The sequence below is a fragment of the Camarhynchus parvulus genome, chromosome 1A (genome assembly GCF_901933205.1).
Source record: "Camarhynchus parvulus chromosome 1A, STF_HiC, whole genome shotgun sequence".
Classification (NCBI taxonomy): Eukaryota; Metazoa; Chordata; class Aves; order Passeriformes; family Thraupidae; genus Camarhynchus; species Camarhynchus parvulus.
In genome coordinates, this window is record NC_044586.1 from 33,773,054 (window position 1) to 33,904,266 (window position 131,213).

General features: G+C 41.0%; 5 protein-coding genes across 8 annotated transcripts; 3 read left to right on the plus strand and 2 right to left on the minus strand.

Annotated features, from left to right (window-relative positions):
- The first annotated feature begins 51,906 nt into the window (after positions 1 to 51,906).
- On the plus strand, positions 51,907 to 56,646 carry KRR1 (KRR1 small subunit processome component homolog). 2 transcript variants are annotated; one of them, XM_030959947.1, is made up of 10 exons: positions 51,907 to 52,017; positions 52,411 to 52,586; positions 53,057 to 53,191; positions 53,460 to 53,585; positions 53,682 to 53,765; positions 54,350 to 54,406; positions 54,886 to 55,056; positions 55,225 to 55,302; positions 55,428 to 55,521; positions 55,996 to 56,646. In XM_030959947.1, the coding sequence occupies exons 1-10, from the start codon at positions 51,930 to 51,932 to the stop codon at positions 56,136 to 56,138; spliced, it is 1,152 nt and encodes a 383-aa protein (XP_030815807.1). In that variant the 5' UTR covers positions 51,907 to 51,929; the 3' UTR covers positions 56,139 to 56,646. The 2 variants fall into 2 exon arrangements, with proteins under 2 accessions (XP_030815807.1, XP_030815806.1); XM_030959946.1 differs by having other exon boundaries at positions 51,919 to 52,017; positions 52,408 to 52,586.
- Positions 56,647 to 58,409: 1,763 nt separating this feature from the next.
- Positions 58,410 to 69,377, minus strand: LOC115910397 (glioma pathogenesis-related protein 1-like). Its single transcript, XM_030960524.1, has 6 exons — positions 69,101 to 69,377; positions 64,470 to 64,715; positions 62,377 to 62,486; positions 60,556 to 60,638; positions 59,397 to 59,423; positions 58,410 to 59,313 (listed from the first exon to the last, which is right to left on the minus strand). The coding sequence occupies exons 1-6, from the start codon at positions 69,278 to 69,280 to the stop codon at positions 59,162 to 59,164; spliced, it is 798 nt and encodes a 265-aa protein (XP_030816384.1). The 5' UTR covers positions 69,281 to 69,377; the 3' UTR covers positions 58,410 to 59,161.
- Positions 69,378 to 71,439: 2,062 nt separating this feature from the next.
- LOC115910578 (glioma pathogenesis-related protein 1-like) lies at positions 71,440 to 77,409 on the minus strand. The gene is given in 6 exon segments (XM_030960829.1): positions 71,440 to 71,666; positions 71,751 to 71,777; positions 73,485 to 73,567; positions 74,266 to 74,406; positions 74,841 to 75,085; positions 77,230 to 77,409. Coding segments are annotated over 6 exon segments (903 nt in total).
- A 5,772-nt stretch (positions 77,410 to 83,181) lies between these two features.
- Positions 83,182 to 91,260, plus strand: CCDC107 (coiled-coil domain containing 107). Its single transcript, XM_030960183.1, has 6 exons — positions 83,182 to 83,379; positions 85,859 to 86,064; positions 87,214 to 87,280; positions 88,419 to 88,509; positions 89,619 to 89,728; positions 90,335 to 91,260. The coding sequence occupies exons 1-6, from the start codon at positions 83,211 to 83,213 to the stop codon at positions 90,622 to 90,624; spliced, it is 933 nt and encodes a 310-aa protein (XP_030816043.1). The 5' UTR covers positions 83,182 to 83,210; the 3' UTR covers positions 90,625 to 91,260.
- Positions 91,261 to 93,715: 2,455 nt separating this feature from the next.
- Positions 93,716 to 120,596, plus strand: CAPS2 (calcyphosine 2). Of its 3 annotated transcripts, none has more exons than XM_030960402.1 (17): positions 93,716 to 93,793; positions 96,089 to 96,135; positions 97,650 to 97,695; positions 97,819 to 97,936; positions 100,772 to 100,947; positions 103,261 to 103,380; positions 107,854 to 107,921; positions 110,252 to 110,371; positions 111,465 to 111,539; positions 113,064 to 113,159; positions 113,274 to 113,367; positions 114,615 to 114,730; positions 116,599 to 116,675; positions 117,154 to 117,308; positions 117,840 to 117,959; positions 119,028 to 119,124; positions 120,380 to 120,596. In XM_030960402.1, the coding sequence occupies exons 1-17, from the start codon at positions 93,716 to 93,718 to the stop codon at positions 120,553 to 120,555; spliced, it is 1,779 nt and encodes a 592-aa protein (XP_030816262.1). In that variant the 3' UTR covers positions 120,556 to 120,596. The 3 variants fall into 3 exon arrangements, with proteins under 3 accessions (XP_030816262.1, XP_030816263.1, XP_030816265.1); XM_030960403.1 differs by having other exon boundaries at positions 97,819 to 97,929; positions 100,792 to 100,947; XM_030960405.1 differs by lacking the exons at positions 93,716 to 93,793; positions 96,089 to 96,135; positions 97,650 to 97,695; ... (2 more) ...; positions 103,261 to 103,380; positions 113,064 to 113,159 and having other exon boundaries at positions 107,887 to 107,921.
- Positions 120,597 to 131,213: the final 10,617 nt, after the last annotated feature.

The window sequence follows — 131,213 nt, forward strand, 5'->3', positions numbered from 1 at the left end:
TTTAATTATTTTTCTCTGACCTTGTCAACAGCCATTGTTTTGATCGTGTATATACATTAAATGCATTAATGCCTCTCCTTCTAATAATCCAAACTGTCAAGCAGGGGTTCAATAGTCAGGCAGCAACTCTGCGGAATAATGAAAAGATTAAAGCAGTGTCATGAACTTCCCCAGTTTGTGCAGCATACAAGGCAATCCCTTTGCAATATTTCATTTCTGGGACAACATCTGGAGGAGGGCACCAGCTGCCCCTCTGCATAGAGACCTGCACAAAGAGCAGCAGAGTAACCTTAAATTGTTGTCCCTAGCACCGTGGCAAACAAAAGCAGCCAGCAATAAGTGGCACAGAGACACAAGTTTGGAGGATATGGACTTCTGTGCATTGGGAACACTCTCCTGGGAAATGGGAACACTCTCCCTGATGTGGGAGAACGGAGTACTGTGCAGGGGCCTTCTTACAACACAGCTGCACATCTAAAATCATTTTGCTTCATTTAATTACTTTGTGTCCTTCTCCCTTCCTGTGTCCAGATCCTCTCCTCCTTTGTCAAAACCTGAAGCAAAGAAAATCCCTGAAAAGTCTCAAAAACTATTGTCCTTTTTTTTAGTAGTACTTCTCTGAAAGTGCACTGATTTGTCCACTTTTTGCCTGAGAATATTTTCTCCTGATGATTCTTCTTCATTTTCCTTCATTTTTATTTTATCTCTTGTGCTGGGGAAATCAGTGCCACTTTGATAAAGTGTGAAGTTGTGGTGGGCTGTCAATAATTCATCATTTGATACTTCGGTCAGTGTGGCTCATTATCTGTGTGGGAGAGGTGGTGTCTTCTACCTTGTGTGAATTTCTTGTAGGAAAAAAGCCAAACACATCTCGCATCTGTTATGCTTTCCTTCCCAGTGTTTGGGATTATAAATAGCTATTAGCATATATTTTTTTCTGCCTTTTTTTTTTTAAACTAAATACAAACAGACAAACACAGAGACCTGACTGTTGGGCTCACTTACTGAAGTCTTGCTGGACTAATTGAAAATGAAGCAATGGAATGATAACGTTAAGGTTATAATTAAGCCAGAATCTATAAATCAATGGGTTCAAATTATCCAGCCAGTAAATTCATCATGCATGTAATGAAATGATACAGTGAAGTTAACGCTAGAAGCAATGGGGCTGTGCTAGTTTCTCTTCAGAGGGTTTATGGTGGGGCCAGCTTCCTTCCAGCATCAGCCCACCAGCAGTGATGGCTCAGATGGTGCCCTGAGCCTACTGACAGAGAAGAACCATTGACATGAAAACCCCAAAGCAGCACAGCACCGGTTTCAATCCAATTTGCACCCATTTCCTCAGAGCCTGGTGAAGGGATGGTGCCTGGTTGGTGCAAATCACTCATGGCTTTGCACAGTCAACAACTCCACTTCAACAGTCTCTGTTAAGGTATTTTTGCTCCAGTTTCTCCCTTCCCATAGAACAATACCTGTTTTCCCCAGCAATGAATCAATCAATGCTTGTAGTAGCTTTTGTATAATGTTGTTTTTAATTCAGAAACAAATGACTAGCATGATGACACCTCGGTGTTTATTTCTGGGAACAAATCCTCTTGTAATGCACACCCACATGCACACCTAATGAGGGTGTCTCTTCATTAAACAAAGGCAAAGGGATGAGTCTCGATTCCTTCTGCTCAGAGACGCCTGGGCTGTGAGCTCTCCCATGGCAGTCACTGATTGCTGTCTGGAATTGGGAGGCAGAGGCTCTGCTGAATTTAATTCCACAACAAACTGGCTACGCCAGAGGACACATTGATAACTGTGTCTCTTCTGCTCCACTTTTGTTTTTATAGGGATAGATTCTTGTTACATTAAGCCCATTTTGAGAGATGTTACCAATTTTCAGTGCTCTGCCCTTTGTGCAAGTCATGCCTGGTTACAGGTTCTTCCCAGATGTCACTCATCCCAGTAGTCCTCTCATTTCACCTGAAGTCAAAAGCAGAGATCTCTTGGCTGACGGAGCCAAGGCTGAGTGTAAGTCCCCAGGGTTTGTGTGGCCTCTCCATCTAAGCTGGCTCTGCCTCTGCCCCACGGCTGGGAGCAGTGGCACAGAAGCAGCTCCATGAAAACAGAAGAGCCAGCAGCAGGCAGCTGTGGGGCTGAGGCCCCATGGGGAGGTGGGGAGGAGTGAGGGGTTGTGTTGGCATGGCAGGGTAGCAGACCAAAAGCAGAGTCAGGAGGAGGTTCATACTGCCCATGTTTCAGCGGCTATGTTGTGATCTGGAGTGAGAAGCTCCCAGGAGGCAGAGAAATGTGAGTGGAGCTGTGGACAGTCCCTCCTAGCCTGCTCCTCATTCCGAGGTTGTGGAAGTGCTGTCCAGGAATGCAGGGAGGAAGCTCTTGTGGGGCCATCAGAGCCCTCACAGCACCTCTCCACACAGGATAAACAGCCTTTTGTCCAATATCCTGCACCACCTGTCCTGTCCCTCAGTATGGTCTGAGTCACATTTTATATCCAGTGACTATCCCTTTAGTTCCCTCTATTATTAGTTTGGTTTATTTTGGTTTGAACCATGATGCAGAAGTCATATTTGCCTTGGGAGTGTCCTCTTTCCACCCCATCATCACCACTCCCCCAACAGCTGTTTCTAATCTCCTTGTTTTGTTTTTAATCTCCTTTTGGGGGTAGAGTGATACTATTTAGCACCCTCTCAACAAGGGAGCTATTGCCAGTGCAGGGGTATGTGTTACTTGCATTCATCATGAGGAGGAGCCACACAGAGCCAAATACAGGCTTGGGAGAGGCAAAAATTATTCCAGCCCAGCATGTGAGTCAGGTTATTGTGAGGGAAAGCAGCACTTTGCTGATGGCAACAGCACATGAGCAGAACTCTACACATGCAACTAAAGTATTCCCTTGTGTGTACTGGTAAAAATCTGGGGGACTGTAAGCAAGTCACTTCTTGAATAAGGAAAATTCCAAGTCAAGCAGGAGAAATAACATCCCCACACACCAGTATGTGCTGAGGGTCAGCTGGAAAGCTGCTTTTCTAAGAAGAACCTCAGGGTCCTGGTGAATGGCATGAACATTCAGCATGCCCTCGCAGCAAAAAAGCCAGTCTTACTCTCGGCTGCATTAGGAGAGAGGTGATCCTTCCCCTTTGCTGAGTGGTGGTGAAGCCTCTCCTGGAGTGCTTTGTCCAGTTCAGGGCTCCCCAGTACAAGAGAGGCATGGTCATAGCAGAGTCCAGTGGAGGGCCACTAAGATGACTGGAGCACCTCTCCCATGAGGAGAGGCTGGGAGAGCTGGAACTGTTCAGCTGGGAGAAGAGAAAGCTCAGGAAAGGAGATCTCATCAATGTGCATCTGATGGGACACAATGAAGATCAGGGATACAGACAGATTGTTAGTAGTGCCCAAAGAGGCAATGGGCACAAATGATACATACAATGTTATTTGAACACAAGAAAATACTTTTTTTTTTTTTTGCACTGAGGGTGGTCAAACACTGACACAGTTTATCTGTGCGGGTTGTGGAGTCCTCATCCTTGCAAAAATTCAAAACCCAACTGGACATTTCCTGGAGCAGGCTGATCTAGCTGTTTCTGCATGGTCAGGGGGGCTTAGACCCAGATGACTTCCAGACGCCCTTCCAACCTCAAGCATTCTCTGATGCCAGGCTTCTACCAACTTGCCAGAAGGGGCTTTAGGCACAGGCTGTAGAAGGAGGTTTCATTATTTTAGATGAATTATTTCTTTCCTTATGTTCTTGTAATCAGTCCCTTCATTTTTGATTTTTCTAATTTTGACATCATTTTCGCTGGCAGAAAGGAGCTTTCATTATTTTAGATGAATTATTTCTTTCCTTATGTTCTTGTAATCACTCAATTTATGCTGTTTCTAATTTTGCCATCAGCTTTGCTGGCAGCAAGGTGCTTAAAAAGGTCTCCACTGATAAAGGCAAAAAAGTACACGCCTTGTTTCTCTGATGAGGTAACCAAAATGCCAGGCTCTGAGGGCATGCTTGGAAAATGTGAGGCCAGAAAACATTATTGCAAAAGTTGCACAGATGGGATATACCTGCCCTTCAGCTAGAACACCACTCTGCAGAGCTTATCCAGGCAAGGACCATGTCCAAATCAGCAGCACTTTGCCAGAAAAAGGGATAGGTCCCTGCAGTTATTTTTCAGCATGGTCGGACATTAAAACGTCTTCAGGGTAATCTAGGCTGCCATGGCACTAGATATTTTGGAGCAAATAAGTGATTTTCATGCAATAAAATCCCACTGACTTCAATGGTTTGGGAAAAAAAAAACCCAAACTTTTTTCAGGGGCTTTAAATTTTTTTTCAGCCTGGAAGAACATAAGCACTGATGTTTGCTCTGCTTAGAGAATGTACAGTAAATCTACACTGAAAATGTCATTTCTCCTTACCCAGCTGAAACACAGCAAGCAGCAGAAGCAACTGCAATTGTGTGTGCTGGGGTTCCTTCCATCCTCTACACAACTTGGTTACTTGATTTGCAGAAGAAATAGCCCTCAAGTAAATGTGAAAACAAAAGTTTTGACAGCAGGTGCAGCTCAGTTTTAGAAAGAAAAGCGGGAGGAGATGGAAGAGGAACAGATAGGAAGGAAAGGGCAGAGGGGAGGAAAAGAGAAAGGAGAGAGGAGTGGAGTAGCAGTTGGATATTTTTTAAAGCAGCAAAATAAGGGCTTTAGCACTAACCTAAGAATCCATTTTATGCAGGCAATTTCCACTACACAGAATGCGATTTTGAAGATGTGGTAACAGTGCAGTAGTGATATTCAAGTGGCACGTTAACAACATTCACAGTGCTGAACATCTCCTCCAGGTGATGGGGCAGAGCACAAAATCTGCTGCCACCACCCGTTCTGCTCATATTCCTATAAACTGAAAGCAAGGATAAATTAAAAAGATAATGCCTTGAACCACAGAAGAATAGAAAAGTAGAAAAAGTCTTAAATAAGTAGTAGAATAAGCTAAGGCAGATTGGCAGTCAAAATTAATCTTGAACTATGATGAAAAAATTGTAACTAGAAAAGATAGTCTAGGGTTACTACTGCATTTGGCCCATGATTTATTTCCAAATGTGCCAAATTGATCAGCTTATACATTTAGTAAAGCCTTTGTATTAAAAAACAATCAATATTTCAGTTTCTTCTCAAAGTTAAACAGTGTTCTCTACTGATAAAGAAAAATAAGTATATACATGAGATATATCTGGTCTATCTGAGGTTGGGCAAAATGTAAAATTGTCTATGCTAGAGTCATTAAGGAGGAATAACTTTAAATGAAATGTTAATATAGTTTATTCTTTTAGAGGAATATTCCTTTTAGGGGAATAATCTCCTCTAGCATCCTTATTATATTTCTTAGTATAAAAGAAAAATTTAAAATGGGTATATGTACAAGCTAACAGCTTTTGTTAGTTAATTTAAGCATCCAGAAATCTGAATATTTACCAGACTCTCCTGAAACTGGGAAGAGGGACAAGAATCTCTAGAAGAAATATTTTCCAGACTCTGTAATTAAATCACCCTCTTTGACACTAGCTGTGGCTATTACTTGCTGCTGTATATAAAGAAGCTCATTGCTTCACTGATACCAAGGCTTGCTGTCAGAGATGTGAATTTATTAAAGAAGATAAAGCCAGAGATGAGAGGTTGAGCTAAACCAGCAGCCCTTCTCCTGGAGTCTGATTTATGTTAGTGACTGGAAGCTTCTGCTGGTTGTGTCAAGCCCCTTGCCACGTAGGCTGTGCAAAATGCAGGATTTGTTCCCAGATGGACAGGATGGTTCCAGGGAGGTGGGTCAGAGGTCAGCTGTGCTTCAAGCCATGAGGGATAGGAAATACTCTTTTTCAGCCTGTGCAAAGCCTTAGCTCCTATTTCCTAAAAGTTATAAAGTATGAATCACAGTACCTATATTAAAAGAAGCTGAAAGGCAGCATGCTCTGATCCATTTATTCCACTGTCTGTAGCTGTATTAAACCAGCAGGCACCCCCCTGCTTGCCCCTGCTGCTGGTGACATGCAGCCTCCCCTGCAGTGGTTGCTATTGGTGACTGCTGTAGCTCAGGAGCATCAGGGCACCTCGGAGGGCTCTTTCACTGCTGCACTTGCTCATCTGCTTCAGGACTCACAGTTCACCAAATACTGGTTTTGAGGTCATTGAGAGAAATATTTGCTTTTCTTTCTTTGTTCTATCAAGATTATCTTCTGGCTCTTCCAAATGATCATCGTGTTTTATGGTGGAGAGAACAAAATAAACCTGTGACTTCAAGCAACCATGGAGCCATCTGTATTTTTCAAGGGTGATTTGATAAGGGGTAGGAGCTAAAAATGACATGCAAACCCCACATTCCTGAGGCACAGGGAAATGCTGATGGTGGTGTTCCAGGGCAGTCCTACTTCCAGGGGAAAAAGGAGTTTTTACTCCGTCCTGTCACTAGTTCCCTGCTTGATCATTGCCCTATATCCAGAGCTGCTATGAGAGTAATTCTTATAAAATTGCTTTGGGTCCTAAAACTTATTCCAGAAGTATAAGGTAATATTGCTTCTGTGTCATATTAATGAAAGAAGCACACGGAAGCATTCAGCAGCACAAATGCCTTACTGTCTTTGACTCAGTACACCCTCAGTTCTGCATTATTAATTTTAGTGGGTTTCTGAATGTTATTGATGAAAAAAATTCTCTCTTCACTTTTTTTGCAGTTACAGGGCAAAATTCAAGATATGCTTTCACTGAGCCTTCCTTTTTGTCACATAGACAGAGACAGGCCCAGCCAGGTGCTGAGGAGTGTTTGCTGTTAATTAGAGGTGTTATGTTGCACGGTATTGGCACAGTCTAAGAACCAGCACAGGTGTGCTCTACTGGCTGGAGAGATTTTTCATATTTTGCAGCAAAGATATTTACACTGGGGTTTACAAAAGGATTTAAGAGGGTTAGGTGCCCAAATCCACAGTAGCTTAGGTGGAACTGGGGGCCTTGCTGCCCTAGGTTCTGCTGCATAAAATGGTACATGCATGAATGCGCTTCACTGCTGTCACCAGCCATAACATGGCCCCAGATCAGTGGCAACACTTGAAATAGTGGGTTGACCTCTTCCTGATCCAGAGCCTTTTTGCTCCAGTGAATTCTTCTGATGCACTCAGCCTGACATAAATCATCTGTAGGGCCTTCACACTGCTTCTTTCCACTTATTTTTTTTCCGTGTGGAGATGTGTGAGGGAGGAGGAGAGACAGAGAGACTGAAGATTTCAGGAAGAGCAGGGAATGCTCGGACAAAGGATAGATCAAGCAAAAAGGGAGTCTGCAGGGCAGATCTTGGAAAGCCAGGGGAAAGCATGATTTCCGAGCCAGGTAAATGAATATTTTATGAAGGCAGTGGTCCTTTTACTCCAAGCTATGGATTTCATAACATGTTAGGTACTGTTTGCTATCCTTACACTGGCAGGCTCGTGGGTGAGAGCAACACCCTTAACTGTGTTTAATACAGTATAGGAGGCATTAGAGAGTGAATAAAGAATATTTTCAAACAGATATCATCTGACAGATGTGTCCAGCTGATGGTAATTTATGCATCTCCTGCCTCAAATTGCTTAGCACACAGTAAAGGAAAGGCAGAGCAGGAGGCCAAAGTGTGGAGAGAATGTGATTAAGGGAGGTGAAGTGCTGTGTCCGTGGCCTTGTATGATGCCCCTCTCTCTGCCAGGACCTTCATGCCAAATTAATGTCCTCAGGCTGATGTTCAGCTATAACAGAGCTGAACAATGCCTGGAGCATCCCATCAGTCTCCTGTGATTACAACTACTGTACCTTCAGTGTGGCTTTGTGTCTTCTTCAGCCTTCATATGCTCACTTCTACATGCACAGCACTTGGTTTTCTATTGCTTTGCATGTTGAATGTCATCTGGGGAGCTACCTGAAGGGCTCAGACCTTTAAACATAGCCCCAGGCTACATTTCCCCTTGTACAACCTTATTCATAAACTTACTCTTGGCAGAGCTTTTAATTATGTCTTGTATGGACTTGTATACACGTGTAAAATGGAATTACAAAAAAATCACAGTTTTCAGATTAATTCACATCAGCCTGGAATGCCTCACAGTCGATGTCTGAGGTTAAATGCTCCTTTCTAATTGCAGGGGCTAATTCCAGCAGGTGAGTAACCTTCCCTCCCTAGAGGACTCCAACCCCTGCTTCTTGTTCTCTTCCCCAAATTAGGATATTTCACCTAGATCCTGTTACAAGCTGTCAGGCACACCAGGGCATGGCAGGGAGCTGGGGATGGAACTGGTACTCCAAACACTTGTGGGGAGGGATGTCCCTACCTGCTGTCCACAGAGTTCCTGGAAAAGTGCAGAGTGTTAGGTCTGACCCAACTGTATCTTTAATCGGGCACAGCAGGAGTGCTGATGCATTGCAAAGCAGGCTGGTGGCCAAACACCTCCAAGGGCAGAGACCTGGTGTCTAAGTGGCTCTTCAGCGGGCACCTGGAGTGAGGATTCCCACAGCTCAGCATCTGGACAGCTGCAGCTTCACTGGGTGAGATGTTAGGAGCTGGACAATGGGAGTAGGAAGGAGAGCACAGGGTAAAGACTGTAGTGATCTCTGTTTACAACTTGCTTTATAGCATATTCTTGATCTCAAATACAGCCTGATTAAGAAGCTACACAAAAACTCTACAAGCACAGATCAATACCTACACTGCAGCTTCATACTTTACTGCTTGTGTATAATAATGACATGACTTATCCTGAGTGCTAAGCCAGACAGTTTAAACCAGCTGTACTAAATCTCCTGGTCTTTATGGCTCTTCCCTGGTCTTTTGTCCTGATATGCAAAATCTCTCTACTGGGACAGTTGCAGACCCTGGAACAGATTCTGTCACCTGTGCCAACCCACACCCTGACTGGTTATTCATTCTCTCAGCCACAAACTGTGTTATTGCATAACAAAGTAGACCTTTCATTTGAAAATGTATCATCTTCCACATCTGCAGATGTAGAAGGTATATTTTCATGAATAATTCAAACCAACAATGAGGCTGAAGGGAATACACTGTAATAATGTGTGTAAGCATAGAGCCCTGAAGCACCCTGAACTTCACTTTTGGTATTAGAAAAGAAAAGCATCAACTTGTTTGATTTTGATTTGGTATTAAGGGAACATTTTAGTTCTTCAAATACTTTGGCAATTCAAAATTTGCAGGAGAAAAGCACTTCCCTGTGTGCAGGACTTCGAGCAAAAGCTTTCCCAGGTGCACAGAGCTAGTGCTGTGCTGTCACACTGGTGAGAGGGATTTCTGAGACTCAGCATCAGGAGGAATGGCTGGATACAAATGCTCCTGGCTGGCTGGATGTTTGTCTCCTTTGCAGAGCTTGTTGTTGGCTCAGAAAACTTCCTTTTGAAGAATACTTTGACCACTTAAATATGTGCAGTGTTCAACAAAGCTGAAGCTGCACTTTTCCACATGAGTATTTCCGAAACAACATTCTAATTTTTTTTTGATTTCACAGAATCACAGGATGGGTAAGGGTGACAGGGACCACTGGAAGTCATCTGGTTCAATCACCTTGCTCAAGCAGGGTCCCTTAGAGCACATTCCTCAGGGCTGTGTCCAGATGACTTCTGAATATCTCCAGGGAAGGAGGCTCCACAACCTCTCTGGGCAACCTGTGCTGGTGCTTCATCACCTGCAAGATAAAGAAGCTGTTCCACATGTTCAGACGGAACTTTCTGGAACTTCAGGTGGGACATTTAAAGCTAGAGGTCATTCTAACTCCTTAGGCTGAGCTGTCAGGCTGACATGTGTACCCCTGTTCTTGTTTGCAGGAGGGCACGCCAGCTATACTGGGGGCTGTCATAACTGCCATGACTAGAGGGAAAACCAGAATATAACCCATCTTAGAGGGCTTTTATAGCCTCTGTGATTCTGAGATTTTGTGCAGAGGGAGCTTTTTCATTGATTACAAATACTTCAGTTCACTTACTGATAGACTTGCCATTTGTCAGAGTTTTGCCATTTGTGTTCCATATTTTCTGTATTTTTGAAAACTTTTTACACTCTACACCATAAGAAATGTTTTGAAAACCAGTTATTTTTGCAGAAATGTAAGTGTCCCAGCTCTTTCCTCCCAGCCTTCTGATTTTGCAGCATTACCAGTTTAGGTATGGTAAGCATTTTCTCACCTCTTAAACACATGTAACATTTGCAAGTTATGTGCCATAGTTTGGCAAAATTAGGCTGCTGTTTTTATGTAGGTGACTGCTTAGGTGATCTGCCAGGCATCTCAATGCAGGCTTCTCAATTTCCCCTGGGTTTATTTGTCCTAACCACCAAGATCTCATCAGGAAGTAGAAGACTGGCACAGAGCTCATGATGTCTCATTTTGAACAATTTGTAAATACTCAGGACAAAATTCAAGAGATAAAAGTTGTATTTTTCTTTATTATTGTGAGTCTAACACATTCTTTTTTTTTTATTTGCTTGCTAGTCCCTTGAATATGAATTATAAAACATTTTAGCAATGCAGAAATATTCATTTTCTCCATAGCCAGAACATTGAAAGCAACCAGCAGAACCGTAGAAATCATGCCTTCATGAGCATAATACATCACCATGTAAACAGCTTTGAGAATACTTTTCAGTTTTGACAGTAAATTTAACCATGTCTTATCAAGAGAGTAATAGCTAGAAAATCCGATTTACATAACATGAAAATCAGTCATTACTCAAAATTGTACATGAATGCTTGCATTAGAAACCACTTGCTTCTCTAGACACAATATCCAACTGCATATTTACACAGTTAAATTGGATTTCTCAGCCTTCTTGTTGAGCTGAGTATTTGTTTAGATACTTACAAACATACCTCAAACTGTGTACACAGCCAGTCCATGGAAACCATGCAAGCCTCCCTCTGATTCCTCATGTCAGTCATTTTTCCCAACTCTTATTTCTCAGTGTAATCTAAAATTGTGTTATTGTGGGCAGGTGGCAACCTTTAACACCTACTGCCTGTAGCACAGTACTCCTGGCATAATTTGAGTTGTTAGGAGGACAGTAGCACATTTAAACACTTAAGGAATAAGACCTGATGAGAGATTAAGAGTGCTAGAGAATTATTTTCTTCCTCAAAGATAACTACAGCAAGAAGTAGAAGGGTCTGGTTTTCCCTGGTTGGTCTACCCTTAAAGAAAAGAGTCTTTCAGGGCTGGAGTGTATTTATCCTGCTTTGCTTGGCACTTTTCTGCTGAGGAAAGTCTTTCCAGTGGCCTAGCAGAAGCAGCTGGGCCCAGGGAGGACCAAGCTCAGGATAACCAGTCTTGACATGTCGGTCACAACTGCTATTTGTTAACATGAGGCTCAGTAGAGGCTCTTTCATATCGCCCAAGAAGAATGACATCTTTGGAGAACTACATTAAGAACCTAAACAAGTATGTGATCTTCAAGAATGCAGGTTGCCTGCCACTCAGATTAAATTTAGACTGTATTAGGCAAGACTCACCATGTCTGAAAATCAAATTTGATCTCAAAGTGCTTTAGGGAACTGAAAGGAGGTTCCCTGACTTAGAAATGTCATCTTCTCTTTTCTAATGGTGATTTATGGAGTAGTTTCCATGAACCCACCAAAATGAAAGACTCTTATAACCAGAAGAATCATATTTTTTGTTTACATATGCTTTTGGCCTTTTTCTTTTAAACCATTTTTCCTTACATTCATCCACAGTATCAAATTGAAGCCCACCATCATTGGACAGCAGCTCCAAGATCTGCAAGGTGGTATGAGCCGTGTAACAGGTCCAAACCTGGCTGATGTCCCTCTGCATGGAGCACGGGGCACTGAGGCTGGGGAGTCCAAACCTAGCTGATGTCCCTCTGCATGGAGCACGGGGCACTGAGGCTGGGGAGGGTCCCTTCTCCTGCCAGTTCCTCAGGTGGGGCTGGCTCGTGGGAATGGGGTGCCCTGGGAAGCAAGGGGAGGTCAGGCTGCTCCACAGCTGGGCCTCTGCTCTTCTTGGCTGTAGCAAGGGGATGTACTCAGTTCAGCCAGCAAACATAACACTCCAGAGACTTTCTCCACTCACCCACCCTCTTTTCCCAGAGCAATATATGCAAGTTGAGGCTTTTGTGGACCTGTACGTATAAGAACTCCTCTAAGAAAGTATACATGTTATTTCTCTGGCTCCCTGGACTGCAGTAGCAATTAGGTCAATTAGGTCATTAGTACCAAATAGCTAAGTTTCATTGCTTATCTCTGAGTTGAGAGAAGGAGCAGCAGAAGCCAGATATTACTTACCAGCAGAGATTAAAGACATGACCCCAAATGAACCCCATTTACTTGCTCAGCAACTCAAATGTCATCAGTCTTAAAAATCAATGAACACTGAATTATGAATAGTTTTCATATGGAAAGTTTGAGAAATATTGATGTGACTCCTGAGCATTTGGTTCCACAATATTAATATGAGCTGTGAATCTAATTAGAGCTACACACTCAGCAGAATATGGACAAAGACAAGGTTAAAGTATCCCCTGCTGCCTTTCAGAAAGAATTGAGTGGCTTGCTTGAAATTCCATATTTGATATTCCCTAAGTAGGCTAAAAATGCAATTACAAAATAAACTAATACATCCAAAGCTAAAAAGCTGTGTGCAAAGTAGGCGCCCTTTCCTTGTCCACAAGGACAAAATTTATATGACTAAATTTGATCTTTCTTTTCTTTTGACAATCTCCGTGTGCTTCCATCAACAAAAGTAACTCAGTTTTCATCTCCCTATTCAGACTTTCTCTTCCCCAATTATATTTTCTTTTTCTTTCAGTGCTGAGTGCATTTCTACTTTCCCAGTCTCTCAATACCTCTGTCACGACCACATGTATATAGCCCCTCTGTCAAAGAATATATGGCATGCCTCTCTACCCCCTTCTAATACAGTAGAGGAGCTTCTTGTTTGAAACCTTTTACCACAAAATAGTAAATGACAAGTAATTGTTGTACTTGGTCCTTTCTGTTGCTGGTGGACAGTGGGAGAGGCTTTTCCTGGGAGGCACAATCACTGGCACAACATAGCACAAGTCTTACCAGCTGTGGTGTGGCCCTGCTGCCCTGGGAGAACAGAGATGTAAGCGTTCACTGTACACGTCCCAGCCCATGAATACCTAAGGTTGTTACAGCAAATGGGATAGGAGGAAATTCAATTATAAATGGTGACTTGTTTTCTTACTGTTGCCCACAATAAACATATTTACAATTCAGTGGTATAAGAAATTATGGATGTTCAAGAAAAGCCTATTTGTATCTCAAGCATGGTGAACAATGGGTGAAATTCAGTCCCATGTTGAACTCCATCAGAATCAATGGAGTTTCTTCTTCTTTGGGCTATAATCAAAGGCCAGTTGTCTCATCTTTACCTCCAGATTGCTGCTGTGGAAAGCCACAGTGGGTGTGTTACTGGCTTGGTGGCTGTGCTGGTGCTGCTTTGCCTGACGGGGCACATCAAGCAGCGCCCACTGAATCAGGGAGTGACGTTCCTGGGACTCCCCAGTAGCATTTTTCTGCATGGTATCTCCTCCCTCCAAGGGCTCGCCTTCAGTTTAACCAAGGAGATGCCAAACAACCCCTGGAAGTTCATGCACGTGAAAGCCAAGTCTTGTTCTCTGCAGTGCCTTTGCAGAGCTGATTTGTTTGGAGCCAGGTTGTGTTTGTGGCCTTCAGGGACCAGGGGCACAAAAAGTCCCTTCTCTGAATCAAACTGTCATCTGTGCTGCTCTCAGTGCTGAAGCTCCCTCTGCTCTGGCTGCTTCAGCCGAGGGGCTGAGCTCTGTCAGAGCTACAAGTCATCGTGCAGCCATTGTCGGGATATCCTGCTTCTCTTCACAGGAATACCCAGATGGGCACACATCCAAATACTGTCTAAAGTTCCTGCAGTACTATCTTAGGGCCCCATCCTCATTCTCCATCACATTGGAGGTACTGCATCCCCCTTGAAGGGATGTGATACCAGCTGATACCCAGTTGGCAATGCACGGATATTTTCATTGTAGCAATCCTCTATGTCATCCTGTGCAATTTAACCTGATTCTCTTTTGCCTCACACACAAACTCTGCCTCCTTTGTTGCCTGCTTGCCTAATTAAATGCTGGACACCAGGAGTCCAGGACACATCAGAGCAGACAACCCAACTTGTTCAATTAGATTTTGTTGTTTTCTGTTCAAAACACTAAACTCAACATTGGAGCCAGCAAGGTTTTGGGATTTTTTTCTTCCTTTATTTCTCTGCAACAGAACACAATAGATGTCAGCACATGCAATGCCCACTTTCATGGCCATGAATAACAAAAGACCATAACTCTGGGTTTTCAGTTTCACAGGCAGTGCACCTGGGAATTCATAGCTGGCAGCAGCTTGGGAGAGTGCAGACAGCTACATTGCAAACCGCTACTGAGACAAAATTATTTTAACAAGGTAGCAACACAGCTTTAAAGACCAACAGAAAATATGAATAGCTCCAGCGAGAATACAGGGCAAAAAATTAAACAATGAAATTATGCACACATTTGTGTGTCTGTCGTGTTCCCTAGTTTATGTTTACCTGAAGTGTGATGAAATATTCAAAAAATCTTGCCTTTGAAAATAAGTCCTATATTATTTTCCCCAAGCCAAGCAATACCAAATGATCTTCACTGCTCAGGCATGCAGCTTTGGTGAGGTTATTACTGTGTTCACAACACAGATGGACAGTCTCGTTATATAGAACAAATGGGAACCGTCTTTATTGCAGTATTTAATTGGCCATTTCCAGACAACACAAGATAGGGCAAGGCATGTTTTCCATAATGATGCTGGAGAATGATCACCAAGCTCTCCATGAGCTTCCCTTCTGTCTGATGATTGACTTTTTTTGGTGGAACAGGCTCCACTCTAAACCTCTGCCTCCTCAAGGGGAGCAGCTTCCGCTCTCCCCCCTCTTACCCTCCCACACTTTCACCTGTGTTTGCTATCATTGACCCCTAATGCTGAGTGTAGAAGCTGCCAGAACTGCAAATACTCAGTGTGTCAGTACATCAAAGAAGGAACAGCTTTCACCCACTTCCCCACAGCACTGTGGTTTTATGTTCCTTCTCTTCTTTATTTGGCTGAACCCATGGGGGAGCCCTGTGCTTCCAGCCTGCCCATTGCTGATCTCCCAGCACAGGCTGTGCTCAGCCCTCACCGTGTCCCCAGCCCCAGATCACTCCTTCCTTGAGAGGTGACCTGCTTTCACCAAGAGGACAAGAGTGTCCTGTGTCTCCTCTCAGGGCAGTATGGTGGTTCAGGCAGTCAGATGGGAAGCACAAGGAGGTTTTGGTGCTCCCAAGGGAGAGGATGAAGCTCAGTGCACACACTCCAGGATGGAGGTGACTGCCCTGCATCATCCAACCCTGATAGTTCAACAGCAGCAGTTCCTTTTTAAGGAAAAAAAGCCAAATGTTTAGAGATGCTGGCACTGCCAGAACTAGGCAGCAGCTGCAGTCTGGCATCACATTTTTTGGACTTCTGTGCCTGACACTCCCTTTCAGCCCTCAGGTGAGTGCCACGACTGGGGTTTTTGGTTGTTTTCACACAGTTATACCCTCCAGGCAACTTGAGATTCTCCTTTTAGGTGTACTTGTGTTTGTTGTGTGTGTCCTTGGCTGAAGGAGTGTGCATAGGGGAAAGAGGGAGGCACTGCCTCGGGGAGATACTGCTGCTCTTAGCCTGCTACTGCTGAGTACTGGAGTGCAGCCCAGCAGAATTAACCTAAAAGATCACAAATTATGCACATTGCAGCTAGGAGCATAATTGCTCTGTTATTATGTACCCAATTTCTGTAAAATAGCATTATTTTACTGTTTAGAAATGTGTCTTTACCAGCAGCTATAAATATACTTGCATTCCACAGTGGGTTAATTAGACATCAATTAAAATATTTATTGAATAACTTATTAATTGACATAACTATCATGTTACATGAAAAATTGTTTAGAGATGTGAAATTGTATCTTAGATTTGTGCAGTTACAGCTGATGAAACTGTAATTTTATATGGTACATTGAGAATAAGCATTTGTACACTTTTTTTGAAGCCTCTGTTTTTTAAGCCCTCGTACTTCATGAAAGTTGATTTTTTTTTAGACAGTGTTTTAAAATATATAGATGACAAATTAAAATGCTACATAATAGTTTTCCAGGTAAGCTTTGGAAGCAGCAGAGGTGAAGCAGGAGGTGCTGTATCTCCATCTCTGCAGCATTCAAGCACTTTATCCGCTTTTGTGGGGGAAGCGTTTGGTATGCACAGCGCACTCGGGAGAAAATTACAAGGAGGAATCTCTAGCAGCAGGACTCATAAATTATGTTGCCAAACCCCTCCTCTCAGTGACATCCTCACAATCAAGCTGGCACTGCTTTCATTGTGGAGGTGGGAAGCATCCTCAAGGTTACACGGCTTTTGGCTGCCAGCCTCTCCTTCCCCTCCTCTCACCTCAGCATCACTCCAACACGCCCTTCCCTACACTCATCTCGCCTGACTCTCACCCTCTCCCTTTTTTTTAACCTGCCATACCACTCTCTTTACCAAACTTATGAGTGGTGATGATAAAAATTAAAGTAGCAGAAAAATATACCACTCCCCTGCCAAAGTGGTTGAGCCATATTCCCCTATTGAGGAGGATAGGAGCTCAGTAGGAGGAGTTGAGCTACTTCTACTCTTTTCCCTGCTTCATCTGGCAGGACTCTATTTTCAGATGTATTACCCATAGGCTGCTTGTGAAATGAAATACACAGGCCATGAAATCAGTGAGTGTTGTGGCACAGCAGCCATGTGAGTTGTTACTTGTGGAGGGTCAGACCTTTTTCCTCTCCACCTTAGAGCACAGGATCACTCTGCTTTGATGCTGGTCCAGGTTTCTAGCATTTATTTTGAAAGCATTACTGGGATTTATCTTGCATAAATGTTGCTGTTTATCAGCTGCCACACTTCTAATTGTGAGGGATGTCCACAGGAATTAACACCATTTGCACAGATGAAACAGATGAAACGTGGGCATGGTGTTTGCAGCTTGCCAAGCTGCACCAGACTGCATGTGAGCAGTGGCATTCTCCAGACGTGCACACACACTCACACACACACACACACACACACACACACACACACACACACTCTTTTCCTCCTGTAAAAGATGTCAGCATGTTTCTGCAGTACTCAGACCACAGCATGTTGTTTGCCTCTGGCTCAGGATTACCCTCCTGCCCCTCCCAATAGCACCAAGACAAACTATAAAATGACCTTTGTAATGAGAAAAGAAAAAAAAAGGCAGGCAATTAGTATGCTAGAAGGGAAAATATGATGCTATATGGTTTCTTTCTTGCTGCGCTTAATAGATTAACTATGCCTGTAATTTGGTAAAAGGCTGTTTGTGGAGGGCATGTGACAGAGAACAGATGCAGTGAATACTGCTTTTAAATTTTCTTCTTTATTCAGTTATTGAGACTGAGACTCTGAAAGAGGCTTCCCCTCAGACCTGAATACTGCATTCTGGTGTTTTCAGATACTTTAGGCTGTAGTTATGCTACTGTGCAGATTTTGGTGAGAATCTCCCTTTTAATTAAAATTTTTCCATTACTTATTATAAGGGTCTCTTTCTGGTAATGCACTGTCACAAACTGGGGGCAGAGATCAATTTCCTCCTGTTTGACTTGTACTTCTGTGAATGCCTCCAGAATACATAGAAATTGAATACAGATAAGTGAGTCCCAAAAATATGAACTTTTATCGAAAACTTGGCACCTTTGAGATCAGTGGAAACCGCCTCTTTCAGTAGGGCCAAATTTTTGTCCTTAGATCTTTCTAGCTATTGAAAACTATGAGGTTGGCTGTCAGCAGCTGTGGGTTTTTCAATATTTATTTGTTGTATATAATATTCTATGGAAGTTGGTGCCACTCTGATCCCATGGCAGTAGATTTCCATTGCAGTAGAATGGCTCTCACCCAAGCAGCCCTTCCAGAGGCTTCACCCACTGCCTGGTTCCATCCAAATTTAAGGAAGGAAGGTATCAGCATGTTTCTGGCTAGATGGGAGAGCCATTTGGTGGGAAAGAAGTGGAAAGCAGTGAGAACCTCTGATAAGTAACTTGATCTTCTTCACACCAGAGCAGGAGAGGAGGAAGAGAGTCATTAGGACTGCGAGTAAGTGCCTTTGGTTTAAGCAGTTATTACATGCTACTTGAGCCCTGTGAGAAGGAAAGTGTGTCTGCTTTCCATGCACACATGCAGAGTGGCTTGTGAGGGTCAGCACACAGCTGTGACTTTGCTTGTGCAGTGCCACAGTCAGTGAGCAGGAACGAGGTATCCCATTCCTGGGATGAGCAGCACCCTTGGGAGCAGCTGGGAAAGAGAAAACTCATCCAGGCTACTACCAGCATTATGATCCATGTGTGTGACAGACAGCTTTCTGGAGCCTGGCTGCAGTGCTGCAGCAGCTGTGGCAAGCAATTCAGACAAATAAACATTAACCCCTTTTCTCTTCAGAGGCTTTGTCAGCCCAGTCCTGGTGTGAAGCAGTCCCTCTGCCATGAGCTGAGAGCACTGCTAACTTGGGGGGTGCCTTGGGGCATGTGGAGGTCACAGTCTGCCCACCTGCCAAAAGTGTGGTTACCATCAAGAGCCCGGATGCAGCATTTGTGCCAGGATGCAGCTGGCAGGATACATCCATCAGGGTTCTGTTCAGTGCCCTGTGTTTTGCAGGAGTTGTCTTTTTCTTCTCCTCTCAGCCACGGAGAGGAAATCAAGAGGCATGAGTAGCCTGAGAAACAAGCCCTTCATCTGCACTGTAGGGACTGAGAGCTTTTGTATCCTCCTTACCCAAAGGAGCAGTGAAACTGGAGACTCTCAGGTGTGGAAGCCAAGCAGCAGTGGCATTGTACACTGCTCAGACTCCTGAAGAGTCTGTCATTGGAAGGGAAGAGAGGCTGTCTGTTTTTCTAGCTCCAGCTTATGGTCAGCTGGGGTTCTGATTGCAGGTGAGGAAAGTTAGAGAGACAGAAGAGAGCACTTGCCTCCAAAAGGTGAACCCCAGGCTTCTGCCTGCCTGCCTTTAGGCGCCACATTTTCAGACCCCCTTTCAGTAAGGCTCACTAGCATGGGCACTCCTAGGGTAGACACAGCTCAGCCCAGCAGTGGGTGCATCTAGATCCCTTCAGAAGCGAGGACAGCCCATCAGCGCTTGAAGAAATCTGCCAAACAATTTCTGTTTTTCAGTTCAGCTTTCCTGAGATGGACAACATGCCCACCTCTGGTTTGTGGGGTCTGTGGCACCGCCTCATGCAGCATCTCTGTTCTCCTGACCACAGCTTCTGCACTCAATGCTTCCTCCCACATTTTCCTGAGAGATGCAGTAAGTAGTGTAGCTCTGTCTTTTACTCCTCTGTTGTACCACTTGAAGGACAATAAGACCAGCATCTGCAAGTCCTGAGGTGTGCAGCTATCAGCAGAGTGCACCCCACTCACACAAGGACCCCAGTGTACCAGACTCCAGAGAAATTCCAGGTGTGAGAGGAAGAGGCAGAATGTAAAGCCAGGCTTGGAGAGGGGTGGAAAAAGGATGACGGGACAGCAGCAGGAGTTTGGCAGTTCCAGGAAAAAGTGAAGAGGATTAAGAAGCCCAGAATAAGGCTTTCCCTGTGCTTCAGCTGGCTGCACTAAGCATGCCACAGCTCATGCTGGTGGGGTAATGCCAGCTCCTTTACAAGATCTGCTGACTGGAGAATTCTGCATGTGTATCTATCTGTCTATATTGATATATGTATATATAGCCTTTGGCTTCTGAGGTGTTTTTCCCAACTAGCTGAACAGACAGAAAAGCAGCAGCGGGGTATTTACACATTCAGATGTGCCCAGTGATGGTTTCCTCATCATAATCTGGCACATTTGTGGGATATTTATGGACAGGAATCAGTTATATTTTGGGAAAAGGAAGCTACTACAGCAGGAAAAATAACGACAAAAGGGAAAACATGACAGAGGAAATAGAAGGAAAATTCTCCCTGTATTACCACAGGAGCTAAGAGCTTTATCACACATGATGGTAACAAGAGTTTACAATGCAATGCAGCCCTAGTGCAGAGTGATCTGCATCCCTGATTTGGCTGGGACAGGACTGGAAGACAAGCCTGAAAATAGGAAGAGGCTTTTTTGTCTCAGGTTTATGTCTTATGCTCATGTCTGGTCATGCCACAGCACCCAGCAGAAACACGTTCCTGCCACATCCTTCCTCTCTGGTTGCCCCTTTTTACACTTTCATCTGCATTTCCCTTTTCAATAAGCGGGTCTTCATATCCCATTCCCATATATGAATTAATTTCATCCCAGCTCAGGAAAAGGAGCATATATTCTTAAATAAAGAGATATTGTGCTTAAATAATATTGGTATGCTTTAAAAGAAAATTCCAGATGCCAGTCTTGCTTCTCCTGTCCATGTCTTATCTACATCCTGCATGAATCACACAGAGCACAAAAGATTCCCTGTCTGATTTTCCTTGGCTGTGTCATAATGGAAGGTTAATGATAGTGCAAAACACAAACTTAGAACTCCTGCTAGCTAGTGCCATTTAAGTATTTAGCTCAGAAAAACTGCAATGTACCTTTTCAAGCAAATGCAAATAAGCTTGATTAAAAAATCCTGCAGAAGTCTGGCACATTTGCTCAGGCCAATGAAATTCAAAGTATTGCCATAATACCTGCCTTATAAAAATGCATGTATTTCTTCAGCTGTGTGTATTTAAACATTTTAGCAGTTCTAATGAGCTTTCAGAATGAAGCTACTACAGCAATCAACTTCTGTGTAACAAGCAACATTTAAATATTAAAAACGTAAATTAGCGAAGCTGGTTAATTACAATTTTCCAAATACTGCAGAAGTGCAAGTAAGACTATTAACTGCTTTGAAATTCAGATATCAGTTCCTCCCACTCAGGGAACATCTAGTTCAGTAGCGAAGATGAAGTTACAGAACAGTCTCCTGAGCTAGCCAAAACAGTATCTGCTTACCAGAACTAAAACCCTGTATTTCAGATGCAATTGAGAGATTTTAAAACTGCACAAAAAGGACAGGGAAATCCTTTATTTTTTTTTTTTAGATCAGAGCATATAAATTTCTGCGAAGGAAAATATCACCCAGGAAAGAGAATTTCTGTTGAAACACTGGCTTTTACCTCTGATGCTGGGCACTGTGGTCAGCCACACTGGGAGCAGGGCAGGCTGGGTCTCACCTCCACAGCCTTCCAGGCATGTGAGGATGTTTCCCTCACTGAGCACACAGAGAAGCATTTGTGTCGTGTTCACCCACTGCCAAGAGTGTGCAGGCAGCGCCTGAGCTACGGTTTCTCTGTCTGAACTCCTTCACAAAAATTACCCTGGCAGTGAATGTAATAGCAGCAGAGTATTTACAAAAGCCAGCTGATGAGACACTATTTCAGTTTTCTCTTAGAGAGCACAGGTTGGTTTATGCTGGCATTTAAACCCATCCTGTGAACCCATTTCCATTAGAGGGAAAAAAGTGGAGGGAATCCTCTTTGAAGTCACCCATTAGGAATGGGGTGACCTTAGTCCCTTAAAGTCCCAGATCCCCATTCAGCCATTACACACACCTCCATCTACTGACATGGGAGCAGGCACTCAGTAAATTGCAGAGCAGAAAGATGACAAATGGCTCCAAAATTGTAAATGTGCACATCTCTTGAGTGTATCATCTGCCTGTACTGCTTCATGCTGCAGAGCAAAGAAGGGGTGCAGAAAATTCCTCCTTCTCACCGGAACTGATTGAAACCACAAGGAAGTTATCCCTCTTCAATGAACTCTGGAAGTTTTTATTTCAATACTGAAAAAGCCCATATTATTTTCTCGTTTTTTACTTCATACACTGCTGCAATTCAAAACCTTATGAGTCTTGAAAAAGTGAGAAAAATGTTTTATTAGTCTTCTTCACAGGAGTAAATGTTTTTGTTGCTCAAGGAAACCGGATTTCATTGCTAGCTCTGCAGTGGTTGTGTGAGCATTTATGTTTCTAAAGCATCTCAAAATTATGCGTGTTGCCTTTGTTTCCTTTTAAGTTATCTTTAATCTTCCATCTGTCTCTGATCCACCCTGGTTTTGCCCAAAATGCCAGCTGGCCTGTTCAGCTTCATCTGAGGTGCAAATGAAGTTCCAAAGTATTTCTGGAAGACATTGTGTATTAGAAGGATCAACACTTAGTGGCATCTTTTCACTTGCAACCCCCTAGCTGGCTTAGTTTGGGGTTGTCTTCAGGCAAGTATCTCCCAAAGGAAGTGAGAAAATGAAAAGGTTTATTCAACTGACTTTTGAGTGCTTAATAAGGATTGAACAAACACTTGTGTCACTCCAGCATACTGTAAACTAGGACAATTGTTACCATTAACAGCAAAAAAACCCCATAATACTTCAGACCAGAGAACACAATAGCTGCTGTACACCAGCCTGAGTAACCTTCCAGCTGAATTAACGGCAAATTAGTTTTTGCAATGGTAATTTCTTGTTTATATTAGCTTTGAGTCTGTGGGTTCCCTGTCCTGGAACATCTCTCAGTCTTGGCATTGCACATAGTGTAACAAACTGTCTTCCCAACAAAGGTTATAAACATGGGGGTTTTTTTGTTACTCTTGGGAGATTGAGAAAAGAACATGCTGATTGTAAAATACCACTGTTGAGACACTGGATCAGCTCTTGTTTCACTGAATTTAGAATAAGGTTATTTAAGCCAGTGGAAGGGAATGTAGTGTCCCTCAGCTGCATAGAAGTGATTTTTAAAGATTGTTTTTGTGGTTGCTTCAGACTGTGTTCAAGAAGGTCTGTTACTGAAGTAAAGTTCAAAAGGGCTAGGCTAAGAAGGGAAAAAAATTGGATCTATAAAAGCAAAAGCTGCAACAATTGTATAGATTTCTCTGCAGAACAGATTTCATCCCAGTTAGTTCCCTTTGAAAGGATAACTTCAAAGATGTTCTCTGCAATGACAGTATTTCAGTGCTGAACCACAGCAGCAAGGAGATATCAACAAGTTCTCTAAGGGAAGTCCTTTAAAAAAAGACCAAGTGCCTTATTCTGTTCATGCTCAAATGCTAACATCTTAATAGTGCTCCTATAAGATTTAGAGGCAGGCATAAAATCAACAAAACCTTACACAAGCCCATCAGTGAGAGAGAGAAATATAGATGTGGACACTCACTGCATTCTTTGAGGCATTTCTCAAGCAAACTCCGTTGATGACTGGTGTTAGTTAAAATCATTGTCATTCTCCTTCCTTTCTGTCAACCAATTTCTTTAACTGACTTGCCTATGACTGCTTTTTCTAGGACAGAAATCCACAGCTACTTGCCATATAGTTAATTCTCATGATTCTTGGCCAATTGTGGCTTCATCCAAAGTATCCCTGGGTTTCCTTACAGACATATCAGGCCAGATTCTCTTTCACTTTCTGTTTCCGGCTGAGGGAAGTGTTTCATGTCTGGAAAATTACAAACCAACACAAAGCCCTTTTGGACAATTCCTACATGATTATTAGCAGTGAGCACTTTAATTTCTTTTGGGGATGGAAAGGGCAGGGGGGTAATTGCTGCTCCAGACACAGACTTGCTGTGGATGCCTGTTTACAGCAACATGTGTGGTTTCTCTGCCCAGGGCAAGCTTCTGCCTAGAGAAGTTACCCTTCCATACGGGCTCACAGCATTTCACTGTGTTGGCAGAGCAGCCACTTTTGAAGGATTTTTTCTTTTTTGAGAGGTGACTGTGTAACTAATAACAGCTTCTTCAGCAGGCCTGATGACCAGAGCACAAAAACAAAACAAAACCTATTTGTTTCAATTTTTTTCCCCTCTGGTAGTAATTCTAAGTCATCTATCTTCAAGGATGAACCTTAATTTTCCTAAGCCTGACGGCAGGCCCACAACCAGAGGGGTGTTAACATTTTATTTGATGTTTAGGTCTTTTGAATCATAAAGAAAAATCACAAAGAAATGGGCCTGCTCCAATGCCTCTTGTCTGATGCTTTGCTAAGCCCATGCTTAAGATATTTGTGCTATCATTCTCTCTGCTGAGAGTAGGACAAGTTGAGACCTTAATGAGAGATTTAAATTACTTTGAATGGGATTAAGGAAAGTAAGTGTGATTCATACCCTACACCCCAAAAAGAAGAAACCACCCAGCTATATGGATGGAAGAGATGTCCCCAGCATAAGGCTGGCAGAGAAAATTATTTCCTCTCTCTCCTGAAACCTTGGAAAGCATGGAAGACCCCATGGAAGACAGCTGCTTAATTCTCTCTGGGAGAGAGCCTGGACGTTCCTAGTTAGTAGTAAATGCTGGAAATGAAAGCTTGACTTTGCTGGCAATTTTTCCCTTCTTCCTATGCATCAAAGGAATAATAAATAATAAAAAAAAAGAAGATACTCCAGCATGAATTCCTGTAGCTACATAAACCAGCAAGTTAATGCCACACTCCTTTTTTTTCTATTTTTAGTTTCTTCTGCAGGAGACATGAGTTTGTTATGTTACAGTGTGAGGAATGTTTATATTGGTAGCAGTTCTCTGATGAAGGAAAAAATGGTAGCTCTGTAGAGCCCAGGTAATAAGGGAAATCTGAATGTGACCTATGCTTGGATAAGCATCAATCCCGTCAAAATAAAATATCTTCAAATTTTAACTTAAAAAATTTTAAAAATAAAAACAAAGGAAATGTCTTGACAGTATCCTTTTAAATAACCTTCAGATATGGAAGCACCATTTCTGAAAGTCTATTTAAATTCCTGTAAGCATCTAAATGACTCGGGGGAGAGCAGGCAGAGGAACAGATAACAAAAATCAATACATGTTTTTAGTAAAGGACAGTGGCAAAGGAGAATGAATGTAAACAATTATAAGAACAGAAGATTGCTGTAGCTCTAGTAATATTTCAGTCCCTTTCATCTTGTTCAACCTGCTGCTCAGTTTCCCTTATTTTAGACAGGGGGGTTGTTAAGGCTCTTTACGGTCAAGGAATGGAAGAAAGCAGCCTGCTTTCTTCTGTGTGCTTTTTAAAAAGCAGAGAAGAACTACATTAAAACACTTCCTGGCCTTTTCAGGTTTTGAACAGAGGCTTATTGGGAGTGTCCATGACTCTTTTGCACGTGCAGGCCAGCTGTGCTAGAAACTACTGTGTATTTAGAGCAATGCATTCACCTTTGAGGAAAAAAAATCACTAGAGGCTCTCTGGCACCCTGCACACTGTCACTAACTGGAGCAGCCCTTCTTGTTCAGGACTCCCTGGGCACTGATCTCTGAGTTTATGATGAAGGAGCCCTGCAGTATTGCACCAGTATCACTTGAATAAGAATGAATCTGCTTTATAAGGCAGTTTCACAGCTACTTAGTTGTTGTAAATATTAATCATTCAGGATTCAGAGGGATGGCAGAAAGAATTATGAGAAGTACCTGTGTATTAAATAGGATTGCCAGAAAGAAAAGGAGAGCTTGTGCACTTATTAGCTCAGCTCTGTAGTGAATATGAAGTGCAAGAGGTGATACTGGAAAGCCCAGATGGGGTTGGCTGACACACTGGTCTCCTCAAGCCTCCCCAGGGCTGTTCCCAGTAGCAAGTGCTCAAATTCTTTGTTTGGCCCCGTTTTTATGTGGCCAATTTCAGCCCTACTACACCCCAATCAGTTAATTTTTCCTTTGTTTTCCCTTCTTTTATTCATGAGATATGGCACATGTGGCCATGAATCCAAATTAAATGTTATCGCTGCTCCGTGTCACTGTATGGACACAGACCAAGCAGGACCAGAAATGAGGAAGACACAGACATCTTGACTTCTGAAAGCCCCACAGGCGAACCTCTGCACCATTGGCTTCTGCAGCTGAGCTGCTGAAGCCCAGCCATGCCCTGGCAGTGCCCAAGAAGAACACTATAACTTGCATTTATGCCTCTTCAACTTCCTCCTTAGCTTGGCATCAGCTGGAGTGGTCTTAATCCTGGCACAGCCATGAAAAGAGAGCTCCAGACTGCCTGGGTGTGACCACTACAGAGGTGTGGTGCCATGGATCTCCCCACAGAGCAGCCCTCCACACTGGGGTGGGACTGACCATGGGCAGGCTCTGCTGAGTCACACAGCCTGCCTAAATCTGCCTCCTGGCTTGAGATAAATTTCTGTTCCTTCCTCTCTCACCATGCTGGATGGAATAGCCCAGCAGCTGCTGCCTGCTCTACTTACCCACGCTGTGCAGGGGCACAGCTGCTTCGCTTCCTGTGGCTGCAGAGATTTGAGTCCACCTCTGGACTCTGCTCCTGTGTCATGCTCAGCACCACAGCCCAGTGGGTCTTTGAGCATCTTCTCAAGATGCTGGGTTGGGTTGGTTTCCCTGAAGCTTGAAATGAGATGTATTTTTTCCCAAGGAATCAGTTGTTTAAAAACCAGTATAAAATTGTGGGGAAGGGTGGGAAGGGGTGGGAAGGCAGGGAGGGGGATAGAGCAGGAGGAGTGGGCTCCAGGGATTTTATCTACATGTGCAAAGGAAAGGCTTTTGCTCCATTAGTCATCGTGTAATGGAGCGTCTGGCCTCCAGAGGCGTCAGGGGTGTCGTGATCTCATTGCAGTTGCAAGGTGGGTTCCTCCAAAGACAGTTAATAGGATCAGTTAATGCTTTTAAACCAGCGCCAGCTGGAAAAATCCTGCTGTACAGCAGCTTGCCGGAGTGATGTCAGGTGCCCAGGGGCTAGGCAGGGGGAGAGCAAAGGCACCACGGGGATACAATGCACCACTGGTGCCTAAACATATGACACAAATTGCCCCTAACACTAAGCAGCCCTTCTGCTCACTGTCAGTCAGAGAACAGGAAAAGAAACCATTGAATCCGGGTGCAGCTGCTCAGTGTGCTGATGGAGCTGCCCTCTGCCCACGGCCATGGCTGCGTGCACTGAGATTCCCCCTGGTTTCCAGGGCACGTCCTGGGAGCCAGGTCCTGCCAGCTCGTCTGTCCTGCCCACGCTGCTGCGGGTCCTGTGTCCTGCCTGGTGCTTCCAGCAGGGACTCCCTTTTGGCATGTGCCACAGCGAGCCCTGCTTTTCTTATCACTGCTATTGGGTTGTTTTCACCGGCTGTACTGAGAGCTGCAGTGCCCTGGGTTCATCCCACTCCATAAGACTCCTCTTGCCTCCAGCTGGAGGGGCAGCAGGCTGCCAGGCTCACTGGGCATCTCTAGTGGCATTTAGAACATTACTGCAGTTTGGGGCCAGCGTGGATGTCATTCATAGGTTTGCAGTGTGCAGGCATACTTGAGTGGAGTTTCAGCATCTATGGGCAAATGACAAGTTTTAAACTGCCCTTCGAAGTCTGGAAATTCACATTTATAAAGCTTAGACAAGAGTGCCAGGAGGATAAGAGGAAACCAGAAGAAAGCTATTATTAATAAGCACATACAGTCTCATGTGCTGCATTCACACTGAGGGGCTGCAGTAGTAATCCCCCCCAAAATGTCAAGAAGTGGTAAACATCCCTTGAGAAGAAAAGCAATGTGGTGGTTTTAGGCTTTAATTTCCCAGCCAGTGATTGTTAAACACTTCTTTGTGATTAAGCATTCTCATTAACTAGAGTAGCTCCTTTGCAGAACTAAACTTAATCTATACATAACCTGGTGCATTTGTTTATTGCCATTTGGTGATAGTATATAGTTTGGTGCCAATGAACCTGCAGTTAGACAGAAATAAAACTGAGAGAAGAGATCCCTGAACACAGAGCCTGTGCTTGTGCCCATGACAGAAATATGTTCCCTTGCTTTGAAGGAACATGAAATAGATCTTAAAGCTTTGTCATCTTCCTGAAGGTTGACAGTGATGTACTGATAGGAGAGACAAAAAATGAGGTACAGACAGAACAGTGGCACACAACAGACTGCACAACCTGATAGTCTGGTAGTCTGGTTGCTGTTAAAATACATGCACTTAAAAAATGCAGCCAAGCTCAAATCCAGACTCCCAGGGAGATAGTGCAGACCATCCTTCCAGGGAAAGGGCAGTGCTTCCTCCGAGGAAACTGTGACAGACTGGAAAAGAGCTGGAGACCACAATGAATATGAGCTGCTAACCCAGCCCTGCTGCCAAATGATTAAAGACATGGGAATACTGAGTGGGAGGAAGTAGGATATATTACCTCCATGTTTGGCACAAGCACAGTGGCCAAATGAGTCCATTTCTGGTGTCAGCAATTCAAGGAGAATATTGAAAACTGTAGAGGATTCAAGTAAGAACTACCAGAATGTCAAAAAAACAAAAAAGGAAAACATGAGGAGGTTTCAAGGAGGGAAGTCTGTTTATCTTATCAAAAACAAGGCTAGTGCAGCCTGTGAATATCTACAGAGGAAAGAAAAATTTATTAGCAGATAACTCTTCAGCCCAACAAATATAGAACACTGTCCATCAAGAGAAGTCAAATACAGAAATATTTCAGATTAAAAATAAGGTGTAAGTGCTTAACAAAAGGATTAATTAACAATTAAGCTAGTTAATAACTACCACAGCTTGCATTATTTTCCTGCTGAAAGAGATGATCTGGATACAACAGGGGTTAACAGAGAAATCTGAGTTTGATGTTCTGCAAAATCTCAAATGAAATTATCTCAGCCATCTCTTCCAGCTCTGCCTTTGAATTCTGTAATAAATTCTGTTCCTAATACAATATGGGAAAAAGGTTTCATTCCAGTATCTATGATTTCTACCAAATGGTTTTTGCGTTTGTCTTCCAGTGGTTTTTTATTTCCTGTAATGAAATTTTGGCTGATCTTTAGCTCTGTGTGCATAAACATTGCTGGCAGATAACAACTGGGCTGCAATATCCAAAGCTTCATAGGAGCATTCCATAACATAGCAGCCAGTTATGAGAATAAATTATTAGATTATGATTCTAATTCTCTGTCCTGAGGGACTTTCAACAAAAATTCATTATTTTTTTTTAAAGAACGGTCACAGCTTTTACCAAGGACTTCCAAAGCGGAGACTGAAAAAACACCTGGTTGAACCCTATGTTTTTCCTATAAGTATGTTTTATTGTACTTGTGTATTGTAGATAAGTATTAAGAAGTAGATAACTTAAAAAATAAACCTTGCATTGCTAGTTTGTGTCAGGCATGGTGACATTTTTTGACATGATGTGACACCTTGTTTAAATGCAGAGCTTGCTGAAATGAACCTCTCTAATGTGATTTTACCTATCCTTGTATGCTGTAAAGTCCTAACCAGATGGGTGTTAAAAGATATTGAGCTATAGGATGAATATTTTACATTTGTTTTTGGGGGGCCAGAAGAGCAGGACAAGTATCTGAGCTCAGTTATCACACTGCTTGCAACACCTTGCCTGTCCTTGTGTTTAAGAGAACAAAAGTTTCCTTTTTTGAGGGATTTCTGGGTCAGATCATCCACTGTTTTTAGCATACCATTGTCACAACTTTATTACAATGATACTTTCATAATTTTTATTATTGGTATTACCCAAAGAGTTTTCAAAGCCGTGGCATATGGACATAACCCCCATGGCACTCTTATCACAATTCATTTATGAATTAGCCATATGCATATGCTAAAAAATAAAAAAAAAAAGAAAAGCAGTTGTGTTTAAGGAGAAAATGTTGCCAGATGCCAGATGTGAAATTTGAGGAATGGAATCTTTTTATTAGGGTTAGTTTAATGTGTTCTCTTAGGTTGTCTGTTTGAACACCTTGTTCAACTCACTTTTCTGCTCTTGATGTGGAGTGGTCCAAAGCTCTTCTAGTTTCATTTTTAACTAGTCTGGTATGTGCAACACAGAGTGATAACCCAGATCAGGTGGATTGGTTGGGACACTGAACTCACATGAACACATTTTCTCCATGAATATGCATGGGGCAAGCTCACATGTTTGACCAACTAACTTTTTATTTGTATTTTTACCAAAATGGAGGAAGCAAAGGGGAAAATCCAATGCAAACAGCATGGATTAATGCCTGGACTTAGTGAGCGCTCACAAAAGGATTTGCTATTTACAGGGTTTTAGATTCAGTGTTTCAGTGCTATGAACTCCATTATTAAAGTCAAACTCTGTTTTTATGTTTACCATGTACAAATATGCAGCTAAATCAAGCCCTCTGTGTAGAAATTACAATAATTTCAAGCACAAGAAACACAGACAAATTCAGCTAAGAAATCTTCATACCCTGTTCCCACACTTGCTTTAGAAATCACTCCAAAGCCTTGGCTCATACCTGCATTTCTGTTCCTATGTGAAGCCTAAAGCTTCACATGTTCAAAACACACACAGCCTAGAGTCAGAATTTGAGACAAATTTGGTCTACAGACATGTGAGTGTTGAGATGGAGTCTTCTGGCAGAAAAAGGCACAGTATCAACTTTGTTTTGTTATGTCAGTAACCAGCCCAGCTTGGATTCTTTAGTCCTGCCACAGGAAAACAGATGTGGTTTTGGTGACGCTTGTGTTTCCTTGCTTTTGTTTCTTTTTCTTCTTTCCTTTCTGTAGGAGATACCTCGTCCTTGTCTGTATTTCAAAGCAACACTCCCCACTACAGGTCATCAGTGGGAAAGAGGAGAAAGTCATGGCTGCCCCGTGAAGAAGGCAAATAAAGATCTGGAGTTTCTAATCAGATCCTCTTTTCTCTGACAAATATGACCCTTTGGGAACTTTAAAAAAACCAAAAAAATGGCCAAAACTTTTATTTAAATAAATTAAATATAGATAAAAGATAAAAAAATAATTATGTGCTCTTATCAATTCATAAGCAAGCCAATTTACTAGCAAACTTGTTCTAGCCTGGCCACTCAAATGCTTTTGAATTTTTGACACTAAATTAGTGCTAAGCTTTGGATGAGCAAGGCTGCACTGCAGAATTAACAAGGTTAAGGGGTAAAGTAAACAGATGCCTGTGTTCGTTCTGTAACTTTTCAGCTTTTAAATTCTGAGTTCTGAGTGAGAAGCTGTTCATATTTCTGAATATGAAACTTTTGGAGGTGCGATTTCGTTCTCAGCCTGACTTCCAGCTGGCCTCCTTGTTTGAGCCCTGGGCAGTCAGTAGCCCTTTGGGAGTCCCTGCTGCAGCAGGCAAATTTATGTCAACCACTCTTAATGATCTTCAAAATGCACTGATAGTGCCTGCTGTGAGCTCCAGTGTGCATGAGTCATTAGTCCCAAGCAAACATGCATTAGGCCTCTTGCATTCAGGGGGAAGAAGAAAATGCCAAAATGTTTTTTTGTATGTTCCAGCCACAGAAATGTGAAAGCAGGAAGAACAGCAGAGGCAAAAAAAAAATACCATCTCAAGACAGTCTGTTCTGATAAGCCCTTAGAGATAAAAAGAAGAGTATTCTTGAATGTATTTTTGAGGTATGAGTTTATATAGGACTGAGTTCTGCAGGGGAGCAAGTCACTCAAGATTGCTCTCATCAAACTTTCTGTTGGAGATACTTTCATGTATTGTGAGAATACTTGTGGAAAATAACTGTTTTAGACACTTTTATTCATCTCTATCTTTCTCAGACTTGTTAATATTTCATTTGGAGTTAGATATATATATGATGAAGGTCTAATTATTTCATCAGGACATCCACCCAATTAAATGTCCTCTAGGAATCATGGCAAGTGCATTTAATCCTCCTTCATGCTTCACAAAACAGTATAGGAGCATAAGAAGAATGAAAGCAAAGACGTAATTGAGCATCTGTGTCTGTAAAGATATGGTTAAGCTCTGAGAGGGTTATATCTGTTAAAAACAGACAATTCAAAACCACAGCTTTGCTCTGTGCTCTTCGTGCATTGAAGGAGACTGAGGTAATTCACAAGAAGGCTTTATTTATGCAGTAATGACTCAAGACAAAAAAAAAAGAGAGATCTTTTAATTACACCCAGTGACAGAAAAGTATGAAAGCGCTATTCATGGTACCCTGGAGATCACACGGTATCTTGGTGGCAGTTGTTCTGTCCAAACAAAATTATGTGAAGGAAACTATTTACATTTTGTCTAAATACATTCCCCTGAAGATTAATATTTATGGGGAATTTGGGAAAAATTAGTTTCAAATCAACACTGATTATTTAAATGAGAAACTGGACATTAAATAAGGGATGAAGGATTCAAGAATTTAAGATCAGGGGTTCTGTTTTCTAGGACAGAGAAATACAGGTGCTGGGAGTCAGTCTGTAAGCCTGACCTTTAGGAACTGGATTTTAACTGATGCTGGCCCCACTGAGGATGCAGATGTGGCATTAGCAAAGGTTTTATCCCTGGGTAGACAAGGGGCCATACCTACCCACTTTGAAGGAGAATGGTGTTGGGGTTTGTGGAGTTTTGCTTCATTCCTTTGTTCAGAGAAACAAAGACATTTTCATTGTGTATACCTGAAATCCTGCTGCTCAGCATTGCTAGCCTGGCTGGCAGAGAGATGTAGCAGCCCGCAGACAAGGCCATTTGCTTTGTCCCAGGCACTTCTGGTAACAGAGAATGTTGATTTTCATATGAAAAAAAGGGGGGGAAAAGTGTTATCTTTTATATTCCAGATTAGGTTTGCATCCTTCCCTCTGGAAGATTTGTGCCTTTATTTGGGGTGCTGCTGGGACTGGTGAGCTATTTTGGTCATTCTCCATATTTAAAATGCATGGCTTTTGATGTGATTTTTCTTCTAAAGCTGCGGTGAAGGGGAGAAAGACAATCACAGCCTTTCAAGGAAGGAAGGAAGGCCAATGGGGATTTTTGGTGTGCTCCCAAGTCATTAATTAGTATCAGCTGATGAGTCAGAAAAATGTGGCTGTCTGCTGACTTGTAACATGTCCTAGTAACAAAACAGGTTTCTGTAGTTGCAGTTCACCGTTACTAATCCAGAGACAAGCCCTCTGTCAGCCCCACGTCCAAATAAAGTCTGCCTTTTTCTTCTTGTTTGCTTGCTTGTTCGATCTCTTGGTCCCCCCTACCGACCTCTGTGGGCAGCCTGATGGAAACAGGGTTTCTACAATGTTCTGCAGCACTCTGTGTGTAAATATTTATATATATATTTATTTCTTTTTCAGATTGAATCAATAAGGATAAGAGATTGTGCAATATTTAATCAAACAGTGATCTCCATTGTTAAGACTGCTGAAAACTGCAAAGCGGTTTCAGGTCGTTCACTGCCTGGGGCAGTGGCTGAAGGCAATCCTTCCCTCCATACATCAGTCCCACAGCAGCCCAGTGCTGCTCCTCACTGCCCAGGAAAGGAAGCAGCAGCCCCAGCTGGGACACACCACTGCAGAGACCTGGCTGCATCTGCTGCAAGACAATCCCCGGGGTCAGCTGTGATGGAGTAGAACGAGGGAAAGGCAAAGGCGGATGTAAAACAGGCTGCTCCTGCTCTGAGCAGGCTACACCCACAACCTGCTGAGCTCCCTTCCTACCTGAGTCACCCTGTGATGCTCTAATCTACACCAGAGCCACTCAGGACCAGAAGCCCTTGCACCCACTTGCCTAAGTCAAATATTTTGCTCTATGTCCTGCTTCCAGCCTTTTGGCCACACATTTGTACCTACATCATCATTCTGTGAAAATCTGGCCCCTGCTCTACATCTTCAGGATGTGCACAAAAAGAAAAGGACATAGCATTTGATGTTAGGGAAATTATCCAAACCTGGTTTCTGGTAGATTTTTATGGTTTGAGATGCAGACTTGCTATCTGCTACCAAAGCTGAGAGACAAGACTGTCATAAGAAACCTTAAGGACCGTGACAAAAGGCATTCAGGGAGGCTGAGCTGGCACCACTGGGGTATTTGTCCTCTATGATGCTGTATGACACACTTTGCCCAAGACACAGACTGCTGTCCTTTCCTGACCAGAATAATGCTGTGGCAGTGTCAGGATGGGAGGTCAGACGCAGGGGGATCACAGCAGAGCTCCCAGCTAGCCTGGGATACCACAGCATTGCACCCTCGCCTCTGCAGTGGCTGGGAAGGTGTGCTGCCTGTTTGGCAGGATACACCATCTGTCTGATCCAAGCTCTTCCTGCCTGCCTTGCACAGTTGTGTCACAGGTCTTCATTCCTCTATAGATGCTCAAAGAAACACATGTAATCAGGCAGGCAAAACTAAGACAGACCACATGTGCAAGTTGTTGAAGGATCACAGCACCCACAAAAAGGAAAGGAGAGGATGCCTCCTCCCTTGAAGGACTGGGATCAGGGGAGCACCCAGCAGGAATCAAATCTGTCACTCATTCTCCCATGTTTAGTAAAAAAAGCCAATGATCTCTGCTTTGGGACTGCTCTCAGGGGTCAGATTTCAAAATCCCACTACAGTCTGGTAGCAAAGAGGAACTGAAAGGGCCTTGGGAAGGTACATACAGCCACATGGATTCCTTGCAGCTGCTGATTCACCTTCTCTGTGCTTCCCCCACCAGAACCAGGACAGACCTTGTTATGTAGGTCAGCTCGTGCATCTTGTAAGCCATTCCCCAACCCCAAAACTAGCCAGTGTTTGAGCAGCTTGGAGGCTGAGCCCTGAATGCCCATCTCTGGACAGATATAGTTGTTCCTGGTTCAGACATGTCCCCACCAGTGACACAGGCTGCAGGCAGCTCACTTCCCATTGCCCCACGTGCCCCCATGGTGCCCTCTTCCAGCTACAGCCCACAGAAAACACGGGTTTGGGTTGGATGGGAAGGCTCCAGCCAGCAGCTCATCTCTCTTAATCCCATGAACCCATCTCTTAATCCCATGGAACCATCTCAACCCCAGCGTGACTGGGAGGGAAAAGGGCATTTCTAAATGTTTGCCCACACGGTGTGACCAGCAGTCTACAACATCTGTATTTCACACTGGGATCTGGAACTGGAATGTACCCAGTCAAACCAAGGTGCTGTGGGTCCCTTCACTCCCTTATACAAGGTATTGAATTATCTAAATGTGAATGTGAATTATCTAAATTAGTTGATAGTTCTGATCAAATGCAGTTATCTGCTAATATAGTAAATAATTGCTGGGCCATAGCACCATATAAGCGACTGCCAAGGGTAGCTTGGTTCCAGGCACCTGCCAGTCATTGCTCATAGTGTTTTGAGACCTAGTTGGCAAATGAATTGGGATTTTAATGTGAATGTTTCTTTTTCCTTGTCTGACTAGTCTTACTTTCCTCCTGGTGAAGTTCTTGCTAGATGAAAACCAGGTAAGCTAAAAATCAGCTTATGAGGTTGCTCTGTATAACTTCATGGGTTTCCATGTTGTTTTTTTTCCAGCCAACTGCATATTTCTAATCACTCTTGTTTAACAAGATCAGGGGTAAGGAGCTAACTGCCATTTATTCATGTTCAACAGAAACTCTGGCACATCTCAGTTTAATCCTGAGCACTGAATCTGATTTTCAGGACAAATGGCGCTCAGAACATGTCTGGTGTCACAGTCCATGCAATGTTTCCTGTAAATACAAAGGCAACTAGGAAGCAGGATGAGAGGGACACAAATATTTTGACACAAATAGACAGCAAAAGCATTTTCTCTGAGTAGTTAATTTTCAAAATAGAAATCCTGGAGGATTTCAAAATAGAAATCACTTTTACGTAATTAAATCTTTTGAGAGCTTCATCTTCATGCTTGTCCCTGCTGTGGGACGGCTGCTTTGCTGTCCATAATCAGGCACAGATGGTCCCCCCTGTAGCATCCCAGTGAATCTGTGGTATGGTCAGCAGGTCCCAAAGTGTTTGTGGGGCGTGTGGCCTCAGCTCCAAACAACCATGTGCCTGGGAGGGGAAGAGCTTTAGAGAGGCCCAGCTAAAATAGTAAAAGAAATTCACACAGCCCCCAGGGGCCAGACTTTCAAAGATATGCATACACACACTGTTTCCAGTCCTGTTTCTTGGGTAGCCAGTATTGTCCACCCAGTTTTTATATTTGGAAATATGTCATCTGAATGTAAGGAAATGGAAATGATGAGCTATTACAGACTTTATCCCCTGTTCTGTATGAACACAGGGTGTGGAAAAAAATATGTCTGCAAACATTAGTAGTACTCTGCACCAAAAATAACTGGGTAGATTTTGAGCAGGCTGCTTTTGCACATGGGTGTCTCCCTTTCTGTTTCTGTTATTAGGCTTCACAGATTTCTCTGCAGAGCAGAGAATAACAGCCTGTTATTTTTTGAGGTGCCTCTGTATTTAAGATCTCAGCTGCAGGTATCTTGGGTGTAAATAATCCCAACCACATCATGCCCGAGTGTGCAGGAACAACGCGCCACTGCTCAGCCAAGCCGTCAGCATCGGGCTGATGTGGGAAGGCATTTGCTCCCATGGCAGATCCTGGCAGGCAGCCCTCATTCCCCACAGCAGGAAGATGCTCGTGGAGAACAGGTCCTGTTCACTTGGAGATAGATCAGAGGAGGGAAGCAGCCCCTCTGCCCAGCATCATGCTTTCCTGAATCACCCTCGGACCTGGGATGAGGTGCTGCGGTGGGAATGGTTGCTTTATGCACACAAAAATACACAAAGTGCAGCACACTCTTCCTAGAGTGCTGCACATGGGACCTCCCTGGGCAGAGAAGGAGAGCCCCAGCACCTCCAAGGCACTGATCCATGCCAGTGCTGTGGGGGAGATGAGCATCCAACATCCGTGGTGCTGGAAAGCTCCTGGAGGGTTTCCACCATGGGATGCCCCCAGCAGTCCCAGCACACCTAGGTGCCTTTCCCTGTGGTGACAAAGTGTCACCAACATCACCGCACGCTGGCTTTGTCTGCTGCTCTCATGGGAGGGAAGCAACTGCCCAAGCATGCCGTGTCAGGGCAGGACTGATTTTCACTGGTGCCTTTTACATGCTCCAGGAACTCAGAGGTAACAGATGGCAGTGTTTATTGCCTTGCAGCAGCATCCCCTGCCAGCTTTGCATTGATCCAAGTCTGGCAGCACAGGACAATCCCTCCCATTCATAAAATCCTGGGATTTTCATTGTTTCCTTTGACACGGCTTTTTGAATGATACTGATTTATACTCATGAACGGCTGAGCAATCTTGTAACAAATAATACAGTGGCATAGGGTCAGGGGCAGGGAGGCAAAACCATTTTTCTTCTTGCTCCAGTTCTCTCCCAAGCTGGGTGTGAATTATGGTCTGCAGTTAATGATGAAGTGCTGAGGCTGCCGGAACATTCTGCTTACCCAACAAAAGGAACAAAGCACATCTTTTAGGAAAAAGCAATATTTTTTTGTATTTGAAAGCCCAATGGCGCTCAGAAAGCACTGAGGCTTTGAAGCTGGTGTTTGGGGGGAGGCTGAGTGAATGCAGCAGTAAAGCTGACAATTTTAGAAGCAGGGACACCTAAAAAGCCTCCTCTAATAGAACAGTGGTGCACATAAAATGACCCGGATGGGGTATAGGTCTAACTCCTGATCATAGCTCTGGCTACAGCTGAGAGTAGATGACTGTCAGAATAAAATGCTGTTATGGCACAGTGCTTTCACAATGCCATATGCTGCTACAGCACAGTTATAACCTAAAGAGCTCGTGAAAGGGGACTGTAAATGTTAGGAATAAAAGGGTAATACAACAGTAAAATAAAATTTCTCAGTACTAAAGCTGAGTCTGCCCTGGATTTGATAAATATATGAATTGGTATCTTCTGGCGTGGAGATTCAGAGAAACCCTGAGCCATAAGGACTCTCAGTAGGTAGCAGTAGCCTTGGATGCAGCATGTATTCCCTGAAGTGCCCCAGCACTTGGCAGGAAGGGAGAATCGTTGCCCTGAAGTACCTCACTCCCTCCCCAGAAGTGGGACAACTGGGAAAGCTGCTGCCCCCACAATGTGATAAATACCCACACCCTACTCATTCAGCACCCTTCACATGGTCCCTGTCTTGACTATAACTGTGGATCCAGCTCTCTGCTAGCCAAGCCTGGTCCTCCTCCATTCCCTGAGCAAGTTGGGTCACCAATTTCATTACATGGCTTCTGTCTGGTGCAGTAGAGGTACACAGCACTGTAATCCATACTGTAGGGGGACAAAAAATAAAATTAAATATTATTTATTATTTGAACAAATACAGCATATTTCTTACCAAATATTATTTAATATAAATTTAAATTTATATGGACCAACTCACATATTATTTTAAACTTAGGTTTTTTTTTTTCCTTTAAGTAATTATATATTTGATATTTAATTCACAACCACGATGATCCATTTTAAGGTTATTGTAGGGTATTAAAATATCTTGAACTGAATAAACACCAATAGATAATATTCAAACACTACTTGTTTGTTCTCAAAGTCCTTGAGACAGCTGGAGCTCTATGGCAAGAGCTGATCATGTTGAACCAGAGTTTCACCAAGGAGATGCACCAGCTCTCAGCAGCAGCAGCAGCAGCAGCCACTTCTCCAGGAACAGAAGGAATATCCACTTTGTTTTGCTTTAGTTGTTTAAAATCCTTGGTTATGGATAAGGCTTTCAGTAACCAAGTTAATAATTTCCAGTGCAAAATGTAGTGTGAGAAGAGTAACTGAAACATATGAAACCAATTTACCAGAGTTTTAAATTTCTGTACTTTTATTAAATCCCACTTTCCATACAGAAACAGCAGGACACAAAAAAGAGTTAGCTTTTTCAATTTTCATTACTGTTCTCTGTTTCACAGAATGAAGAGCCTAAGCAGGGTATGTTAAGTTATGTAATGGCTTAAATATATTCACCATGTGTCACTCTGGGGAAAAAAAAATCTGCACAAAGACTGTATACAACTTCAAATCAACACATCTTTGTGGCTAGTAATCAGCAAGGTCTACCTCTTCCTTGAAAAAGAATCAAGGAGAAGAAATGTAACAACATTAAAAGTAATTACTTAAAGGAAGGTTCCTTGCTGCTAATTTATATTGTAATTAAAGATACTGACTGTAACCCCTTTGGTTGAGATGAATCTATTCATATGCATTGTTCTTTGAAGATGCCTTCACTCTTTCCTTCAACATTGATTTTGGTGGAGATGAACTTTGATGAAAAAACAGCTACCCTGGAGCCTTCCGATGCAAGTGAAATAACATGAAGACCAAATCTGAAGCAGGACCTGATGGCTAGGCAAGGCAGTCAAACTGAGAGCCATGAGAGGAAATGTTCTTGCTGTAAAAGTGGGCAAGCATAGTCACGCTCTCTTCTCCCAGCTTAAGGCCCTGGTATGAAAATGTTCCTGAACTAAAACCTTGTCCTGTTGCAATGTATGCCCTGATTTTATTTCTCCAAGGCAGAGGTAAGCGTTATGGTCCCTCTGGAAGGCATGACTGAAGGGATATGGGGAATGTTCTTGCTGATCTTTCTTGTGTGCTACAGGAATTATTCATGAGGTGGTATCTGCTGTAATGTTCCTCATTCCCCAGAGGGATGTCACAGACTGGCTGTTACCAAACAGTCTCATGAGTTACAAGAGAAGTTTCCTCCTGTATGAAAAGGAATAAATGATGCATTGTGGTATTCAAAACACCAGAGGAGTCATTAGAATGCTCATCATTCTAACTATGAAGAGCATTGTCAAATGGGGAGGTGTTGCCTCACTGAGATTTCAAAAAATCCCTTTAGCAACTTGGTATCCCATTTCCAAATGGCTTTGCTGTATGCAGAAACCAACCCCATCCTGCTTTTCTCACCAAAGGCCAAGAGATGCTAAAGTACTCTGGAGGCTTTCAAGTGATTGCAGAATACTGCTGGCTCTCAAGAGCACAATTTCATCTGAGCTACCAGTATTTCCCATGGCATTTATCCCTCCTGATTTTGCAGTCTCAATGACTCCTGAGTCTCTATGCATCACCCAGGGTCTGCTCTGAAACATGATGCATAAACATGAACATAAACAACTCAAACTCTTCCACATCTTTGTCTGATTCCCATTTATTTTTTTGTATAAAACATTTAAAATGTTTTAAGTCATTTTTATCAGTTACTGTTTAGTCTATTATCTTTTGACCATCATTCAATTATAGCGATTTTAGATTCCTGCAGGGTAGATTTAACTAAATACGTTTGACTATTCTCATTTGAAAAGACAATCTTCATTGCAATACTATCTTTCTTCCCTCTCCTTTTTTTCTTTCTTTTTTTTTTTTTTTTTTTAGTAATGAAGCAGTCTGTGGTGTCAATGCAAATACTGTGACATTTTTTTACAGCAGTTCAGCTGAGAACACACCGCCTGCATGTTCCTTTTATTCCTAATTTGCTGATGATTTCCAGCAGTGTGAGAGCACAAGCAAGCACTCTGTTTGATAGCAGCGTCTGCTGGTGCCCTTTTCTCTTTTTTTGTAACCCTTATCTAATTTTGGCAGGACCACAGTTCCTGCTCTTAGACCTGATAACAGGATCAGCACACAGCCCAAACTTACAGTAAAAGGCTTTGAGAACATTTAGGTGGGATTCTGAGTCCAGCACATGCTGAAGTGGGGCCACCTGACTCGCGAGACAGGGTGTCCTTTGGTTCCAGTGAGCTTGTTGGGTACCCACAACCCCAATAATCCTAGCACCTAGTACTGCAATTGGCATGTCTCATCTATCTTGCTGACCCCCTTTGTTCCCTCTCTCCTGATTTGTAAATGGTCTCAAATACTAAGTAAGAGCTGCTGCTTAACCACGGTGTTTTATAAGATTTTACATTTTCTAATTTATTTGTGGTTTCCATGGTGCAAACCTTAATGTGCAGAACAATGTGGGGAGAGAACTGGGAGGGTCACCAAGCTTAAGGCAAGAAAGAATCATGAAATGAAGCACAATCACATGCAAGGAACAGATAATTTAATTTTGAGTGTTCATATATTGAAATCAATACCGTGTGTTAGACTAAAGCATATCACCCAGAAAGGCAACAAATAATCAGCTGATGCCATCAAGAAATGGAGAAACAATTTACATCTAAGCCCTTCTTTAACCACATTTGTACTTGTGTACAAATTTACTTGTGTAAAAAGTGCATTTCTTATTTCTGCTACCTAAACCTGATAGTTATTATCTGTTGATAATTTAAATATTACCACTGAGTCATTTATCTGAAATATTAATACCTTCTTAATACTAGGCATTTTAAGACACAATAGAAGCATTGTCTACAGATTTTGACAAACAAATTATATTTTTTTACAGAGCTCTTGGCAATTTTCCTATATTGCAATTCTTTAGTAGGTCTCTTCTGCAAGTTAACTTAATTTTGTAAGAAATGTAGTCACTAACTTGACACAGGTGCTCAGGATCACCTCACCAATGCTGTATTTAAGCATTTACATCACTGTGTTGCTCACTATTTTCTTGCCCTCATATCTCTTTTTTATTTTTTCACAGCATTGTTCTGAGCAGTTCAGTTGCATTTCTTGACCTTTTTTAATTCATAAACGCTACAGAGTAATTTCTTTCCGGCATCCTATTTCTGGCCACACAGATCCAGCACTCCTCATCCCTACATGTGTGTTTTTGCATTGCCTGGTGTTAAAATCTTTCTTGTTTGGGTGCCTTGAGCTGAGCAGGCGCTCCAGCTCACTCTGCATGACTACCATGCCATAATGGATTTCCCTTGCTGCCTAAGCATTTTCCACACACTGCCTTTGCAGGGTTCTGGAATCACTCTCAGGTGCTGAACAAAACCAGTGCCTTGGTCCTAGGCTGCCTGACTCAGAAACACAGCAGTCCATTTCATGACTGCTCCTCACTGTTAATCACTGAGGGCTTAATCCACTGGGTCTGTCCTGTATTACGTAGTGGGGAGTTTTTGTTGATTCTGGTGGGGTTTTTCTGAGATAACACCCAGCTAGCTTGTTACAACAAGTATGGATTAGCAGACTGTCATGTCCATGATTGCCTTTTTCAGACAAACTTATAAACCAGAAAAGTAAGCGATATATTAAACAAAGTCAGTTTGCTCTTATGAAACAACGGTTTCAGTGAGTAAATGTACATCTTCTTGATCCCTGAATTGAACATCAAGCTTCTCCATAGTTTCATTCAGAATGAAAATCTTTCAACCAATGACTTCCTACTTGTCATTTTTAATTAGCACATCACAATCCAGTTTAAAATTTTCTACAATGCCTCCAGTACTTAAGAAGTTACTGAAAAAATCATTCCCTTATCTTTTGGGATATTTGGGATGTGCATGACACACTCTGGTCCTGTTACAAGAGCCAGCATCCTACATCTTCCAAAAGCTGAGAAAAAGCACTTTACTGAATGTTTCTGTCCTTTTTTGGTCTCATTTGAAATGTATTTTAATCTTCATCTATTGGAGGCCTTCAGTCATTTTATGTTCTTGTTTTGAGTAGATCTACCTTGAATAATTTTCCTCAAACAAATAGTAGATTGCCACAGTAAGATGGATCTATCCGGCCTTGTTCATGAGACACACATACTAAGGGCTACCATGATGGACTTTCTCTGAGCTTGGGAACATCCTAGCACATAACTCATGCAGCTCTGGAATGATGGGAAAAACTTTGGGATGGGTGCAGCTGTGATGGTCTGTATGGGAAGCTGGATAAGGTTCCCTCTTCCCTGTGACCTTGTGGTTGTGCTAAAGGAAGACAGGAGCCTGGCACCCGCTGCCTGCCCCATGACTGTCTGCCCATTCTACTTCCACTTTTCTTCAGAGGCTGAAGCAGCAACTTTGAGCTTTGCAAGTGTGAGTTCACTTGAGAGAATTCCAAAGCACCCTGCAGCTTTCCCAACCTGCTCAGACTTGGAGTCTCCTTGTATGACAGCCTTTTGTATTGGCCACAAATATGTTTTCTCATTACCCATTCATGTATTAAATACTCATCTCAATGATGAAATGCTTGCCTGGGTCTCTCTTAATGAATAAGTGTCAGATGTTTAGCACCAGTAGACTTTATTGCTCAAAGGCACAGGCTTCTTGGAGTTCCTCTCAGCCACTTCCAGCTCTGTCTGACTCAAAATAATGGGGTGGGGGGAAGGGAAAGGAAGAGGCTGTTCCTGTCAATGGGATTCCAGCTGGTTTGTATATAAAATCTTTCCAGGACACCCAAAATGCTTTATTCACCAGTTGGATGTCATATTCTAAATAAAACCAATTATTTGGTTGACATCCACAACCCTGCTGAGGTATGTGATAATGGTGCCCCTTGTCTGCTAAGACAAACACAGGCATTCTCCCTGCAGCGAGCAGCCAAGCGGCCCTGGCCAGCGCCGGCAGAGGAAGAATGCACCCCTATTCCCTATTCCCTGCCTCTCTCTCTCTCTCCGCCCGCCTGCCCTGGCCAGCCAAGCCCGTGAGAATACCCTGGCATAACTTCCTGGCAAGAACCATCATTTTTATGTTGCTTTTGGGCAAACTTCAATGACTCATCTTGTATTCATGCTCATCTATGGTTGGCTTTTCTAAAATATTTTTTCTTCTAATGTTCTGATCTGCCAAGCTGCGAGTAGTTTGCTTAACAATGTGCAATGCCTGGAGAACAGATGGGCTCTTTTCTTCCACCCGGTAGCATGCAGAAATGAAATTTTACCCATCAAACTTCAGCCTGTGACATTTTATTTGGAATGGTTGTTTTAACAGCTACTTTGCCACCCAGCAGCTCCATTGTATTTCCTTCTGCAACTTAATGATAAACTCAGCACTGAGCAGTCAGTAGTCTGCATTGTGGTGGTACCTCACACAGGATTATCTCAAACTGCCCTCCTGCACAAACATATACTTAGAAAAAGTTTGTGTCCATGAAAATTTACGGTGTAGGCAAGGAAAATGGTTTTCCAAGTGTAGTAGCAGCTCTGGAAATGGATACCCAGGTTCTCAGGCACAATTAGGGCTGACTACACTGATGGACTCCCCTCTTCCAGGACTGGTGAAAAGTGTTATTCAACCTATAAACTTTGCTTTAATCCAGAAAAAACATTTTGGAGAAATAACACAATGTCTTTCCATGTGCCATTTCACAAAAAGCTAAGGAAAAAGATAAGAAAGAATGCTTCATGCTCTGCTGCTCCACTTGTTCAGACTGCCTTTCCTGAGGGTTGACTAGTATAATTTTTCTCACTGAAACTTTGCTTGCTGCCTTTAGAAGCCAAATGGCACTTTCCTCAAATACACACTGCTCACTTCCATGAAATATCAAGGGAAATGGCTGAAATCAGAGCTAGTCTAGGACTACTGCGAAAGTCACATCTAGAACTGCTGCATTCCATATACTCAGTCCAAAGTGTTCTGGAAGCCCTCATGGCCACCTGTGCAAAGAAGAAAGAGTTTGTTCTTTAGCTGACTGACATCCTTATTTCCCTGTAGGTAAAAGGAAATGGTTGTAATAGATTGGACATTCCTATATGTTGCTGGTGAATCTCAGCTTCTTGAAGCTGTTGATAAGTGGTGCAATCTTGCCTAGAGCAAGAGCAGCACACAGACATGTTAGGCTTTTGTGAGCTTTAAAGATGGATTAAAGCAGAATATTCACAAAGGCTAATTAAGCAACAGCAGCTGCTCTTCACAGGTCAGTCTGCTGGCAGTGGGCAGAGGGAAGCTCCCCTGGAAGCGACTCAGAGCACATCCCTACTTTAAACTCTTGTTCTCAATCACCTCCTGGGAGAGCCTCTGCTCCCCTCACAGATGCCCATCTCCACCATTTCACATCATTCATCTTTCCAGCTGTTCCCCCTGGGCCCCTCTGCTGTCACTGTGGACACAGGCCAGGGGAAATTGCTGTGAAATCTATTGCAGGTGGAAGGATAAGCATGTTGTAAATGGCTTCACAGACTCAAATGGGGTTTGATCTTTCCAGTGATGAAACACAGCTTGCTAAATTCTGTGTTTTGAAACTCACTGCTAATATTTTAAAGTGAAAAACAATAACCATATGGGATTTAGCAATTCGCATGCCAGGTTATGATGAGCTGCTTGGTTTGTCAGTTCCCAGCTGCTCCTCTGAAAAATCACCAGGGGATTTCCTCACTGACTGGGCTGCCAGCTATCCTGGGGTGAATACAGGGAACAAGAAGTTTGTATTAGATTTTATGGGCTGGAACCTTCAGCATGCCACAATCCCTCTGAACCACATGAATGTGAACCAAGGACAAACTGACTCTCATTAATCCCTGCATTTATGGGGAAAGAGCTCTCCATGTTCACAAAACTGGTGGAGGCAATGTTCCAGCTCCATACTTCAGACATGTGTCCTATGGCACAGAGAGGTAGGAGGATGGAAGATATGTGGGAATAGGGCTCCTCTGCAGCTCATCCTCTGTCTGCTGGTTTCCTTTGAGCCCAAGTTATGGCTGCAGCAGATAGGTGCTTTTACAGCTTCTAGGGACAGCTGTCCATCACCTACAGCTACACAGATGCACATTTACTGACACATACATCTAACAAGGACAGGAAATGAGGTTTTATGTGCTCTGTGGCACAGCAAGTGTGGGGATGTTCAGGGTGAGCCAGTGGGTTGTTGTCACGCCCTTCACCCAACAAAGCCTTATCAGACTTTGCCCCCCAGAGCGTCTGGCACCAACAGCAGCAGTGAACTCACCCACACAGCCTGGCCCGACCCACTGCAAGGAGAAGCACTGTGACTGGCTGTAGAAAGCTCTGCATCTCAAATTAATTTGCCTGTGGTTCTGCTGACACCTTCTGATTATGCTGCTCTCCCAGTAAAAGAAAGGGTGTACTGAAATAAATTTCCCACCCCCTATTCCACTGCAGATAGAAGACAAAAGATATATTGCTAATTAAAATGTTCTAATCTGCTGGAAAGCAGTTTTGTAGGATTGATTTGAATAAAACTGATGATGCAGCCCACTCAGATCACTGGGAAACGACCTCTCTATTATGAAGTCCCAGAATAACATAGCCAAGCAATCTTGATTTCCTAATATCTGTCAAAGGAAGAACTTCTTAGTTAGTTACAACATATAATATGGATATTCCTGAAATGTCCTCTGCTTAATGAACAGCTGATATTGGCTAACCTCATAGAAATAAGAGAGAATTAGTACCAGCTGCAAAATCATTCACTGGATAGTGAAACTGGCAGTTGGTATTATGCCTGCTATAAATATTTTTAATTAAAAATTGTTTTCTGTCTCTTCAATTGGTATAATAGCGATAATGCTTACTGAGAGTTACTGAAGATGTAATAGGATTCCCCTTCGTGTATAGCAGAGCTATTTATTCTGCCGTAATATTGCTAGAGTGGAAATCTGCATAATAATGTCCAGATTCTAGTGCAAGAGAAAAATAGACTGCTGGAGTGTTTCAGAATAAGGCATATGAGCAGGCAAATTCCTAAATAAAAACCATGCTCAGACTCTTTTCTCAGGTATGACTTCAAAGTTATATTAAAAGACCTTTTGGCAGGGGGGAATTTTCAGCTTCAATCCATAGCCCTGGGGTATGGTATGCCTCTAAGAATGGGTTTGCTCTTTGCATGCTTACAGAGAGCAGTACAGCAGATCCTCTTGTGCTGCTCTGACTGGGCCCTGGCACTCTCTGTTAGGGAGGATGGGGGCTTGGGGGTGTTTCCCCTGCCCTCATTCAGAAAGGATCAGCCCCTTTCCCCATTAGAGGGGCTGGGAGAGGCACTGGCTTTCAGTAGTGCAGCACACATGAGCCTCTGGGCACCTGGTGTCCGCTTGGTACTGCCACAATCATCCACAGGTGATGAGGGACACCTGCTCCTCTGGGGAGTCAAGAGGCATTAGACCAGCTATGCCGTGGCAGGCACAGCCCATGTTAGGCAGTATCTAAAAAGGATGGATACTGCAACAGCTGGAGAAATCTGTTAGCTGTCCCTACTGGGCCTTTGGGAACTTGTTGTTGCTTGTGGGAACTCTGCACATCACTCCGGATGTGAGGAGTCCCCCGAGACCACGTCGAGAGCCGAAACCCCGTCAGGGGGCTCGGAGATCTTGGCATGATGCCCAGAACACTTGGTGGCTGGATTTCGATCCTGCAAATGAATTGCCAGTTTGGTATGAGGGCTGGAAGGTGTCACAGGTTTAAAGGGTGTTTTTATAAGATGTACACAGGGTGAAAATATAAGTTTTAAAAATTTTTGTATAAAGGTAATGGGGACAAGATGGAGGGAACAGGGCGTGTCTCATCCTTCTTCCTTCTTCTTCTTGTTCTCCATCTTCTGCTGTGGTGTTGGCACTCAGGGATTGGTTTGGGGAAGGGGTGCACTGTCCAACATGGGTGATAGGTATTGGAAAGTAAAGGTAAATATGATATACGTAATTTGTGGTATAAGAGACGGAGCAGCCTTGGGGGCGGTCGGAGAGCGTCGTGGCTGCCTTGCTGGTCAGACCTCTGTCTGCCAGGAAGAAAATTTTGTAGATAAGACTTAATAAACAACCTGAAGACCGAACAGCAAAGAGTCCAGTCTCATTCTTCAGAGCCTGGGGTCGCTCCCTGGACCACCCAACTCACCTCGCGGGCAGAGAACAAGCAGCCGACCCCGAGAGTTGCTCTCCACACCATGTGGGAGAATTTCTAAACCTGATGGGACCAAACACTTTCTCATCCCCGCTTGACTGTTCCCCTCTGAGGCTTTGGACCAGTATAATGATTTAGACATTTTCTTCCACTGCCTTCCTCAGGCCCCTGCCTGTGTCTTCCCCAGCTTCTGATATACCTACCCCTCACCCCCACGCACCTTCACTCTCATTTTTACTCCTCTGTGTATATCTCAGAGGTCCTGGTGCAGCTTGCCTTGATCTGGTGTTTGCTTTCTGACAATTCCCAGAGACTCAAATCACGACAAAAGCCTCATTCTGTCAGTCACTGTATGAATACATGATTAGGCACATTTCCTGCTCTAAAGACCTTTCGATCTAAACCTGCTGGTTTGATTTCATGACACTAAATTCCTTTCCCAGTTTGGCTCTCATCCTTTTCTTGCCCCTAAACTGACAGCAATTTTATTGCAAGCAAATAATTTCCCAGACAAAGCTATGGTCTCTTTTACCCATAGGTTCTTCCCTCTTATTCTGGGTTCTTCTTTCTACCCCATTATCCTTGCTTTGCTATTCCAGCAAGCCCTTTAAGATGCATCTGTGCCTCACAGTCCTCTCGTTTTCCAGCTCATTGTTACTCTGAGGGTTCAGCAGGAACTGTCCTCTCTGCTCTCTTTCAAAGGGAAAGATGAACTCTGCTTGCTGGGGTATTTCCTGAGCTCACCACAGAGAAGGCAGCAGCCCCACCGCGGTGTGTTCTTGCCTGGCCAGGATTGCAGTGGACACAAATACCATCATCTGTGAGCACCTCTGCAGATCAATGGATTCCACAGCAAAGACAAGAACAAAACAAAGCCAGAGAAGTGACTCACACCCATGCCCAGACAGATAAAGGAAGAGAGAGAGAGAGATGGAGAAATGACACCACAACCTCATCCGCCTGAGGACACAGGTCAGGCGAGCCAGGGAATGAACTACAATGGACTTTTCTGAGGGTGGCTGAGCAGGAGAAGTTTCTGTTTGATTATTTTAATTCTTCTCGGCTACCTCCCAGGGTCAAGTCACCTAATTTTATTCCAATAATGCAAGTAGTCTATTATGAAAAAGGACAACACATCCAATCCAATGAAATAGTTTTGGTGGCCAGTTTGAATGCTATTTTGACCACTTGAAAGGTTTTATATAAAACACCTGCTAATTTAAGAGCCTGTTACACCAGGAGAAAATCTCGGTTGTCCATGTGCCTCCTGCCTTGTTGTAAACTAAAAGAATTAAGAACACCCTAAGCCAAGATAAATTTAAAATACAGTTCTCCACTTATTTGAATCAAAAGGCAATATTGATTATTTAATTACATAGAAATGATCCAGATGTTTGGCATTTACTACAGATTAATGACTGTCCCAGAGCAGTTAATGGCCCTTCTTGCTGCCATCAACAAAAGCTGCTTATTAATCCCTGGAAAATGGCTTGCATAACAATCATAACCTGCTGTTAAAAGTTTATAAATAGATAAAAGTGTCACATGGATTTATGAGTGCTAAAGCTGAATGGGATCTGTGTGGTGTTTCTAGCAAATGAATGCCATGTGCATGAGCTCATCTGATTGCCTGAATTATCACAAAATCCCAAGTTGCTCTTTTGGATTGAAAAATGGCACATAAGAAAGTGCCAAGTGGCTGGAGTCCTATCTACTGACTGGGAAATAATTACTTTGCTGCATAATAAAAAGGCACCTTCCTTCTAACAGCAATGCTCTGCCTATTTATTGTATCATATAAATGTGTGTGAGGGAGGCTGTGCTGCTTCATTCCTTCACTTTATTTTTAAGAGGAAAAAACACTTGCACATAGACACACACCCACACACACACAGAGCTGAGCCACGTCCTCCCAAGCCCAGCAAGGGCTTCAGCAGGTATAGGGGTCTTGCTAGACTAGGATCTGTACTATTCAGACAAAGGTCTTCGAAGGAGCCCTTTGCACCTGGGTCTCTCCTGTGCTGGGGAGAACACTGAACATGGTATGTGCTGCCAGTGAAAGGTGCTTTTGGAAAACATGTTGCTCCTGGAAGAGCCGGGAGGGCATGCAGATCCTGGGGGAAGGGGTGGTGGAGTACAGCGATTTACAGCATGCAGCAGCACTGCATCCCCATCTGTGCTAACTGTGCCCCACCATTGCGGCGGCACTCACACCGTCCCTCCTGCCTGGGAGCTCAGCTTCAAACCAGTGTGCAGAGCACCCTGCTCCTGTGGGGTTGTAGAATCCCTGTCCCAGTCACCTGGACAGCAGTGCCAGTCCCTGTCCCCTCAGTAGCCATTGTCCCTGTAGCTAGCTGTCCTCAGCTTCCTAACCCCACCGAATGAGCAGTAGCTGGTTATTGCATTTGAGCTGTGAATAGTAAAAATTATATACACGTGCTGCTGTCTGGAAAAGCAGAGCAGGTCTGTGGGAGCATCCTGATCATACTAGGAATTTAGAGAAGTGGCTTCCTTGTATCCAACCAGACTGCAGATACTGAGGTAAGAGGAAAGGTAAGAAATTACTGTCTCCTTCAAAGAATCAGAAAGGAAGGGCCTGAGGACTCTTCTCAAATCCCATCTTCCAAGCCTGTTATCATTACTGCCTCTATTTTCTGTTATTTTCAGTGAATCTGTCTTGATCAGACAAAGAGATGTTTCAGGGCAGCACTGGACCACAGAGGGTTGTCCATCGTTAGAAAAGAAGTCTCAAGGCTCCTGTCCCTTGCCCCTTACCCCACACACCGTTCACTTCTCCTCCAGCACAGGGGCTGGGGGCTCTGTGACCCCCCTGGAGTAGCAGCTGGCCGAGGGGCTGGGATGCAGGAGAGGACACGGCACATAGGTAGGCTGTCACTGCCACTCAGAGGTGTGGGATGTACACACAAGCAAGCAAGCACACTACTTAGGAGGTTGGCAGGCTGGAGGCTGCAGCCTGTAATTTCTCTTCTATGGATTGCAGCCTCTCTAACTCTCTCATCCCATCAGTAGGCTTACTCCCACTGCCCAGCGCTGAGGACATGCCCCTTCCACAGACCACCCCCGTGATTTTTTCGCTGTACCACAGAAGTCATCAGACACTAAACAATAGCAGAACTAAACTAATTATCATCCCTCAAACTCTTTCCAAATCTGTTTTGCTGCACTTTCTCAACACGTGTGCAGGTTTCAGGCGAGAGACGCACACCGTGCCCTTCACGTACTTCACTGCGCCGCCTCCCCAGGAGCCCCAGCGCTCCCTTCGCATCCACCGGGTGCCTGTAGCCGGGCAGGACCCCGTCCTTAGCTCAGAGGCTTTGCAGCGCTGAGAAATGCCAGCCCGGCAAGCAGCCCCAGAAAGCTCCTGTGTCCAAGAGCTGAGAGAGGCAAATTTGCCTCCTTGTGCTTGTCCAGGGGCACGGAACCTTTCAATGTCAATGGCATTCGGCATCCAAAGCCCGGTGCCGGACGGAGCAGGGCTGCGTGGGCGGAGGGGGAGCACATTCCCCACCGCCTCCATCCCCCCCGGTCCTGTCCCTCCCGCGGGAGGCAGCTCCGTCCGGGCGCTCGGCTCAGCGCGGCGGGCAGCGCCATCTAGCGGGGCCGGGGATGGGTAACCAGCGCCCCAAGCGCCGCCAGCCCCCTCTGCCAGGGGCCTCGCCGGTTCCCATTTCAGCTGCTTTCCCTTCTCCGGGAACCGCTCCTGGCCCCTGCCTGAAGGATGCTGACAGACAGAAATTAACATGAATGGCTAAAACGGCTTGCATCAGCTCGATGTCAGGCTTGCAGACAGAAAGGACTAGGAAATAAGGGAGATGCGGATGAAAGGACTGTTCGTGGTGGGGGATGCGGGTGAGCAAAGGGCTGGCAGATGGAGCAGGCGAGGAAACACAAGAAGGAAGGTCCGAAGGATAGGTTTTAGGAGAGTCAAAACTGATTTTTAACTTAGTATTTTACTCAAGTATAGATCAGTTAATAGAAGTCTCTTCCTCATCATTTAGGTAATTAAATATCGTAGAGTGCAGGTTTTTCTGAACAAATGCAGTGAACACCTGCCAAAGACAACACTGTCCTGCCTCAGAGTGCTCTTGCTCTTAAAGGTCTCCTCCAGTTTTTCACCCCATTGGCTTTTCATGCTCTCCACAAAAGACAGCGGCGGAGGCACATTCTTGCTCTTCATTAAAGGAAATGCTCAGGCACAGGTACAGGAACGGGCAGGGAAGAGGATGAAAAGCATCCCCCAGAAAACCTTAAATTACTTATTTACTATCCAGATTCATGAACTGAACAGTAAGTTATTCAGCTGAAAAACCCGGTCTCACCAGGAGCCCCTTTCCTTTAGTTACGAGCACCGCAGTACCCGGGTGTTTCTGTACGTGTTTCGGGCCGCAGGCATCGGCAGGGCGGTCCCACAGAGCGCAGGGGAAGCTCCGCGCGGCCCGGCCCCGCCCCTTCCGGCGCGCGTGGACATGGCGGCCGTGCCCGAGGAGCAGGTCGGGCCTGGGCCCGGTCCGAAGCACAGAGAAAAGCACAAGAACAAGAAGAAAGCGGCGCCAGGTGAGGACGAGATGCGGGACTGGCGGCTGGCCGGGAGGGCCGCGGAATGAGGAGGGCTCCGTGGGGGGCTGCGGAGGGCACAGGCGGCTGATGGGTGTTTGGGGCCGGCAGCGACGGTGCCGTGTTGTGGTGTGCCCGCTCTCGGCTTCCTCGCCTCAGTGTGTGCCTTGTTCTTGTGTAGTATACTTGAATAATCAGCTTGTATGTACCAGATCAACAGCGCATATCTCAGCTGCGGATTTCTTCTTTTTTTATTGTTGTTTTTTTTTTAATATAAAGAATTTAAAGCAGTAATTTTTCTAAGGTCAGAAGAGATGCAAACCGCATTTAACAGTGTATTAAATCAATCTTCTTATAACAATAGTTTTGGGTTTTTTTTCTTTTTAATAGCAGTTGATGAATCTGAACTTCTCACTGTGCCAGATGGATGGAAAGAGCCAGCCTTTACAAGAGAGGATAATCCCAGAGGGCTGTTGGAAGAAAGCAGTTTTGCAACATTGTTCCCAAAGTATAGAGAAGCATACTTGAAAGAGTGCTGGCCACTTGTCCAGAAAGCCTTGGGGGAACATGTATGAACTTTTAACCATTTTGATACTACACTTTACCTTTTGGGACATACAGGTCTTAAGCTAATGAAAACATTGCAAGTTGCTTTTCTCATACCATGTTTGTGCATTTCTACTGTGCTTGCCTTTTGAATTAGCAGTGTCATTTTTTGTCATCAAAATCGGTGAAGAACTGTGTAGCCAGACTGGCAGTTCTTTGCAAATGCTGTCAACATAGTATTTGCAACAGCAAATATCTCATCATCCAGGCACTGACAGCTTTGCTGTGCTTGAATTCAGGGAGATGAGAGAGGTGGTGCTTTGGGCCTTGTGACACATATTCAGTCTGGGTTTTGTCTCTGTGTGTGTGAATTTTCTTAAGCTAAAAGTCACTCAAGAAATTTTGGAAAATAGATCTACCTTCTGTTAGTTAACTGCTTACTGCCAAAGCTGAATTATGATACTGAGCTGGTGTTTCTTTTCAAATACTGCAGTATGTGAACGCAGCGCTGGATCTAATTGAGGGAAGCATGACTGTCACTACCACTAAGAAGACTTTTGATCCATATGCAATCATTAGGGCTAGAGACTTAATAAAACTTCTGGCAAGAAGTGTTCCATTTGAGCAGGTCTGTAATAAATCCTGAAAGCTTTTATCTATCATAATGCCTATCTTTTGTCTTAAATTCTATCACAATATTATTCTTACATTCAGTCATAATATTTATAAAATACTACATTTTAAAAATGTTGGAATTTCAAGTGAGTCAAAGAAATAAAATATATTTTTAAAGTAAATATATCTGAAAACAAAGGGAGAAGAATAAACTGAAGTATTCTCTTGATTGCTATGAGTAATACATTTGAATTCAGATGACACTGTCTGCATCTCTTTAGGCAGTTCGTATCCTTCAGGATGATGTTGCATGTGACATCATTAAGATCGGCTCTCTGGTGAGGAAGAGAGAGACTTTTATAAAAAGAAGAGCACGGCTTCTTGGGCCAAAAGGATCTACTCTGAAGGTAATTCCTAGAGGTGTAGTAACCACACAATACTGAGACCCAAATTTGTGTCAGGTCTTCATATTATACTAATTTATTTTCTTTTTTTTGGTGTAGGCCCTGGAACTGTTAACCAACTGTTATATTATGGTGCAAGGCAACACTGTTTCAGCTCTTGGACCCTTTAGTGGGCTAAAAGAGGTAAGATGAGGTAGATGAGCCATTTGTGTAGCAAACAAATTTCTGTGCTCAGCTTGAGGGTGGGTAATACACAAAATCTGGCAACCTTAGCAGTATCTCACTGACTATTCAGCTGTGTGTTAGTAAGCTACATTTGCATGAATATCCACAGTATTATCATCTTAGCTGCTGAATTTTGTTTAGACTCCAAGATCTTTCTGTCTTGGAAGAAAACGCATCTGCATATATTTTAGTAACTATGTGGGAGAAGAACACTTGTCAAAAGCAAGTTCCTCACAACACCATAAGATCCATGGTAACATGAAAATAATGTTTGTGGGGCCTGCTGGAGTCTATTAGAAGCATGACAATAGTATTGGCATTTTTGAACTGCTGTTCCTTCCAATTAACCCTGTGCTTTAGCTTTTTAAAGACTGGAATCAATGATCTTGGAGATCTTCTCCATCCTTAATGTTTCTGTAATTTTAAATGTTACTACTTCAGCGTGGCAGAGGAAGCACAGTGTTTTATAGCTGATATTTTAATTGGTAGCATATGAAATACTTGATGAGCTTTCTATTCTTCTTCTTTTGTACTCAATACAGGTTAGAAAAGTTGTTCTGGACACAATGAAGAATATACATCCCATATATAACATCAAGGTTAGCATGGTCCACTGTGCATCTTTGTTTACAAGAAAATGCTATTTCTTCCCTGAGGGTTGTATGTTAAAAAATTACATGTTTCTGTGTGGTAATCTATTTTGAGAATTTCTGTAGTGTACTGCTTTATAAAAACCACTGACTTTGATATCCTTCATTTTACTAAGATACATTGCCATAACACCATAATGGCAGTATCTGCAAAATCAAAGGAAACTTTCCCTTTGATTGTTGGCTTGATACTTGCTCATTTAAACTGAAGCACCTTCTCCTGTGCATTCTGTCCCTGTTTTGAGACATCTTTCTGGTTCTGTTCATAATTAAGCCCCTCTGCTCTTACTGAAGTGAGATGTGCAAGGTTTCAATGTAGCATATTCCCTCTAAGAAAGTCTAGTAAACTTCTATTTTGGATCTTTTGGCTTCTACTGTAATACTCTTTTTTAATAAAACATCTTTGTGATGTTCTGAAACTACTGAAGACTTTGATGATCAAAAGGGAATTAGCAAAAGATCCTGAACTGAGGACACAAAGTTGGGAAAGATTTTTGCCTAAATTCAAGCGGAAGAACTTGAAAAAACGCAAGGAGCCCAAGAAGAAAAATACTAAGAAGGAGTACACACCGTTCCCACCTCCACAGCCAGAAAGCCAGGTCAGTTGAATCTTTATTTGGTTATGCAGGAATATAGCACACCTGAAATTGTGTTCTTTGTAAAAAGAGTTGGGGAGGCCTTTTCTGTCATGTTCTGATTCCCTGATACTACAGGTCTGGCTTATAATGCATAATTAACTAAGGCTTCTTGCTACTTGTCTTACACAGATTGATAAAGAATTGGCAAGTGGTGAATACTTCTTGAAAGAAAGACAGAAGAAACGCAAGCAAATGGAAGAGATAAAGGTAAAGTTGTATTAATCCAGGGTCCAGTTAAAAAGCATTTGATTGCTGACTTGGAATCTGATTTTTTTTGTTGTCCTTTTTTGCCCTGCTCTGTTGCTGCTTGACCTTTTTATTGGTAACTTCAGGCAAAGCAAGCAGATGCAGTCAAGAGAAGACAAGAAGAAAGAAATAAAGCTTTTATCCCACCAAAGGAAAAGCCAGCTGTGAAAACAAAGAAAGGTAACCATTTTTTTCCTGCTGTAAAATCTTCTGTTGTCAATTTCTAAGCTGAGTGATTCTGCGAATACAGCCTAGGAAAAAGAAAGATCGTGCAAAAAAAATCCTGGTGGTAAGATCCATGCCCAGAGATTGCCAGGGACAGTAGAAAGATCATCTAGCCAATAATTTTATACCTATAAAATGGTAATTCTCCATTGAAGAGTCAATCTCAATTGGTTGTTGGAGCTTCGTCAATTTTTGCCTTTCAGTTTTACAGTGATGCTGCCATAACTTTTACATTCAAGTAAACAGAGAGCAATACTTAGTTGAAAAACTTACATCACAACTTTGGTACAAGATAGGGGAAATCGTTCTAACCTTTTCTAATAGTTCTAACTTTTTCTAAAGGTTAAGGTAAAACCACACTATGTGCAGAGTAAGAGCTTATGTTCTCAAATGTTTTATACAACAATCTTTGTATTTCTTACTGTGTAGCCTCCACTGAGAAAAAGATTGATATTGAAGCGATCAAAGAAAAGGTAAAGAATGCGAAGAAGAAGAAATTAGGAGCGCTCCCTGAGGAAGAAGTAAAGTTAAAAATGGCAGCAGATGAAAAGAAAAAAAAGAAAAAGAAGTAATTCACCACCCAGGATGTTTACTTGTCACCTCTGATAATGAACATTTTTACACTCTGAAGATGGGAGATTTTTTTGCTGTCAGTATAATGTTGACAAGAAAATGCTAAGTAAAGGATCATTCTCTTTTCCTAAGTACAGTTTAATTAGAGGACCTACAATAGCTTTACAAGCTTGGCGAGGTTGGTGAAGAAAATCTGTGCTGCTGTGTTGTTTGATATAGTAAGAGAATGTATTTGGATCATATCCATCTGTGTAAAGGGAAGGTTTCACAATAGAAACATTGAGGAGTTTAATGTGGAGAGTTAAACATTTGGGCCAGATAACTCTGGGAAGGTGAAAGCTCAAGGTAATTCTGTGAAAGACTACCAGACAATATGCAGCCTCAAGCTGTGGTGATAACTTTTGCTAAGCAGGCAAGATTTATTACTATATAATGCTTTTATTTTTGTAAAAGCTGATTTTTTTTGTGTGTGTCATGTCTCAATGCTAATAAACTATTTTAATACAATGTTCTGAAACCTTAGTTAATCTACCGCACAACCTTCATTGTGTTGTCCAGGAAACCATTGATAAATTGTCATTTATTAGCATTATCCTGATGGGTTTTTACACAGAATATGGTACAAAGCAAGTGTCTTTACACAGGGATTGTGCTGCAGGGAAAGCAAAAAGTTGTGTTATTTACCTTTAACTATATTCTTAGTTTAGTTCCTTCTTGCAAGAATATCTTAAAAAATTGTGTTCCTATTTTTTTTTTGGCACTTGCCCTATTTTAAAGGAAGTTTAGTGGTTTTTCAATTTCCCGAAACTGTGAAATGTGATGAAATAAAGTGCACCAGCAGAGCAGCTGTTGCTTATTTCATACCTCTGAGATTAAAGAAACAAATGTATTGAAGGGGAGGTAGAGCCACACTAATGTTATGATTCTGAGTGCCTTTGCTAGGGTTTGGAATTTTTATCACTGCACTTGCAGTGGAACTGGTTCTCCTAGAAGGATGCAGCTCAATGCCTTTTAGTGACCTTTTATTTGAAACTAGTAGGTGAAAACACATCCTTTTTTGTTGTTTGATAGATGCCACGTTGTAAAGTTTGGGGGTTTAATCCCCCTACGCCCACAGGTTTTTAAGGGAAGGTTTTTCTTAGGATTTCCTGAGAGCTGCTTAACTATATAGTTAAATGAAACTGTTAACATTTTGAACTTTCAAGTCTCTGCATTGCTTCTGTTTCTTCTCCTGGAGACCACGCATTAATTAAACTAAGCAGGAGAGAACTCCTACTGAGCTCATTTTAAGCTCCCGGACACAGCAATGTATCTGGTTCTCTTTCCTGCCTTCCTCTTTCCAGTAGTAGGACACTACCCTACATGGGGGGCAGAGACTGCTGCAAGGTCTGCTGTGGAGCCTTGTGCAGGAAGAGTGCCCACACATTATGTCCTGCTGCCCATGTGCCACTTGCCAGCTGATTTTTAGTTGGGACTTTGCAGTACATAGAAGTCGAGGCCTGGGTTTTACACAAGAGTGTCTGTGAGTGTGCTGTCTTGGCTATGGAGGCTCCTGCAGTCACCAAAGGTGTATATATATAAAGATATATCAAGCGTGAAATTCGTAATTTTGTCCCCAGACATATTTGCATTTTGAAGAATTTTTTTATTCAAGAAATGTTGTGATACTGAAATGATTCTAGTATAAGAGTACTAGCTGAGAATGATCTGGAAGTGTAATGTGAGAAATGTTGGGTCCCAGTTCCAGTGTTTTCAGTTAAAATTCATGCCAGTAGTAAGGTCAGGGTCAGGAGTGGGCATGTAGAAACACTGACAGGTATTGTGGTGACAGTACTGCAGAAATAAAGGGGTGAGGGGAATTTCCCAGCTTCTCCCACAGCAGTGTGTGCAGAGGGACAGGGGTGCAGAAGCTTCTAAATGTGTGGACAGGGATTGCTGTGGTCCAGCTGTGAGTTTGTGCAGCTCTGCTGCTTCCAGACTCTGCTTGAGCTGGGTGACTGTGGTTGGTAGAGGACATACTGAACTGAATGCAGCAGCTGTCCCCGCAGCCTTCTGCCTGCTCCAGATGTGCAGGTTCCAGGAGATTTGTTCTTTGGCAGCTGTTAAACCAAACTTGTAACTATGGGCACAGTGTGATTTTATTTGGAGTTCTATCTTTCCCAGTATTGTTTCTAGTGTTGTGCAAATTGGAGCTGAATCTGGATTTATTTTGTGCACCAGCAGTTAAGCTTTAGGTCATGTTGCAAATTCATGACTGCCATACACAGGAAGCAGGAAATAACAATTTATTGTTTGAAACAGCAGTAAAACCCCTATACTAAACAAAATAAAAAACCACAACAGGAAAGATTGCAGTGATACATAACCATGTAAACACGGGTGAAACTGTTTCAGCACAGATGCCCGTCAGTTTAAAAACAATTTCTGAGCAAAGGAAAGTACCAATGACAAGTGCTCTGTGAGACTTGGAAGTGTGCTCCCTGCCCCAGGATGCAAATGCCAGAGCTCACAGGGATCCAAAAATTCCTTTAAAAAGATTAAATTATACAGGCCACTCTGTATCTTGCTGTAGGAGTGCCCGAGGTAAGAGTGCAAAAGGAATGAGACAGGTGCACGCTCTGCCTGTGCCTTGGCTGTGGGCTGGGGCCTGGCTCCTGGGCTGGACACTCTCCAGCCCTTCCTAAAGTGTGTTGGGCAGCTGCCTGCACCTTAGTGTGCTGCCTGGACAATGTGCCCCTGTACCCACCAGATCACATGCACACTGCTCCACTTTAAAAATATTTTAACTTTTTAACTTTTAAAGATTTTTAACATCTAAATCTATTTTAACTGTTAACTGGTTCTGAGCAATGAGAAAGCTGCTTATCAGTGCTTGTAACTACAAGCTGCAATGAAGATGTTATTTCTGTACTTGTAAGTCACATTGCAAACAATGTCTCTACCAATGTTTGTGCTGCCTGTAACCTATGAGAATGGAAGAGATGAGTTGAGCCAAGTGCTTTTGAGGTCTTCTACATGTGTGTTACCCACTGGCAGGTATTAGAGACCAGTATTTTGGTAAGAGCCATGAGGCCACAAATGTCAGTATAAGGAGTATTAATCTTAAAACAATAACGGAGATACAGAACTCATCACACGCAGGCCTGTCCCATTCTGGTTGCCACTTGGAATCCTCTGTAAACAAAACAATTCACTCGTTTTCAAGTATAACTGCAACAAGGGCAACAAAAGGAAACAGTAATTCCAATGGTACTTACCAATTACTTTGTCACGCTCTTCATTTTCTGGAGAGAGAAAAGAAGTAAACAGAAGCGCACTTACAATCTAGAAACAATTTGACTAACCAAAAGGGAATGAAATTTGAGCATCACAATGGGCTTATAAATACAGCTGATGTGTTTCTTCTCAGGAAAAAGCAAAGACCTGCTGACTCTGGGAGAGCCCTACAGGGACTCTCAGGACTCTGGTGAGGAGTGGTTTATCACACTTTTTTGACTTCTATCACCAGTGGCAGTTGTAGAAAGGACTCCCTCCTGTGTGTGCTTCCCAAGATCACTGATTTTTGCCCTGTGGCCTGTGTTTTGAGAGCCTGCAACTAGCATTAAATGGCTCTGTGAATCCAGGACTCCCTTAAATTCCTTAGGTACTGATGTTTTAACAGCATCTTCCCACTCCTTTTAGTTCACCAATAGTTGAGTGCTGGGTAAAAGTGTGACCATACCCTCAGCTCCCTGCAGGCCAATGGCCACAGCACAGTGCCTTGTCTTTATGGAAATTTCAGTTCTCCTTCCCTCCTGACTCCATGCAGCCATTAAAAAGCCAAGTGCAGGCATATCAGGAAGGCTGTCAGACTTGAGTTGAGCACTGCATCTCCATGAATGCTCTTGCATGTCAGCCTTGTTCTCTCCCAGTGCTTAGGGGAAAGCAGATGGCCTGGCTGATGATCATTGGAGTGAGCAGCTTTGGCAGTGGCATGGCTGCTCTCCCCACCCACAGTGACATAGCAGGGGCAGAGCTTGCTTGGACCTGCACCAGCTCAAGCCACAGCTCACACATCAGGTGTGGATAACCTGGAGCCCCCAGGACAGGTATCCCATTCTCTACTTTCTGTTTCCATAAGCAGTAATTTCTGGCAGGGGTAATAACACTTTAAACTGCAGCCACCATATTATCTGTAACACACCCTCCAGTACCTGAAGAGCAGACCCTTCCATCAGTCCCCAGGGTAGAAAACAGGCTCCTTCTGCCTTCATCCCCTCTCTTTATGTACCACTACCCACTTGGCTTCTGACTGCAGTTTTTCAGCCTATATTTAGGAACAGGAGAGTACTGTGCCTGCCTCCTGCCACTATCTTTTGTGTGCTCTTTCCCTTTCTACACATGCTTGGGGAGGATGTCTGGTTGTCTTCTACTTACGACACATCGTCATGGTACACTTCTCACCACCGCACTCGCTGCACGCTGTCCCCGTCTTGTATGGGCGCACCGGGTAATTCCCACTGCGAAGGAAAACACCACTGCTCTCAAACCATCTTGGGAATATGGTAATACCTACTGCTAATTAGGTTTTAACCTGAGTTCTGCTTCACTTGTGTTGATAGAATGATGGGTTTTTTCAAGAGTCCCGTCTGAATGCCCTGTGCCCAAGACATGCAGTGAAACAGAAGAGATTAGGTGTAATGGGACACCTGTTTAGGAATTTGGAGACAGCAGCATTGCAAACCTGGGAATTAAAGCAGTCTCAGAGTTGGGTAATTTGTGTGCATGGAGACTCTGGAACATCACAGCTGGCTCTGGCTATGGAAGCAAGAGCAGGTTCAGTTACTGTGTATGTATGTGTGTATTCAGCCTTGAAGAGGAATGCTCTGGTGTTGGAGAATCATAGGTGGTGATTTCATCCATTTGTTGTTTAATATTTTAGGAGTGATATAGGACTCTGTCCTGCTCCCTCCCTCTGCCAGTGGTGTGAGTGGGACCAACTACCTCTGCTCAAGCTGATACTGCACGGAACACAGCTTCAGTGCTTTGCTCAAAGCATGGCCAAAGCAAGACTTACAGCATGCCTCAAACTGCCCATGAACACAGAGTGGGATTTTGTAAGCATGAAATCTCAGCAGTGAGATGAAACTTCATGGTAAAACCTCATAACTTTCAGCAAGGCAAGGCTTTTATTGCTTGGTCTAAGATAAACAGTACATTCACTTGAGGAAACTGTGTGTGAATCCTGCCTGGGCCCTTGGCAAAGCAATAAAGCTGCTGCTTCTCAAAATCAACAGCTGGATGTGACATTACTCCACTTGTTAGCATGCAACTGATCATTTGTGGTGTCCTCACCCAGCAGGGAAGGGCCCAGCTTTAAAGCCCTCTCTAGAGCACCTTGCCTTTCCAGAGAGCACCCTGTCTGCTTTGCTGGGTGCTGGTGAAGGGACCACTCCTCTTCCCCATGCCAACACAGGGCAAGAAATCCAGTGGGATTTTGGCCCTCCGCACATTTGGGTGTGGGGTTTCTGGGGAGAGCAGCAGCTGTGTCATTTCAAGATATTTAGTCAGGGGTACATATTCTTCCAAGGATGAGACGTGGGCAAAAGGAATGCCAAACTTGCTTGAGCTCAAGGGCTGCCTGGCTTTGGCCCAACATGGCTTGGCCAATGGCTTTTAAAGCTGCATTTATACTGAGGTGGTATTAATTAGCTGGAGAAGAGAATAATACATCCATCCTAGCTGGATATCCTACTGACTACGCACATGAAGGACCTCTGGATCAAATTTTGTCTTGAGCAGCCCCAGCCTCCTAAGCAGCCCTCAGCTGCTAAAACTGAAGGCTGCCAGCACTGCACACTTCAATGTTTATCCAAGCCATTGACTTAGGGCTTAATTCCTCAGGCACGTGTGGAAATATCTTCAGACTTTGGGTTTGCACTTTGGCAACTGTCTGGGGCCATCTTGGCATTTAGGAGGAAGGGATTAACTTTCAGATGATCACTTCAGTATTTTCATGTCAACATCTTATATTTAATCCTTTCTTCCAGTCCAACTGCTTTTTGTCTCCAATACACAGCCCTCATCTAGCAAATAAAAAACACCTGGTTGGACAAAGGCGTACCTCTTCTCTATTTTGGAGACTATTTCCTCCCACAAACAAAAGGACTAAATGGACTAATCTAATAAATGTGCATGTTGTGGAAGGGAAGGGGTAGGACCCAAAGCCTGTGAAATGTTCATAACAAAAAACCTTACGGTGGCCCATAGTTGCAGACGAAGTGTGCCGCGTTGCGTATGGAGATGTATTGCACCGTGGGACAGTAGTGCACAGCACAACCAACCTTGTAGCTTGTAGCCCAAACTACCTGCAAAGACAGATGGATACACTGGTGACAAGGCTTTGATTCAGCACCTGAAGAGTTAGGAGAAGACATGCTCTCCCCTGTTTTATCACACACAAATGGGATGAGGAGGACTCCTTTGGCAGGCTTCACAGGGAAAAGCAGCAATAATGGATCTCATAAATCATAGTTTGTTCTGAAAAAAGACTGATTACTTTACCCAATTCACCATATATTTGTTAAAACTCTGCAGAAAGAAGACACAACTGGCTGTAACAGGTTGTTTTCCTTTCTTGCAAAGGAGAAAGGTGAAGTTCACCTCCTTTGTTTCAACCTAATCCATTAGCATTCTATCTTTCTTGCTGTGGGAGCTGAGTTCACACTTGTGCAGAAAAGGCTGCATGATCTGCTACAGCTCTTATGAGGGCTGGCTGCCCCTTCACTAAATCCTGTGGGGACATAAAGCAAATTTTCAGAAGGCACTGGTTCTTTGGGAGGAGGACTGTGTTTAGGCTGCACTCCTGCCTTTTAATATCATGGCAGTGACTAAGATAATCTAGGGGCAAGGCCATTAGTTCACTTACTGATCCTCTCTCTACCAGAAGCTTTTCTGTGGAACCCAGCATCCTATCAGAGTACAGCCAAATGCTGCAGTCCTGAAAATTGTCCCATGACAGCAGCAGAGGGGAGACAAGGGCACAGCAGTACTTGAGGGTGATGAACAGCAGCAATGACTGACTACATGAGCAATATGAAAGGATCCTGGCAACTTATAACATAAATACATTTGTGCTTCCACTGACTTAAAGGGGAGGACTGGCCCTTTCTGTTTATGGCTGTTTGGTACCAGCTCTGGGAAGATGGGACAATCCTCAGGCTCCTGAGGGTTTACTTAGTGCAGTGGCAGAGCAGAGGTTGCTCCTGGCACCAGCTGTAGATAACTTCTTTCCTGAGGACTGTGAAGGACTGAATAAAAGGACCTTCCCTATCACAGGAGGCCACTGACTGAGCAGTGATTTGTGGTAACTGCAGTAACTGTGCCCAGGGAAAATTCTCTTCTCCACAGTTGGGAAGAAGAGGAATGATGACAGGAAAGACCCAAGGATACCTCCTGAGGCTGTCAGATACATATCTTCTAGCTACAATTGCTATCATTGCTAACTCCAAGTGTGAATAATCTTACTTTTTTATTCTACACCCATGAAATTGCATGGGCCACTCCTCTACAAACACCATGGTCAACAGCACTGTGCTTTAGTGCCAGGTAAAGTGTGCTGTGCAGTTTCCAGGTGCTGACTCTTGCAGTGTTCTTGAGAGCAAGGTCAAAGAGTGGCACAGTCACCTCTCACAGCTCCTGCATCCAAGTATCTTCTCTGCACACAAGTTCAGAAAGCCCACCAGCTTCACCTCATCTACTCAAGTCCTAAAAGCACATGTGTATCTCTGCAAAAAATATTAAATAGCCTCAGGTCAAAATTTAAGCCTAGAGTTGCTGCTGCAAGCTGTCCTGCTTTCCTATAGCTGTGGGTAGTGACTGCAGGGTTGCATGGCAACTGTAGTCCTTTTGCTCCCTTTGCCTGCTTCCTTTGGGAATAGCAGTTGGACAAAGTGTGCACATGATGTTTGCAGAACTGCAGACATCTCTTTTCATTATGGTACTTCTCCAGCCATTGGCATTTGAAGTCTGCCTGACAGAGCTGAGCTCATGCTCTGCAGCTCACAGCCACTGCTGTTGTCTCTTTTTCAGCCACTGCTTGGCTAATCTGACTGCTGGATAGCTGCACTGTTTTCTTCCAAAAAAACCCCACAAACTGCCACATTTAAAGTAATAACACAGCGACTCTTTTCCTCCCATAATTTGAAACGTAAGAACATCTTGTGCACGCAGACATATAGTAAGACTACAGAACCTGGAAAGATTTACTGAATCTTTAACAGAAATGTAGAGGTTTTGTATCAAAATGGCAAAGCTGGTTCATGGTTTAGATGGAGAAATGCAATGCCTACCTGTGTATAGTGGCCACATACTCTAGTGCACTTATTGGTCTCATAATCGTAGTTTTCGACCTCGGCGTACCAAGCGGCGAGGGCTCCTTTCACGGTAAAGGCAGAAAGTGAGCCAGTCCAGATGTTTTCTCCAATAAAAGCAAATCTGGGGTGAACTTTCCCTCGCTCTTTGAGATGTATATTATGTTTAAATAAGCATTTCTTTGCCCAAGCTTTTGCAGTCTTTGCCAAATCTGGATCCCAACTCTGCAAAATAAAGACAATTAAAAATCACTTTGTTATACTGGCAGTGCAGTAATTCAGAGCAGCTCTCAGGAAAAGCTGTGTCTCAATTGTGTAGATGCTTTTGGTTCATTGATTTCTTACTTCTGTGGAGACTTACAGAGCTACATGGTAAATCAGCTTGTAGGTTTGTTTCTGATTTGAACTTAAATTGCTGATTAAGCTTGAAGAAATTTTTTTGGGGTGGTGAATGATCTTGGTTGACTGGCTTGTTGGACACCAAGAGCTGTACATCAGCCAAATACAGTGTTTGTGGCACAGTGAGCATTTTAAGGCTGTGCTGGCCATGACAACATTAATGTAAATTAAAATGAATTTACATGGAAATGGGAAAATGAGGGTTATGCCCACCATATCAATAATGCAAAAGTCTTGTGTAGCTCATATTTGCTTAAGGCTATGGCTGGCAGGTCAGTTCACAAGCACATTGCGATTTTGGGGACGGTTTAAACTCAACACTTTGGTGAGCATCATTGTGTTTGGTGGCTTGAAATCTGAGTGCTGAATTCATATTTGTGGAATGACTCATTCACTTGCTATTCAGTTTTAGAGAAAGTGGCTATTTAAGCAACTGAGTTATGTAAATGTCTTTTGTTTGCACTGGAGGTGGTGTCTGCTCTTGCTGGGTTTTCTTGTGCCCACACCTTGAGTAATTACAACATTGTACCTCCTGGTAGATACAGTACCACAAATGTATGCTTGTAGTCCTAGTTATACTTGGTGTTATGTAAATGAAGTTGTCCAGCACTGAACTAGTTTGTACTGAAGTTTTTTTTTTTAATAAACTTTTTATTTTTCCTCTTCGGAATTAATTAAAATAGCTTACTTGCTTCTGCAAATGATGGAAATGCTAAGGAAATTGTTTTGAATGGATCAGAAATGATGAAGGAAAAGGTGCATTTTACAATCTACCTTTTTGTAGATTTTTTAGTAGAATCTAACAAAGGTAGGTTGTTGGATTTTATGTCTATGTTTTACCTAAGTAACTTTTTTTGTACCATAGCTAAGTCTGAAACAATGTGTATTGTTTACGCTACCAATTAGTAATTAAAAACACAAGATCATGCCAAAATGCATCTATGGAGATTTAAAAATATTTTTTAACCTATGTCTTCCATTTCTTCCTTTGCCTAATGTTTGTTGGGGGTGCATTTTCCCAGTGTGATGGGGTGGACACTGGCCAGGTGCCCACCAAAGCCACTCTATCGCTGCCCTCCCTCAGCTGGGGAGGGGAGAGAAAATGCAAACAAAGGCCCCTGGATTGAGATAAGACAGGGAGAGATCATCCATCAGTTACTGTCATGGGCAAAACAGATTCAGCTTGGGGAAATTAATTGTATTTATTACAATTTTAAACACCTTCCCCACACGTCTTCTTTCTTCCAGGACATAACTTCAGTCCTGATTTTCCACTTCCTCCTCCCTCCCAGCAGCACAAGGGGACATGAATTGGGGGTTATGCTCTGTTCATCAAACACTCCCTCCTGCTCCCTCCTCCTCAGGGGGAGGACTCCTCACATTCTTCTCCAGCTCCAGTGTGGGGTCCCTCCAACAGGAGACAGTCCTCCGCAAACTTTCCAAATGTAAGTCCTTCCCAGGGTTTCAGCTCTTCTTCTCCAGCATGGTCCCTCCCTCAAGGTGCAGTCCTTCAGGAGCACACTGCTCCAGAGTGGGTTCTCCATGGGGTCACCAGTCCTGCCAGAAAACCTGCTCACTGTGGGCTCCTCTCTCCATGGGGCCACAGCTCCTGCCAGGACCCTGCTCCAGCACAGGTTTCCCACAGGGTCACAGCCCCCTTCAGGCCTCCACCTGCCCCAGTGTGGGCCCTTCCACAGGCTGCAGGTGGATCTCTGTTCCTCCATGGACCTCCATGGACTGCAGGGTCACATCCTGCCTCACCATGGGCTGCACCACGGGCTGCAGGGAAATCTCTGCTCCAGTGCCTGGAGCGCTTCCTCCTGCCCTTTCTGCCCTGACCTTGGTGTCCGCAGAGTTGCTCCTCTCACACGTTCTTACTCTTCTCTGGCTGCAATTGCTTGTGCACAGCCTTTCCCCTTCTTGAATGAAATATCCTAGAGGCACTGCCACTGTGGCTGAAGGATTTGGCATTGGCCAGCAGGGGGAAATGACTCTGTGGGACATTCAGGAAGCTTCTGGCACCTTCTCAGAGAAGCCACCCCAGTATGACCCCTTTGCTTTCAAAACCTGTTTGTGCAAACCAAATACACCCACAAAACTAAGACATAAATAATTTAGATAGGAACTCAGTACATCAAGTATGAAATTTGGGGCAGGGAGTCTTATTTCAAGTAAGCAGTTGGTATTTCCTTAGATACTTTTTCAGGACAATGGATAAAATCTGACATTGTACAGAATTTATCTTCCAGTCCTAGAAGATAACTTTGACAGTTAAGACAGAAGCTTCATTTTACATCTTGTCTAGGCTCTGAGATGATCATTATGAAAGAAGTACAACAGGGGGGGATGCACCTTTGCATTTCATGGTCTTTTTTTTTCACATTCCGCTTTTTAAGACTCCATGCACCTTCTCCCCTCATCCTATAGTGTTGTAGTAATAGGTTTAAACTTTGATAAAGGTATGAATAATACTAAGTTTAAAGTTGCATAGTAAGTTTAAATATACTTTCCATTTTGTGTGAATACCTAATCTGGCTGACAGATGAAAAGCAGTGTACAGAAATGTTCACAATGATTTTTAGTTTAACTGCAGTTACACTCCATATTTGCTTATAACACTGCACTTAAACAGAAAGATTGGACTGAATGGCATGCGAAGAAAATGAACAGGACAGGGAGATTTGCATATAGATATCACTGCTGTTTAAGGAAACAATACTTCCCTTTTTTCCCCCTCATTAACTGCTTCTCAGTTTTCATTTTATAACAAGTTTCTTGCTGACTTAAGGAGGAAAAATTTAATGCATAATATGTGAAAAGTGATGTAAGGCAGCACTAATTCAAAGGAGACTGTTATGAAGCCCTGATGAAACTGGTGAGACTGCTGTTTTTGAGGAGCCTTAGAACAGAACTAAGTAGTGCTTTGGGTGGATGAGAAAGGGCTCACATTTGTCAGGTAAAAAAATTTTAGATCAACATTCTCATTTTAAAATACATGTATTACAAATACCAATGGTTGAGCTTTGTTACTTGGAATTAAAGGAATTTCCATTTTGCATTTTCTTTTAAAAACTATTTTTCCAAAATATGAGAATGCCCTGAATTCAATCTTATTTTTCACATATCTAGGTGGACAGTTACTTCCAGCAAAAAAGAAACTCCTTGTGAAATAAAAGCACCATCTTTTTTTCTGCCTTTTTGAAGTGCCAAGGGCCACTCAAAATACTGTTTTCAATTCCAATGCTTTTAGTTTTGTAATAGATTTTATCATGTATTGCACTGCTATCTCCACATTAGATAGTTCCTGGAAGAGGTCATATTTAAGACTAGGGATTTTGCAGTATTTTGAAAGAAACTTGCCATGATTCAGTTTCTGGTTTAGATGCAATTTATTTGTCTCTTTCTTACGCTGCCTTTTTTTTTAAGATTTCAGTTCTTTACTTTTTCAAAAGAAGAAATTAAGCACAATTTAAAAATACGAACACTGCACTTTTAACACATCCTAACAATATTTTGTTTGTTTAGGGCCTGTAAAGTAATGTAGAAAATACAGAGTCCAAGCAACATGTTCTGAAGGCCAGGATGCACAGCTAAGGAGATGCATCTAGAAGAGAAACTAAGTAAGTTTCCTGTCATGTTTGCAATTCAAGTTTTATTACTGTGCGGTTACCCCTCCTAAGTGGGGCACTTACCTTTTAGTGTCTGACAATCAGACACGGAAAATGAACTTGGTGCTTTCTGGCTTTCCCTGCAGGCCCAGCCCCTCGGAGCTGCCGCCCTGCTGGCTCAGTGGGTGAGAGCTCTGCAGGGAATGCCCAGAGAAAGCTCTCCGGCGCTGTTTGGCAGCAGGATCTGCCCTCGCCCACTGGAGCAGGAAAGTTGTGCTTAGATGTGCACAAACCTCCGGCTGCCGAACTGCGTGCGGCGCCTCGCAACCAGAGGCTTCTCACACAACACAGCACAGCAACACCGCTGGGCTGAGGGCGGGCATCTGCGGCTGCGGGTCATTTCAGTCACACCGAAACTGCACATACCCCACCAGATAATTACAGCCTTCTTCTCTGCTTTGAAAAGCGGTCAGTCTTATGACCCCAGGTTTTTATGGGGTTGTTTTCTGATTTTTTGCATTTGATCACAAAAGCAATCTTTGAGAATCATAAACGGCATCACAATGCTACAAATTTGTACGTAAGTCATGAAGATTCCCTTACCATCCAGAGCATGTTGCTGGCTGGTGGATCCACTCTGGACCGCAGTGTGTTGTGGGTTTCCACACATTGCTTAATAAACTCTGGATCCCGAGGATCAGGTACTGTCGACGGATCATAAGAATCAGAGGAATAACAAAAGAGTAGTAAAGCCAGCGCACAAGCAGAAAATCTGCCTGTCATTGAGAAAGGGAGAAGAAGAGAGATCGTGCAAGCAGAAAGTCACCACGGTGGATCTAGGGGCATCCCTAGCCGTCCCGAGCTGGTGGTGCTGAAACCCGACAGGCTCCGCACCGGGTTGCCTGTATTTATAGAGCCCTCGTCAGCCTGAGGGCGGCTGGCTGGGCGTGGCCTAGCCCTCAGCGCGGCCGCTGCGCGCGCCGGGGGTGGCGGGGCGTGGGCCGCGGCTGCTGCGGGGCCGGGCAGGGCGAGCCCCACGAAGTCCGGTGTCCTTTGGAGACCCTGCTGCCTGTGCTTGTGCTGCTACTCATTCGCTGTACAACACACCGCAATGCTTTTCCGCCGGGAAAAGCATCGGTGTCGGTCCTGCCCCCGCAGGGCCGGCGCCGAAAGTCGGTTCATTTCTGCGGTTTGTGCACAGGCATCAAGGAAGTTTTCTTCAACCAGTTCCGAGCACTTGCTTAAGGCATGCACTGCAAATGTCATTACCCCTTTCCTTACAGTCATGCTTCGCAACACCTGGTCTTCCAGCTTTAAAAGCAGACTGTTTCAGCTCAACGAAGTGGTTTTAGCTCTACCAGCAGCATTTTGCTCGGAAGATTTGTGGGCTGGACTTACCTTAGCCATGGTAATTGAATACAAAGCTAGTCACAGGAAACGAGTCATATTTCAAGAACACTGCTATGAGAATAAGGAAATTGAACTACAAGATCACATTAGAGCTGTAGCAGCCCTGTCCCTTTCTTTTTTTGCTTCTTTCTTTAATTGTGGTGGGCAAATGTCTTTTCCGTCCTTTAGGCTTCTTTGTTACTATTTGCTTGGCCCCTGTAATCCTATTCATAGAAGAAAAGTTTTGGATAATTTTTCTTCTTTTGATGAAACTAGATGTTGTTAAAGCTGTTGCTTTTTCTTTTCCTTATATATTTTCTTCCTTTCCACTACAACCAAACTGTTATAAAATAAATCTGCCTTGTTTATTTATTTATTTATTTATTTATTTATTTACATACTGGTCATTCAGTGTCATTTCACTCTAATCCACATTTATTTATTTATCTATTTATTTACTGGTCATTCAGTGTCATTTCACTCTAATCCACCCCAAGGGATCTATTAACAAGAGCCTCAGTTGGGGCCCATTTTTATCCTGTGGGATGGCATGCTGCAATGTGGCTCAGAATTTGAGTCTGTGTTCTTAAAACATTAGAACAAAGACAAAAGAGTAAAAAACAGCTTTAAATATTGATAGCACAGTTATGCATTGCTAATATCAGTCAGTATCTCCTGGCTTGAAAGATTCCCCTCACTAACAAACATATATTGGAACAGTGGGAGTCAGGTTGAGGGCTAAATGTCTATTAAAACAAACTGAATCCATCAGAGGTTCGGGCTTTTTAAATGAGACTGAGATGTTCCATTTCTAAACCAGAATCTGTCTGGGCCCATTTCCTCTTCTCTCTCTGTTTCCTGCTACCTGAAAACTCACGATGGCTGCCATCTACTCTCATTTTAGATATTTTCACTATCTCGCATCCTAAAATTAAGCTTTCCCCATTGACACCCCACCTTAATCCTTACTCTGTCAACTTTCCCTGGTATTCTTCTAGTTATAGAGAACAAGGATTAATCCTGAGAGGAGAAGAATGGACTAGTACAACTGACAATAGAGTAATGGACACTGACACACATAGGCTAAATCAAGCAAAGGGCAAACTTTACTCTTGTTAATAAAAAGTAATATACACAGTTAAATCTCCATTACTTGGGGGAAATTGTGTCTGGGATAACCGAAGGTTAATGAAGATGAATTATTGCTTCCTTTGGATACAGTGTGCCACTTCAGACATGTCTTTGTGATGCCCCAGGCTTCCAGGAGGGTTGTTAGCACATGGAGGAATATCTAGTCTCTGTGGTCCCTCTAGCAACTACCCCTAGAGCTAAGATCCTCATACAGACATAGGAGCATGTTGCAGCTACTGCCAATCATTTATATTACCTCTATGCACAGCCACTTTTATCTTGCCTTGAGTAAAGAAGCAGCCTTTCCCATGCTGGATTGCAGGGATAATGAAAGATGATCAAATGTTTTTTTTTTTTAAACATGTGCTCAATGTGTGAGAGTAATACAGCAGTAGGATCACAATCAGTCTCTTAATTGACCATTACTCATAAAAAAAAGTGTGTGGAAATCGCTGTTGTACTAGAAATACAGCACCAGCACTCAATACAAGAAACAGTGGCCTTAAAATTAAAACACTAAGACAGTGTTGGTCACAAGAGGGTCGTGGGTGCTCAGCAGGTGGGACGTGTGATGGCGCGGGAGGCCTGGGGGGATGGGGCTGTGGTGGCTGGGGCTGTGTATCCCAGTCTGGATACCAGTTGGCATAACCTAAAAATCAGTGAAGAAACAGGTGTTAAGACCTAGTCTTAGCCATACTTACAGGAAGGCCAATAAGAACAATTTGATACGTACTTATCAGCTTCTCACGTTCTGTATTTTCTGCAAAGAAGAGGAAAGTAATGTGAGTACCATTCAGTGGTGGTTCTTGATGTAAAGAGGCAAGCCTTTGCACTGATGATGCCAGTTAACGCCTAGAACATCCTGCAAGGGGGAAGCAGGCCAGCAAGAGCAGGCTCCTAACTGGTGTGGAGTTCGTATTTTTTATTGAATTGAAAAAGAAACAGAAAAAAACAGCTGTATCAGGAAGCATTTGTGTTATGGAGATGAAGGAATAAAAAATAACAACAAAACATGGAATTTATTTAAAATAGTTACATATATCAAATTTAAGTAGTTACAGACAGACAAATATAGCTACTTATTTATCACAGAATTATGCCTTTACTAAAATTTTGATGCATTTGCAGGATTGCCTATGTGCATCCTATTGAAATTCCTCATTTGCTCTATAGGAGATAATGGTAATTCTCTATAGGAGAAATGTTCCTCCTGTCCCTTTTCTCCCTAGTCATTGAGATATTTCTAGTTTTCCTGTGATGTTTCTGTCTGAGATTTTCAGATGAGTCAGCCAGGATATTACAGAAGGAAATAAGAGCACCAAATGCTCAATAATTTCTACAGCTGAATCTGTCTAGAGCCTGGCAGTAAAAACCATCCCCATTAAACCTCCATATAAAATTAATATTTGATTTAAGACATTTCTGCATCTCCTTTAATTTCTAAGTCCCAAACTAGGCAATGTTTTTAATAAGGTGAATTGACATGAAGGTCCACTGCTGTTTGGAGCAGACTCAGTGATGGGGTACGGGCTGTGTGTTTCTCTGCTGTGCCCACACCCTGACACAAAGAGACAGACCCAGCACAGAGTCACTCTGCCTCATTAGAGGGGAGGCAAGGAGGAGGGAGCAGGCTGAGCCCCTCACCATCACCCACTTCTCTCCCAGACCCAGGCAGCACATTTGCAGGGAACACCTCCTCCCCAGAGAGGTTTTTACTCCAACCACACTCCTTTCGTTGTTGCACCTTTCAGGGTTTGGGAGTGGGCTATGCTGGCTCAGCTCCGCACCGGCTCCCAGCACTGGCCTAAGATCCCCTAGCTGCCACAGGGCTGCTCCAAAGGGGCTACCAGTCCTTTATTATTGCTCCTTGACATTTGATTAAAATTCCCTCATCCCTTGAGTCTTCCAAGCTCTGTTACAACTGTTCATTTTATTATTTCTCACCAGCACTCTGATAACACTGAGCACAGTAGGAGAAATATTTGCAAACAAGCTCTTACTGCTGTTTTTCAGAGAACTGTGGAAGTTAGAAATAACTGTGCTTTTTGGTACAGTCTTATTATTAGCTCTGAAATACAGTTGTCTGGAAAATGTGTTAGGACACACTAACAAGCAGAAAAGCAGAAGATACATTTCCTGTTTCTGCTGAGAGAGAAGAAATAGTGAATATTTGTTGGGGCTAAAATTTTGGATTTGACTTACTGACCAGATAAAAGGGAGAAAATAGTCTAACTGATACTTCCCTGCATCAGAGACTCTGGCTTCTTCCTCTGAGAGCCATCAAACACAAATTATTTCAATGATTTCCTTCTTATAGTATTCCTCCCAGAGTTTTGTACTGTTATTGCATGATGTGCTACAGACCCACTATGCACTTAGTGCAAATTGACTCATTGTTGTCTTTCCACTGCTATTTATGCCACTTTTGTTTCTGTGCAATTTTCTTACATGATCACTTTGGTCTTACCACAGAGCCTGTCTACACACTTCTCGTTGCTGCATCTACTGCATGGTTGTCCTTCTTTATATGGTTTTCCTGGGTAATTCCCCCTGCAAAACAGGAACAGTATTTTTTTTAGCTGTCATCGAAAAGCTGTCAAGGGGAGGGAATACCCTAATCAAAAAATTGGTCATTGCAATTGTTTGAAATTCCTTTTAAATCACATTAGAGCTCTCACTGGCATGGAGAGCAGTTGACTCCTGCCACTGGAAATTAATGAGACTTCTCAGGCAATACTGTATTATTGTAAGCATACAAGAATTTGACTCTAGCCCATCATTACCCATACGATTATAAAAAACAAACCTGCAAAAAGTAAGTAGAAATACTGCAAGGTACCAGATCAACTAGGGGACTGTCTTCTTTTTACTTCTTAAATTGCAACGTCTTGTTTGAAATTCGTGTAGGGCCAGAGAAAGATGTAATCTTTCGGAAGTAGAAAGATTATATCTTTCCCAATTTTCCTGTGGCAACTGAAGTCATAACATATTTTCTTCCACCATCTGCATTATGGTGAATGGTGTCAGCTATGATCTACTCTTCTGCTTTTTTTTAGAATGGGATTTTCTGCAGTCCCAGCTATGTCCAGTAGGTTGTTCCCAATGGTCGGGGGAAGTTTCCCTTGGACTAGTGACATGAGGATGTAGCTTATTTTGAAATTTGTTACAACTGCACCCATCATTGTTGGCATTTGATCAAATATCAGTTGGAATATTTAAAAAAAAAAAAAAAAAAACCAAAACGAAACAAAACCCAAATGCCACAATCAACTCATGCTGGTCCATAGTCACAAACAAAATGTGCTGCTTTGGACAGTCCTGGAAAATTTTCAACTGTACTGCAGAAGTGAACTGCACATCCAGCTTTGTAACTCTCTGCCCAGACCACCGGCAGGACAAAGGGAAGTACAAAATGCACTTCAAATACTGCCAAAGCAACAGCATTAAGAGAAGAAGGAGAAAGGAAGTAGCTCAGGGAAATTTAAATCAGCTGACACAGAACAACTTAACCTGAAGGGCAGCTGGGACAAATGACAGACTTGACAGCCATTTTTTCACTTATTATCTGGTTACCCTTTAAATGTGAAATTGCCAGGGGATATTCCCTTTCCAGCATTAATGGAAGTAGAACTTGTGATCCCTGGGGCTCATATTTATTTCCAATCTCATGCAACAATAAACTGTGGGCTGCAAAGCCCTGCTGTAATTCCTGTCCCAAAGCAATCTGTTCCAAGCCTGTGCTCAGATCTTCAGTGAAATTAGACTATATCTATATATTAGACTATATGTTAGACTATAAAGCACTGGGCATGTAAGACTCACCTGAGTGTAGTGACCACACATGCCAGTACATGTGTTGGTGCTGAAATCATAGCTGCTGACTTCATTAAACCAGGACCTGAGAGCTGCCTCCACGGAGAAGATGTGGGCTGTGCCAGTCCAGATGTTCTCTCCAACAAAGCGAAAGGTGGGGTGCATTTTTCCTGGCATTTCAAGGTAGGTATTGTGCTTAAACTTGCACTTCTTTGCCCATGCTTTGGCACTCTTAGCTAAAGCAGCATCCCAGGACTGTAGAATAGGAAGAAAACGTACTATAACCCACACTGCAGTGACTTAGCTGAATTCAGACATTTTTAAACAGAAACTTAAATGAGTTCATTTCCCCTTTTCTGCTTCCCATCCCTGCCTTCAGTTTTTCTCTCACTTGACATTTCTACTCCCATAAGAATTTTCTGTCTTCTTTCTCCCTTAGCTATTGCAGGACATTCACGATCTATCCACCATCCTTTTGTATCTGACTTGTTAATATATTTACAGCTGGAGTGCAATCTTTAAGCTGCTTCACCTGGAAGGAGTAACTGTGTGATACTTCCAGCTGTAGAGGGGCTTGAGGGACTTTGTGCCTAGGAGATGTTGGCTGTCCAGGGATTTGCACTTGGCAATTATTATTACCAGGCCAGATAGGAATTCTGTTCTGCTGGCCCGGACAGAAGGAAGAGTCACAGCTGCTCCCTTCCTCAGTTCCTTTTGCTTCTTTTCCCTCCTCAGCAGATGGACAAAGCAAATAAAAGACTCACTCATCTCTGCTGGGCTGAGAAGGAAACACTCCCATACAAACCAGTCTGGCAGACTTGCAGATTTTAGGTTGACAGGTAAAGTTCAGTACAGGGAAATTCAAGTTAAGGGATGTGAAAAAAAAATTGAGTTCGTGTTACTAATAACAGGTTTGGAGATGGCTATTACCACTTGAAAGTAGTAGACTAAAAAGCAAACAAAGTATTAAAACTCTTTGCAAAGGAATGGAGAATAAAACCACATATGTAATCACACTTCTGTAGAAGTCCTGTTAAATACTGGGTGCAGCACAGCACCCCACCTCAGGAAAGGTACACTAGAACTAGAAAGGCCAGAGAGAAGTTGGAGCAGGATGATCATCTTCAAGTTCAGAGAGCTTTCATATAGCAACAGAGAGTGCTCTGCAGCTTCAGAGACATCTGGACATCTTGTGGGAAATAGGTAAATAAGAAGCATCAACTTGTGTCTTCCAATACAAAGACTAGGCACTATTGAATGAAGCTAGGCATTAAGAGGCCCAAATCAAACACAAGAAAATAGCGTCACACAACCTGTGGTTAGTCTCTGCAGCCCTTTGCCATAAGATGATAGAAATTATAAAAACTTTTATGACCTCAAGGCTGAAAAAAAAAATTTTAAAAATCCATTAAGAGCTTGTAGGTACCATGATTGGTACACCTTGCAAGTACACCTTTGATTCAAGAGGTTTAAATATATTTGTCCTGCTGTTATTCCAGAATTGCTGGGTCTTTGTTCTGAGCAGGTAAGTTTACTCTTTTGCACTAGCTTTTTTAAATGAAACATTGTTTTTAACATGGCAGGAAATTAAAGTCACTGGTACTCTGAATCTCATTCCTTTACTGTGAGTTTCCATTTGCAGAAATGATTCATACTCTGCATGTGGTTATGCATTTAACTTCTTTTCCAGTTATGCAGCACTGCTGGAGGGCTCAGAGAAGTGACATGCACTGGCTGGGGTTACCTCCCTCAGCTAGCTATACACATCTTTCCTTATGTATTCCACTGAACAACATGAGACCTGCCCATAACCTGTTCTGATATTCGCTGTATTTGTAGCAAGCTCTGCTTTTCAGCCTAGATATTACTATCCCTACTCTTCAAACCCTGCTACAGCAAATGAAGATCAGGTATCTAAATGGCTGTCCTGGAAAATCCCTTTATTCAACACATGTTCTAGATTAGAAGAAACAAGAAGAGATGATAGATTTTCAACAAATCCTGTTGCAGACTGCCTACTCAGAAACTTTTTCAAAAGTCAAACCTCTTCCATGTATGAAACCTGACCTGATATAAACCAGATTACTATCTCTCTCAGAAAGAGGTAGACGACATACTGAGAACTGAACACTATTTTTTGCAATACAGCCCTTTGCTCTGGCTGAAGTTGACAGTAGCTAAATCTTGTGCTAAAAAAGAAATTCCCTTCAAATTATTAAAAATTGAACAATACTGTGCTAATTAATGTATTTTCTATTTCATAAAAAGAACCAACATATATGTTACAGAAATCATTAACTGAAGTGGAAAGAATAGCACAGTAGAAATTAAGAATAAGGTGGGCTAAATCAGCAGCCCAATCTATAATAATTTCAAAAAGGTCACAAACACCACCTTACCATGTGAAACATATTGCTGGCTGGTGGATTCACTTTGGATCGAAATGTGTTGTGAGCTCTCACACAATCTTCAATGAACTTTGCATCTTCTATGTCAGGCAAGGGATATTGCAGATAAGCATGAAAGCAACTGAAGAAATCCAGTAAGAGCAATGCAGCAGAGAAAAATGTGATTTTCATAATTCACCTGTGTTTTTTCATAAGATTTAAAATGAAAAATCTCTTAGGTGGAGATGATACCGGCAAGCAGTTTTTGGAGGTTGTCCCTGGGCGTGGAAGTACTTGAAAGTGTCAAACAGGAAGTGAAGAGCAATTGCTTAATCAGGTACAACTCTATCTGACATCATAGCTGGCAGTCAAAGGGTAAAGCGTGAAACATGCCACGCATATCAGCAAGGAGCAACACTCCAAGCATACTTCTGTCTTTTCTTTGAGTGTGCTCCATCCTGGGTGACTGCCAAACCATTCTGTGATTTTTTATCTGAAGGGATGCTGCTGAACAGCTTTCTTAAAACCTGCCTCAATCATAAAAAATGCAGCTTTGACAAAACAGAAATCTGCTCTTCAGCTGATTTTCCAATAGTATTGCTTAGTCATACCAGCTTAGTTACAATTATATTGCAGGACATTGCTTCCATATCAGAATTACTCAAGAAATAAACAGAATTAGGAAATCTGTGCTTCAGCAGGAGGAAAAAAATTGTTCCTGAAGAGCACCCTGCTGCAGAACAGACATTCTGGCCTGGTTGGGTAACAAAAAATAAAAAATAAAATTTGGAAATCCCAGGCTTGAGTATGTGTTGATTCTCTCCTCCTTAGTTATTTGCTATTACCTGCTAGCCTGACATCACTGGAGCAGGTTCCTGTGCTCCTGGAGAGCAGCTACAGGATTATCACTCCTGGCATAACATTCCAAGTCTGATCACTTCTCAGGGCAGTAGGATGGTATATGTTGGCATTCGTATTGTCTCCCCAACTGTTCTACAAGCTGGCTGAATTTTTTTTTCAAACCTAAGCCAAATTGTGCAAACATGCAAGAGCATAAGAAGACCATATGTTTTAAGAGCTATGGTCTTGTAACCCAGTTTTAGGTAGGTTTACAGGGAAAATTTGTTGCAAATAGATTGCAAAATATGTTAATGGGTCTCATTCTCTGCTTAGTTTTGCTGGTCAGGTTTAATGTAAAACCATGATTATATTACAACTGGTGGTTTAGTGGTTTGCACAAAACCACTAAAACTGCACCATTTAACAGTACAGTGATCTTGCACTTACATATGCATGCAGTTGAAATTCTGTGTTTGGAAAATGAATGGAGATTTTATGCAGTAGGAAATTTTGATGGGTCCAGGATAGTCCAGGTTATAAAACGCTTTCTTGCATTTCTGGCTCCATCTAGTGACTCTGTCTATAATAAAAGCAGAAGTTCAGCCTGCCCTCGAGCATCTATGGTATTTTCCCAATAAGAGAGTTTTAGGCTTTTGTCAGCATTAATCAGTGGATCTGGACAATTAAGTTTTGGGATTTGGATAGCAAATTATAGCATTATAGCACATTTGGATAGCACAGTCTGGACAATACAAGCCATTGCCTATCCACAGATCTCAAGTGAAATTTAGCACCATGAGCTGGGTACATGCAAGAAGATTTACAGCCTCATGATTTTGAAAACTTCCCCATGCTTACATCCCACTTTTGCACTTCTGACCTGCTTTTAGTTCAAAATGGCTGGAAAAATAAAACCTCAGATTTTTAATTTTGCCCTAATGTTCTACTTAGTCAGAGGACTAAAAACTGGTGAATTACAGCCTATTACAGATATCCACAATGCCTGGGAATCTGTGAAATTATGTTTAATTTTGTTCTCAAGTCATCAACTTCCCCACAGTATTGTTCCTTTTGTTGGGGAGAGAAGGTCTGACCTTGACTTACTAGGTTCATTTGAACAAATGGGGTGGATCTGCTGAGTTTTCTTATTCTAGCCAAAGGATTAGGCAGCTGCAAGGTCACTTGGCCTTCCAGACCTTTGAATAAACCAATATCCTGACATGCATTGCTGCTGCTATTACACAATGGAACCTCAGGGCAGAAAACAGATTATGGGACAGGACAGTGGTGGTATTGAATTTCCACAAGAATTATTCTGTAAGAAACCATTTTGTGTTCATTAAAAGCTAAACAATTCTAAAATTATTTTTTAATAATGAGGCTGCAAACAGTTTCACAATTAACAGAGGAGGCCATTAGTATGTGGCTGGACTGCAGATAGTTTTACTGTAATTTTGAAGTTATCTGGATGACTACTCCGGTAAATTTAAGTGCGAAAGCTTTGGCACTGCATATTTTTTGACCAAAGAGCTTTACCTGCCAAACTTAAGAGAAGACAGGCATTACAGTCTAGGCATCTGCTTTTTCTTAGGAGATTCTTCCAATACCTTCTGCACAATTAACCAAACTGTTTAATACTATACCTAGAACACCTGGATGATCATACATTCCATTTCTGGAAGGCATGCAGACATAGTAGCTTTAGTCAGTATGGGAGTATCTCTCCAGTAGGAAGGGTACAGGCCTCAGGCGGACACACTGACTCGAACATTCCCAAAAGTTTCATCTCTTCAATTATAAATGAAAGAAGCTGTTGTGTTCATCAAACATAACCATTTTTTAAAAAAGGATCTTAATGTTTAAAGTGGTGTTACCTGAATACTGCATTAAGGACTTAGCATTTCAGAGGCCTTTATGTAACAGCCTCACATACATTTTTGAGATTTCTAACATCTTGAGATTCCAGTGTTGTGGCTCTCTTAACAGGTCTACACAGCCCACCCATTTATGGGTCATTAATTTTACCCATTTTCAATTTTGTGTCTGAGTCTTCAAAAACACGAATGCTCCTAGATCATGCATGGTGTTCGATTATCAATTCTGATGACACCGGTACTTTTACATGTTTACAGTGTTTAACCCATGTATACTGCTTGTTTTTTCCAGTGATTAGTTTCCTTTGTAATTTTCCCTGAAATGTTGCCTGAAATGCATAAACATTTTGATATGACTTAACTGCGTATAACAGGAAAGGAGCAAACAGTCAAGGGAAAGAAAGTTTAGATGTGAACATCAGTCTAAGAGAAACGTGCAAAACCCTCCAGATTTCTATGCAGACAAGGTTGAATTACAATTATTTAAATGTAAAAACTACATTGCTAGGTTACTTTTCATAATTTCTTGTGCCACAGGAAAAATGAAAAATACTTCCCTATGATACTGTCTACTTCTAGCCTTCTAAAAAATCTACTGCCAAATAAACAGCAAAACTTAAATCCTCCAGCCTTGTTTTTGGTTTTGTTATCGGCAGAACCAGGGGCAGAAAACAAGAAATTACACTTGAAGAGAAATAAGCGAGAAAAGACAAAAAAAAACTGAAAAGAAAATGCTCCATAAATGATTCTGGCAACTATTGGTATTTTCATTTCACAATCCAAAGCTTACTAAAAAAGAATCTCACAGGTACCATTGTGTCTGGTAACACAGTGGTAGCACAGTATTTTCATCTGTAATTTACAGGGAGAGCAGTCTAAGCATCTTTGAACACTGAGATAAGAAATTTAAAAGCTACTTTTACTAGATAAGATCTACTTGACATTAAAATTATCATCTGTTTTAGATCAGTGAAATATCATGTATTTGCTCATAGATAAAACTGGTTCTACTGCAAAGCTTATTTTTTCAAGATGGGAATGAATAATTACACTTAAAATATTAAGTGTTCAAATGAAACCTTTACATTCTCAGCAGTATTAAGCTTCTCTGAATTACCACTGAGAAATCACAATATAATAAATTTTGTTGTTGATTTTTTTCTTTTCTTTTTTATAAGAATTGTAAGGAAAAAAAATACTTTGGCTGGATTTTATCCTTCTATCAACATTTTTACTAAGTAATACCCACAGACATTCTGCAATTACTTTGATTACTTTGAACAGCATCTCCAGAATTATAGAATACTGAACTGTGTGGCTTGGTAACTAGAGAACTGGAAATCATTATTTTATAAAGTTCATGTAGTAATCATGCAGTGAAATGAGAAGTGAGGCTTTCAGTGAGGTCGATGTGTGGACAAGAAGAGAGAATTATTGTACAAGGTACTGAGGTGAGCCGCTGCAGGGGTACTGCACTACAGTCATTGCTTGATGTTAAAAAAGACAGTGAGGCGCCAGTTGCACCCACATGGACACCCCTGTGTTATTTACATGGTACTGATTTACAAGATAGGCACTAAACTGGTCATTTTTTCACAGACAACTCTTACTTGAATGAAACAACCACAAACCTTAGTACAGTGCACTACGCAAATTAAAAATCTGGCCTCGCCATACCAATTTAATGGCGTCAGCAACATCAAAAACTTCATCACCTCCAATCCAAATATCCTCTCCAACAGATGTGAAATTAGGATGGTACAGATGTTTCTTACTTAAATATATGTTATGTTCAAAAATGCATCCATTTGTCTATGTCCTTGCAGTCTGTACCAAAGCTGCATCCCAAGTCTACATAGCACAAAAAGTGAAATAGTTGTGCAATGTTGAGTTATAACAAAATCTTAATCAGATAAAACCAGTCAACAATAAGCAGATAAATATCAAACACTGGAGTTTCATAAAGAAATAGTTTCCCTTATTTAGGCAAGTACCTGTGGTTTATTTTAATTGACTTTTTCTATTGCAGCACAGAAATACAAATTCAATTAGGCAAGTTTTTCCTCCTTTCACTGTTGAAAAATAACTTTGTAAGAGCACTTGCTAGCAACTGAAAAGATATTTGAAATGCAGTTTTGTCCTCAGGAAAGGAATAGCTGTTATGCTAATTAAACACAAAACTTTTTGGGTTTTATTGTTGAACAGGTCACTAAGGATTTTGAACTGATACATAAAAATTAATTCAAAGTAAAATGCACTGATATTTTAGATTCAATGGTACAAATATTTTAAGTATTTTTAAGAGAATCTCTGGAAACAAATATTTACTCTTCCTATGGTATGGCTTTAAATACACATCAGGGCATTTTGCAAGGACAGCTTCATGAGGTAAATGTACCAATTCCTGGCCAGTAACTCATCCTACTACCTCTTCCTTCTTTGCATCTGATTCCTGAACATGAATGATCTTCTGTATTTGCATTGCAGTCATGACTGTTTCAGAAAGTTCACCATTAAAGTACCCAGGTTTATGTCTTAATAGAAGATGCTTTGATTTATTGCTTAGATTTACCGCTGCTCATCCATTTCACCTCACTCTTAGTTTCTTTTTGAACTTTACAACTTACTCCACTGGCTGCTGATACTCTTTCCTCCCTAAGGCCTTTGGTTTTTTTCAAGCCATACTTTCAGTCATAACTTTTCCTGGGTTTCCTATTCCTGAGCATTTTAAACAGTGTGTGGTGTCTTTTGCAAACTTCATCCCTCCCCTTATCTGCCAATGCAGCCTAAAACCCACGCAAGCAAAGGACATTCTTTGCTGGATAAATGCGTGCTCCAAGTGCGCTCAGGATGCTCATCACTTAGCTGCCCATTGCTAACACGTTCCTCTTGTGGCACTAGGCGGGCTAAACATCAAACAGCTGCTTTTTCTGCATCTTCACTTTTGTTTAACCCTTTCCAGCAAAAAATTTCATTTGCCAGCGGAAGTGCCCTTCAGAGCTAGGAGTTTAGTCACACGTTTGCCCCTGAAGGAGAGCCGGCAGCCGGGGGCCGCGGGCGGGGCTTGGGGCCGCGCCCTGCCGGGCCGTGCCGTGCCGTGCCGCAGGGCGCCGGGCCGTGCCGTGCCGTGCCGTGCCGTGCTGTGCCGTGCCGCGCCGTGCCGTGCCGTAGGGCGCCGTGCCAGACCGGGCCGGGCCGGGCCGGGCCGGGCCGGGCCGTGGGGCGCCGCTGGGGGCGCTGTGGCGCGGGGCGCGGCCCGGCCGCGGGACGGCGGCGGCCATGGCGCTGTCGGCCGTGCAGCAGGTGCTGGTCTCGGCCGTGCTGGTGCTCTGCGTCTTCGTCGTCATGCCCAGGATGTTCGGGGGAGGAGGCGGCGGGCGGCCCGGCCGGTCCCCGCGGGGCGGCAAGGCCGGCCCCGGCCATTACGATCCCCGTCAGCACGGCAGAGGTAGGAGCCGGGGCGATGCCGCGGCCGGGGTTCCGTGCGGGAGCCGCCGCGGGCTCGGGCGGGCTCGAAGGGAACCCCAGGATCCGAGGGGGATGTGCCCTCCTCCGGCGGGGAGCTCCTGCTGTACACGGGCTGTGGGCGGAGAGGCCTGGTCAGAGCGCTCCGAGCTGGCCTGTGTGCGCCTGAAACACTCCCAGCTCCTGCGGTGTTTTGCTGCTCTGGTTCGCCAGTGCTTTGGGCTCTGTCTGTGTTGTCTTACAAAACTGTTCTTAAGTGCAGGAAGCACCCGGTAATTGGAAGTGCCGAGCGGTGTGACGAGCAATGCCCGCAGGGTCACAATCGAACAAATGAGCCGAGAGGTGTCACAGGGAAAAATCAATTGCAATCAGGAAGCCGAGTGTTACTGTTAGTAAATACACGCACAGTCATACAAAATCTGTCCGGCAGTATACTAAAAAGAGTCCCAGATGCTTGTTTAGAAAAGGTATCAATGAATGGGTTACAGAGTTTGCTACTTATAGGAGCTATAGTGGTATCCATGTATGTTAAGCCATGTCAGTGCATGTCACGATTTAGCTCAGGGTCGAAGGGTACACCTTAGTTTTTGACAATCACTAAAAGCTCGTTTTTGTGAGGTAGCTCTGTGATTCATTGATGATGCCTTCCGAGGTGTTTCAAACCAAGAGACAGCTAGTTGCTGTAATCCTCCAAATGTGTCTGTGCTTTTCCCTGCTGGCAGAAAAATGGAGGCTTGAGCTGCTACCATGTTCTTCCCACCTGATGTCAAACTTACAGTGTTTCATAAGCTCTTGCCTGGCCTGTTTCACCTGATTATTTTTTATTTATAAGGTAGCTGTATATTTCCTACAGATCAAATTATTTTAAAACCAAATCCTAAAAAAAACCCAAAAACACTTAACATGCCTGTGATTCTACTGAAGTACTGGCCCAGCACTGAGTAAAATAAATTTCAGACAGATCTCGTATTGTCATCTCTCTCGGTGGTTCTTTTGCCCTGGTTGGCTTGTAACTCACTTTGCCGTTTCTTCTGTGGGATAAACTTGGTGCGGGGCACTGGATTTCCACTAGGATTCAACATTCCTCCTCTCCACCCTGAAGGTATTTCCCTTGCCACAATCTTATTTGCATGATCTGTAGAAATCTTGTTCATCTGTGATAGTAACTATTTTAGTAAAACTACTCATTTACTTTAAAAACAAATAGACTTTAAAATATGGGGAAAGGTGAATGTAAATGTAAAACTAGGAATCAGTATGAAACATTCTGAAAGGTGGAAAAAATATAAAATGTTCCAGTTTAGTTAGTGCAAGTTTACTTAGTTTAGCAAGTCTAAATCTACTTGTCCTGAAAGGACAATGCCTGCCTGAATTTGCACTGAATGATGAAGGTAGCTTGAGTTCTGATTGTATCAGCTAGAGCATTGAGGTTTTGTGTAACATTAATTTTTTCTCTATCTGATTGTGGCTGTACTTTGCACACTTGAGTTACATTACTGTGAGTTCCTGAAATGCCACTGTTACAGTATTAATTGATAAGCAGTGATTTGCATAATGGTTCTTTTGTTTGGGAGTTTTTAAAGAATGTGAACCTTGCCATACCCATACTCAGTTCTGATACATTAAATTTTAAGTCTAGGCACTCAGTTGAGACATCAGTGTAAAAGTCCACAGTCCCCCATTCCCTGCTGTCTGTCTCTGCAAGCATCTGCATTCTTTAGCTGATGGTACTGTTCCATATGTGCATGTCCCATGAACCCTTGATTTAACTACCAAATAACCTGTTTCCTAAGTTGAACAATGACATTGGCTGTTTTCTCATCTGCTCCCTGTTCTGGTAGGCAAATTACATGCAAAAATACTTCTGACTTTCAAGGTTGCCTCTCTTGGGTATTGTATAATCTTCTCCTGCTAAATATTTGATTTGGAGAGGTACAGTACTTCTAAGCCTGTGGGAATATCCATGTAAACCTGAGTTTACTGTCAAAATAATGAAAGCAGCGTATTTTGACAAAACCTTTTTTTTTCTGAGACCAGACAATTCAATTTCTAATTAACTCAGTTCCTTTGGTGCAAAGAAAAAAATATTAATTACTGTTTTCTGCATTATCAGTCGTTTCTCTGAATATGCTTAATTTCAAAATTTAAATTGTTTATTGTTACATCTATCTTTCTGTGATTTGCTGAGGGTTTGCCAGTGTTGCTGTGAAGAAGCTTAAACCAAGCTTGGCTTGAGAGTTTTTGCTGCTTAGATTTAACTGTGCATCCTGTTAATGTAAGAATAATTCTTGATTTTTAAGTGGATACAAGGCTGCCCACACCGTCTTAGAAGAGTGATGAACAAAGATGATTACACAAGAAGAAAACAATTTAATTCCAGTTGTGGACTTCTGATTTTATTTCTTACTTTGTTGTCTTTCCCTTTCCCTTTGTTCCTTTTCCCTAAAAATTTCATTTTTAAGGAAGTCCTCAGACAGTTTATCAAGTTCACCGGACTCCAGGAAATTCTGACAGTAATACTTACCAGAGTTTTCAACAAATGAGAAATGCAATGGAAAAAGAGATCAAAAGTGAGAGAACGAGAGGAAACGGCCGAGAGTTAGCATTCACCCTCATGCCGCTGTATGCTCTTGGAGTGGGAGTGTTTGCAGCATACAAACTTCTTAAGGTATGCCATAGGAAAAAGCATTAAATTGTTGTAGTTAGGGGGAAATGTAAATTCTTGGCTTGTCTGTTTGTTTTTCTAATTCTGAGCCCATGTATAGGGTTGTCCAAAAGCCATTTCTTGCTCTGTTTGACCTTGAATGTGAAGTCCAAAGTTAAAATTCTAGCATATCTAATTCTTCTGTATGAAGACCTCTGGCTTAGGTATTTTTAGATGCTTGAAGAAGTGAGAATCTTATTCACTCTGCAGCCTCAAATGAGAATCTGAGAACCTGAACAGTGCTTCTACCTGAGTCTGTAACCTAAGTGTCATCAGTGCTTCACTTCCTTTTCATTCTTCAGAATGAGATTGAGTATGGGCAGGAGGCAGACAGTTCCTGCGGTGCAGGGATCTTAGATTAGCAGTTAGGTGGAACAGTGAGTAGACTTGACCTTTTGTTTGGACTTCTCATGCAGGTTTATTCATGTTATGGGATACCTTTTCTACTATTTGTAAATTCAAAAAGGAGAGCACGTGATCAGTTGTTTTTTAAAAGGAATCAGTCTTGAAATGTATTATTTATAGTAAGAGATACACAAAGCTGAGAGTACACCTGGATTATCATTGCGTGCCCTCAGGGAAAATAAAAATGAACAGGAGTAAGACTGGAGACAGCATGCTCATTTCGGGAGTCAGTTCACGTTACTCTTGTGTATGAGAAAAATATCACAGCTTAGCAAAATGACTATAGAGGCTGCCCAGTTTAGTACAAGATTTAAAAATCACGAAAACCATATTTTGGGTGTTACAATTCTTTACACTTGGGCTTGTGGGATTAAAATGTAAATATTTTTATGATAGTATCTTTATTACTTTAAGAAATAAATTCTATATCATAATTAATGATAGGAGACTGGATCCAGTAACCTAGAAGTTTTCTTGTGTTTCTTTTCGAAATAGCAACTGCTTTCTTTTAGAGCTTTTGCCAGTCATGTTGTGTTTGCTTAAAATCAGAAATGTTAGTTTAAGACCGGATGAGGCATCACAGAAGAGTTTCATGAATGTAGCACATTTTCATGGTTGCTGTTTACTTTCACTAAAGTTCTAAATGCAGTTTTGTTTTTAGTACACAAATAGTGATGAGGTTGTTTATCATGATTGTATTTTTTAAAGATGAAGTCACAGGAAGAAAGTCACTCCAAAAAGGAAAAAAGTACAGAAGACAAAGCAAAAGAAACAGGTAAGACCCATTCAGAATGCATATGTTCAACAAAAATGCTTATTTCCTACTGGAACAAAACATGTTTTCATTGATGTAATCTAGCTGAATGAAGACAATCTCTCAAGTTACTTAGAGCAATTAGGAATCTACAAATACCCACTTTGTTATTTGGTACGTTTGAAATGCTTGTTCGAGGTTTGTTTTAATTCTCCAGATGTAATGCTCTTTAAAACAGCTGTAGTAATGCAGTATGATTCTCTGCCTCTAAAATGTCTGATGTTTTTCTCTCTTAAGATCTGTTCAGTTTTCTTCAGTTTAAATGGGATATAATTAAATAAATGAGGTATTTAAAAATAATATAATGATCTGGTTTAGAACTGAACTGTATTGATAGTGGAACAGTGTGGCTAAACAATTAAAGAGACCAGTTATGATTTCTAGGCCAAATGACAAACCTATCACAAACATTCAAAGTTGATGCTGTTTTCATACCTTTTCCTCCTTGTATAGACACATTTTTAGTGAATTAAACAACTAGCAGCATCTTTTGGTGTACACCAAGTCTGTACACCAAGTCTTGTGTACACCAAGTCTGTAATGAGGCTCAGCAGTGATTTGCCACACAGCCTACTTATCATCCCTGTGTGTTGCATCTTCTTTCTTCTAAGTTTAATTGTATTTTAGGAGGAATGACTCCTCTTGATTCTAGTGCATTAAGCATTAAATATATTTGTAAGCTGTGAATAGAAAAACACATGAAAGCATATTATGTATAAATACAGTACTTACATCTCAGGAAGTCTTGCAGCTGCATAGTTTTTGAGACTGGGAAGGTGAGCTGCACATCCTTGCTCAGTTTCTACAAAGTGCCCTTTGTTTGGGCACTATTGGGGATAGGTTACTGGGTGGGACTTCTGTTCACACATAATAAGGCTTCTGTTCTTACCCCCACCACTCCCTTTTCATATTGTCAAATTTTTTAGATGAAAGAAGCTTTCTGGTTTTTAATCTGTCCAGTGAAAAATATAAATTAATATCCTAATGATATTGTAAAGACATTTTTACAATGCTCTTTCTCTCCTCATCCCTCTCTTCCTCCCCTCACATCTCCCTCTTTTTTTGTTGTATTGTTTTTGTTTGTGTTTGTTTTTGTTAGAGCATCAGCTTTTAGAACTGGAGCAACATCTAGCACAGACAGAGAAAATGTTAAATTCTTTATTGACTCAGTTGGATCCACTTTCAAACTGGTGAGTGTTTCTAAAAAATCTCACTGTTGTTTCCTGTATATTGAAATTCGCCAAAATGTTAACGAAGAGTTCTTAAAATGATCCTTATATATAGGTAAGGAAAGTTTTAGGAACCTTCTTTGATTGCTTACTGTTTCTGTAGCTTTTTGCAGGTGATACCAATTGTGTCATTTGTGCACTTTTTCACAGACACCTCCCATCTCTTGTTCACCAAACATAAATGCAGAAGACGTGATCATGTTACTGTGGCTTAACAAGATGAACTTTAATATTGACCAAGGAGACTAATAGTGAAGACATACTTAAACTCAGTAACATTTGAAAGCTCTTGTGGGAAATAGATTTTGGTAGCAGAGTGAGTTTCTTCTTTTAGATGTAATTATAAGTAAAAATAGTTATCAAGGTACAGCTGCTTATTTTTTGGGTTTTGAAATGAATCTGTGAAGTGTAGTATTCCAGTGAAATAGAACTTGTCTATTTTAGTAGGACAAAGGAATCAGTAATATAAAAACTCCTTATAGTTTTAGAGAAGTTCTGTTCTTAAGAAGCTAGAGCCTTACTCATCTACTAGAAATAGAAGTATCCTTGCAGTTAATTTCTAGACTGACATCCTTCACAAAACACAGGTTAAAATATGCAGAATTTCCTGATTGTTTCTGCAGTGTACTTCTGAACTGGATATGTGCTGAAACTATTAAACAGAAAAGTCACTGGCCAGTTTGCTGCACAAATTTCTAGTAGTGGTGGGGAGGCAAGTTAAAAAACCTTAAATGAGAAAAGCCTTCAAACTCTAAAGTTCTACATTGGGCATTGTTGTATTACTATGGATAGTAGTACAATTTTGGATAATTGTTACTTTCAGTAGTCATTACTCGACCTTGGCCATTGGGGCTTCAAAGCCAGAGTTCAGTGACATTCAGTAGTTGTGTGATGTAATAGTCTCCCCACTTCTCAAGAGACAGTTCTCAAAGGGAAGCTTGACCTAAACATTTCACAAACTTCACTATGCTATTTATGCACAGAAAGAAATATTGAAATAAGTGTATTATTATCAAACACTCCCTTCCAAGGTAATCTTTCAGCTGTTAACATTTGTCTTATTTTTCTAGTGTCAATGCTTTAGCTTGTGAGCAGAAAGATGAAATAATGACACAGCTCCAATCAATTAGACGACTGATGAAAGAAAGTGGATTGGATAAATCGGAAAACAAGATGAAAGGTAATTTAATTTTCAGACAGATAGATAATTAAATAGTTTATATTTTAAAAGAATAAATAGATCTTACTATAATAATGTTCAGCTTCTGAGTCTTGGGTATTTGTGTGGAATTAGTTTTATTCTGGAGGAATACCATTCTTCTTATTTGAGGTGTATCCAATTTCAAATATTTGATACATCATGATTTATTTAAGAATAGCTGCTCAAGACATTGAACTGGGATGCACCACACAGTCACATTCTGTTTTGATAAAACAGGCTTTTGGAACATCAGTTCCTAAGTAGTCTGTTAGTACTGGAGTAATTTTAGGCAAAGGATTTCCAAATGGGGACCTCAGAGGCTGTGAGTAATGCTTACATAAAATACTAAACAGCAAATTGTATGTTAGTTTCAACTGGAGACTTCCAGGAGCTTCATGGTAGCCCAAGAGAAGTCTTAAATGTTAAGAATGGTCCATTAGAAATTTGGTGATTTTTTTTTTGCATCATTCAAGTCTTAATAAAAGAGAAAAAAGAATTTAAAAATACTCTACTTCTAAACTGACCCTGAAATTCAGAGCCTTACCAGTAAACTTTAATTTTTATTTTTTTTTTTTTAATTTTAAGATCTTGGACACATTTGTGATGAGAAACTTGAAGATCTCATTCAGTCGTTTGCCGAACATTCTCAAGAGAAAGAAATGGACAACAGAGAAGATGACTGTAACGGAGATTTGCTTGAGGATATTGATAATGATTACAAAATAGAAGAGCATGAATTACATAGTGAATGTGAAATACATCAGTTGGAGCCAGATGTTGTAGAAGATGAAGAAATTATAAGCAAAGATGCCATTGAATCAGAAGAGATGGGACTGAGGAGACGCAATAGATGTGAATGGAATCTGCATATGTAAAACTTCCAAAAGCTTATGAATTCTTTTTATAATGTTGTATGCACTTTAAACTGAAATGAATTATGTGCACTGCTATATGCTTTAAAAAGAGGGGTGAAATACTGCCTTTGCTCGTATCTATGACAGTTCTGTAACTGACTTCAGTGGCAGCAGAATTTTACTCAGGATGTTTACATATTTTTTCTATTTATTTTTTCCCTATAAAAATATTTCTGTACTCTGTATATAATGCACTGTAATTATATCTGATGCTTCACTAAAATATTAGAATATCTTCTAATTGAGACTATAAAAAATAGATGTTTCATAAATGTTTTGTAACTAGAAAGCATTATGCCACTTGAACAGTGACTTTCTTGAGTTCATTAAAGAGCATGCACTGATGAATTCAGCTCTTGGTGGAAAAATTTTCTCTGGGAGTGTGAAAAGCAGTATGCATTAAGTCTTTGATACTTATTCATAGTTAAGTTTCTTTATTTGGAGAGAGAAATTCAGCCATGGACACAAAGTGAAAATAATGATGTCTACATTTGCAATCTCCTGAGTAATGATGTTTAGTTTTGTATGTCAACTTAATACCAAATGTATTACACTGGATCACTTAATTTCTTCCCCACTTGTCACTTGTTAAACTCAGCTGCTGTCTAATAACTGATTGATACTCATTAGTACTGTATCTCTGTTTCACATTTATTTTAATACCATAGAATCTGACCTTTTGATTAATTTTGATACCCTTTTTTTTTACATCAGAATTAACAGATGTGTTGCTATGTACCATTCAAGAACTGAGGGGTGTGGGATCTTTTTTCAATACATTATGTCAACTTGATAGCTGCCTTTTTCGGTCAGTATTAGGAGAAGCATTATTTTCCTTCGCCAGAATAATTTTTGTCCACCCTTTCAATATTTAATAATTTTTTTGTTCACTTAATGCACACACCTATGATACTGCCAGCCTTTAATGACAGGAATTGTCTTAGAGGTAGGTCTGATAGTATGGCACTGTTACATTTTCTGTTTTATAATTGCATCGCTTTTAACTAGGCCAGTTATGATGCCTGAACTCTTCTGGCATCCTTATTCTTACAGGAAAATAGCATGTGAATTTGTTTTTATGGAGGAAATGTACTGCACTTAAAGGGACTAAATTTATTATCATGTCACTCACTGAAATGGAATGAATTGTTCATTCTGGTGTAGACACATGGTATGTGTTTTGTTCTAAAACTGGATCACACAGGCTTGGAAGCAGCAGCGCATCCAGAAATACATCCTTAGCAAGAGTGTGTTAGTAGTTTTGCACTGAGATTTTGCCTAACTTTGGAAAACTGATTGACTAATGAGCCAGGGTTTCTCAAGAGGTGGCAGATTTTTCCCCCAAGACAGAAGGGGTTAATCTGGTATTTTCTAAAATCAAACTGTATCGTAGTACCAAGATCTACTTGGATACAGTTTGATTTTAGAAAATAACTGCTGTTGCTCTGGGCATTCGGGACAAATGAAACTGAAAAAAAATCAGTTTCATTGAGGCTTTTCTTTGAAATTGCTAATGTATTAAAGTGAACTAATGTCAAAGCCATTGATCTGCGGGAGCGATGGAGTGGGAGCCAGGTGTGCTGGCTGCCGAGGTGTGTGCAGGGTGCAGGTCAGTCCCGCTCCTTCCAGGCACTGGCACCGGTGTCCTTGGCCGCGGCGGGCCTTTCTCTGCCTGGGGCAGTGTTTGAATCATCACTGCTGTGCCTTTCACCTCCGCGAGTCTTCGGAGGCTGCTGCCACTCGAAGCCCTTGTCCGAAAGGCTCTGAGCTGCCTCGGGCTGATCGCTGTATTTCGGACCCAGGCTGCAAGGACCCAGCGTGCGCTCTCGCCGCAGTTTGGAGGCGTCGATTCCAGCTGCCGGGGTTTACCGGGGGCAGAGCCCGTGTGCTGTGTAAGCGCCCGCCTGTCCTGGCGGGGCTCCGGGGCCGCAGGGCGGGCGGAGCCGTGGGGAGGGAGGCACGGCCGTGCCACGGGCAGGGAATTTCCGCAGGAGCAGTCGGGAATTGCGACGCACCTTGCGCTGCTCTGGTGCGAGGCCTGCCTGGGATTGGCCCCTCCGCGCTGCTGTAGCGGCTGCCCCTGCTGTAGCGGCGCGGCCGGGGCGGCGCGGGCACCGTGGAGACGGTGCGGGGCTGCGGGACGCGGCCGGGCCGGCAGCCGTGAGCCCTGGGACCGCTCCAGTGAGACACTGCCCCTGCCCGCCGGCGTCCCGCGTCTCTCCTGGGAAAGTGCATCATTTCCGTGGAGCTGCTGAGCTCATAATGGTTATTCCGCCTTTTGCGGCATTGGTGTTTGGTCAAAGTAATCTCAGCGTGTGCACCATGAAGTACAGCAGCGCTGTCTGCGCCCCCGGGTTAGGATGCTCCGTTCCCGGAGAGCCTCCTGGCCGTGCGCGGGCATTCTCCGTGCCCTGGGGAAGGGTTCGGCGGGAGGGCTGTGCGGGGCTCCAGCAGGCCCCGCAGCCCCGCTCCTGCTCGGGAAAGGAAAAAGTGCCTGGCAGTGGGAACTGCTCAGTGCCGTCAGCCTGTTGTTTGAAAATGGAGTGTCCGCATGATAGGCTTTTGGTTCAAACCTGGCTGCGTGGAGGGAGAAGCCAGCAGAGCAGGAATGCTTGGTGGCACGGCACCCTGCAGCTCTCGGAGGCTGGCAGTCCTGAAATGTTCCCAGGGCACTGAGCGATGGAGAGCCAGGCAGCAGTTGTAAGCAGAGAGTACCAAAGGTTTGATGTTGCCAAGGGGTAACAAATTGTAATACTGGAATGAGAATGTATCGATAAGTATAATGGAAAGGAGGGAGTTAAGCTTGAGGCAAAAACATAAATTTGAGCATAATCTGATTAAGCATTAGTAATAAAAGGCTGAAATTAAGAGGCTCTGAAAAAGAGAAACCAACAGCATTTCATAGCTTGCTGAAGACAATAACAAAATTCTTTCTAATGCAGTAACTTTTTTTTACCCCCAGAAGTAGTTAGATAAAATAATACATGTTTTTCTTAATAGTATTTTCTATTTTTCAGGTTTTTTTCTGAAAGCTGCCAGCCATTGAATTTGCATGGATTTGGAAGTTAAAGGTGTTGGTGCATCCCCTCGAAGAAAGGCTGAGTTGTCATTGAGGGGGAAGAAATGTCAGGTAGTCAATGGAAGGCTTGTGATTGTTTTTCTTCCTTACTTTGACATTTAAAAAATATTTTAGTCATACTTCACAAGGTTCTTAGTTTGAGGTTAAAATCCATTCTATAGAGGAGACACCTTTTAAAATAATTATTTTTGTCAGAAAGGGATAGTTTAGTATGACAGCTTCTCAAATGAGGGTGAGAAATTCCAATATAAACAGCTATCCAAGAATAACTGCTACTCTGAGTACTTAATTGGAATGTGGGGGATTTAAGAATGAACTAGTACTTGCAGTTAAGAGCAACAGAGGCTTGAACATGTACTGTGTGTGCTGTCTCCAGCTGTTGGTGAAACTGGCAACAGGTGTGTCTGTGTTTTTGTTTTGCAAGACAGCAATAAAGTAAAGCAGCCCCCATAATACAATTTGAAAAGGCATGATTTTAGGTTGACATGAAAAATGAATCTCAGTGCTCTGCGTTCAGTATGGAGGGAAATTATGTTTTCCAGGAATTCCTAATAGTTTATGCTTTAAAATAGGGTAGATGTGCAACCCTCACAAGTTCACTGTAGTAGAAACTTTAGGGCTAGCTTTTGATAGTCCCTGCAAATATGATCTTGGATTCTGAAGGCCATTGTTTTCCTTACTGCTAAGGTAAATATTAATATTGTAAGTAACAGTTTATTTTTCTCACAGATACTATGTACTTTATGTTCATGAAGGTAAGTTAATTGCTAATCCTCCCTCAGCCCCCAAGCACCCATTTTACTTCCTTATTTGTTGCATGACCACATTAGGAATTCTTGGAGTTTGCCAAGTTGCTGGTCTTCTTTTCAGTTTGATTTGGAATGAAAAAAGACCTCTTGTGAACATTAATACACCAATGTTATCATGTTAATGTTTTAACCAGATTTTTGAACATTAAATACCTGTGTACAACAAGAACATTTGAGGCATTTAGTATGGGTTGTAAAAGGAAATGTCATTTTTCCCTCTAATCCCTCATCCCTTTTTTCTTTCTTGTGCAACTAAGTTTCCAAATTTAGACTCTCTAGTCCACGTGATTTTTGGTAGTTTGCAAAAGTAAATTTAAATTAAAATTATACTGAAATCATGTGCTTCACCCCAGTGTTCACAATGGTTTTTGTTTGCTTTCTTCCTGATTTGTTGACTTCTAGAAAAGGAATTATGTTAAGGCTTTAGCATCTAGAATTAGCTGTGTTCTTTGCCTCACCACAGTTAAAATAGAACAGAAAAAAGAGAAATGTGGGATGTAATGCCTTGTTTTTGATGCCTTGATGGTCTTAGGTAGGTGACCACAGGGTGGCGGTGCTCATTACCTGCGAGGAGCTCTCAGACCTGGTACCCGGGCTCCTTCTGGAGTCACTAGAGGGTAGTGTTGCCGAACTTGTGCTTCGGGAGCAGCTACAAGGCTGTATGGCAAGAAAGGAGTTACAGCTTTGTGCTCGCTCTCAGATCGTGAAGGATGTTCGAGCACTGCTGGAAATAGGATTCTGCTCCGTTTCGGCTGTGATGCTGAGATTTATGAGCTGAGAAGTGTGAAAACAAAAACGTTAGCCCTGGTTCTGAGTGTTCCCAAACAATTTTTTTTCAGACTGGGAGGCCAGTTAGGTGAATTGTTACTTTGTGCTTGCACCAAGCAGCCTTCCCTATGGATTTGCTGCTAACTGTTTTCAAAAGCCGTAGGGGGATAGGTGATGCTTTGGCTCAAGTCTCTTTTCCTGCTGTGTTCTTGCTCAGTTGAGTTTGGAGATCTGTGTGGTATCCAGCCTTGCAAAATAAATAAACTGAACTGCCTAATCATCATCAGGACTGCTATAGTAAAGCTGAGATGAAACAGTTACACCAAATATCAGGGGTTCTCTGGGGTCTGAGCTAGCTCCTTGTGAGCCAGCTGGCTGTCAGTCTTGTGGTTTTGGTTTAAGCATTGGTTCCCACCCAACAAGGACAATGTGACCTGAAGCCTTGTGAGCAGTGATGGTACAAAGCCTCAGGAGCACGCATTATTTTTAATGTATTATTTATAGCTGATGTGGATGCTGTCTAGATTCTTAATGGCTGGAAGTCTTACTGTCATGATGAATATTCAGTCTGCTAGTCTCATGATGTGTAAGAATTAGCTTTCAATGAGAAGTTTTTGGTTTTTTCCCCTTGTTAGTAGTGTCTTAGTCAAGTATGTTGGACAGATACTTTAAGCCTCTAATTTTAAATATTTAAGGAGAAATTGAAAAGTGAGAACTATGTATTTTAATCTGGATCCCCTAGGTATGTAATAATGTGTCATTCTTTTAGGGTTGGAGACCAAATAGACAGGCTACAAACAGTCCTTGCCCGCCAGAGTAAGTCTGCCTCTATTTCTGATCAGCTTGTTTAATTGTGTGTATTATTAATACAATGCATTTGCATTTGTAGTGACATGCAACTTAGTATTCCATGAAATTTATCATCATAGGTTTGTTTTCTGTGATTTATATTTGGAGTAGAATATTTGATGTATTATTTACTTTGGAATTAAATTGACTTATGTTTGGCTGAGTGGAGGTTTAATTACAGAATGGGTAAAGATGGAAGAGACCACATTGGGTCTAACCCACCGGTCCATGTGGTCCAACCTCCCTGCTCAAGCAGGGTCATCCCAGAGTACATTGCTCAGGATTGCATCCAGATGGTGTTTGAGTATTTCCAGTGAGGGAGACTCCACAACCTCTCTGGGCAGCCTGTTCCAGTGCTTAGTCATCTGTGGCGAAGGAGTTTTTTTGGGGTGGAGCTTCCTGTGCATCAGTTTCTGCCCTTTGCCTCTTGTCCTATTGCTGGGCAGCACCAAGAACTTGGCTCCATCCTCTTCAGATGGTGTCACTCAGAGCTACATATTTATGCATTGTTTTGCTTGAATATTTTTAATGCCAAAAGGAGAAAAATGGTATTTTAGCTATTGACTGCTTTTACAAATATTACAGTAAAAAATACAGAGAAGCTGTTGTGAAGGGTTTTTACAAGCAATGGGAAGTTTTGTTTGTGCTTTTAAAATTTAAAACCTAATAATGACTTTGGCACATAAGGAATATCTACTCTTCCAAGGACCATGATTGATGGTTTAGCCAGTTTTGTTTACTGAAATGCCTTAGAGCCAATGCATGTAATTATTTTATAAGTGTTTGTGACTATGACCTTTGATTCTTCCAACCAAAGTCAAAACATTCAAATTTCTGTGTACTGTCTATCATTATCTAATAAAAAAAGACTGTAAGATAAGGAGCTCTCTTATTCCAAGAAGATATAACAGAGTTGCTTGCAAATATTGGTGGTAAAATATAAAAAAAAAATCTGTTCAAGGTGCTCTGCAATATACCTGGAGTAAAGGCAGGAGGCACAGAGATGCTTTGATGAATTAGAGATATTTTAATTTCTTTAAGCAGAACAAGATACTGAGGTGTTAATCTCCTACGGAAAGTTCACAAGATTTGCATCCCCAGTAGCAATTACCTCCATTTTGCTCTCTGATGACTGATTATGGAGGAATGTTGACACGGATGTGCTGTGGAAGACAAGAGTAAGGCACCCCTTATTTATGATCATGTTGCAGTAGCTCCTGTTGGGGAATGAAGAGAAGCCAATGTGGGAGTAAAGAGGATCCTTTTCAGCTGACAGGGTACTCTGCTACTGGGGAAGAGAAGCTCTGTGGCCACTTGCTGAGCTGAAGAAAGAGGGGCTAATAGAGATTTGCTGAGTAGCCCATATCCAGCTGCATGGAAATTTTTGTGAAGGACCTAATAATAACTAATAGGCAGTGCTTTTATTGTAGTTAAAAAAAGAGGGAATGTATTGCTGTTAAAATTGTTTTAACTCCCTGCAGGGTGCCATGCCTAGATCTGGGGAGGCTGGGAGATTCTGATGAAGAGGTAATTGTAAATTAATTTTGTCTCAAAAAGTTTTTAGAATTCACATTTTTCAGGAATTTTTAAAAGTATCACTCTGAATATAAAACAACTATGATTGCTTGTCCTTTTTTTCTGTGATTTTAGGATGGGGACTCTTACATGCCATACACTGGAAGTTCTTCTCTTAGGTGCCAGCAAGATTCATCTTCAGAGTGGAGAATGTCATTACAGACTCCATATGCACAGCATCAACATGTCAGTCTGTCACTACAAATTTCTTTATAATATACCCCTTTAGCAGTAATTTAGAAAAGCATGCATATTTTTTAATGTAAGTGTTCTTGGTTAAGCTCGTATCTTCAAGTGCTGTTGGTCCAAAATATTTTTAGCAAAGTCCTTTTACTGAGATTCTTTAGAATATTTATAAAAAATATTTTATTACATAACTTAGCTCTTTGTTGATTGATGCACTTACCCTTTTTTTGTACTTATTTTTAAAATCCATGTTTACAAACACTAAGTATTATTTCTATGGAGCAGTAGTTACTTCTGGTGAAAAGAAAACTTTTGGAGTTACTTGCAGCCATTTAATTTTTTTTTTCTTAGGGCTGTTGTCTTTAAAACAGAACTGGGACATAAACTTTAGAATTGTGTCTAATTTGTGATGCTCTTTTTATTGTTAAAATTTCCTCATCATGTCAGCTTTCCCCCTCTGGATAACTAAGAAACTTAATCACCACTAGTCTTAGGTGCTTTTTAAGGAAAATCAGGAACCCAGATGCTAATATTCTAATTTACAGTACAGTGCAACATTGTTCAGGATCAATATCCACTATAAAAGTTTCTAGGGTTAATTTAATTACTCAGTTATTACACTTCCCTGAATGCAGGAAAAGAGTTCTTTTGAATTCTTATATCTGAATTAAGTATGAACAAAATAAATGTGACAATTTTTTATTTGATCATGATACATCTTATTTCCTGCTTTCCTTTAAATAGGTGTCTAGAAAATTGTGTCAGAACAAAATGGAGGTAAAGAAGTTGAAAAAATACAGGCTGACAAAAAGTCTTATCAGTTTACTACTACGGTATATGGTCTGAAAATGTAGTGTGTTATAATTTCTTTTATGAGACAGGAGCTAGGTTATTGGAGAAAATATTAAAATTACACTGATTAAAATTCCATTATTTCAAAAAGATTTAACTTATGTAAACCTTAAGAAATTAAGAAATACTAAGAAATTAATTAATTCTTATTTTTAAGAATTAAGTTCTTAAAATTTTTTTTAAATTCTTAAAAATTATTTTTAAGAAGTAAGAAAAAAAAAGAAATGTCCAAATGAGTGTTAAAAAGAAATAAGAAAAAAAACCAAACCAAAACAAAAAAAAAACCCAAACAAAACCAAAAAAAAAACCAAAACCCAAACCCACCAGGATTTTAACTAGAAGAAAAACCAATTTTAAATTAATTTGTACATAACCTCTGCTCCTTGAAACAAATAATATAGTAACTTGAAGGGGAGAACTGCAGATTGGCTGGAGTTCAAGGTGAATCTGCCAAGATCACTATTTTTGTATGTTCCCCAATATAACCAACTGGTTTCTCTACTTGAAAAACAATTTCATTTAAGTAAAAACTGAAATGGTGGGTTTTTTTTGTCTTTTTCAAATAATGTACTAAGAATATACTAGTTTTTAGAATACATGCCCAACATAGGTATTTATACATGGCTCAAGATGTAACTGTAAACCTGTAATTACTGATAGGTTATTTTCCTTTCTACTGCCTTGCAAATGTGCAGTGCTAATATGCTTCAGTTGTTATGGCCTTTTTTGGGTCTGGATGCTCATGCTTACCCTGCTTGCTTTACCATTTTTTTTAAACAAAGTTCCTGTGTATAACTCTGTCAAGCTGCAGGAGTGCTTGTAGAAGGTTGGTGGGGTTTTGTTTCTCAGGGTCTTTCTCCCTTTCTTTTTGCTTTCCTTTATCTCTTGTTTCCTTTCTACCTTCATTATGTCTTAAATATTGAGTGCTCAAAGTATTGGAATGCATTTTCTGTTTACTTACCCTTTCTCTTTCTGTCTCTCATTCTCCCTCTTCCTCTCTCCCTTTTTTGCCTGACTTGCTCCCCATCTTTTTTCTGTGGAGAAGATTTTAAAGCTGTTTTAAAATATTTTGATGTATTCCTCTGAGAGGCCTTTACTTCTGCATTTCTTGCTTCTGGGGCTCTGACCAAGCTTTCCCAGAGCCAGATAGATTCCAGCTTCTTCAGTAACTGTGTAAGTAAATCTTCCTAAAATAGGTCACTTTTGGAGGAAAAATTTAAATATACTCTTATAATTCAGGAATTAACCTGGGAAGGGATGTGAATCCTCCTTTGAAGGAGAAAGTTGGCTCTTCAAAAACATAAATCTTTTTGGGTTTTGTGGAACGGTTTTCTAGAGCGGGACTGTAACACTGTTGTTGCAAGATGAGTTGCAAGTGTTGAGATGCTAGAGAAGGCCACCTTAATTTTTTTTTTTATTAGCACCGAGGGAATAGAACTTAAATAGTGAAGGTGTTTAGTTACTCAGGGAGACAGAAGAAAACGGAATCATGGACTTCTGTCATTGCTGCCCTTTCTACTGATGCCAGCCTCTGTTGTGCAGAGCCCTGAAATGGGTGTAAGGTTAGAAAGGTACTCAGCTGTGCAGCTGATGTTGTTCTAAGGAACAGTGTCCCAGTTCTCACCGGCCATACAAGAGTATTAGAACTTCTGACCAAATAACATCCATCCATCTATTTTCAGCCATCCAAAAATCAAATGTCAGAATTTCCGTTTTAGTGATGTTATAAGGCAGAACCACTGAGTCTGACTTCTTTCTTTAAAAGTGATGTAAAACCATGTGACTGTGTATGTTTTAGATTGAAAAATGGTGGTAGAATTTGAAGAACTCAATGAAAATTAAGCCTGAATGTGCAGTCCTGCTTGCATTTTTTCTTAATTTGAAGCATTATATCAAGAGGTTTTAGACATTATACTTTATAGGAACTAAAAAAATGCTGTTCAAATCAATAGACCAGACAGAGGCTTTTATGTTAATTACTAATTGCTTTAACATTGTGTTTTGGAGCAGAGGACAAGACCAGAAAATCTGCCGTCCCTCAGAGACAGATCCAAGTCGAAGCATGGTCAGTATGAAGCAGGTATGAAGGAAGAATATAAGCAGCATCCTCAGAGAATTGCAGAAAAGAAAAAAGACCACCTCCAGTGTCCAGACACTTCAATAAAGGTAGCTGGAAATTAGAAATTGCATTTTTAAATAGCAACTGTACATCAATATTTCGTTATACTGTTTGGAAAGGTTTGCACATGTATGTAATTAATTTCATGTTTTTATTGTAAAGAAATAAAAACATGTAATTTAAACATCTGATGTTGAGGAGGAGATAAACTGTAGGAAGGTTGTTTCAGTTGTTGCAGAGAGAGAAACTGAAGTGCTCTGAGAATTAATGTCTGGTTGTGTTCTCTGGTAAAGAGGGTAACACTGGCCATCCTAGTGCTCCTGTAGCCTGAGCCTGAAGGTTAGCATGATTGATAAGGGAGAACTTAAAGCCTGTCAGAACAGGAAAGACAGCAGAAAGATCTTGGTAAATTGTTATTTCCAAAACGAGAAATTAATTCAAACTGTTTCATTTTTTAAGCCTAGAAGTACTTTAATTACTATTCTGTATATTGGGACTTAAAAAAGGAGAAGTTAAAGATTTAATCTGTTCCTTAGAGAACTATTAACACTGAAAATGCAAAGGAATATGGGGTTAAAATAATGAATGATATTATCTGTACTTTTTGCTTTGATATGGTATAAGATTCAGTACAGTTGGACTGTAAGCTGTACTAATTCTGCCAGGTTTCTTCTGTGTTTTCAGATTAAGGTGGAAAGAAAGGGTAGATCAGTGGAGAGAAACTGGAAAACAGAGGTGTGAAAAACCCCAACTTTAATAGTGTTTGGATGAGATAGTGGAGGAGAGTGTTTGAACAGGGAAAGATGCATCATTGTAGGTGTAAGGAAGCAGGAAATCTAAGTAAGCAACAGCTGTGAGGACTGGTGGAATGCTGGATTCTGCTGAGGGTAGATGACCATTTAAGAACCTTAATGGAAAGTTAAGTATGCAAATGTTGATAGAACATATTGTGCTCATTGCTTTTCAGAGAAAAGGTTTGTGATGAATAACAATGAGTTTACTGAATTTGCTTTCTTAACATTCAGTAGAATGAAAAGGGAAGGTTTTTCTAAAGAAAGATTGTTTCGCATATTGTAGATAACTTTAAAAGAACTTTCTCTTCAAATTGTGCTTCTAGTGATCGGATACAGGAGAATCTGAAAAAACCTATTAATAAACATTCTGTGAATAAGAGGTGAATGAAAAAAAAGTTGAGGTGCTTTGTGGTTTAGTTTAATGTTTAGTGGCAGATAAGGTTTTCTGTTCTGGAGATTTGTTATAGTTTGGTGGTTTGTTTTTTTTTTTTTTTTGCTTTTCTAATGATTCCACTCTAATGTACTGGTCTGATACCCGTATCATTTGTTTTCCAAGGAGTGACTCCTTTATATGCACTACTGCAGGCCCATCAAAAGGGTATTTACAGGAGCAGCCAAGTTATCTAAAAATGAAGAAATAGATGGCAAATGTATGCTGGGAGAGAAAAAGCAGGATTGGCTTTTTTTTTTTTTCTGGTGATTTTGGGTTCCAGAAAGATACTTGTTAAGCACTAGAAGCATGTGTGTTAATTCTTCTCAAAGATATTAATATAATGTCTATCAGAACAATTTTTTTGTGTTAGATATTATCACTACCTGATTAGATGAATAAACAAAAAGATTTCAACATGCTTGTTTTGCTTGATTAGTGGAACTTGTAACAACTTCTCTTTTCTGTCAAGAAGGTGCTCCTAGAGGAGATTACTAAGCCTGTTTCTGTCAAAACTTCCTGCATCCTTTTTTTTCATATTGTCCCTGTAGGAAATATTTCTGTAATACTCTGGGACTGGTTTACAAGTCTGTTAGAACCAGTAGCATGCTTTGGCTTTTCCCTGTCTAGGCTATATTTAACTTCTTCACTGGTCACAAAGCAGTATCTCTACACAAAGCAGTGAGCTTTGAGCTTTATACCTAACAGCAAATCCTCTGCTTCCACTTGGCTGTTCCTGTGCTGAACAGAAAAAGGATGAGTTCTTCTCCTCAGAGATACTAAAGTCTGCTTTCTCTGACTTGCTGCTGTTTTTTCACAAAGCTTGTAGGAACACAGTATTCTTGAGATTTAAAAATTTTGTTATTTATTTCAGTATGAATGAAAACTGGTAAGTATTCAAAAGATACAAATCTTGCTCTCTAGTCTTTCCTTGTAAGTTCAGTTTCTGTAAAAAGCTAGGCTTAAAAAAATTCTCTTTTAGTTAGCATGAAGTGGAAGAAGTTGACACATTAAAAAGTAAAGAAGAAAGTAGTATTTTTAAATAAATTCTTGAGGAAAACATATGTGGATTTTTTAGTTTGTTTTTATTACAATTCATTACATTTGAGTTATAAAAAGAATGTATTTTTGTGTAGGGTACACAGCTTGAAGATGGAGACAATGATTTTCTAACCCTTGATAAGAAAGCTCTCCTGCAACAATGCTATACAAACAAACCTTATAATATGCAGCACAACATAAGGAAATCAGAAGCTGTAAGTATTCGGACTGGTATTATGCTGGTATTATTGGTATGTATGCTATTTCTCCACCTAGATGTGGAGAACGGCTTCCCAGAAGTTCAACAGAAGTTATGCCTTTGGAGATTTGGGTCTAGTATGTAATTGCACCCATTGAAATCGTGTGAGTTTAAACACTTCTTTCAATGGGAGCTGAACTGAGCAATCCAGTGAGCATTTTAAAATCTTATCTGCAGTGCTTGTATTTTATGCAGTAATCTATATAAATGAGAACACAAATTATGAGTAATATGTACAGATACAACTAGGAATAACTGAGGTAGTTGAGTGAACCTAAACATAATGTTACATTCAGTGTCAGAAGTTGGACTTTGGTGATCCCTGTGGATCTCTCCCTGCTCGGGATAATCTATGGTTCTAGGATTTCCTCTGATCTGTAGCTTTTAGCTGAGCCTCTATTCAATGGATTCCATAATTCCATCAGCTAGTATTAGATTGAGTCAGCAACAACTGTGGCTGTGTCTTCAAGCTCTAGGGATGGAGCTTCTACAGTGTCTCTAAGCAACATCTTCATGCACATGCTATTCTCTGTGTGAGGAAGTTCTCCCTATTGTCCACACCAGTCCTCCCAAGGCTCAGTGTGTAACTTTTACCTCCTGTTATACTCTTGGCTTCTGTCAAAAAAGTTTGGTTCTCTTTTCTCTGTAACTTCTCTTCAGAGTGCCTTATAGCTGCTGGTTCTGCAAACTAAACAAACCCAAGCTACCTTAGCTGCTCCTTTCAATTGTTTTTGCTCTGGACTTTAGTCAGATCCTTTCTGAAGGAAGAGGGGAACCCTGAAGTCTGGAAACCACCATGGACTCAGTAGCATGCAGAGAGCTGAATTAAAACTTTCCTCACATGGATGTACCCAATACACTTCTTTGATTCATTACATAGATGTGAATTTTACTTTTTTTTGGGACTGAACAATAGGAGTCTTGCCCATCTGAGGCAGGCCTTGAATTTAGGATTATTTACAGGGATGAAGAACCTTGATTTGATATTGCATGATTCAGTATTTGCATATGCAGACTGATGGCTTTTATAACTGGTTTTTGAAGGGATTGCTGAAAAGGGTTATGCATTCTAACTTTCTCATGGAATAATAAGCCATGGGAAATGTTATGATTTTTTAAAGTAAATAGTAATTTTAATTAATTTTATTTGCTCGTCACTATGCATTGAATTTTACATCATTGCAACCATTTATTTGATTTCTAGTCTTGTTGAAATGAATGCAGATATTGCTCTACTGAGGTCACTGGTAATTTTCATGACAAGAAAATCTTTTGAGGAAGTACTTAAGCTTTTATTTCTAGAATAAATTAAAAAATCTATACTACTGGCTAAAGATAATGGAAAAAAATCTGGAACTATCCCTAGAGTAATTACTTAGTGCTAAAGCAAGTACAGTGAAAGCCCTGAGAAAGGGACCAGTGCAAAACTACAAAAGACGAGATAGTCTGTAGCTGCCATGCCTTAAAATAAAGCCAGCAGGTGTCTGAGCAAGGTGTTACTGAAGCTCTTCAGAACCCTTTTGTTATTTGTTAGCACTCATGGTCAGCACAGGCTGACTCACTCTCTCTTTTGAGGACCATCTCAGGCTCTCCTAGGTCCAGCTTCTGATAGTGGTAGAATACTGGAAAAAACTGGCAGTAGTAGCTCCATGTGTATTTATTCCATTTTGTATATGTTGCCTCAATTGTTGGCATTTCATTTTATTTACCTGAAAATTTTGCTCAAGGCTACACAATGTTAACATGTCCTTTTACTGTAATCATTACCAAAAAGTCAAATGTTAAAGTAGAACTTCTCTTGATTTTTCTGTAATTTGGGATGAAAGTTTGCTAGTGGAGCTCTGCAGGGCTCCATCTTTGGCCTTGTGCTCTTCAACATCTTAAATGACTTGGGAGCAGGACAGGAAGGGACACTGAACAAGTTCACATATGATACAAAACTGGGAGGAGCTGCTGACTCCCTCGAAGGCAGGGAGGCCCTGCAGAGAGACCTCAACAATCAGAGGGCTGGGCAATCACCAACCACATGAAGTGCAACAAGGGAAAGTGCCAAATTCTGTACCTGGGACAGGACAACTCTGGATGTAAGGACAGACTGGGGAACGAGATGCTGGAGAGCAGTGCCATGGAAAGGGACCTGGGGGTCCTGGCAGGTTGAACATGAGTCAGCAGTGCCCTGGCAGCCAGGAGGGCCAACCTTGTCCTGGGGTCCATCAGGCCCAGCATTATGGCTGGGCAAGGGAGGGGATTGTCCTGCTCTGCTCTGCACTGGGACAGCCTCACCTCAAGTGCTGGGGGCAGGTTTGGGTGCCACAATATAGGAAAGACATGAAGGTATTAGAAAGTGTCCAAAGGAGGGCAACAAAGATGGGGAAGGGCCTTGAGTGGAAGCTGTATGGGGAGCAGATGATCTCCTCACTTGCTCTGTTGAGCTTGGAGGAGACTGAGGGGAGACCTCAGTGTGGTCTTCAACATCCTCATTATGGGAAGAGGAGTGACAGGTACCAATCTCTTCACTCTTATGACCACTGACAGGACCCAAGGGAATGGCCTGAAGTTGTGTCAGGGGAGGTTTAGGTTGGATATCAGGAAAAGGTTCTTCACCCAGAGTGTGGTTGGGCACCAGAACAGGGCCCCCAGGGAAGTGCTAACAGTACCAAACCTGACAGAGTTCGAGAAGTGTTTGGACGATGTTCTTGGGTACATGGTGTGATTCAGGGATGGTCCTGTGTGGTGCCAGGAGTTGGATTCGATGTTCTTTGTAGGCCCTTTCCAGTTCAGTTTGTTCCATGACTTTGTGATTCACAGCCCATTGCCAATAGATGTCGTATATAACCTCTGAAGAAGGTTGTTTTCCTCTGAATGCTCATATTTAGGCAACAACAGTAACTACTTTTGCAGCAAGAGCTGCTACAAATTCAATGTTTGCCTCTCCCCTCCGCATTTTTGTAATTTCATAGCAGACCTTTTGTCTAAGAGCAGAATGGAAGATGTTTCATGAAAGATTATTCAGTGACCTAATTAAATTGAAATTTAAGGTGTAAGGTTTTCTTTGTTTGGTTTTTTAAAAATCAGATTCTTTTTGGCATGCTAACTGGTTTGGATCTATAAACTGGGTCCATGGAATATGTTATAACAAATACTGCCCTATACTATCACCATGTCCTCCTTTAAATCATTCTTTTTAATTAATCTGTTGCAACAGTTAATGGGTAAAGAATCAGTAACTCAGAATGAAGCACCCTGTAGTTTTTGCACCTGATAGGTGCAAAAATGAAACATGAAATCAAATGAAAAAGCCTCCTACCTCTTACAATTCTGAAATCTTCTAAGGCTTAAAATCAGTTTGGAATAATCAACAGCTGGTCTGGTGTTGCATTAGTTATTTGGGTTTGTTTGATTTGGCTTTTTTTTTTTTTTGACTAGTGCCAGTCAGTATTTATTTGAAGATTGTGAATTCTACCCATAACATCTCTGTGGAATTAGGAATTATCTCTTATAGGTACCTGGGAACTTCTCAGTTCTTCATCCACACAAAGGCTAGATCTCTCTAGGATTTCCTTTGCACATAAGACCAATTAGAAAATTATCTTTAGTTTCAGAATATCTAAAAAAACTAAGTTTGCATAAACCCCCTCAGTAACAATAATCTCTGTTTTCTCATATATAAAATTAAATTTTTGGAATAAAAGGCAAAATAAATGCAGTAAAAAACTTCAAGAATGTGGAAGATTAAGAGAGGTGCTGAGGCCTGGTTATTGCTGGTGGCCTCCATACAATCCTGGACCATACTTTTGTGTTTTGGGTTCTCTCTGTGTAACAGGTTATGATCAATGCCTGCACACATTACAGTGAATGGCACAAGGTTACGGTTCAGTGTTACTCTAATAAAAATTAAAAGAAGATCATGTTAAATCGCCTTTCCCCTTTAGGATGACATTTCCTGAGAGGTTTTTCAGATTGACCTGTCTCAGCAGAACATTATAGTGGCATGCAGGAAAGAAAAGTCTTGCAACTGAGACAAAGTCTTGAAAGAATTTTTGACTAAATATTGCTGGAGGTAAAGTTTTATTCTCTTAGTTGGAATCTGTGTCACCTGAAAAACCTGGAATAATGTGAGTCTCCTCAGGCTTTATTGTACTTACAGAATCCATTAGAAACAATACAGAAATAAGGATTTTGTCTGTAAACTTAAATACTACAAATCTCATATTTATTACAACTAATATGCATAGACAAATTGAGTGTGTAGCAGAGGATATTATATGACTATTTTTTATGCAAATAGAATCTATTAAAAATATAAAAACGTATTAATTGTGGCATAGGTAAGTTTGTGACCTCTGAATGCTGTCTTCAAGGGTAACTTATTATTTGAAGTGCCTGCTATTATGTATTTCACTTGTTCTCAGCCAGTTTTTCATTGCAGGAGGATGTTGCTTCAGAGAGGAGAAAACAGGCTGTTGTAGAACAAGTTATGGTGGATCAATTATGTAGGTAAATGAATTTATAATGTAAAATTTCAATTTTCCCTATAGAAGGATTTAGATCCATTAGTGTTTGGCTTTTCTTGTTTAAGAGATGTTTTGATCATCTTGTTCCAAATCTTATGAAGTCTTATGTAGTACTATTATTTACAAAAAATTCTTTAAGTGAAAGGCTTTTTATTGCATCTTAAAATATCAGTTTAAAGTGCCATGTGTATGTTATTTTTTTTTCCTGGAAATAAGTCCTAACTTTATGCTTGAACCTATTTTAAGGTCTGTACAATAGCACTAGCTGTCAAAAATAACCCTCTTGCTCCTCAAGAAAATACATGGATGCCTGATGTTATAAATTACATGTCCTCAATATTTATTGTCCTTTCCAAAAATCTTAGCTTTATTTATATTTTTTCATCCTTTATTAATACTGAAACAGCACATCTCAGGCATAAAGGAGTATTATACCAATGCTGGGCACGTAGGGAAAAAAGGCACTATTATAAATGAGTTGGTCCAGGTTGTACAGTAAGATCTCGCGCCTTCATTGCTATCGCTTTAACTTCAAGAAAGCATTGCCTCTGTGCAGAAAGATCCCTCTATTTTAAGCATGCTTTAATAATTCAGGGCTTTATGCAAGCTGTCTGGTTGTGACAATATACAAAGATGCAAGCTAGTTTAATATAGTTTCATGTTACTTCATACTTACAAAAAATTATCTGTGAGTATGTCTAGATTATTTTGCATTCTGTGCATAGTTTACAGACTCCGGAGTCATCTGCACTGGTGTTCCAGCCCATCAAATCCTAAAATTTTGAGGTTGAAATGCTGTTGCACTTCACCATTTTAGTTTTTATTTCTATTACACTGGAAGTTTAAATGACCTATATTGTTTGAAAGTCTCTTAACACTTTTACACTATTTAAAAGCTGACATGAAAAGAAGGTTGCCTGAGGGAAATAAGACTGTCATGAAGCGCAATGTTAAATTCCAATTTTAATCCTCAGGATTAAAATTATGCAACTATGCAGGGTTGGAACCCCCAGTTTTCAGATAAGTGCTTGGCTTGTGTCATATCCCTTTAAAGATATTTACAGAGGTGATCTTAAAAATATGCTGGTTATGTTGAAGTGTTTTAGTACTACTGATGTTGCATTAAACATCTGTGCCCATTTTGTGTTTTTCCTCCTTCTGCTGCTTTGCCTTATTTTTTCCATGTCTTACTTCTTCTACTCTGAACCTTTCTGTTGATAATGTCAAAACAATATTCAGTAGTGCTGCAGCTGCATCAGGATGAAGTTTTAATTTAAAAAATCTCTCTGTTTATGTTCCAAATATAACTCTGCCAGTACTTCTAAACAAATTGGAATCAGATATCAGGATGTTAATCGGAAAAGATTAGTTCAAAACTGTTGCATGAATAAAAGCTATTTAAGGAAATACAAAGGTATTTTGAATATTTTTTTAGTAGAGCAAATCTTGCAATTAAATCAGTGTAACTGATGTGTACTAAGATGTATCTGTATAGATCAGAGAGCAAGTTTAGAAAACTATAATAGCTATGCAAAATTATTTTTCCCCTTCTGATAACCATTTTAATAGCATAACAAGCATCTCAGTTATTTTTAAAGGTTCTCTTCTTTTGTTTAGTTGTTGAACTGATACAGAGAATATCAAAATGTTCAAATCCCAGTTAATCTGTTCCTTTTTGCTTATTGGGACTTTGAGACCCTCTCAGCTGTGTAGTTAGCACTTTGAGGGAGGAAGTGCCAATGTTTTTGTTGGATGACAGATTGGATGGGGCTCTGAGCAACCTGGTCTGGTGAAAGGTGTCCTGCCCACAGCATGGGGTTGGAGCTAGATGATCTTTAAGGTCCTTTCCAACCTAGGCTACTCTGTGATTCTGAGGTGATGTCACTGGCCAGTGCTAGCAACTGATATCACTGATATTGGAGGGAGCCATGGTTAAAGAATATCACTGATGAAATATTTACAGAAGCAGTAGAAATTATGAAAAACCCCACAAGCCTTCATAATACTAAGATTTATTTAATATAAAGATATATAAAATATACTTTAAGTAATATGTATCTGCATTTAACATTACTACATAGCAGTGCACAGCCAGAATATTATTGCATATGTTTGATTTTGTGAAATAGACTTAAGAATTTGTAAAAATAAACAAAAAATTAGGCCCACAAATTTATGCAATCTTAATGGATTGCTTCAAGATTGTATTACTGTATTATTCTTGGGTGTTTTCTTTCCTGCATAAAAATATGTAAGACCTGAAATCCAGCCATACTAACAGTCAGAGGGTTTCTCCCTGCTCTTTGTGGTCAGAGCTGTTATAAGTGATCCAGAGCAGTCCACACGTTCCGATGCTTGCAAGGAAGCTCCAGGACTTCTGGGAGTTGGGATGGCGCCAATGCGTTTTAGAAAAAGGACTCTCCATGAAACAAAGTAAGTTTATAAAAGTAAATTTCCTGCTATATATATTTTCTTTAGCTCTGTGAATTCTGTTTGCTTTACCAAATGTTCTGGTTTTGGCTTGGATCCACCAGCTTCATGTGAGGCCTTTTTTGTAGCTTTCCTGTGATTGTTATTGCCTAGTGAGATAACAGGGACCTTTTTCTGTAAATTCTCTGTGAATAATGATTGCTTCATAGAATTTATAAAAACTGGGAGAACATTGTTAAGCTTATGGTGATATTATTCATCACAAGGATTTGCCAGCCTTTTCCAAGTGGTTGGATGCTTGCAATGCTTTCAGAGATTCCTATCCTTAGGTGCATAAATTGCATAAATATGCATCTGTAAATGCTAATGTAGATCTTCACAATAATCATACTTTTCTTTCATGTTTTGATTTCTGCTGCAATAATTAACCCTATTGGCATTTAAATGACATTCCTGGACTGTCAGCATTGAACTAGTAGCTTCAAGGACTTAAAAAAACCCCGAGGAGACACTGTGATCCATAAAATTAAATGAATCTGCAGGTCTGAGTTTTGTTCTGTTTTTCTCAACATTCAGGCAAGAATTTCTGCTTTGTGCATTTTAACATCCCGCTCTTAAGTCTTTCTCATCAAATGTCATCTTTGTATTTTTAAAAAAAGGAAAAAAAGACAGAAATAACAGTCTCAATTTCTTACATCCATCACATAGACAAATCTTCATTTCTGGAACTAGTAATAGGGCCAATATAAAATATTTATGTGGGTAAAAATGCTCCCACCTGTGTATTTTTGCAAGAGAATGCATTGGTTTATGGAAGTGTGGTGGGTGGTAAAGGTTAATTCTTTATGTAAGTGCATGTAAACAAAATTTCCCATTCATATCTATGTTCTCTGTGAATGTACTCTCATATTATATAATAACAGAACACTTTACAGCTCTGAGTTGCTTTCTAATTCAACTACAAAGCATCATCTCCTCAGCCAGTTGCCAAGGATACTGTATTTCATGGTTTTTGCTGTTGGAAAATGGTTGAGTTTTATGTAACAATTATCTGGGAGCATATAGGTATCATTAACATGCTGCATTATTTTCACAGAATAAGGACCAAATCAGGACTAACTGAGAACATGCTCTCCAACAAGCTACGCTTCGATAGTAGGATTATATCGAGGTAATCACAAGTTTTGTGAAGCTTTTCAATGCTCTCAATTTGTGAATGAGGATTACTCTCTTGAACTGATTAATTGCACTGAATATTTCTGCTCCCTATGTTGAAGGAAAAAAAGTATGTGTGGGTGTCCATATGTAGCACAGATTTTGACGTGGCTAATGGATAGTGGCTTTACAGTCCCACTGTACCATGTTAAGATCTGTAAGCAGTGCTATGTTACCATCATACCCATAGCTCTATTCAGGACAGTTACCCCAGGGGCTGTCTAAAATAGTGCTGTTAGCTGTTGCATCTCAGTTGTTTAAAATTATTTTAGCCTTATTTTAGATGTGACAACTACTATAAGTAGTAATGGCTTTGCAACTTGCTCATAGCTGCTTATGTATTAAATTTTAGAAAGTTCTGATTTGAGTAGTGGTAGCATAAACATATTTTTCAGTTTTGAAAGTGATGCTTTTCTGCAGCTGTGAGCTGTATACTTGTTAGACACAGCTGAATATTCAGCAACATACTTTCATATACCTCAATGAATGCAGTAGTCCTGGCATATGCAATCCTTTAGTTAATCAGTGAAAACTATATTGGCATACTAAAACATGAAGCCTTGAGAGGTGTTTTAGCATTCTGGAGAATGGAATATTGAATTAAAATATGTGACCGAATCCACAACTTGAATTTCATGGTGTGTTAGAGAAAATAGTCAAAGAGCTCTTTAAAAAATCAATTGTACAGCATGCAACATTGGAAATAAAATGGATACTGAGAGCAGCCTTGAGGAGAAGACCTTGGGGGTGCTGGTGGATAAGAAGCTCATCATGATCTGGCAGTGTGTGCTTGCATCCAGGACACCAACCATGTCCTGGACTGCACCAGAAGAAACATGGCCAGCAGGGCAAGGGACAGGATTTGCCACTCTGCTTCTCTCCTGTCAGACCCCACCTGCAGTGCTCTGTCCACCTCTGGGGTCCCCAGCACGAGAAGGACCCGTTGGAGTGATGCACAGGAAGGTCACAAAGATCATCCGGGGGATGGAACACCTCTCTTAGGAAGACAGGTTTAGAGAGTTGAATTGTCCAGTCAGGAGAAGGGAAGGCTCCAGGGAGACCCTCTTGCCTTAGACCCTTCCAGTGCCTACAAAAGGGAAGATGGAGAGGGTATTTTTTAAAAGGGTGTGTAGTAATAGGACAAGGGGGAATGACTTCAAACTGAAAGCAGGCAGGTTTAGATGAGATATTAGGAAGAAATTCTTTACTGTGAGGTTGTGAGGCACTGGAACAGGTTGCACAGAGAAGCTGTGGATGCCCCATGCCTGCAAGCATTCAAGGCCAGACTAGATGGAGCTCTGAGCAGAGTGGTGTAGTGAAAGGTGCCCCAGCCCACACTAGGGGTTTTGGAACTAAATCATCTTTAAGGTCTGTTCTAACTCAAACCATTCTGATTCCAAAATAAATGTTACTTATGTTTGGGTTGAATTGGATTTATATAGATGAAAAACATAAAGGTGCTTTTCAATTTTCCTTATAGAAATGGTCACGATGCTTGTAGGGAGTTGATTGGATTCTTTTTCATGTGTGACAAATCCCTTACTGTGTATGAATTTCGACAGTTTGGAAAAAACAGGTAGGATTAATTATTTTTTAAAAGGGTTTTAGGAAACATATTTCACTTATCCAAGCATCCAAGGAGCTTAAATAAATGTAATTGTTTTAGTACCAATTTTGAATTATTTCACAGGACAAATGCCTTGCCTTTCATTCAGAAGGGAGTTTATCATCATCAACGTGGACAAAGAAAGGGAAAAGCTTATGATCTTAGTGACTTCTACGTTGTAAGTATTCTTCTGCTGCATGTAATACTATTTCTTTGGAGGTAATATTTGGATATCTGAATTGTAAATTGTGATCTAGCCTTCCGGGAAGACCAAAAGTCTTCCCCTTAAGTGACATTTTTTGAGTTAAAGATTTTCAGAAGTTTGGATTGTTTTGTTGTCCCACGTTTTAGAGGTTCCAAATTTAGGTTTCAGATGAAGCTGTACTTTGTAGTTCTCCCCCTAGAGGGCACAAGACTGCTGACAGTGTGGACCTTTTTTGGACTAAGTGATCCACTTCTCTCGGGAAGGAGAATCCTGAAGTAGACCAAAGTACTTGCTGAAAGTAAATAATCTTTGCAAGGTCTGCTGGCACACTCGAAGCAATGATTAAATATTTTTTAAACATGAAGAAATTGTGGGTTAATTGTTTTTAATCTCCAGTTTGAAATGTAAACAACAGCTGTTCAGAGCAAGTGTATGAAACAATGTTAAGCTTTGTCTACCATCTAATCTAGTGGCTGATTAAAAATCATATTGCACCTTCTATACTGCTGTACTTCTGTACTGCCTAAAGTGTTGATGGTTTATAAATACTTGAGAAAGTTTTCAAGTACAGACTGTTTTCACCAAATTCTTCAAATGCTCCTGCAAACCTGAAGTTTGGAGGAAAAACCATGTTTGTGAGAAATGTAGAAAGTAAAAGATGTCGACATGAGTTTTAGTGTGTTTTGTCTAATCACATGCCTATCCTAACTGCTTACACAACCACCTAAGAATTTCGAAGATGAAATAGATGAGTTCATGATATGAAAGATATAGCTACTTGTCAGGATTTTCATGTTTTATTGTCATGTGTGTTTTTGCAGCCTGCAGATGGAAGTGTGTTCTGAATAAAGTTGCATCCTAAAGTCATCCATAAAATGTACTGAACTGAGTTCAGTACCTCTTTGGAATGATGCTGTGTCTGTGAACCTCCATATCTGCTATCATGCTTTCTGGGCTGACATTAGGATATGCAGATCTCTCACAAGGTCCAAGTGGTTGAGTCCCTTGCACAGGAGCAGTGTCTCTGTCTCCTCCTTCCAAAGTCATGAGTTTTGGAGACTTTATAAACCAAGCCTGCCCAGATATTACAGTTAGAGCTACTGCATTTTTTTTTATTCTTCTCAGTCTTCTTTACTTTTAGTTTGCTGCTTTTATTTATTTCCCCTTCCCCTCTATGAAATACACAACTTTTTTTAAATCATTGTGTGCTTTACCAACAGGGAGCCAATCTGACTTTCCGAAGTGTCGATCATAACCTTCCAGAAAGTGTTAAGCAGAACCCTTTCTTCACCCTTCGTGTGATAAGTATTGATGAAGCAGCTATGGATTATCTAAAGTAAGTGCTGATAACTGCTTTTCCAATTACCTTTCTTTCCTTAAGCAAAAAAAAAAAAAAAAAATTAGCTCCTAATACCTTACTGCTTATCCTGCTAAAAGCAGAATTCATATATAGACTGTTGTTAGGAGAAATTAGTAATTGATATTGGAAGATTTTGCATAGTTCAGTAACTTCCTAGAATGGTAAGGAGTAATTTTAAAGAGAGGATGGAAATGTGAAGCTGTTCTTTTGTTTTGTTTGAGGTCACATGTTTTTATATACAAATCATATACCTCCTTTGTTTTAGTTTGTGCACATTGCCTCTTGTCTTGTCAACAGGCACCACTGAGCAGAGCCTGTCTCAGTTTTCTTTACTCCTTTCTGTCAGGTATTCATGGGTACTTGAGGGTAAGACCCCTCAAGGCTTCTATTCTCCAGGTTAAACAGTTCCAGCTCTCCCAGGCTCTTCTCATATATCTTATACTTTGATCCCTTCCTGATTCGGAAGAGAATAATTTTAATTTCAATTAAATATGCTCAGTATCTAAAGACTACTTTGTTAGCAGAACTTGGCTATTATTTTCTTTCTGCAATTGTTTAGACACATGAAGCTTGTTCTCAGATATGGTAATATTCCCTTGAAGTCCCTTTAGACTGAAAGCTTTGCAAAGGAGCCAGAGTAAGCTAACAGTGCATACAACAGTAAATTCAAATTTAATTGGTTCTAGAACTATATAGTTGTATGATGCTTAGTGCTAATTGTTCCCTCTCGGCTAGGTTTCAGTGAAATAAAACACAATATAGTTTAATTTCAGCTAGTTTATATGAGACATTTTACATCTCAGAAGCCTATCATTCAAGTAAAGCAGCTTTTTCTATCATTTGTGGCTAATCTTATACCTGTGAAATTTGGAGTTGAACCAATGTTACCTCTGAATAGAAGAACCATAAAGAAGAGCAGCTCAATGGGTTGTAATTTTGGATTTTTTATTACCTGTGGTGGAATTGATTATTATTTCCTTTTTTATACTCTCTCTGTATTCTTTCCATTAGTGACTAAGTTTCAGTCTATCTTTTTCTTCTGTATGAGGATGTTATTAAGCTCTCTATTCTCTGGTGCATAAGTCTTGAATTGAGTCCTCTTACCTTCATTACTCTACTGACAGAAAATCCTGTTCGGCTGCAGTCCAAAAGGTCTACAGCAGGTTCCCAGGAGCAGCTATGTCCTTCTGTCACAAACCATGAATCTTTTGGTTTACATGTATTCTAGAGAGAGCACGTTGTCCTCTGCAGGTGCTTGTTGACTTTCCAGTTTAGGTGATCTTTTAGGTAGGTAAGCTTTTAGGGACTTCATAATGGAAGGTACCCAAAGTGGAGATGAAAAGTCCTACTAGATAGCAGAGAGATAAGTCTTTGGCCTCAGAAAGCAGGAGTATGTCATGACAAAACACTGGTGAACAAGCAGCTCAGAGTTGACAGTAATGATTCTCCATTTTTTAAAATATTCTGATTAAAATTATTACATGTTATATTCCTGTTGGTGATTAAATGTAGTTACTTTAACAAACTCTTCCAGTGGTATGAGATTAGGGTTGAACTAAACTTCTGGAGATTTTATGTATGGGAGGAATTATCCATGGATAATGAACACTAAGAGGCAATTCCAGTTGATATTGTTAGCAAAGAATTTCTGCGCATCTGCAGCTGGTCAGCAAGGACTTTTGTGAGTGCCCTCTCAAACTCAAGCCATTGGATATTGTGTTTACAAGGGTAGTATATGAATTAAATATAAAGTTGAGTATGTTGGCATTTTTTACTACATCTGTTTTGAATATAGTCCTATTACATGTAATTTTACCAATCAAAATTAATTTTGACTTCTTTAGAGCTTCCTCTGTGGAACTCAAGGAAGAATGTTCCAGGCAAGTAGTTGATGACAGTGAAGTTTTCAAGAAGATTCAAGGTTTGTATCTACCAGAACCCATTTAATTTTAGTTTCTTTATCTTTGTAGAATAAAGAAGCAACTCTGTGTCTCATAATGGAATTTCTGTATTCTTCTGAAGCAGTTGTTGCAAAGTTGCTTTGTATGTTAAATAATGGCATGTAATCCGTTCTCACAGAAGAGGGCAGTTTTACAGTCTGAACATATTGAGGGCAATAGCCATTTTTTCTTTCCTTATGTGGTCTCTTTGAAAAAAGTTTGTTAGATATTGTTTGTTAAACATACTTTATATGATTTTCACTCAAATGCTAAATAACTGATGATTTCCTTTTGGACTGGCTTTTTTTCATCAAAGACAAGAGAGCCTGAATGCATGGGTATGTCGTTCTAACCAGCACCATTATACATAGATGTGGTGTTCTTTACTTCTATATTGTCTCCATAGCAAGTGGACAACTTCAGGTAAATGTTGTGTCCTTTATTTCTCTAAATCCCCAGGTATATTCAGAGAAACACTAAGTAAAAGAGGATTTCGGGTTATAACAGGCTTAGGAAAGTATTTCCGACAAATGGACAAGAACAGAAATGGTCTTCTCTCTCGGGCAGCCTTGAAAGAAGCTCTAAAAGTATTCCATTTGGAAATGCCTGAAGGGGTGAGTCTAGCTGGAACTAAACGTGGGTATTATCTTTCTTAATTTATGGAATTGCTTATTTTTGTTGCTTAAATCTATAGTTTAATACCTGGGTTGTGCATGTTTTCTTTTGGTTTTTTTTTTCCCCTTAAGGTATGTTGGCAGTTCTATGTGAAGTTCTTAAAAATAAAAAAATATATTTTAAAACATGCAATCTTTTTTTACATCATGACATGAAGAAGCAAGTGTGATTGAAACCCGTTTTTTCTCTTTAGGCTTTAGAAAAATAATTTCGTTCATGCTCTTTATGTAGTTTTTTCTTTGTTTTATATATTATGTAGTAAAAGTAGCTCACAGCTATCAGAACTGTGAATAATGTGAATTATGGTCATCAGTGACCACTGATGACTTGCGTTATTTTAACAAATCTTTGAATGAGTATGGATCTAGAAGTTTGGGGGGTTTTGTGAGAATACTGTAATTTCCCATTATAGCAATTGTTCTATTTCAGGATCTAGAAAAGAACTTTGGCAAAATATTTTTAAATTGCAGGACTTTGAATCCTTATGGCTTATTCTTGATGACAGCAAGAATGATAAGGTCGACTATGGAGAATTTACTCATGCCATATTTGGAGAAATGAATGAATATAGGAAAACATTTGTAAGAAAAGTAAGTTTTATTGCAGATATTTGAAGTGTAGATATTTTGCAGTCTAACTTTGGAGCTAGTCACTCATCATATTCTAGTTGTTGGGTTTTGTTGTTATTTTTCTTAAGTTCTATACCTGGAAATTGACTTCTTGAAGTTTCAGATCAGTTTATCAACAGAAAGGTAAATTAGTAGACTGCATGCTGTTCCATTGTTAAATTAGTTCATTTTAAATTCTAGAATTAATTCCTTTATTATTTTGAGTTTTCATGCATATGTGCTGTTCTTGTAGTTCCATCCCATGTATGAAGTGTCTGGTACCCTAAGATGATCTCTTTCAGAAGCCTGTTTCCTTATTCTGGCAAATGACACATTTTGGCAAATCTGCATGTGTAGACTTTCTTCCTGCAGTGCCTGAAATAGGATGCAGCAATACTTGTCTCCTTTGAGACCAACAGTAAGAGTCATCATATTTGTGAGACACGTTATATGGGAAATGCCACTTGTTATCTGTCTATAATGTAATGTGGAGCTGTTTGCATATCAGACACTGATCACAAACCAGCCAAAGGAGTAGCAACTGGATATCACGATCAAGAAAAATGACAAATACTTTCATGCTTTCAGTCATGGAGGATCTGTCTCTCCTAGCTTTATGTATGGAGCATGTGTATTTGAGTAAACTGAAATGCAAATGAAGCTGCTGTTAGCAGTGCTGGAGAGGCTGTGGGGAGGCTTCTGCCAGAATAATGTGGAATCTTAATAATTAGAGGAGGCAGAAGGGAAGCAGCTGAACTTCTGATTCTAAAGATGAGCTAGAAATTAGGGAGAGGAGACAATTTGTTTTTTTGTGTTGACCAGGGGACACATATTTGATGTGAAAACTGTTGAGGTAAAATAATCATGAATCTGCATAATCTAGAAGGATTTTCTAGTATCTGGTGCCTTACATAAAATAGGTGAATTGACATCATCCATTGCAGAAGATCTAAAAGTATGTGCTAGGTAGTTAAGTGTATTTGATCTTTTTATCTTTCCACTTTTTTTTTTCCTGAGATGCTAATATGAAAGTCTTTTTTTCCCCTATAGGCGTATATGAAACTAGATTTCAACAAAACTGGGAGTGTGCCTATGGTAGATGTCAGAAAATGTTACTGTGCAAAGAAACATCCTCTAGTATTGGCAGGTAATTCACATGAAGAAACAAACAAAAATCTGTGCCTATGGAAATCATCTTGTTAGCAGAGATAGCAGATCCAGAAACTGGTTGGAAATACAAACTGTTTTCATATTTACTTAGACTTGAGCTGTTAAAGGGGAACTTTCTTCATCTGAATTGAATCTCTCCAAACGTAACTATAAGTAGTAATGAGTTGATATACACAATTTCAATACTTGCCCTTTATCAAGCTGCTGATACTGCCTGGATGCAGAGTACTTCTCTTCCCTACCTCTGTAAGCAGTTATTTCACAGCTTTCATCTGTAAGTTATCAGTGGCAAATATGATATTAATATCTTTCACTTAGTAGGATACTCTCATTTTCACATTACTGTTTTCCATCAAAATGTGCAAGGATTCTAACTGACATGGAATGTACTCAGCACTTGAATAATTTATTCAGAAGGAACTTAATTTATTTCTGGGACAGGTTTGTCATCCTGTACAGAGGAAATGCTGGTTTCTTCATTATTTTTTCAGGATTCTCAAAAATTTTTAAAGTCTGATATTGAAAAAATAGGAATTTAAATACTTGTATGTCTGTTTTAGAAAACAAAACCTCCATGTACCAAACTACTCACTGTGAAAGTCTCCATAATGTCATGACCCTTTCTTTTTTACCTGTAGAAGAGAGGGGCTTTTTTATATTGCCAGTGATTTTAATGATAACACATGAAGTTACAGGGGGTATAGGGATACAATATATTTTTTCCAATGCTGTAATGCCATATTTTTTTTTACTTTTTTCCTTAATGAAATAATTTTGAGTACCTTTATAAAATTGCTAAGACACAGATGTAAATTGCAGAACACTTTTCAAATGCCAATTTCCATCTTAAAGTTTTCCCAGAACTTTGAAGTTTTATTACAGTAAACATGCACTTTCTTACAAGATAACTTCAGAATTTTAGTTTACAAATGCATTATGCAGCTTTTGCAGTCATTTGAAGAAAAACATTTCCAAGTTCTCATAATTAATTGTGACTGGCTGACCCTGAGTTTTCTGTGGATACTTAATTCTATCATGCTATTAAAGTAAGGTAATTTCTACAGGTGGTAATAAGTGAACCAATGACTTAATTCTGAAATCAGAATATTGAATTTGTTAATGAAAAAAATATTTGCAAGCTAAAATTTGGAAGTTCCTTGCCTGAAGTATATTAAATGCTACATATTTACTCTTCTTTAAAATGTATTTAATAGAAAAATATACTTTCACAGGCAAAACTGCAGAAGAAGAAATTAAATCATCATTTCTAGAAGCATTAGGAGAGTCCTGCAGCAACCCCAATGAAGTGTCCTATTCTGAGTTTGAAGATTACTATGAAGGATTAAGTTTTGGAATTGTGGGTGATGATGATTTTGTTAATATCTTAAGGAATTCATGGGGAATTTAGAGTGGAAGATGACAAAAAAGAAGAAGGGACACTTTCTAAACAAGGAGTGACTAAGTAAGAGAGGATTTAATCTTGATGGGCATTACTTTATAATTAGTGTCTTAAACTGATATCAGGGACAGAAAACTTCAGATGCTTTTGGAATAATACATGGCAAATTTCATGGAGTGTCTGTTGAGTTATGCTAGCCATTCTTCTAATAAAAATGCTGTTCATGTCTTTTCACTGGAAATTATTAAGGCTGTTTCCCATACAAAAAGACATTTTAAAAAGTATTAAAATAAAGTTTCCTATCTTAAAATAAGAGGGAATTAGAATAATAAAATGCCTGAAGGGGTATGTGCAAGAGAAAATTTTGTTTTATGATGCATTGTGAAAAGCTTCACATTTGACTGCATAAATGTGAATGGTAGCTTTCCTTCAGAAATTTTCTTTTAACATTCTTTGTCTTGCTTATTTTTTCTTATGCTGGTACTTAGCTTGAAAGAGAGCAGGTCATCCTTTTCCAGTTTTGAGGATGTCTGCTGTACTGAAAGTGCAGAGATGTTCACAGCATTTAGCCCCTTGAGCTGTGCACCTTCCTGACTGATCTTGCTTTGTCATTTTGATCAGGCATCTGAAGCTGAGCATTGGATCTCAAAGGTTTTAGTAATCATACATGTATTTTGTAATGCATATTTTTCTTTCCTGTATTTTGCTAATGGTTTAAAAAAGATATTTAAATATCTGTTGTCTTTATATTGCTGGGATTTTTTAACTAAAACATAGCAATTATATATTTTGTCAAACTGATATACAGCATTCCCTGTCTATTCTGAAAGTATAAAACAGAAAAGTATTTTAAAAAGGCCCAAAACAACCACCTCTGCAACCACAAAAATTAAATTATAAATTAAAATATTCTTTGCTATTTCAAATGTTCTGGCAGGTACGCTTTTCAATGTAATACATCTTGCTAATTCTGTAGAGTTCTTTGTGTTAAGAAATAAAAATACACAGTTAATGAGAGAGAGACTTTGATTTTCATACACCTGTCACTGAAATTAACTGTATGTTGAACTGCATTTCTTAAGCCTATGCAATTAAAATATATAACTTTCCTCTAAGCTTGTCTGCCTGGTTTTGAATTTATGGTCTGTTGTTAAAGCAATCTTCCTCTGAGACAGAATTTGTGTTTCATAGAATTAAAGGGCAGTGCTGGAATGGATGCTGAAATGAGGGACTTTGGTCTCCTGTGGCTGGCTAGCATATTTTAGATATAGTACTTCCTTGTTCTAATAACTTGTGTGTTTTTATGTCTGGATTGTTTGACCATGACCTCAAGTGTAACAAGTATTGGAAGTTCTATTCTAAATTCTCAGATGAGGGATCTTGGGTGGGTTCTTTTGGGGCTGCAAAAGTCTGTAATATTTTTTTTACAGAGAAAAGCAGATTTTGTCAATGCATATTCTGAGCAAGAATTCTGACTCATTATGATTTTCTTCTTCCCCATTCTTGCTGGATTTCTCTTGCTGGAAAGGTTTTGTTAATTAGTATTCTTGGAACTGGTAATTCTGAGAAGGGAAACTTTAGGTGGTGGTAGAGGGATCTGCTCATTAATGAGTCCATTCAAATTGCTGAAAAAATGCCAAGTCACATTTTTGTTAGTTTTTTAAAGAATCATGCTCTATTTAGGGTTTTTCACTTAGAATTGTACCAACAGATAAACTGTAGCTCAATTTAATGAATGAAAGTGATTGTGAAATGAGGTACTGACATATTTCTTTATGCAATGTTTAATTCTATTGTGAAGATTTTAGGAAAATTGTTCCACATTTTCCTATGGAATGGAAAAATTCAAGACAGATGTATACTAAGTGGGCCTGCTTGTCAGAAGAAGCTGTAGAAGTCATATTTCCTGCAAATTTATTTTGTTGTTATCATGGAAATGAGGTGCTGTTATAAGAACATAGCTTTTATAGTCCTGCATTGTTTTTTTTTTTTTTATCTGAAGACAGATCCCTAACAGGATAATCTAAGATAAATTCTAAAGGTAAAAATTTTCCTGAAAATGAAAGCAGTACTGTGGTAATTGTGTGAAACCTGCTAGCTATGTAATTTCTATTAACTACAAGGACATTTACACAGGTCCTGCTGGACCAACTTGATCTCCTTTTATGATCAAGTGATGTGCCTAGTAGATGAGGGAAAGGCTTTGGCAGTTGTCTACCTGGACTTCAGTAAAGTCTTTGATGCCATTTCCCACAGCTTTCTCCTGGAGAGGCTGGCTGCTCAGGGCTTGGACAGCTGCACTGTTTGCTGGGTAAGAAACTGGCTGGATGGCTGGGTCCGAGAGGGTGGTGCTGAATGGAGCTACATCCAGCTGGTGAACAGTCATTGGTGGTTTTCCCTGGGCTCAGTAGTGGGGATAGTCCTGCGTAGGAGCATCGGGCTGTAGGACAGTCGGGACGGACAGAGACAAGAGATCTCTGAAGCCAGGTCGTGGAACTTGCGGTTTCTTGCAAAGGGAGTGGGTGCAGGGCCCTGCTGGGAGCTGCCAGCCACAGCTCAGAGCAGGCCTGAGAGAAGAGAGGGGGAGAGAGGATGAGAGGGTAAGAGAGTAAAAGGGTAAGAGAGTAAAAGTGTAAGAGCGTGAAGTTCCCATTACAATACAATAAATCATCTGTGTTGAATATTCTAATTCTCACTAACCAATCTAGTACAATATATGAATCCTATAGCATTTACATACAGCCTATAAGAATCACTACATTACCATACTGTGTTACATTTTAAACTCTAAAAACTACTCTTTGGACCCCTTCTGCCAAGCTAGTAGGGTCTGCTCTAACCCTCGGACCCATCTGCAGGCAGACAGTATTGTTTCATCAAAAGGGGATTACCTCCAGCCAGCCACACCATTGTCTTCCAGTTGTTCAGTAACTAAGGTATCTCAAAGCTTGCTTTCATTTCAGTCTCACTTATAGTTTCTATATTCTCAAAATCTTTTGCCAGACAATCATATTTATAAGGCTTTCCTGTTTCATCTTCCCCAACAGTCCTGTTTAATACCTTTGTTGATGATCTGTATGCAAGAATCAAGTGCCCCCTCAGTAAGTTTGCAGACTGTGTGGGAGTATTGATCTGCTGGAGAGTAGGAAGGCTCTGCAGAGGGATCTGGGCTGGATCAATAGGCTTTGGCCAATTGTGTGGGATCCTACACTTGGGCAACAAGGTCGAATGCCAGGTCCTACATTTGGGTCACAACAACTCCATGCAGCGCTAGAGGCTGGGGACAGAGTGGGTGGAAAGTGCCTGCTGGAAAAGGGCCTGGGGGTGCTGGTTGGCAGCAACCAAACATGAACCAGCATGTGCCCAGGTGGCCAAGAAGGTCAGTGGCATCCTGGCCTGTATCAGCTATGGTGTGGCCAGCAGGAGCAGGGCAGTGACTGTTCCCCTGTACTGGGTTCTGGTGAGGCCACACATCACCAATTCTGGGCCCCTCACTACACGAAGGACATTGAGGTGCTGGAGCGTGTCCAGAGATGGGCAACAGTGCTGGTGAAGGGTCTAAAGAATATGTCACATGAGGGGCAGCTGAGGGAGCTGGGCTGTTTAGCCTGGAGAAAAGGAGGCTCAGGAGAGACATTGCTCTCTACACTCACCTGAAAGGAGGCTGTAGCCAGGTGGGGGTTGGCCTCTTCTCCCAGCTAACCAGCAACAGGACAAGAAGTAATGGTTTCAAGCTGCAATGTGGGGAGGTTGAGATTACACATCTGGAAAAATTTGTCACAAAAAATTTTTCAAAAGGGTGATCAAGCATTGAAACAGGCTACCCAGAGAGGTGGTGGAGTAACCACCCCTGTAAGTGTTCAAGAAGTGACTTAGCACATGGTGGTGTTTAGTCAAAGGTTGGACTCAGGTCTTTGACTCTCTTTTCCAACTTTACTGATTCTGTGATCAGTTGTTGCCTCATCAGATGTGATGTCTATGTGAATTTTTAATGGCATTCACAAAAGTCAATCTTACCTGCCCACACTTTCTCATTGTCTAAACTTCAGATGGTGGCAAAGAATTCAAACCAATTCTTCCCAAGGTTTGCCACCATGCTTACTGTGAGTAGAAATGCACAGTAACTATTCAAACCAAGGTCTGCGGTATCTGATTTTTTATTAAGAGTTGTCTCAACGGCCTGAATAATTGTGTTCTGACTTGCTCTTACGTACTTGTGAACATTTAATGAACTGAATCCTTTCCTTTAATCAATGCTTTGTAGCTTTATAACCATCTGGGTTTACTGGGTTTAAAAACTACTGGGTTTACTGCCTTTAAATGCATTTCAAATAAAGCTTTCTACATTTGCTATCTTTTTAAGAGTTGCCCATGTTTTCCAAATTAGAGTGTGATCTTACTTAAAGTGGGGTTCTCAAGATCCTTCACTGAAATTCACTGCTTAATAAACTAGTTGTCTTCATGCCACCATGATTTACACTTCTGCTAAAAAGTTATAGCAATTTGCTGTAGTTGAGAACATCAGAAGTGCATTATGGTGTGAATGTATTTTGTCGTATTAGATGTGCAGGCTCCCAGAAGACAAGCAGAAATTAGTTAAGTGATTTAACTCCTTATTCTTAAGGTCTGTAACTACTTCATTAAGTGAATATGCACTATGCACTGACACTCTAAGCTGGAACGTTTAAGACCACTTTGAAAAATCGAAGCACAGGCACACAAAGAGCAACCCTGCAGTAGCTTCACTTTGTCTGCTAATGGAAATACAGCATCCTCACCAGGTTTGGCTTTGTGCTGAGAGGAGGCATTTTTACTGATTCACACTCAAAACCTCATTTCTTTTCCATAGGTTACTGCCAGGTGATCAAATTGTGTGGATCTTTGTGGCCAGAACAACAAAAAGATTAAAAACATATCTACCACTGTGTGTTTGTAGGGACGTGCTGCTTACTTTTGGAGTTTGGGGTTTTGTTTTTATGTGCATTGGTTATTTGGTTTGTTGGTTGGGATTTTTTTTGTTTATGCATTTTTTATTGTGTGAGAGTGTTTTTGTGGTTTTGTTTTTTGTTTGTTTGGTTTTGTTTGTTTTTGTAGTTTTATTTTTGGTTTGGTTTGGTTTTAAGCATGCTATCTCCACATAGTAAAAAAGCCTAGAACTGATTTCTGATATGTTGAAGAGAACAGGTAAGTTTCTGTGTCAGAAAAAAGGAAGGTAGAAAAACCACATGCTTTTTTTCCCTTGATATTACTGCAATAGTTTATCCTTCTTTATACTTAGCAATTCAGAGACTGAGATAGTTCAGTACTTGCTTTTCATGTTGTTAACCATCTTGTCTTTGACAAGCTGAGTCAGAACTACTCGGTTGTAACCATCAGATGTCTCCACTGATGCAAGAGGTCTATTTAGGCTATTTGTTTCACAGGGGACATTTCATAATATTAACCAGATGGGAAGATACTTAGGAAAGAAATTTGCTAAGACATTATTTGCATCATGACCCTATGAAATATTTTTATTTTGTGACTCCTGTACTTTTGTAGTGTCCCTTTTTGACTGTGAGGAACTTGAGGCCTAAAGTTCATAAAAAATACCTTTGAGCAAAAAAAACACATACAAAAAAATAGATGCTTATCACAGGTTTCTTTAATGTTTACTAGAGCATCTGTTGTGTTTATCTGGAATTCGTAGTGTCTGACTACCTCTTTTCTGGATAATTTTTTCCTCCTCTCTCATGTGTTACATATTGGGTGGAATTAATTGGATATGTGCACAGAAACTTCAGTATCAGCATTTGCTGCCAATGTCAGAACTTAGCATGTCCAGTCTCCCCAGAGAAGCAGCTCTGAGTTGAGAAAAGTAATAGTAATTTCTTTGTGGTTTGATTTTTTGCTCCATTCTCATGCAAGATATTTAATATTTTAACAGCTTTTGCTGGCTTGTGTATGCTTTTTCTAACTCCTGTCTTCTGACCTTTTACCGTAATTTCCACTCCCAGTTTTAGGAGAAAAAAGGAACCTGAGAAATTCTGAAAAATGAAGGAAAAATGGTTTTTAAGAAGGTGTGCTGTCTAATTAATGAGAATTCTCCATCTAGACACTCAACACGGCTTTCAAACTGCTCTTTTGAGTCATCTCAAAGAATCTCTTTGCTGGACTCCTTCCCAGTGGACAAAGACCTGGGAGGTTGTCCCCTGGGACAGCTGAGGCCAGCAGGCACCAGCACTGTGAGAAGGGCTGCCCTGGTGGGGGCAGAGGCAAAGCTGCCTGCCTGTCGTTGGGGATACATTCTTCTCCCTCTGCCTTGTTCACTTCTGCCTAGTCCTGAGATAATAGTGTCACCTTTATCTTATCCCAATTTCCCTAAGGTTGCTTAACTCACACTCCAAAGTTCAGTGGTCAGAGCTTCTTTATACAGTTTTGCCAGAATGGGCAAAAAGTGCTTCATAACAATGTTGAAGCCATCAGCCATAACATTTCAGTCTCTCACACCTTGGGCAGGGACACTTTCCACCAGACCAGGTTGCTCAAAGCCTGATCCAGCCTGGCCTTGAACACTTCAGCCTCTATTTTTCCACATATTTCTGTTTTATGCCACATCTTATATGAATCTCTCCATTGAGGAAGACTCCATAGCCTCTCTGGCAGTCTGTTCTAGTGCAGTCAACCCTAATCATAGTGGCAGCTTGGGGTTGAGCCTGAGGACCCGAGGAAAGTGGGAGACCCAAATTGGAAAGGTTTTAAAGGAGCAATGCTCATGCTAAGCCATGCTCCCCTTGGCATGCCTTTTCCAGCCCGGGTATCCCTGGAGCTCTAGGCTCTGTAACTCTCTAAACCATAGCACTAACCCTAACGGTGGCTGGGGGCTGAGGTGAGATCCTCAGCACCCTGGGTGGCCCAGATGAGGAGTCACAAAACTTGCTTTGGGATAAACACGCCTTGAATGATAACTGCTTTACACCGCTGTACACTTCACATGGGGAAACCCCATTCTGCTATAGTAAAGCACAGGTTAATACCAGTGAAAGCTAAAATAACAGCTTTGGAGGTGTATCTTAAAAAAATATTCCTTTTTTTCTTACAACTTGTGTTGAGTAAGTGAACACTTAATCACTCCTGTGTCTAATTCTGGGATCCTATGATTTGTCTTGGCATGAATTAAATCCTGCACTCACAGTGGTAAAATTATTCCCCTGAAGTAATTTCTTTTGACAATAGCATTTGCCTTGCAGATGCAGTGATTAACTGCAGGCTTCAGTAGTGGATACTGCAGTTGTTTTCATCCTCTAGACATTCTTGAATTCTTCTCCATTCTTAGTGTTTCATGACCAAAGGAAACAGCAACAAAAGTTAAACCAGTGCTTTTATTTTTCCCTTAGAACAATCATTTTGCAAGTGCCTAATGTAGCAACACAGTTTAAACCAAGATATTCTGCTTTTTATGGGCTTAATATGCTTTTGAGAGGTATCTGTTCTAGATATTATTGTTGCATAGATCAAAGTAATCACAGGAAATAGGCACTCCAAAAAGTCAGCTATTTATTTATTAAAACTAGTGCAGTTAGAAGGGAATCAGTTGTCAGTGCCAGGTAATTAACTTTCCATATCCTTCATTTTTATTTTTTGATGCTTTTCCCCTTGTTTGAGACTATGTGATTTCTAAGTTCTCTTTCCAGTTTTATCTTGGTATGCCTCCAAACTTTTCTTTTGGGAGCATCCTTTTCGGAAATGAGCTTCTTCAGTAACACCCATAATGCTAAAATATGTTCAGAATTAAATCAAAATATGAACTAACATCCAGCAAGAACAGTCTCTGGGGTAAAGGAGAGGAGACACGACAGATAAAAGCAAATAGTAGCTCCAATGACATTCCTAGTCTTTAATATTTTATTTTCATTCATATCTTTTGACTTCTCTCTTCCTTCTGGAACACCAGTCATAAAGCAAAGCCTACCCTGTAGTATTGGTCCATGTAAATACTCTTCCTTCACATTGTCAGAAGAGATCTGGCTGGAAGAGATTTTACAAGGCTGTCTACTCTATTATTCTGTATTATCTGAAAAAAACCCCAGTTGTGCTGCTTTCTCACTTGTGATGGAGGCTCCACCACATTCCCAGGTAATCTGTTCTGCTGCTGGTACAAGTTGCCAGCTGACTGACCTGAATACTTCTTGCTATGGTTTAAGCTGATTACAGTTACTGCTAGCCCATCCTTCCCTTATGTAACAGCTTTGAAAACTATTATTACAGCCCCTTTGATCTGAAGTCTGCTAAATATGGCTGTTTAGGAAAATTGCATTAACAGGACAGATTGAAGACCATTCTCATTTTTCTCCCATAAGCGCCAATGGGTACTTTCCTTCTGTTGAATTCAATGTTGTACACCAGGTGCGGTGCTCTGGTCAAGGTCTTGCCAGTGAGGTACTTGCATTATAGAGCTTACTTTTATATCATATGTCTTTCCTCCCTCTCTCTTTCCTTTCACAACCTGATTTTATTAACTCTTGCTGACATTGTGATTTTAACTCACAAATTTTCTTTCAAGAACTGATTTTTCTTGCACCATGTCAGTTGAAGTGAAATGGTGAATGCTACCACGCTTGAGATATGGGGAGATGTTCTTGCTGGAAAATCTGGTGTGAGCTGGTCTCAGTTTTGTGGGAGCTTTGTGCTTATACTTCTTTTCAGGCTCCTAAGAGGTTTGCATCAGCTTTACCTGACTAGAAGTATTATATCTCCTTTCCAGTTTAGTTTCATAGGATTCCTGTTAGTGAAATCCACAGCATAAACATAGAATCTTTAATGGAAAATAAAGAAGAACTTAAAAAAATTTATTGTTTTAATCTTTACCTTTTTAAAAGCCAAGGGTAAGGGTAAAAGGAAGCCAAACCAAAATGTAAGGTGTTCAACAGCAGCTTTTTTTCAGGCACTGTATGTAAATCGTCTCTTACGCATTTAATAAATGTAATATGATTATGTGTGCAGGTATTTATTAGAATAGCTTTTACCATTGCTTATTTTTGATACCATATGGAAATGGAATCTATGGAAAATACTTTGTGTCAGCTGAAGATATCTTTATTAGGCTTTGAGATGTGTAGTAATCCCAGTTGCAGTCTGATGCACAGAAATGCAGGTAAGACAAGGCAAAGCTTGCTTGTCTACAACAATGTTCAAGATGTAGGATGTCTATTTCCTGCTCCTCTCTTTTCTTCTTTCACTTAAGTTAGGCTGCCTCTAACCTGGTGAAGTGAAAGGTTTTATTCAGTAAACATAGTGGAGGACTGCTATTTCCAGGTGAGATTTTTCTTCAGCCTCCTTGTCAACTTGCTACTGTATTAATGTCTGCAGCGCCTTCCTCCTCCTCCTCCTCCCCTGTGAAGTTACTACCATAAATAATACATAAAACTGTGAACTGCCTTTCACCCTGAAGGAGCAGTCCACAAGGTTGCTTTAGACACTAGTCAGGATTATGTTAAGATCACTAACTTTTTAGTATTCTTTTTGGCTTAATTGTTTTTTTATTTCACTAAATGAAAGGAGTACTTGAAACTGCAGCTGTATTAGTTCCAAATAACATGGACTACAAATTGTTCCTTTGCATTTCTACTTCAAAGACAGTCTATTTGATATTTTGTTAGATTGAATTGTACTCTTGGGCTGTAGAGACTATTTGATAGCAGAATGAATGTAGGCTGTGAATTCTTAACATATCTATGAGCAATTTAAAGGTGGAAAAATATGTTTTTTTAAAAATCAACCCAGAATGAGGACAACATCAGTTTAGACTGAGTTTTAATTGCTGGTTTTAATATCTGTCTTGATAAAAACTGTTCAAAAGCATCAAACAAGAATTGGCATGGTAGGTGTCAGTTTAGTGATCTAAAAAAATATAAATGGAGGCTGGTGTCATATCTGTGCTTCTGGAAATGCCTTTTGTCCACTCTATAGCAGGAAGCTGATTTTCCTGTCACCAAAACAGAATGTGGGGATGATTTTCCCTTTAGAAGAGATGATGAACCATAGGACTTGCCCATCTTGAATACATTTTGCCTAAGGGAAGGGCTTGGTGGCTGTAGGGTGGGAGCTGGCACATGGAACCTCCTAAGAAATTTTCAAAATTAGTATTAAGAGCCTAAGCCAAGGAGTTATTAAAGCATGTAAATGAACCTGATAAGCAGTGGTCCTTTTTTCCCCCCCAGGATTAGCATAATATTCACATTAATTATGATACTGTTAGATTTTAAATTAGAGCTTCCTTTTATGGAGGAGGAATCACAGTAGTGGGAGAAATTTAAAGGTATATTTTAGTCAGCAGTTCTGCTCTCAGAGCATCTCTTTTTGCATTTTTTCTTCTGCTCTGCCTCGCCTTTTGCTGCTGAATCTCTTTGAGCTGGGACATCAGTGACTGTTTCATTGATGTGCTTTCTAGCTTTGAAGAGCCTACAAGATGTGTCATGGCCTGAGCAAGACACAATGCACACTACTACATTGGGATATAATCCTTGCCTCAGAAAATGTAAAATATGAGTTGGAAAAAAATATGAGACCTGGAAGACATGAGGATGGGAGAGAGGGATACTATGTTAATGATACAAACAGCTCACTTTTAATGTAATAGCAAGCATCTCAAATTGCATCTTGCTTAACAAGTACCTGTGGCAGCAATT

Bases quoted from the DNA above. Each gene is read 5' to 3' on its own strand.
- KRR1 (XM_030959946.1), top strand. From the start codon at position 51,930: ATGGCGGCCGTGCCCGAGGAGCAGGTCGGGCCTGGGCCCGGTCCGAAG. The intron at 53,766-54,349 runs GTAAGATGAGGT...TACTCAATACAG, and splicing joins CCTTTAGTGGGCTAAAAGAG to GTTAGAAAAGTTGTTCTGGA. The intron at 55,303-55,427 runs GTAAAGTTGTAT...TGGTAACTTCAG, and splicing joins AGCAAATGGAAGAGATAAAG to GCAAAGCAAGCAGATGCAGT.
- LOC115910397 (XM_030960524.1), bottom strand. From the start codon at position 69,280: ATGACAGGCAGATTTTCTGCTTGTGCGCTGGCTTTACTACTCTTTTGT. The intron at 59,424-60,555 runs GTAAGTAGAAGA...TTCTCTCTCCAG, and splicing joins GTGTACCATGACGATGTGTC to AAAATGAAGAGCGTGACAAA. The intron at 59,314-59,396 runs GTAAGTACCATT...TTTTGTTTACAG, and splicing joins AGAGCGTGACAAAGTAATTG to AGGATTCCAAGTGGCAACCA.
- CCDC107 (XM_030960183.1), top strand. From the start codon at position 83,211: ATGGCGCTGTCGGCCGTGCAGCAGGTGCTGGTCTCGGCCGTGCTGGTG. The intron at 86,065-87,213 runs GTATGCCATAGG...TATTTTTTAAAG, and splicing joins CAGCATACAAACTTCTTAAG to ATGAAGTCACAGGAAGAAAG. The intron at 87,281-88,418 runs GTAAGACCCATT...TGTTTTTGTTAG, and splicing joins AGACAAAGCAAAAGAAACAG to AGCATCAGCTTTTAGAACTG.
- CAPS2 (XM_030960402.1), top strand. From the start codon at position 93,716: ATGGATTTGGAAGTTAAAGGTGTTGGTGCATCCCCTCGAAGAAAGGCT. The intron at 114,731-116,598 runs GTAAGTGCTGAT...TGACTTCTTTAG, and splicing joins GCAGCTATGGATTATCTAAA to AGCTTCCTCTGTGGAACTCA. The intron at 119,125-120,379 runs GTAATTCACATG...ATACTTTCACAG, and splicing joins ACATCCTCTAGTATTGGCAG to GCAAAACTGCAGAAGAAGAA.